Below are 136,435 nucleotides of genomic sequence, written 5' to 3'. Positions count from 1 at the left end.
TCAGACCCAGCTGCCACTCTGCCTCTTCTGTAGCACCAGAAGATTAAGTGCCTGAGATGAAACTTGATAAATTTTCCCCTCTCGGATCTCCCAAGATGGAAGAGAGTGAAATCTCCCCTCTGCTGGCTGCGGTTCGCAGGGAGGGAACGCAGATGGCCAGGGAGGTGGGGGGGTTACAACTTCCCCCCGGTACAAGACTCCCTGTTCTTATTGTTTCTTTATCAGATTGGATTCCAGCGTGCAGCCTGGACCCCGCTTCTGTTCTTAAATGCTCCGCTTTTAAAGCAGTTTGCTTCACAAACCTTCTCTTCAATATGTTTGCGTTTGCCAGAGTTGCTTCTGGAATCTCTCACCCACTCAGCACTCCACGTTTTGGGGTGTGGGTGGATCTGAATGGCTGTGAAGTGCGTGACCCAGCCGAAAATGTAAATCTTGAGTGCATTAAGGCGAGGAGATGGGTGCCAGGTTTCCTTCTTCCTCCACCGAAGGAGATACACCATGCATTTGACCAAATGGTGAGCTCACACCATCAGTATTATTTATGTCTCCTGCCATCTTCACCTTGAGCACATATGGGGCCACGTGAGAACAACTCGATCTCAGCAGCAAGCTGCGATGGGATCCCCCGAGACAGCAGCTTTGCCTCCCCCAGCCTTGCAGTCGTGTTCTCAAAAAGTTTCTTGTAACTGAGAATCAAGAAGCAAACAAAGAGTCATTGGAGAAGCCGGCTGGGGTGCTCACATCTGCTTTTCTTGAAAAAAACCCCTCCTTACTGAGCAACCTGCGGCTCCTTGGAGCAGATGCAGCCGCCAGCGAGCGGGTTGCGGGGAGGAGGTTGTGTTTACTCCTCCGGCTGCCCTGGAACTGCTCTGGCAGATGAGATCCAGCTCCCTTGTTCTCCCTTGGAGGCTTCAGAGGAAGGTGTGAGGTCGAGCAGCTTATGCAACGGCAGACAGCGTGAGATCGTGCCTGGATCGCTGAATAAACTGACATTTCATTGCCTACAGACACAAAGATTTTGATCTCTCACACTTCCTACTTAATGTTCCTGTTGACGTTCCCATTATCCTCAGAGAAGAATATCCTGGCGAGTCCACAGAGTCCCTGGTTCCAACGCTATTTTGAACTCCGCTCCAAATTGTGCTTCTGGTGGGAAAACGTTCTCTTGTTTCGCTTGGAATTTGTGACCATTTCCTTAATTGAAGAGATCCTTCTTTCCAGAGGGCAGATGAAAGCTCCTGAATTCCCTTTCCGCATCACTCACCAAATCTGACGAGGCAAAGCAGCCCCCGGCACACTTGGTTCTGCTCTCTGTACCAACACTCCAATGTCATCCTGCCCGTTTCGCTTCTTTACCATTCCCTGTAAATCCTAAAATTACAGAAAGCAAGCAAACCCTGACCGCTAAAAGATCCTCATCTCGTTTCTACGAGCTGTGTCTTCTGGTGCTCTGCAATGATCTGGCAACCAGAGGATTGTGTTTGGGTTATTTTCCCAGAATCGAGGCTCGGCTTCACGCCACCTGAAGCCAGAACGTTTCCAATGGTGCTGAGATTACATGGTGAGCAGCAGCCGCTTCGTGTCCTTCCAGAGGTAACACCTGGATGGGAGGCAAAGGATTCTATGCGGGTGCATTCACAGTCAGCACTAAGAAGTGAGGCACCCCAAGAACCCTGCGCCTTCTTGAAACAAACAGGAAACCGGGAAAAGAGCTTTTTTACCACTAAGATTACACCATTGTAAATCAAGTTGTAGATCAGAGAAGCGTATCAGGGAGCAAAATGTTTCCTTCCACGGCCGTCTGTCAAACCAGCCTTCAGAGAATTTGCTGATATTCCGTATGTAAAGTAGCAGGAAATGTTTTTGAAGCTCGTGGTTCAGCTTCAGAGACGTGTGCTGCAAGGGGCACAAGCAACAGATTGAAAATCCCAAGTTATTTTTAGGGGCACGAGCAACAGATTGAAAATCCCAAGTTATTTTTTACCTGAGCGCTTCAGTATCATAAAACAGGCAACACCTGCCTGCTCCTCAGGTTCATATCCCAGCGCAAAACCAACCTCGGCCGCTTCCCTGCCTTGGGACAGACGTTCACCTACAAGTTAAACGCTCCATTTTTACGCTGAAAGCATTAAAACCTAAGCATGAAGGAGGATTCAGCATGGTTTTTGCAGGTACAGGTAATTTTGGCATGAAAACCTGACAAGCAGTCGGACAAACACACCAGCCCAACTCGGGCACCTCAGTTTCAATGGCTTTGGTAAAGCAAGAGTTACACAAAGTCGGTGATTTCTCAGCAGGAGACGGCGCAACCGCCACAGTAGCCCCATGTTTGTGGCTTCACGGGGCTGAACTGTTCCCTTCACGCTCCGCACACCGATTCCCTTTGCACCCTGTGCCAAAGCGGCGCCAGGTCCATCCCTACAAGGACGGGAGCAGCAAAACATCTGCCGCGCTTGCAAACCGTTTTGTAGCCGCAGAAGCAAAAGCGTCTCCTTTCTCCCTCCCTCTTCCTGCTGCTGAAGCAAAACAAGCTGCCCCGATAAAGCGGCTGAATGGGAGGATTCAACGAGGGGAAATGAATTTTGTTCCGCAGGGCCGGTGGCGGGTTTCTCTTGCACAGTCTGCAGCGCAGACCTGGTCGCCGCTGGAGCCATTTTAAGGTTGCAGTTCAGTACTTTAAACACACGGTTATACCCTATTTCAGCAAAATAACTATGCACACGTTTAAAAGCAAACTCTGCACTGGACTGAAATAACAAAACACCATCCCAAGGGCCTCACAGAACAGGGTGTCTTGTGCTTCTCAGCTTTGCGGAGGAAGGATTTGTGCCTCCAAAAACGTGCATTTCTAAGAATTGCCTTTTGGGCCTCTCAGCAGCAAGTGGAGTTGAACTGAACTCTAATTGCTGTCCTGAAAAACCCTCAGGAGGAACATAACTTGTTTTGCACTGCGAGATGGGAGGTTCTCCCCTGCAAACTCCAAACCCTCAGCTGGGAACCTGCTCAACGTCCAGCCTGGGATCAAGGTTGGTTCTTACACATACTCACGGTACCAACGGGTGGAGGCGTTTCTAGGTTAATATTCCCAACAGAAGAGGGAAGAACAGGGTCCCTCTTCCTTCACCCTCTTCCCCGCAGCGTAAACGCACCGGCGGGTGCACAACAGAACACACCAGGCTCTCCGAAAGGCTCCGAAAAGCCTCGAGCACAGGGCAGCCCCATGGAAAACAGAGAAAAGCTGTTGCAAGCCTGCAAAACTCATGGACAAACACACAAGTGCTCGGGTCTCTGCTCATCCAGGGACTAAACCTCTAAACCTGACCCCCTTTCCATGGCGTACGCTCCTGTTTTCCTCGGAAGCAGCAAGTCCACCCTCCTGGCATAAGGAAATTGTCAACTTGTGAGAAGCACGAAGCTGCAAAGTTAAGGTCCAGACACACTAACGGCACCACAGGGCAAATTTATCTCCTCTAAACCTCAGTGAAACTCATCCATTCCTTCTAAATCCAGTTGTAAACCGCTCTCCTTAAGGCACTGAGTGCAAGTATCAACACTGCTAAGGAATAAAATCTGCATCGTAAAGAGGATCACATTAAAACGAGACCCCAGGCCACGGCGAGGGGGGAAAACACAACAGGGACGCAATTAAAGCAACGAATTACAAACTTTCTACGAAGACACACGTTAGCAAACACACCAGATAGCCGCATGGAAAACACTTTTCAGGGTGTTTTCTAAGCATTGTGACCGGGAGATGCATCAAAAATACCCACGACGAGCTGGATTCTGCTCCGGGTGCTTGGGGTTGGGGTGCCGGAGGAGCAGCGGACGGGCCGGTCCCTGCGTCAACAAGCAAAATGATTCTCAGTTTTGAAGAAGCCACATAAAACAGCTCCAGCTAATTACACGACAGGGCCCTGTGTGAAAGAGCAACTGCAAAGCCTCAGGGATGGAGCCAAGAACCTTTGATTTGCTCTCTATGGCTTATAAAACGTTGGGAAAACCTTTGCTGTGACAGCTTTTCTGCTCCCCATTTCCCCCCACGGGCCCCCACCGCCGCTCTCTGCTCCATCTTCACCGTCCTCTTACAATGTGAGGCTGATTTCAGGTTGCACAGCTACAGCAGCAGCTGTTTCCAAGCAGAAAAGCACATTTCGCGTTCATTTGATGGAACGTTCCACGTTGGAGCAGCCAAAGTCGTACCCACCCCATGAATTAATTTGAAAACTTCTCTGCGAAACTCTCTTAAAGCTGAAATATTAAACGGAAAAGTGCCAAACTTGCGTTACCGCAACTCAAGTTATTAGTTTGGAACGAGAAACAAGAGTCTGTGGGATGATCCTGTGCCTACTCGCTATTAAAATGCAGAGTGGAATCTAAGCTGTCTCTGTAAGAAATCACTCGAGGGGAGCGATGTCTGTGTGATGTATCTGTGGTACATCTGTGATATATCCCGGTGAAATTCCAGGTATCTGAGCCCCCCGCTCGCCTGACACACCAGCAAACCCGGCTGGATGGGAAATCCATTCAGCCACATTCCCTTTTCCTGGTCCTTAAGTCGCAAGTGATGAAATCTCATTCATTTATGCAACTGGAAGATTTATTGTAAATAAAGTTGCGCCCATTACACAACTGGCTAAAAATCATAATTAGAGTTGCACTGGGAAACATGTTTGATTTATTCTGACAGTAGTCTGGCTTCAATAATCCACACATGATAAACGGCCCCCAAAGTTTGCGGAGTTTCAGCAGCTCCAGACCTTATCGCAGCCGTGAAGTGGAAACGGCAGACGGGGTTTGATGCGGCTCACGCGAAGGTCCCGAGCGGTTCTCCTGCGCAGCACCATCTTCAATCAGCGCCGGGCGCTCAGAACGAGCGGGAGCGCCGCCCTGCGCTGTAAATCACAACAAATGACATTTTTCCGCTGCTGTTCGACTTCCAAGAGCTCGGTAGGAAAGCTCGGCCACGTCAGGAGGAATTAGCGAGGTTCTGGGCTAGGGAGGAATGACAGTGGGATCGCGGAGCCGACAGCCCCCCGGACGAGGGTCAGTGACACCGTTAATCGGATGCAGACGTTCCCATCTCGAGCTGCTCTGCGCCCTGCCAAGAGTCCCGGTGCTTTCTCCGTAGTTTTAAGCACAATTTCAAGCCCATAAAACATCAGAGAAGACAGAAGCTATTATCCTGGCCATGACAGGCGTCCCCGATGGGACACGCGCTCTGCAAATACCCACAACTACCGACGCTGGGCTTTTACTGCTCCCCATCTGGTCAAGGGTATTTTAAAATGTACCAAATCAGGTTTACCCCGTAACGTTTATTGCTGCTCTGAGACTAATAAATGACGCCGAGCGCAAGCAAACATTTCCCTGGCTTTGCTCACTCTTGAAGGGGAGAAGAGCCCCGTCTACCTGCTTTTCGCACAGGGCATCCCGCAAAGTATCATCTCCACGGTCGCTTCGATATTTATGCAAAGACCCTGTCGAGTTGTTGCAATAGAGCAGAAGAATCAAACCCATTTATCTCCCGAATAACAGGTTACGCGCAGGACGGCCACGACTGCAAGCTTCACGGGGGTAAGGCAAACTTTATTATCAAGACAGATGTTCTGCACTTCCACAAATATTTTAGCCAGTCTCTGCTAAATTTAGAACAGCCAGAATATTTCTAGCTAACGTTATGAAAAATAACTATTTATATTGCTATGAAAAGAGCATTCCGGTAACAAAGAGAGGCGATGGGAACGCAGATACCGGGCTGGTTCATTCAACAACCACAGAACAGCTTTGTGTAAGCTCTTCTCCGCAAAGCCGCTGTTCCAATCTCATCCAGAGCTTCAGTTTGTTTCAAAGCAAGAGCAAACTTTTGCATTCTTTTTCCCAAAGATTTTTCTCTATTTTCCACCCTGACGCACACAAAGACGTACCTGAGAAGTGAGAAATAAAGCTCGTTTTCCCGGTGATGAGCTGCCGCCGACGGTCACCGCGTGGGTTCTCCGGCCATCCCTGAGCGCTACGGCTGCACCTTTGGAAAATGTGGTTATTGCAGAACGGCCGAACCATCAATCGCTGCTGGAGAAACGCTTTGGGGAGGAAAACGTCACTAAAATAGGGCAGTACTGCAGGAAGGCAGCGATGGAGGGATGACACAACACTTACGAGGATTAACCACGTTCTGCAAACGGGAAAGTGAGTAAACCTGCATTTGTTGCCGACCCAGCAAAGCGCCCTGTTCATAAACATATGGAAGCATTAAAAAAAAAGGAGAAAATGCATTATTTTGTATCTTTGAAGCTGCTATCGGGTTACATTTCATCCTTTCATAATTTGCTTGTTATCTGCCAAGACTTCCGCAGCGTTTCTGGCGTCAGTGCCAGAGCAAATGAGCAGAGAATGGAGCAAATTAACTGCCCGAGAGCGACGCAGCGGAGCTGGCCCACCGACTTCAGCGTATTATGCAACAACAAGGACTTTTCATTAATTTATTATTGGCAAACCAGCAAATAGATAGGAAGGGATAAAACCGTGCATCATTTTATCGCAAACTGGGGATGCAGAGCTGAGCTGAGGAGCACGCGCCCTCACCGACGGCAGCCAAAGGTGCTGTGATTTCATTATTGGAGAAAAATACCTTAAAGTGAAGGCGAGGGCTGGGGTTCATGCTGTACACAGACCTGCTCGGTGAGTCATTAGCAAAACAGACATCTATTGTCTCCAAAGGTTACAGCGCAGTGTTTATTGAACAGCAGAATGCAACAGTTTCTCTAAAAAGAAGATTGCACACATCAAATCAAACCCATACAAAACAAAGCCCTTGAAGCAGAAGAACCTGATCAAAGGAGAAACTTTCAATTTGTTAATCACTCAAATTAATTAGAAAAGATGGCTTGGAGGAAAGGAAGGTTCGGGAAGTAACGGTATTCTGTGCAGTAAACACAGATTTTACCAAAATGACAGAGTCAGCTTAAAATGAATCTCTTCATTTGAAACACCCACCAGTGACAACGACAAAAACACACCCCATTCCACTTAGAATTCCATCGTATTAGGACGCCAGGTATCTTATTTACGAGCCAAGGGAGAAAACCTTTGAGCTCATGAACGAGTAGCACCCACCTCCTTTACTGCACAAAGAGTTTGGGCGAGCGGGTGTTGCTGGAGCGACGGGAACGGAAAAGGCGCCGGGTCCTAAAGCGGCAGCTCCGGGTGCTCTTTGCTTCAGCGCCTCGGACAAACGGCCGCAGAGCGTTATTGCCAGGGAAGCCAAACGTGGGTTTGGCAGTTGTTATGAAAAAGAATCACTCCTGTGTGTATGTAATCGAGCTATCGACATGGCTTTAGTGCTGCAGGCTCTGGATGCACCGGTGAAGGGAGAACTTCTGCAACCGCTGCGTGGAGGGTGAGGAGGGGACGGGGAACTGCAGCGTGATCCAGGTAAAGATGAACCGAAGGAGACCGGAGGTGCAGGGACAAGTGTTCCCCCTTTTAGGAGGGAGGAAACAAAAAAGTCACCTTTGGAAAGTAAGAACATGCTTTTCTAATCCAAGCACCTGAGCTCTGCCAGCTCCCACTGTCCCTTTATTGCTTTTGGAGGTCAGTGTGTTCTACAGGTTTTGGTTTCTTTTGTTGTTTGCTAAAAAAAGAACAAAACCAACCCAAGAAAGCGACATACAGTGATTTTTGGAGCTCTTAATAAAAAAATCACACCTGAACTCTTTGAAACATACCACAGGACCAGGCACTCCTGAGCTTGTCGATGTTTGCGATGTGTAATCTTGTTAAAAAGATGAAAAGTTGGCAAAATGCACACCCCTCCCCCATCAAAAACATAGAAATAAAAAAGAGAAAAGCTTTTTCCAGCTGTAACATCTGTTCAGTCTAACGAGCTGACAGGCGCTTCTGCTGAAACGCGCCTGCCAGAACACAGCCGAGGAGGAGGAGGAGGAGGAGGAGGAGGGACTTCGTGGAGATGGGAACACAAGCAGTTTTTCTCCTTCCCTCGCCCACAAGATGCACAATGACCGTTTGCAAACACCACGGAAACAACACCGCATCCTGCTAACATGCAACGCGAGGCAGCCCCGCGGGCCAACGCCGTCTCGCGGTTATCTCTGGCCCGTTACCTGCGGCAGTATCACCGGAGCGCACGCTATCCCAGCAAAAGACTCTGGGAAATGCAGGTCCCTTTCCCACTCATCGGTTTCTGTGTTATACACCTGCACGATGCTGGTAACGTTGTTCAGGTGCCAGTTGTACCCTCCTACGATATAAATCTTTTTTTCTAGTAAACAACAGCCAGCTTCTGACTGACCCGCGCGCATCGGGCTCACCGTTGTCCATTGGTCTGTCTCAGGCACGTAATATTCCACGGCCAAAACATCGAAACAACGGTCAACGTGGTCCATGCGGCCTCCCAGAGCGTAAATCTTATTATTGGCGCTGACCATGGCATGTAGAACTCTGGGTTCATTCATGGGGGTTTTAAACTCCCACTGATCCACGGCAGGGTCGTAACAATGCAAGGCTTTTTTGTCTTCCACCGAAATGCCGTACCCACCCGATATGTACAACTTGTCCCCCACCGTGGCTCCGGCATGCCCCCACGTCCTGCGTTTCAGGGAGCACACGTAGGTCCACTCGTTGTTTTTGGGGCAGTATTTCTCCACGGAGGCCAAGCTCCCCGAGCGGTTCCTCCCGCCGGTGGCGTACACCATGCCGCGCAGGACGTTGAGCTGGAACTGGATCCTGCTCTCCTGCATGGCCTGGATGCGCAGCCACTGGTTGAGGTGCGGGTCGTAGCGGTAGCAGATATCGACGGCTCCCTCGCCGCTGCGGTACTGCAGGTGCTGCCCGCCCACGATGTAGACGAAGTTGTCGAGCACGGCCACGCAGGAGTGGCTGCTCCCCACCTCCATCTCCGTCAGCTCCTTGAACTGGCGCCCGCCGGCGTCAGGCAGGCAGTAAACTTTGCAGCTCACGGAGCGGTCGTTGTCGGTGTAGGGGGTGCCGCCGAAGGTGACAAGGGACAGCACGTCCGAGCGGATGGTGGTGCGAGGGGATTGCATCTCGTGCTGCCGGAAGGGCAGGATCTGATAGTTGAAGGCCTCCAGCAGGTATTGTCGGCACAGGACGTCTTCAACCATGATGTCCAAGGTCTGGACGCTGTCCACCAGCTCCGAGGATTTCATGAGCGGGAAGCGGATGTGGCAGAGGACCTGGCTGGCGCTGGCGCGGCGCGTCTGGTCGTACTGCAGCCAGCGCACAGCGGCGCGGAAGAGATCGATTTCACTGCAGCTCTTCAGCTTATTGCTCTGCAAGAAGAAAACGAGGCGCTCGAGCGGGAGGTGAAGGAAATCCTCCTCCTCGGAGATCTGGAGGAAATGCCTGAAAGTGAAGGCATCCACTGACTCCTTCAGGGACGCGAGGCTGAAGGTGGTGGCCATCTGCCCGATATTGAGGCATGTTTCGACGCTCATGGCGGACTTCAGGAATTCTTCGCAGAGCTCCACGACAGGCACCATCTGGAGGAAAACAGCAGCTCCCAGCACATCCTGAATGCAGTCGAGATCAAGAGTCACTTCAGCGCTGTATGCAAAGTCTATTATGTGCTTCAGTCCTTTTGCAGATACACCTTTGAGTTCGATCACATCTTGGCTGGCTTCTCTCATCCCGCCCGTGAACATTGCTCTGGAGGTCAAGAACACAAACAAGAAGTTTTCCCCTTTTAAATGCATGTAAAACGACCTAACCCTCCAGAATTTGATTTTATTATTTTAAACATACTGATTTTCTCAGGGAGGACGGGGAAGGGGGGAATAAATCAAGGCTAAACCTCTAAAAGCCAGGAGAGAGTCTGCAATTACTTACATAAAGCTTGCATAAACCGTGCACTGAAAAGTGATATTCAGCTATCAGAAAGTTAAGTTTTCCAGTCCTGCTGGCAGCACAAATAAGAGTGGAGCACAGGACAAAGCCTCCAGATGTAGACAGAGCTACCGGAGCAGGGAACGTGGTACCCTGGACACCAACAACCCCGTGATATTCACCAACCAAAGGAGAAAACAAACAGCGTCTGCACCAGCAGAGACTGGGAAGCAGGCCCTAACACATTTCATTGTCAAGTGTGCAGGATCTGTGAGCACTAAGAGAGAATACGCTTCGTAAGACACCTGCATGTGGGTCTGCGATCCTCTGCACCTGCCTGCAGCGCTGCCCGTTAGCCCGCTATATTGCAGGCTGGCTACGAAATGGCTTAAATATTGCAGATACAACACATAGTCTGAACAGCTCTGACAATCCCAACAGAACCTCCCCTCCAAGGCTCATTCCCAAAGCCTTAAGAAAACAGAAGTTGCAGCCACTCCAGCAAACGTCTGTCATGTTGCAGCGCGACGGCAGGGGGCTAGCAGGCAATTCAAACAAACAAAACCAAGGTTTTGTTACAGCACAGCTGCGAGCACATCACTGAGCAGGCCAGGCACAGATTAGGCCCTGGATCACCTCCCGGGAGGCTCCGACGTTCCACAGGAAGCACAAGCCCGCCGAGGGCCGCCAGCAGCCCTCTCACAAACCACCCGGCCAGAGCTGCGCCGCATTCCCGGCCCCGGGGCCTGCGAGCGTGATGGGGACGTCACTGCGCATTTGAGGTTTTCAGACATTCACATTAAATTCCAGCAGGTTTTGTTACATACGGGTAGCTCGGGGGCAAAGGTTTGTGCTCTGTGCTGCGTTCAGCGAGGTGTGGGGCAGCCAAAGCCACAGCAGGTGACCGGCAGAACCGCGACACGCAGTCCCACCGCTCGCTGCTGTTGCACACGCATCCCAGCGATGTACGCACCAGCAGACTAGAGACTTTTCAAACTCCTGGCAGCTGCCTGCACATTTTGGGCTGGTTCTTTTTCTACCGTTGACAAACTACACTCTTCCATGGGAAAGGTAAATTCGTGGTCTCCCCAGAGCTGCCTTAGGAAGCCGCGGTGACTCTACAGTGCCAGTTAGTCAGGAAAAAACGCTGAGCAGACCCTTTTCTTCTGCATCAACACAGGAATAAAGGAATAACTTGGGAACGCTGTCAAGAGACAGGAGCTGCAAGTTCCCCGTCCAAGCCAGGTGAGAGAGCCTGCTGCCGCCCAGCAGAAACCCGAGAAATCCTAAATGACCTAACTAAGGAAATATCTGCATCTAAAATCAGCTTTCTGTAACGTGGTGAGCAGGAATCCTGTTTGCAATGATTTGTCTGCGTGGCAATGAAAGCCCTGTTGAAATCCACAGGCAGATCTGTGCTCGTGCATCAGCTACACGGAGCTGGACGTGCGTTAGAAAAGCGCTGTTGCTGCCGTGATGAAGACAACTCGTCAAGTAGAATGCAATTCCTTTAAAAAGTGTTACGGTTCTAAAATGCTGATTATATAAATGCCACAAGTTCACCCTCCTCCCTCTCCCTTCCTGCATAAAAACGAAGTATTTTCAAAAGCTCAATTATTCTGCCATTGTTCCCCAGGACAACCTTCTTTAGCACCACAGAAGTTATAACAAGAAACCTACTCGGCAATTATATTTCGACAGTGCAAACACACTAGCAGTGGCACTGCATCCAGCATTTATGAATACAAATAGCGCTATTAGCATTTGGTGGGAGATCAGCTCCATCATTAATTGCCTGCCTGTTAAGGAGAGTGATAAGCTTGGAAGGTTCATGTTACCAAAGGGAGAGAGAAGGGAACAGCCTAGAAAATACGTGCGTACATAAGACAGACACGATCGGAGCAGCTGAAGAGATGGGTGGAGGGATCCGAGCAACGTGCCAAGGGACACTGAAGTCCCTCGCTCTCGGTTACCTGCTCAGCAAACCAGTCTGCTCAGGTCAGGAAGGCACCTACGTGTCGAGGGATCGTAAACTCCGCTGGACAGCCCTTCTCTGGTTTAGAAATCACCCACGTTGGGTTCTCCGCTGTTTTGAACCTTCCCTACACCCGTGGCCTCCAGCATGTTCCGCGCTCGATGCTGCTACGGGTGCTGCCAGGGAAGATCCCTAACCCAAAGAGAGTCATTCCAAGTCAGAGAACCGTTACAAAGGAATCTGAATATGTATTTTTGCTTAAGAGTGATTTTGTGGCTCTGCAGTTCGCTTGCTCTGCATTGATTTCATTGAGAAAACTCATCTCCGCGCTTCAGTTTTCTACCCACACGAGATGGGACAGTTTTCCCATCTCCCAGGGCCTGGGGAACGCACACGCGACATGAAGACGCTTTATACTCTGCAGCCCGTGAACAGCGAGCACTGGAGACAGATCAGTGGTATTTAAAGACAACATTAGCGTATTTACAATGGGCACCATCCGTTCGATGCGATGACTCATTCCAGAGCCCTCGCTGCCACTTGGAAATCAGCTCAAGTAGCTCCAGGGCCAACCTCTGTTTCCTCTATGAGGCAGAGCACCTACCCATGCTGCCCAGGTGGGTTCAAGACCCGGGCCTGAACTTGTAGTCAAAAAAACCTCATGTGGGTGCAGAGAGACCAAGGCCGAGCCTCAGGTGATCCCAGCGACCTCTGTGGGGCAGCCCACACCTCCAAAGGGCCGGGCGTGGGTGCGATTGTGGGGTGCGGTGGGGAGATTGGGGTGGGGGAGGATGGGGAAAACAGATAAACCAACGGGAAAGGAAAAAAAAATGCCTGCTACCCTATCGGATTCTCACCTGAAATAGTCACTGCAGGCAGCCAAGACAACTTTATGAACCTGAAACACTTCATTATTTATAGTGAGGATGACATCAAGCAGCTGAGCCTGAGCTCGGAGCGAGGCCAGTCCCTGCAGCAGAGTGGTGCTGTGGCCAGGAGCTGAGAACGTGCATTTCAGGGTGCTGTTCTTGTCAGCCATGCTAAAAACAGAACAAGAGAGACAGGCTGGTTTGAAATTAAAACAATATGTGGTACACCTACAAAGCATGCTGGGGAAGATACTGTAACACGAAGCAGTTTGACCGCAAATTCCCAGCTGGACAGCCACACAGAACACCATGACATCAGCACCTCCGTTGTATTCCCTTCTCCCAGCACACACGAGACTTCCAGATTTTTCAATTATACTTTCAAATTACTGACGAGCCGTCACAGCGCCGCACAAACGGGCGTCAGGGACCATCCGAACACGGGCGAGCGGGGCCAAAACCTCCAACAGGCGTTGCTGTCCCCACGCTACAACTACCCCGAGTCCGCCCTGACCTCGACTTCAACCACGAGGCTGAATCACGGTTGCTTATTGCTCTCAGCACCTATCCCAAGCGCAGCTGCCGGAGACTCCGCAGCGGCCAAGCCCGGCCCTGTTTGATCCCTTCCTTATGCCTGACCCTCACGAGAAGGGCGAAAAAGCAAAATAATGCAAAGCACAGGCTGCTCTAAATAATGTCGGCTGTTTGAACGGCACTGTAAGCAGTCCCTCCCAGGGTAAATATCCCCTTGGTTTTCCCAGCGCCTCTCGCACACGTTCCCCGGTGCGGGGAGCATCATTCGGAGACTCGTTTGGCCTCAGATGCACTTGTCAGCGAGGATACTGCTCGTGGAGAACGCAGCGGGATCTCTGCACGAGTGGAAACGTCCATCAGATTCTCCCTGTTCCTCTGAAAACAACGACTATCACGCTGTGGATTTTCCGAGTGGGGCGACGGTGGCTCAGGCGGGTCAGCACGCCCTGCCCACCTAACGGCGCCCGTGAAATCCTAAATTCAGTTGCAAATTTAATCCAACTCTGAACTACTTTTCAGGCTCGAGATCCTTCTGAGAAGGAAACATGCAAAGGACTAGAAGTCATGATGGGTTTTACGTTTTGGGAAGCATCCTGCTGTTTGGTCTCTGCATTTTAAGAAATATCTGATGGAAGCGCGGCATAAAGAACCCCCAGCAGACCATACCCAATCTGGAAAGCTGCGTTACTTGCTACAGTGGGAGAGTGCACTTAGTACTGTGCTTAAACGGTATTATTATTATTTACGTAAAATAAACCAACAAAGCCATAGCAGAGCCCAGGTCCCAGTGTACTTGGAGCTGTATATTCCCGTTTGCTAAGAGTTCGCTACCTAAACAACAACACAAGCCACACACAATGGACAAAACAAGTCTGCAAGGTCAGGGAAGAGTCAGGGAGATGGGATAACAAAAAGGGGGGGGTGTAAACAATCCTCAAACAATAAGGAACAATGGACGGGACTTGCTACTTGCCCAACTTATCGCATTGCAATTTCCTGCAAGCTTTACAGAAGAGGGGAAATCTGGGATGTTCATCAGAGCCCCGAGAGCAGCCGCTTTGTGCGAGCAGCGCTGGAGCTCTCTGCGATGCTGCAGGATGCAGATAGCAAAGATCTGCTCTGAGCAGCACTGGAGCTCTCTGGGATGCTGCAGGATGCAGACAGCAAATCTGTGCAGGCTTGGGAACGTGCCTCAAAATTCATCCGAGTTCCTGCTGGGCTGACTGAGAGCGGTCAGCTCTGCTTCTTGTCCCACAGATCTGAAAGTCCTACCTCAAAGTCAAAGCACGCTAACAAGTCTTAGTTCAGAGAGCGGAGTGGTGCTACAACATCCTTCCTATAATAAAAAGGATTAGCAAAACGTTGGTTGCTGACAAGACCTTCATCCAAGAACGGTCCATCCACTCCAGCTCTTCCCATAGCAAAAGAGGAGGGAGACTGGAGGGAGCAAACACATGAATATTCATCACGCTCAACTCGTTTGACTCTCCCGCTGGAACAATGGCTTTGATTCGCTGGAGGCCAACGCAGGAAACATCCTGCATAAGCAAATAAACGGTCTCGCCTCCAAACACTTATTTTTCACCGAGCAAACCCATTTTGCTTCACGCTGGACAGGTAAAACACACCCAGCTCCGGCTGGAACTCCTGAGGTTGCTGTAACTTCGTTAGACTCGATCTCCTGCAGGATTCTCATGGCAATTTCCTTCAGTGTTTTCGTCAGACCCATTTTAAGTATTCCTTTTCCCAGCCGAAGGGCTTACCCACTTACACTTGCTTCTACCATATCCACAACCCTCTTCGAACAACAAGCTTCACCTGAACAAACATTGCTCTTGTTTTCCTTTTCCTCAATTAACTTTTACAGGCACCGCTACCAACCAGAGTGGAAGTTGAAAGTAGATGGAGGACTAAACCTGGGCAGGCTGATATTTCTGTGTTAGAATAAACATGTTTGCACGTGTGGTTCGTTTCAGTGGGTAATTGTGAACAGTGTGACCCCGGAAAAAGTCCCTGTACCAGTTCCCATGTCTGTGTGCAGGTAGAGAAGGCTCCAATGGTTACACAGCCATTCAGGGGAGAAAATAAAATAAAGGGACAAAACCAAACCTGAGAGCTGGAGAAGCAGAGAACACGAGGGGCAGCAGCTGCATGTCAGTGACTGCAGAAAAAATAAAGGCACAAAAGGAAGCCTTGAACATCTGAAAGTGCCTTTGTGAGGCTGGCCCTATCTCGCTGGAGATCTGAATATGCCGTGTACTTGTTGCTTAACAATTCGTTACGGAAGAAACAGCCTTGCAGACGAACTTGGGAAGAGCCGCATCTCAGCGGTTCAGAACATGCCTCGGAGATAAAAGCCTTTCAGCACACAATGGTGAGAAAGTGTTTATTCTGCTCCTTCCACTGTCCCTCTCTGCTGCAGACGGGGCTGCAGAGCTTCTGGATCCTTCCTTGGGTTTGCGCCTTTGTCCAAAAGGAGCTTTGCGGAGGTTGCTGTGGATGGAGCAAAGTTCGGCAGGGAGCTCGGAGCCCAGTGCGTCCAGATCACATTTACCCTTCGAAAAAATGTCAAATGAAAAATCACCTTCACGTGGAGCAGCATCCACTGCACACCTCAGAGCCTTCATGAGTCGCTTGCAAGGGGACCTGAAAACGTTTACACGATCGGGGCCAACAGCGTGAATTTATTGGTATAAAGGTGACTTTACTGGAACAGAAATCCCACTTGACATATGGAAATAGCTGTAGCAGTGAAAGGCATCTTTATATTCACACGCCAGCATCCATTGCATGAATGGTGGGGGCAGCTGGAGCTTAATAGCCACGTTGATCCAGCCGGGGCAGCACCCTCCAAGACTCCGACAGCATCACTGGGACCCATTTTCACCAAGGGACTGGCAGGGAGCAAGTAATGGGACTGAGGATTTGTCTCTGAGTTGCTGCTCTGGAGCCAGATTGATTCCAATCCTCTGCGGTCGCTGCAGGATAGAGCTCAGTGTGGCTTATACAGCCGTAGCCTGGGGAAAATCAACCCCCAAAACGGATTTTTATATCTATTATATATTATAAACATGATATATTTCTATATATAGCAAGTTGCAGGCTTGTGTAAACGTTAAAGCGAGGGTCGTATTTCAAGAACTGGTTCAGACGAGGTGCAAAGAACATCCCAAAGAACAACCGTCCCATCTCTGTCTCCCCGATTCTCCACATCATGTGCAATCCAAGATGCGTTTCAAGCTAATGAATCATTTTTACCAAATCTGTCCCAATGATTAAAAACATCAAAGCTGGAATTAAAGGCTTAACCAAGCACGAGTTCATATTTCAGCATGTTTGCAACTGCTGCACGAGCACAAATAGAGAGAATTACACCAGGCCAGATTACAACATTTCAGTGATTGAAATTAAATAAGAGAAATGTTTTTGCTACACAACTGCTTGTTGTCTTCCTCCTTTTATAACACGGTCCTGCTTGGAAGGAGAGACAGATTGGTGTGAGCAGGGCTGGCTCTGCAGCCCCATTGAGCATCCTTCCCAATATCCACCCATGTCTTGCAGGCAGGTGCTGCTCGGTAATGTTTTAATCCAAGAGCAACCGGAGGGGGTTGGCAAGATCTCTACCAGGGCAAACTTCCAGCAGCCCAGCGATCCCGGCAGCCCGAGCGCGGAGCCTGGACCCGCGGGGCATGGCCGGGGCACAGAAGAGGAGGGAGGACAAGCAGCGCGTGTGAGTGTTTGCGTGCACCAGGTGCGCGGCAGCGCGGCTCTTCCGGGGCGAAACAAAAGATTTGGGATTGCAGAAGAGCCAGCGAGGCACCTTCTGACAGCTCGAGCCTGCAAGAGAATCTCCACGGTGAGGGCAGCAGAACTAACAGAAAGCTGAGGAGTAACTTTATTTAGAACGTAGGGTATGAATATTAAGGACCTTCTTTAAGAACCTTTGAAAGGCGGCATTGTCGGTATTTTAATAATGCAAATCATTTAATGCCTTTAGTTTCAAGCCTAAGTAAAAAACCACATTCAGATTCTGATTTTTAAACTACAATTAAGACACTTAAAATCAAAACAAAAGTCAAACTCCCTCAGATAAGTCACTGGTAGCCATGGTTACTGTAATATTTCAGATCCTGAGGCTTTAGATCACATGTCCAATGATGAAAATGAGTTTTCAGCACCTCACACTAACAAACGTGACATTCGGGTGAAAAGGCTCAAGCCGTGGCTGTGGCTTTGCTGCTTCGCCGGCTCTTGTCGAGGCTCCTGTGGCCTTCGCGCTCCCTGCAAACAGGCACCAAGAGCTTTCCTTGAAGTTCGGGTTCACAGGAGATCAGATGCAATGAGAATTAAAAATACCTGCCCTGGTAACCTACTTAGGCCGTCCCCAGCACCTACCAGAACCAACGCTTACCAGCGCTTCCCTCTCCAAATTAGCAACAACAGCGAGCGCTTAATGATCAGCAACTAATGAAATATTAACACATCGAATGAGGGGGATGTTTTCCAGAGAAACGTCACCATCCTTAGCAAAGATATGCAGGCAAAATAATTTAATCGCTTTCTTTGTTCCCTTTTCCACCTCCTTCCCTTCATTTCTCTCCTCTGCCTCCACTCATTTTCCTCTCCTGACACCCCCTTTTTCACCAAAGGCAATAAACACAAGTAGAAAGCCCGAGACCAACGCCTCTAGATAGAAGCAACTAGCAGGGCTCAAACAGATCAGAAATCGCTCTGAGTTTTAGGAGTAATATTTTGCGTGACAAAAAGGGTTTCTGTAAAATGCCTGAAGTTGAATAGCGAAGTTTGGAAAGTCTCACCTTTTCCCTTTTACACTTTGAATCCCCAAATTTAAGGGAAGTTAACGCTTGGTAAAGGAAGAACAAGTAACATTCACCATTTTAAAACGCTAAAAGAACAAAGCCTAACAACGCAAGCGTTTTCATTCGTATGACAGGGACCCAACCAGCTCATCTCTCTCCCAAAGGGAACCGAGGTCTGAAAGGACGGACGGTCTGACGCTGGGACGGGACATCCCACACCTGCTTCAACCCCATGCTTAATGACAGCAATTAAACAACACTCCACAGAGGCCAGGAGGTGCCTTCATGGTGCATTTTTAAGTGCTTTCTGAATCAGATCCTACTGATTCCCTTATTTTCTCACCCGTATCCTCCTTCTCCCAACCTGGAACCTTCAACCCAAAGGTAAACCAGCAAATTGAAGCAAGAGGCTTTTTAATTTAATTTCTGGTGTTAATCTTATTTTTTTTATCCCCTGGGAAGTCCCAGACACATTTCCAAATCTGTGTTTGCCTTTTTCCCTGAGCTGGACTCACACAGGCCCCATCAGACACACACACACAAATACATTCCGCTCACAGGCCTCAATCGGTGGGTTGTTCGCAAGCCAAAGGAGGTGGGATTTTGGTTTCTGCTACAAGAACTAATAAAGCTGGATGTGTGTCAGGAGCTGGCTGGCCGGGCTAAATGGAGCGTTGGTGCGACAAAGAAAAGCGGAGAGTGAAATATCTGAACACATTAAACTCCGTGGCACCTTGCGGAGTTTGAATGGGAGGGATGGGTCAATACGTGCTGGACTCAGGACAAATGGTGGGAAGGGAAAAAAAGCATTGATATGATTCTTCAAAATGTTTCTGTCACAGAGCACATCGCCCATCCCTAACACCGCCCTGCCTTCCACAATTCACCCTGTACTTGAAGATACTATCCCACCCCCCAAATTTTACCGTGATTATATTCTCGTCAGCCCCAAACCCAATCCCGCTGAGACAGGGACAAACTGAGCAAATAGAAAAATCACCCTGAGCATATAAATTACTCTGGCAGGCACAGGGAGTATCGCAGCAATGGAAAAGTGAGCTGTGAGCTCAGCCAGCATGCAAAGACCCCCAGAAGGACGGTGGATTTTACACCATGTAAAACCTGCCCGTGTGTCCAGAGTACACGGCTGAGTACAGGCTCTTCATACACCCGATACTCCTGCTGACAGCGCTGCCTTAAACAGTTCCACGTTTCCCCACCATCTGCTCAAACGCTGCCAAGCCCAGCTCTAGAAGAAGGAAAGTTAGAGCAAAATCAGCTCAAGAAAACCCCAAATATTGCAAAAAGCAGAGCCATCCTTGCCCAGCGCATCACCACGGTGGTTTTTAGCAGCCAGCAATGGGGATTTTTCTGCGCCCGCCGTCCCCTCTCCCAGCAGCACCCGTGGCAGCCGCTGTGCAAAGGCCGAGAGGCACCTAGTGGTGTCGGGAAGCACAGCAGAGCCACCAAGGCCACCCCAAAGTGACATCCAGCACAGCACTCCCGGCCCTTTGGACACCCCCCCTGCTCTTCCAGTCCATCAATGCACCCCAGCGTTGCCTTTGCACCTTGGGGAATGGAGCAAAGCCCACCCATGGCATGGCTACCGTCGCATTAGGCCAAAACGTTCACCAGGACCTGTCTGAGCATCCCTGCTTGTCAGCAACGTCTGGGCCACGTTCCTGCTGGGGACAGACCCTTCAGCTCTGTCAGCAGCTCCTGGCAGGGCACAGAGTTCCCCGCACCCGGCAAGCAGCTCGGCGACCCTCACCGCACAGCCATACTGGGCTCTCCGCTCCGCGCCTCAGAAAGAACTCAGAAAAACCTTCCAAATCAGACAGCGAGGTACTCGGAGAAGTCAAGTCTCGGCCTGTTTCTGCAGCACTTGATTGCACCCCCTGGGCAGTGTTGCAATCAAAACGACGGGACTGGTTACACATGGAGTAGGTACTACAGAGTGCAGTGACCAGCAGTGACCTCCCCCTACACCTCCACCCTCCTGATTGTTGCCTCCGAGCAGCTGGGGATGCAAACACAATATAAAATGATGAAACAGCAGGCAGCATGAGGAAAACCCAGCATCCCTCTAAGGCAAACTGAAGAAATCATGTTTTCCAGCAGACGCGAGCAGCTGCCCCGGCACTTGGCACCGTAACTCCAATTCCAATTCCATTGCAGGGTCAAATCCTCCCGCCGCGGCAGCTGTTTGTCGCCTGTCTCCCTTGTTCCCCACTTACCTTCTGGCAGGTTTGTGCGCGTCCTAAACATCATGTTTCTCAGCTCCTCGGGCAATTCGGTTCACACAGGCTGCATATCACACTCATGGAACAACGCGAGACCACCAGAACTGCAGCAACAGCTTTTCCTAAAGGTCACTGATTTCTGTGCAAGTTCAGCATTTATCTCCCATATAAATGAGAAACGGGAAAAGACTGCTCAGCCGCCATCCCATGGTGCCAGGCTCTTCCTTACAAAGCAGTTCACGCTACGCAACACTTGGAGTAAGCCAGGAACCTTTAAAGAATCACTGAAGTTTACTTTTGGTCTAAATAAAACCTCCAGCTCAGAAGTCTCCCAATGTCGAAAAAGAAAGCAGCAACTATTTTTACAGTGATTCAATTAGAGTGTAAACATTTACACCACATCTACCAGATCTAACAACTAAATCTGTTTTAAAATTGCCATGTGGCAGAGCACGAAACATAGAAACCACACAAAGCTAAACTTTGAACAGTCTCAAAATGAATCTAAAAGTCTAATTGAAGACTGGAGCTATATAAGATTACAGGAGCATAAAATCCAGGCAGACTCAGCCCTTATCGTTATCTTGCCCACCACGGTTTTACTCCATCCTCCTGTACATTTGCTCCCTCTCCCACCGCTTTCTGAAGAAGGAATAAGGTGAGGGGCACCCAGGTCAACTCTCTCCTGGTGTGGCCCCAGACAGAGGGATTTTTAGCTCAGGAAGCCCTGCAGGTCTATCTCACCTGTTCCTTCTGGTCCCGACCGCTGGGACATGCAATATTAGGGAGGTTTGGTGGAAGGTTTGCACAACCTGCCTGTTTTCAAGGGGTTATTCCCGATTTGGGGGACACACAGCTCTCCTCGACACCTTGTCTGGACACCGCAGCTAATTCCTGTTTGAAGGCCTGCACAGTAACATCCTCACCAGCACCTGAAAAGAAGTTTTGCCTAGATCTTTGCCACCCTGCATTGTACAACTCTGCCGTACCAACACTGCCTCACTGTCTAAAGCACCAAGAGCTTCTTTTACCGAAAGTACCCATGGAATTCACTGTTTCCTCTCTACTCACTTGCTCCCCAATCTCCAAGCACATCTTCAGGAGCAGCACAGTGCTGCAGAGTGAATGCCCTTCACGTCATACAGAGGGCTGGGACTAAAATATGAAACCCAGTTGTAACTCATGAAAAAAAAAGCCAAGTTTATTTCAAGATAGATTTGGGCCGTTCGCTTTTCAGTGCACAGCGATGGCTTTTTCTCACGCCATCAGTGTGTCAAAAGCCTTTTCTCCATCTCACCTGGCACAGTGTGTTCCTTATTGAAGGAAAGCACAGGATTCCCAGCACACAAGTGAATTTTCTTGCTTGGGGAAGCCAGCGTACTTAACGGGTAACGAGCATCAGCCACGCGGTAGCAATTCCAAAGATGGAAATTGTGTTTGAGCAACAGCGCACCACCAAAATGGCATGTGTGTAACAGCAAGAGAGGACTTTGTCCTTTTGCCTTAGAGAGTAAATCCTCACTAAGTGCAGAAAAGTCCCAAGTGGAAGCACCTAACAAGGAATCACTACTGATAGGGAATGCCCTTGAAACTCTCCTCTCGCTCTGCTGAGATGAAGCGGCGTGTCTCATGTTCCCCATCAGGTTTTTCCCCTGTATACTCCAATAAATCCATCCTTTAAAACAGAAGACTAAGGAGCAACAAGAAACAGCATCCAAACTTCATCGGGCTTTACTTTAAAATTAACAAAAAAAATAAATACGGAGCGATAGGGAACACAACAGAACTCCAGCTCAGGGAACAAAACTGCTGCAGCTTCAGCCTGGGTGATTTATCACGGCTCAGAAACAAATCACTTCCATTTCTCACTGTTCCACACCCCGCAACAAGAAACTCCCGAGTGCGCGGCCCCACCAACCCCTGTGTGAAAGCTGAACGGAGAGGGAAGGGAAAGGAAGGGAAAGGAAGGGAAAGGAAGGGAAAGGAAGGGAAAGGAAGGGAAAGGAAGGGAAAGGAAGGGAAAGGAAGGGAAAGGAAGGGAAAGGAAGGGAAAGGAAGGGAAAGGAAGGGAAAGGAAGGGAAAGGAAGGGAAAGGAAGGGAAAGGAAGGGAAAGGAAGGGAAAGGAAGGGAAAGGAAGGGAAAGGAAGGGAAAGGAAGGGAAAGGAAGGGAAAGGAGGTGCACAGAGATAAAATGCAATGAAATGCCTCAGGCAGCACAGCATATCGTTTGCACAGGCAGGTCATTAGGAAAAAAGAAAATACTATATATGTATATAAGGTGAGAAGTCAGACAGGCTTCAGTGACCGTGAGAGCTTCCCTCTCCATGGCGTGACATACAGGGCGGTTATTCCAGGACGCGGAGGGAGTGAAGTTGTGAATAAACGATGCTCTGGAGCAAAGTGACAGGTTGACGGCGCAACATCCCGCAGACAGACAACACAACTCCGCGAACGCCGTCCAACACGGTCACCGCGGGATGACGAGGGACAGAAAAGCCCTGGGAACAGCAACTCCCCCCACACAGGAACCATCTCCCACCACAACCCCCAGGTACCAGCGCCAGTTTTGTGCTGCTGAGTGAGCCCGTAGGGACCAAACCCAGTGACCCGAGGAGGGGTTTAGCGCCCAGGGGACGGCAGAGGGGTCAGAACGGGCCTGAAAGGCTAAAACTTGGTGTCTCTATAAACATATAAACCTCATAGCTCTGTAAACCTGCTGTCTGTAAACCCACAGAGCTGCCGGCTCTACAAACCCAACCCAAACCTCAATCTTCCTCCTCATAAATTCTACCAGGGAAAGAATTATTATTAATTATTATGGTTATTTTTCAGAGGACCTGCAGCCGCTGGGCCTCAGGACCACCCCGCCCAGGACACCGGGACGGGCTCTCCGCCTCGCCGGGGAGCGGCAATGGCGAAAATAAAGGGAAAATAAATGAATACAGGGGCCAGAGGACGGCGGCGAAGCGCCCCGGCTGCCACCGGGCCCACCCGGCCCCCCCCGCCGCCGCGGCCCAGCCTGGCCGGGCCCTGCTCCCCGCCCGCCGCCCGCCCGCCCTCGGCCCCCGGCCCAGCCCGCGCCCGGGCCCCGCTCACCTGCTCGGCCGCTCCGCGGCGAACTCGGCCCCGCCGGACTCCGCCATGTTCGCTGAGCTGGGAGGCGGCGGCAGCCGCCGCGTTAAAGGCGCAGGAGCGAGCGGGGCCCGCGGCGGGAACCGGGGAGCTGCTCCGCGCCCGCCGGGCCTGGCGCCGCCCCGCCGCCACCGGGGCCCTGACCCGGTCACCGCCCCGGGGCACGGCGGCTGCCGCTGCACAACGGCCCCGGGGGCGCTGAGCGGGGTCCGTCACCTCCCCGCGGCGGCGGGGACCCGGGGGATGTCACCATCTGACAGATGTGGAGCCCCGGAATCTGTCACCTCCCCACGGCCACAGGGTCGCTGAGGGCTGTCACTGCCCCACGGCTGAGAGGATTTGGGGTCTGTCCCCATCCCTTGGCTGAGAGGTCCTGGGGGCTGGAGGGGACCTGGGGGGTGTCATCACCCAGCTGAGGGGACCCCAGGGCTGTCCCTCCCCATGGCTGTGACTGCCCCACGGCTGAGGGGGCATCTGATGGAAGTCTGTCCCCATCCCTTGACTGGGGGGTCCCCACGTCTGTCACCTCCCCATGGCTGAGGGGACCTGCGCAGGTCTGTCACTGCCTCATGGCTCAGAGGTCCCCGGGGTCTGTCACCTCCCCACAGCTGTGACCGCCCCATGGCTGAGAGGTCCAGGGGGTTGTCACCATCGCATGTAGAGCCCTGGGGTCTGTCACCTCCCCACGGCCACAGGGTGGCTGAGGGTTATCACTCCCCCATGGCTGAGAGGATTTGGGGTCTGTCCCCATCCCTTGGCTGAGGGATCCCGGGGGCTGTCACCACCCCATGGGCCTCTTCACGCCATCACTCTCCCACTGACCATCATCCAGCACCAGCCGATGGCCCCCGCTCGTGTCCTGCACCCAAACACTTAATTTTCCCCTCAGGATTCCACATATGACTCATTAATTGTTTCCTGCAGGGACCACCGTGTGTGCAACCAGCCCGGGACTGCGGGGACAACCCTGCTCCTCATCATCCTGGGGACAACAGCTCCTGCCACACCATCCGGACCATTATGGACCAGGTTTTATTGCCACAAACGCTTTGTGCAAGAGCAGCAGTACCCTCCAGAGGGTGCAGTCTTGTCGTCAGTCCTCCGGCTGCACCCTCTCAGTGCCAAAGATGCCTTCGCTGTGTCCCCGCTCGTGGTCGGCGTCGGAGTCGCTCCCGGCTCTCCCCAAAGCGACCGGCGGAGCCAAGGCCAGAGCATCGTGGGGTCCGTGTAATTTCTAAAGCTGGCGCGCATCTGGAGAGAGCGGACGGTCTAGAGGGCATTCCAGTCATCGGTGGAAATCAGGAAATTATTCATAGCGGTGGCTCTGCCAACGTCCGGGGGTGAATTTCTTTGATTTACCATGCCTCGGAGTCCACATCTGTATAAGGGAAAGGGGGAATGCGTACATGAGAATAAACGCGCTTGGAAAGCCGTGAAAATACTCTTTCAAGTCAGCCTGATGAAAACTTCATGTTCTGGAGCCCTTTGCTTCAAGAAGAGCAATCTGTTTCAGAGGCAAAGCTGTGTATTTTTCTTATTTAAACCTTCTAAATCTGCTGGAGCATTAAAAATATTTGGCATTTCCACAGCACATTTCATTCCCAGCTCCAAATGCATTTTACAGACCTTCATTAATTAAGCCTCGTAAAACCTTTGGGAGAAAGGGGAGCAGGACTTATTAATTTGCTATTCGTATTGCTGCGGCGCACGGAGACCCCAGCCAGGACCTCGGGGCCCTGTTATTTTAGACCTGACCTACACAGAAGAGGAGATGTCAGCGGGAGGAGAGGCAGCGGATGGAAGCTGATGCCGTACAGTCCTCGGCAGAGCCCGCAGCAGCTCATCCCCAGGGTTTCGCCCTTTCCACCGGGCATTGCTGCCCACAAGCCGGGGCTGCAGGAGCAAATACGGCTCCCCACACCTCTGCACATTTCGCTGGCATTTAGGGGGGCTCCTGCCCCTCCTTACGAACCCCTCACGCTCCTCCTGCTTCCTCAGACACCAGCTCTGCTTCATTTGATACTTTCCCCTCTCTCCTGGGGCCAATTCCTATAGTTTTGGCTTTACAGCACACCCCACTTTTAAAATATTTGAAAGAAATGCTTTCCCTTTATATATTTTTAGGCCCATATAGATATTTTGAGTGCGTTATTTGGGTTCAGTGAACACACAGCAGCCCAGCCGCGCTGCCCGCTCGCTGTGGAGTGGGAGCTGCGAACGTTACACCTCTGCTTCCCCGCAGGAAAAACCAGGCTGTGCCGCGTGCTGTAAATGCCTTTCACATGTTCCCCAGATCCCGGTTAAATCGAACCCCAGAAGGTCTCTCAAAGCATGAAAAATGCATTTATAAGACGCTGGAAGGAAGATGTATTCCATAACTACTCTGGTGACCAGGCGTGCTGACTTGGGTCATGTGGAGAAGGAACCAAAAGGGGGTATTTCTCGTTATTTCATACCGCTGATGGGATTTTATCTCTCACAGCAAATCCAGGAACTTTTTAGTTACCGTTATTGTTTGATTTTATGGGCCATTTGATATTTATTTTTATTTCTATTCATTATTTGTTGAGTGCACTTAGCCCCTTCCCCAAGGAGCCTGCCTTATATCTAAGGTGATTTTTACGACCAGTGTTAGTGCAGCATCTGAGCCACTCGCACAACTTTAATATATTTATCCCTCACACACAGTATATCAAGGCAGTCCTGGTATTCCTACTGTGGGGAGCGGCGCTCTGCTGTAAAACCACAAATCTAACTGACTGGGTTAAAAAGAATATCATAAACTCCAAACTATTTACATTCTTCTTCTTTCTGATCTTCATTTTAAGCCATCAGGATGTATTTGAGTCATATTTTCTCTTTTTTTTCCTTCCTCCGCTACAAAACATGAGGTCTAGCAATGTACCTTTCGCTGCAAGCCAAGCTCTCGCGTATCCCACGACTCCCACAGCTGGGGCTTTAAAATCTGCGTCCAGCACTGTGAGACTAATGACAAAATCATGAGCTGGCAGCGCTGCCTTTTCCTCCGACCTTTGCGTCTCATCCTGCGGGCGCTCAGCAACAGGAATTCCTCGCGGCGCGGTCGCTCGCGCGGTTTGCGTTTGGGTGGAGGAGGAGGACAGCTGGCCGCAATGAGCCTTTTCTTATTTTCTCCTCAATTCTTGCTAGATTTTCCCCAGCACGAAGCCTCTCCATTCCTTTATTTGCGAGGGTTATGCAGGAGCCTGTGACCTCCCCCTCGCGCAGTGCCAGCCACCGACACAGCTCCGTCTCCGTGTCACGCGTGTCTGGAGGGTGTCGCGGGGTTTGTTTGGTGCCTGCACTTCTGACCGGTGTTAATTCCTCTCGGTTTCGCTCAACCACTCTCTGCTAATCCCCGTGTAATCCCAGGGAGGGGTTGAGCACACAGGCTGGGATGTGTGCTGGCGACCTCCATGTGAAGATGTGCCACAGCGTCGCCTGAGTTGATCTTTCTCCCTCCCTTTTATTTTACCCCATTTTTACCTCATTTTACCCGCCTGCATCTCCCCATGATCCTGTTCAGATTGAGAGATGTTTGAGCTCGCTGGGACGCTCTCGGTGTCTCCTCGGAGGCTGGTGAAGATGAGATGCTCTCTCCTTTTCCCCCTGAACATCAGTGTGCCAGTTGTCAAAACAGATATAACAACTCCGCGGTTGAGACCGGCCACCAGCCCTGGGGACGTGGGGGGGATGTCAGTGGAGACGACCCACTGATGGGGACAGACTTTTTAGGAGGGTCTGTAGCAACAGGACAAGGGGTGATGGTTTTAAACTAAAAGAGGGGAGATTCAGGCTGGATATAATGAAATTGTTGTCCTGAGGGTGGTGAGAGCCTGGCCCAGGTTGGCCAGAGAGGTGGTGGATGAACCATCCCTGGAGACATCCCAGGCCAGGCTGGACGGGGCTCTGAGCACCCTGAGCTGGTGAAGATGCCCTGGCTCATGGGCTGAACTAGATGAGCTTGGGAGGTCCGTTCATCCCAAACCATTCTATAATTCTATGATTCCATGACCCGGCTCCCACCCCCGGGCAGCGTTACCCGCTGGCCAGCATTGGCATCACCGTGCCCTGCGGTGAGGAGCGAGCGGGCAGCTGACAGCAAAGCCGCCGAGGATCTGGTTTGGGGGAAGCTCAACACCTTCTTTTACAAGCCTTGGGCTCCTTCCACTCCCACGCACGGTGGGGCGAGCTGACGCACGCGGCACCCGCGGGAGCCGGCTCCCACGCCAGCTGGAGGTGTTGGCGAGCACCGGCGCCGTTCGGCACCGGCGCGAGGCCGCGATCCAGCAAATCCCCTCTGCACATGCTGTGGTGTAAAGCACACGTGTCGACCCTGTGAAATCGGGGGGGACGGCTCCAGCGCCTGAAGGTGAGCAGGTGCCGCCGCCACGGCGCTTAAGGGAGCCCGATTCCCATCCACCCGGCCAAACCACAACCACATATCCCCGCTTCCCCGGACCAGCCTTGGCTGCGCTCCTCACCTGGCAAAAGAACACACGGCAGCGAAAATAAACACGGAGGGAAGCGAAAGCCCCTCGCGGCCCGGCGAGCGAGGTCTGCGTTCCAAGAAGTAATGAAGCCCAGGGAATGGAAAATGCATGTCACTTGGCGGCGGGGCTGGCTGCGCGCAGGCGCACCGTGCCGGCTGCCGAGCCGGGCGCTTCGCCTCCACACGGCATCGCCGCGGCACAGCAGCTGCGCCAGGTCCAGCCAGCGGCACCGCGCTGAACTCTGACATTTGAAGACGGAGAATAATTTGGCTTCATTAAGCCTCCCCCTTCTCCCCCCGCCACCGGCCCCGAGCGGTCCCTCGAGCCGGGCTGGAATGTGCGTGGTAGGGACAGAACCAATCCCATTAGCACGAGGAGATTGTTTTTCGTTTGGTTTTGTTGATGTTGAATCACCCGTGGCTCTGCTTCTTTGGGGTAGGTCATAGGAAGGAGGACGAGGAGAGGAAACCCACGGCCGTGTTGTCTCGGGTGGCTGCTGGGCCACGGCGCTGCCCTGCCAGCCTGATTTCAGCAGCACCATGAGGTTTCCATCCTTGAAGGCCACACGAACTTTGCTGCCACTCCAGGATGGTGCCCAGCGCGGTTCGAAAGAGCATTTTTAAAGACAAGGGCTCAGCTGCCACGTGCGGGGCCGGGATGGTGCCAGGACCAGCGGCGCTGCCGGAGGTCGCTTTGAACCCCCGTCCAACTCCCCACCCTCCATCCTCATCCTCATCGCTCCATCTCCGGATGGAGACTCACCTCCCTGGGGGTTAAATCTGAATTTACAGCCCTGCGTGTCGGTCAGGACAGCGCCGGATTGCAGCCATGTGCTCGCAGGAGCCGGGCCAGGGGCAGCGAGAGGCAGCTGGAGCAGCCAGAAAATATCCTTTCCCCAGCTGAGATAGGAGCCCAGGCTCTTTTTGCTTCATCTTCAAAAGCTCTGCTCTGGCAAGGCCAAAACCCGCTGTTTCCTCCCGATTATGCTTTCTCACGGAAGACCCTCATTTCTCCCACATGAGATGAGAACAAGAAACCTCCCCCCGGCTGCTTTGTGACCGGCAGCATCTTCCCAGGATGCGCGTGGCAAGGAGCAAAGGGCAGCGATGGGTACAGACCCAGATGATTCAACACCACGGCCACTCCAAGTTGGGAGAATGAGTCACAAATCATAAAACTGGGGCTTGGCATGCGTGCGTGCAAGGCAGGGGCTTCTTGGAGTCATTCCCCACCTTGCTGTCCCACTCCTTGCGGCATCCCTGCACCATGGACCCCAAGCAGAGATGTCCTGGGGGGACACAGCACAGGCCTCCAGGCATCCAACAGTGGGACGATGAGCTGTGAGCGCTCCCCAAGTCATCCCTGATGGGAGAACGACACAGACAGCGAGAGGGGAGGGAAATCCGTGCACAAATGCATTTGCTGCATGGTCCAGCTCCTCGGCTGGAGCGTGTGAGCGGCGGTGGAGCCAGGCCAGCTCCCGGCAGCTGAGGTTTGCTGGGCGGGGGGAAAAAAGGGACATTTTCCGGAGGCGAGAACAGCAGCCCAATGCAGCCGTGGGGCCACAGAACCAAACCCCGGCCAGCAAAACCCCCAAAACCCTCCACACTCGAGAGAGACAGAGCTGTGGCATCACACAAGCAGGTGGTCCATGGCGGAGGCATGGGGGACAGCTTGCTGGTCTCCTCCAACTTTTTGAGGCCATTTCTCCTCACGTGGAAGGTGAGCGCGGGCACACAGATGCTCACCATGAGGACGTGACCCACCGCGGGCTCGTGGTCCCCCATGTCCTCTGCACCAGCCATGGGATGGAGGGTGCGATTCCATGGCTGGCTGGCTTGCCCGTTGCTCTTCTCTTGGCCGACGGGGCCACACACCATGAATTTCGCTTCCCCTGTGAAACAAAAATAAAACGGGGAATGAGAAGGAAAAGGCGTTGGATGGAAAAGCCCCCGGCTGCCTGCTGGGGGGAGTGGAACCAGCTAATTTCATGCGTCTCCTTTTCGTTGGAGTGGGGTCCCTCCTCACCTGCTCCTGGGCACAGTTTCCTGCACCCCGAGCCAGCAACAAGGAATCTGACTCCAGTTTAAAGGCGAGGAGCTTGTCCCACGGTTTGCAGCCCGGCTCCTGTCCCAGGAGGGGACCCGCTCGGAGCCGCTGCCCGCGGCGCGCAGGGGTGACCAGCTGTCTGCACCCATCTCACCCCCTGACCCCCCCCGCACCAGCCCATGGTGGGGGGGTGCAGAGAGCCCCACGTTGGGAGTCTCACCCCCAGGGCAGCACCATCCTGGGGTTTCTCTGCTCCTGGTTTTGGTTGAAAGAGACTCCAAAGATCATCAAGCCAAACCATAACCCACCCCTGTCCCAGCCCCATGTCCTGAGAACCTCATGTCCGTCTGTCCAGCCCTCCAGGGATGGTGACTCCAGCACTGCCCTGGGCAGCCTGTTCCAATGCCCCACAGCCCTTTGGGGAAGAAATTGTCCCCAAGATCCAACCTCAACCTCCCCTGGCGCAACTTGAGGCTGTTTCCTCTCCTGCACCCATCAGCTGCGAGGAGCAGACCGAGCTGCACGCATGAGCCCACGCGTGCATAGAAAGAAGAGGGGGAATGAGGGTTTTTCCCACTGAAAAACACCCGCCAACACCCCAGCACCCATTTTGAGGAGGGAAAGAGTAAATCAGGTTGTGCACGTCAGCGGGACACGCCGGGGCTGCCCGGGCTGGAGGGCTGGGACACGCTCGCACGTGCACGCACCCACCTTTCCCCCGAGCCGTGTGTTTGTGCGTATTTGTCCTGGCCTGGCGCCCGCATCCACACCACAGCCGAGCTCTCCCCATGCCAAGCACGACACAAAAGCTCACGCAAAGTCCTGGAGCCGCCTCGTTTTTAGCACTTCAGTAGCTCAGCGGGGTCCCGGCCCCGGAGCCAGCAGCGGCGCGGGGCCCCGAGGGGCTGCGGCTGTTCTGGCCTCGGCTGCTGGTTTTCTTTGGGATGCAGAGCCAGGATGGGGAGGTGCTGCCTGACCTGGGGGGCTCAGTACGAGTCACAGCTGAGAAAGTACATGGGTTAGTGCCAGTGCTGCGTTAACGGTTGAACTTGATCTTGAGCATCTCTTCCAGCCAAAATGATTGTATATGTTGGGGTGCACAGCCCCCTGCCTACCCCATGCACCCCCAGCACCCACCGACCCCAAAGCCCATGGGCTGGTACCAGCTCCCCAGGGAATGCAGCATCTCATCTTAAACCTGATGCTGAATCTCTCGATCGGGTGTCCCTGCCAGCCCCGCAGAGATGAGCATCACTCTGTGTCCGTGCAAAACAGCCTGCGCAGGGGATTTCTCTGTGGTTTGCCACAGGTTTAGTCCTGGCTCAGCTTGCAAAGATGGGATGGTGAGCTGGGAATGGACCTGTGCCCTCCCAGCCAGCGCAGGGCACCCCGTGAAGCCACCAACTCATCCGGTTCTGGTACAAACCTTTTATTTCCCCGCCGCCCGCGCTGCCCGGCCAGCCTGGGGCTGGGTTTGCCCTTTGGAAGTGACACCAGGGGGGCTCTGTGACCACCCTCTCGGGGACCCTGAGAGCCACCGTGACCAGGACAGCACCACAGACTCCACCGAGCTTTACATTGAGCCGAGCGGCCAAAAAGTGACAATGTACCCCAAAATGGACACGACACCCCCTTCCCACTGCCACCCCCCCCCAAAACCCAGTTCCCCAAACCCAGATATGTTGCACGGGTGACAGTGACATGGAGCAGCACAAAAACGGTGGGGGCTGGGGATGAGACTCCCCCTCCACCACACCACACCAGGGTCCCCCCGAGACCGCTCAGCGCCGGGGAGCGGCTGGCACCCAAAAAACCCAAGGCAGGGAGTCGCAGGTAATAAGTTAATCTGTACAGATGTGTTAGGTGACCGTGGGGACAGCAGGGACCGCTGCCACTGAGCTGTCCCTCCCAAACGCAGGGGTGTCCCCATGCGGGGGGCGAGGAACCACATGCCGGTGCGAATCAAACCACAAAACGACACACGAAGTCAAGTGATGGAGAATGGCGGGGAGAGGGGGAGCAGAGCCCCGCGGAGCAGGGCAGGGAGGGGACCCCTCCACGCCAAGGGGCTGTGTTGGGGTGAGCCCAGGGGTCCCCGCTTGGCTTGAGACCCCAGGGCTGTCCCCGTGTGTCCTGCCAGCTGCTGGACGGTCCCACCATCAGCTCCAGCGCCGGTGTTGGGCAGGGATGCTGCACCAGGGTGAAGCATCCCAGCAGCTCCCGCCTGAGCTTGGGCACGAGCCAGGAGCACGAGACACAGAATTGCCACCTCGTCCCCTGCTCGGTCGCACTGGCGACCTGTTGACATCGCCCCAAGGACATTGTGGAGCAGGGAGGGGACACGGCCATCCCGGGGCCCCTCTGCAGCTCCGGGAAGGAGCCGGCTGGGTCTCCGCGTGGGCACGGAGGCGGCGAGATGGGTGAGATCCGCTCCTCTCTGCGGCTGCCAACGCCAAATCCATTTGCCACGTTTCGGGTCCCCGAGGCAATCGGCTCCGGCCGGCGGAAGGGAGTTCCCAGGGCCAGAGCCGGCGCCTCGGGGGCTCAGCCCAAGGTGGGAGGCCGGGGATGTGCCAAGCACAAGCGCCGAGCGCTGCAGACACTGTGTCCATCCCCCCGCGGCAGCCGGCTCCCTCCTGCCCGGCGCTGGACCCATGCCCGGAGGGCTGTGCCACCCTGGGGGCTCCGGTCGGGAAGGGATGGACAGCCCTGCGGCAAGGACGGGCTCCCCCAGCTCTGGCAGCTCTTCTGGAAACCAGGATCCCAGCAAACAGCACATCTACGGAGGAGGCAAAGCCGCTGCCCGGCTCCCAGGAGCCTCCTCCGCAGCGGCTGTCCCCAGGGAGGACAGTGGGACTGAGCCGCATCGTCCCCTTTGTCCCCACCACGCCAGAGCCAGAGATGTCCCTCTGGGAGCTGGGGACATGGGGCAGCCAGGGGAACAGAGCTGGGGACGGTGCCACAGGGATAGTGACAGGGGGGTGGCGTGGAGGTGACAAGAAGGGTGGCAGCACTACAGGATGGTCTTGTCTAGGTCGACTTTGAGGGGCAGCGGCCCCGCGTCCTCGCCGCCATGCGTGGGGCACAGGGTGACAGCGATGACGGGTGGCAGGGGGAAGGTGCCGGGGCCATCCAGGTCCTCCAGGTACTCCTTGTCCCCGTTGATGCTCAGAGGCTGGAAAAGAGACAGAGGGGATGGCACAGGGAGCAGAGGACACGACCCCCTTTGTCCCCAGACTGCGGGACTGGCTGGGGACACACAGCATGGACACATGAGGACCACGAACACCCTGGCTACATCCCACCCAGCAGCGATGGAGAGACCCGGGGTGTCAGGGAACCCTTGTAGGACTCCCCCAGTACCTGGGTCTTGATGTGCTGCTCGGGGGCCGTCACCAAACTGGCACAGCTCAGCCACAGCATCACCACGATGGAGAGGAAGAGGCAGGCGGCCAGGATCCAGCGAGGAAGGCCCGAGCGCCTGTAACACCCCGCCACCCCCCGCCAAAGAAAACGGAACGCGTTTATGGCAGGGCACGGGCTGGGGGGTTGTTGGGGGAGCTGGAGCATCCCCTCCAGCGTGTCCGGCAGGCTCGAGCTCCCCTCGGCCCCCGCGTTGCACCTACTTGGACATGCAGCCGAGGAAGTCGTGCTCCGGCGGGGGGGGGGTCCGTGTGCTGCCCCTTGGCTTTGCCATGCGGCTCCTTCCCGAGGGGCTTCTCCCCCTTCGCCCGGGGGCCTGGCAGGGGAAAGGTGGTGCTGAGCCCACCCTCCGTGGGCACACAATGGGGTGCGGGGGTGCCAGGGGGTCCCCTCTCCCCCCTCCAGGGACCATATGCTTGCTGAGGATCCCAGAAGCTTTTTGGAGGGGTTCCCGAGTGTGGACTCACCCCGCTGTGTGGGTGTGGGGTGTGGGATGCGAATCAGACCCGAGAAGCGGGACATTTGTTTAGCTCTGGAGAAATCAGATGAGAGCCAAGAGGGCTGGGAAGATCGCAGCCCACCCCCCAGCAGCCCAGGGCCCCCATACCTGTGTGGGGCTGGGGGATGCGGGGGCTGGACCTCCGTCCCGGCCGCTCCGGTTGGGTCTCCTGCACCTCGGATAGTGGATATTCCATCTCGGGTTGGGACTGGTGGCACCGAAAGGGGGAGAAAGCGATGAGCAAGGGGGTCCCCACCGCTCGGCACCCAGCAGGGAGGGGACACGGGACACCCCCACCTGAAACACCACGACTTTGCCATCGTCCGCCTGCAGGTAGAAGGTCCAGGTGGAGGAGATGAAGCTCTGGGCAGAGCTGACAATGTCATTGCAGAAGGTGGAGACCAAATCCAACATGGAGAACGACGGCTCCTTCAGCTCCAGGCTCTGCAAAGCAGCAGGGACATCATGTCACCGCTGGCCCCTTGTCACCCAATCCAGGGGACAACGTGGATGAGGATGAGCTGAGGATGTGGCCGGGTTGAGCTGGATGCTCAGGGCCGGGGATGTGCAGGACCGTGGTCCAGCCCCAGGAGGGTCACGGAGCCTGGGGCTGTGTCCCCGGGGCTGTCACCCAGTGCCAGCGCTGTCACCCACCCCTCGGCAGCCCCGCGCTCACACCATTCTTTAAACAATAGGAGCAGAGCGGCCCCGAGATGCCGAGGGCGTTTTCTCTCCTGGCAGCCTCCCCGTGCCCTGGATTCTTGGCCGTCGCGGCGGTTTGTTATTTTTAAAGCATCCCTGCTGGAATCCGCTTGGCTGCTCCCTGCCACCGGCTTCCAACATTTTCCGACAGCCCCTTGCACGGTCAGAGCAGCAAACAGGAAATAAATAGGTCAGATTCTGTATCTAATTATTATACTAAATCTGCTTTGCCTGCCCGTCTGGGAAGCCGAAGGAAAAATGCTTTGGGTGGGTGAAGGGGGTGACGGCCCTTCCCGCCAGCCGGTCGCCCCCCGGTGCTCATCCTGACCCCGGCGCGGGGCCGGGAAACAGGATCAGGCACCGGGAGGGTCTCAGAAACAGGCTGCAAAGTGGTTTTTGAAGGAGCCTCAGCTTCCTACTGCACAAATTCATCTTTGTCTGCACATGTACAAAGCCAAAAGCTCCTACCTTGGGCCAAACTCTGATTTAATTAATTGGACAAAAGCTGAATTAATTAAATGTAGGAGGAAAAAGCACTGCTAATTGCTGGGAAGGATAACAGATCAAAACTGGGGGAATCTGCCACAATCACCGGGCAGAGCTTCTCACCCTGGGAATCGGGTGCAACCGCTGTACCCGACCCAAGGCTCCGGCAGCCCAGGCTGAGCTCAGTTAATCTGGGCTTTATGCTTTGAACAAAGTGCAATAGGACAGTGGTGGAGCCACTATCAAGGACAGGCTAGGTGGGTGAAGAGGGGGACAGGGGGTCCCCATCCCCATCTCCCCAGCCTCTCACCTTTTCCCTCCTGCTCTCCACCTCGGGCAGCTGCTTGCGACACCCGGTCACGCAGCCGAACTGCTCCTCCGCGTTGCTGTAGGCCTCGGCGCAGGCTGGGGGCAGGAAGGGGGCAGAATTAGGGGATGCTCAGTCCCTCTGCTGAGTCCCCAAAACCCCCACACCCCTCCCAGTTTACACTCAGTGTAACTCTAATCCTGCACCCCACTGGGTTTGCAGGGGGGTTAAGATGCAGCCCCAGTGCAGGATGCTCGTGAGGGTCGAGGCGTCGTGGTGGTGCCAGCGGTACGTGGGGGGCCCCCCCGGGATGCGGGAGACACTCGGCTGCCGGCCCCTCACCTGCTTCACACTCGGCTCTGGTTGTGTTCAGCTCGGCGCTCGCATCCACGAAGTGACAGATGGAGAACAGCCGGCAGCCCCGGTAACAGGCGTTGAGAACAGCATCCTGCAGCGAGGAGGAGGAGGAGGACCAAGAGCTGGCACCAGGCTCAGCCCGGTGGCCACACTGGATCCCCACTGCGACCCCTCTGCACCCGGCTGGGGGGCACCGGGCACCCCCACCCTCCCGCAGGACCACGGCTGGGGCTGGCACGCTGAACCTGGGGCAACAGCATCCCTGGGGAGGGAAAAGCTGCCTTCGCAACCCGGGTTGCAGCCAGCAGTGGGGTTTGCATGTGGCTTCGTCCCCATGGAGGCCCCCACATCTCTGCTGGGGCACGTGGCCACGGACTGGGGGGGTTGGCTGCTCAGGGGCGCGTGTGCATTGGGGTGCATGCATCGAGGGGGCTGGGAACACAGCGGAGGCGCGCACGTGGGGGTCACTGCATACGCAGCACTGGGGGGCGCAGGGCTGTGTGGCCCCACGGGGAGCGTGGGCAGGGCTGGGTGCTGGCGGGGGGGAGCCAGATGGGAAAACAGCTCCATCCCCCGGCAGTGGGGCCACGCGGGCTCCTGCCAAGGCGCTGGCCTAGATACGGCCCTGGCACCATGGGGGCTTGGGGACAGTCCCGGGTGCCACCACGCGACCCCTCTGTGGTCCCCGCCGCGGTACAGTGATGGCAGCTCCGATCTGGCGCTTTCCGTGATGCTCCGGCTCAGCAACCAGCACTCAGCCCCATCTCAATCCCTGCTGCCGTGGCCCGCACCACTACCACGGCTCACCCTGGCTGTCCCTGTGCCACAGCACCAGAGATGGGGTGCAGGAGGGAACCCCAAACCTGATGTGGTGAGACCTGGGGGGCGCTGGGATGTGCAAAATTGCTGCAGACACCCCGAACCGGGGTGGATGCCCTCGCTGGAGGCACCCCAAAGCCGTGGTGGAGGAGAACGCTGGGGCTCCCATCGTGCCCCCCACGGTGCTCCCAGTGCCCCCCCCCGGTGCTGCCCGCAGGGGGCCCGGTGTGGGGCCATGCAGTGGCGATGCCCATGGTAGGGGGGCTGGTGCTTCCAGTACCCCCGATGTGCCCGGTCCCCCTGGTGTCCCTGATGCTCCTGGTACTCCCAATGCTACTGATGTTCCCCATGCTCCCGATACCCCCGATGCCCCCAGCAGCCCCGGTGCTCCCCATACCCCCGGTGCTCCCGGTGCCCCCAGTACCCCCGGTGCTCCTCGTACCCATGATGCTCCCGGTACCCCCCGGTGCTCCCAGTACCCCCGGTGCTCCCGGTGCCCCCGATACCCGCCCCCGGTGCCCGATGCCCCTGGACTCACGGCGGCGGCTCGGCGGGGGAGGCTGCGGCCGCACTGCCCGCGGCAGCCCGCGGTGTCCCCGAGCTGGGACAAGAAAGGGTCGGTGGCGGCGGCGGCGGCGGTGGCGAGCAGGGCCAGGCCGAGGGCGAGCAGGGCCCGCGGGCGGCGGGCGGCCATGGCGGGCGCGGGGCGCGGAGCGGCGCGGAGCGGAGCGCACCCACCGCCGCCGCCGCCGCCGCCGCTGCCGGCCCCGCCGTGACGCGCCGTGCGGCGGGCGGGGGGAGCCGGGGGCGGGGGGAGCCGCCGCATCCTGCCGCAGCTCCGCCGGCACCGGCGGGCGGCGAGGAGCGGAGATGCCGGGAGCGGCGGGGGGAAGCGAGAGGATGGGGGGGTGAACGGGCACCGGGAGATGCAACGGGGGATGCGGGAGGACGGAGGATGCTCAGACACCGGGGGATGCTCATCAGAGGGGGATGCAGGGGTAGCACGGGATGCAGGAGGACGGCTGTGCACGGGGACCGGGGGGTGCAGGAGAACGCGGGGTGCATGGAGACCGGGGGATGCAGGAGGACGGGGGGTGCAGGAGGGCAAGCAGGGGCCGGGTACCGGGGGATGCGCAGGTACTGCATCCCACCCACACCCCGCTCTGCAGGGCCCCATGCCAGCCAGGGCGCTGGGCGCTTCCCGACACCCCAGATTTACAGCTTTGATTTCGCAGGGTTTAAAAGACATAAAAGGCGCAGACTTGGCCCCGCCCTCACCACTGCCCTGCTCCTTCGCCTTATTTATGGCAGCACCCCAAAGTGGGCCCGGGGGGAGGAGGAGGAGGGCTGGGGACTTCACTAACCTCCAGCCCTAATGGGGAACACATGGCAGGACCCCGTAACAGGGAAGGGGGGGTCTCCTGGTCCCAGCTCAGGGCTGAGGGGTGCTCCACACCCTGGGGAAGGGGGAGCCGGATGGGGGTGGCTGGATCCCCATGGGGATGGTCGGGGGAGCGCAGCCCTGTGCCCCCCCGGGAGCAGGGACTGGGGCCTCTCCTCGCCCCGCTGTGCTCCGCCAGCTTATTCATCTTGTTAATCAAACCAGGGCCGGGAGAAAATGTGCTCCGGCCGGGCTGGCGGGGCTGCCAGGTCGGCTTTGCTCCCCCCTTCCCCCTCCTGGAGCCCGTCCAGCCCCTCAGCTTCGTGTCCGGCACCGGTGACGAATGGCCAAGTAAATGGGATAGATTGGGGGCTGTCACTGTAAATCACGGCGCTGCGCTGCAGGTGAGGTTTCCAGCGGCCGGGAGGGACCGAGCCGGAGCCCCCACCCCCAGAAGGACCAAAACCCACCGGATCGAGTGCCAGGAGCACCATGGGCAGAGTGGCCGGTGGGCAACGCTGCGGCTGCACCTGCCCGCGCTGCGCCCGGCGCCAGCCCACGCTCCATCCACCCACCTTTTAACAGAAAAAGTCCCCTTTCCCAGGCAATAACATTCAAGTTGGCAAATATTTACAGTCGGGTAATTCCCGGCCCTCCCTCCTCTTCCCACCCCTCTCCAGAAACACTCGATGCCTTTTGCATTTATCACTACTGACCTACTTTTTTTTTGGTTTGGTTTGCTTTGCTATTTTCTGGAGCCTTTCCTGAAGCTGCAGGCTCCCCCCACACCAGCTGGGGTGTCCCCACGCTCAGGGAACCTGTCACCCCACGTTCCGAACCCACAGAGCCCATTCCATGTGCTCAAGCACCCCCTTGACATCAAACGCATTTTTCCCCCCCTGTAGAGATCAGCAAACTCCATTGCGGGACTTTTTGTGCTTCCCAAAGCAAACAAAGGCGGGAAGGTGCGGCTGCCGCTGCGAGGATGCTCTTGAGGGAAAGGGCTGTGCTGGGGGGGGTGGCAGGGAAAGGGTTAAGCGGGTTATAAATTACCCGTGGATGTGGAAATGTGACTGAGAGGAATATAAAGAAAACTCTGACTGCTGGATTCTTTGCATTTCTAGCCTCTTTATTTTTCCCCCAGGTCACTTTAAAAGGATGCAGGCAGTCCGAGGCAGCTCGGCTGCGCCTCTCCTCCCGCTTTGCTGGGCTTTGGGTTCTTTTTGTTGTTTGTTTTTTACACCCTGGCCCTTGAGCCAGATGCTGTCTCTGTCCAAGGGTTTTATGAAGTGAGCTCTGGCTGGGAAATCAAGTAATTAGATTAATTCAGGGTAGATGTGCTGGGCCCAGCCCCGGTGACACATGATGGAGGGCTGGCAGGAAGGTGATGGTTGGTGGGAAGCCGGACCGAGGATGCTCAGCCGGGGTTTGGGGACTTCACCAGGGCCACCCTGGGGTCCTGGATCCAGCTGGGGGGGTCACAGAGCGGGAGCCCGTGGCTGTCGGGGAGCTGGGCCCCACGGCCGGATCCTGCACCGCAACAGGGCGAAGAGGCCCTGGGAACGGAGCCACGCCGGGGGGGCAGCCGGACCGCGCCAGCCCCGCGGGACCATCGCGCTGACGCCGACAGCCCGGCCCGGGGGTCGGGGGGGCTCTCAGGCCGGATCCTGCCTCCTGGCCAGTGCCTGCGAGTGCGGTGGCTCGTGAGCAGGAGGGAGCAGCCCTTTAAAGGTCACTGTCAAAGGGCAGCGCTGACCACATCTGCCCACATCTGCCTGCGGAGCAAGGGACGCGCTGACTCAGAGCGCAGGTCAGCGGCTCCGTCACCCCCTGCTGCTCCCTGCCCTGGCCGGATCCTGCCACCACCTCGGTGCTGTGCAGGTTTGGGGACCATGGGCATGGCAGAGCCAGCTCTGTCCCCACACTCCGTCCCCACCCCACAGCATCGGGTCCGGATGCTGCCGTGGGTCAGGGAGAGCAAACATCCCTGAGCCACCCGAGGTGACATCCTGGGTATATCCCAGATGACACCAGTGGGGACATCCTCCCTCCGACCCCCCAGCAAAGCCTCAAGTCACCCTCTGATGCTGGAGCCATCCATGTCCCCTCTGCTGGTGACACCCCCCACGCAGGTGGGCAGCTGCTGCTCCCCAGCTGCAGGGGGGTGATTTCTCCCCCTCCCGCCCCCCAACACCCAGCGCTGGCTCCCGGCCTGGGGGCTCCGGGGGGATGCGGGCGGTGGGTCGGGAGCAGGGGCGGCCGCCAGCCCCGGGGGGGCCGTGATTCACTCGGCCAGACTGCGGACACTGGGGCTGAAGTTTCTCAGGCTGGGTGGCTCCCGGAGCCTGACATTTTTGGGAAATTTCAACAAAAACAGTTCAGAAGCTTCCAAAAAGCAGCACGATGGGAAAAGGCATTGTTCTGTCTCTCTCCCGCCCTCTTTTTTTATTGGGTTTTTCATCTGTGCGGTCCCTTCGGCTGGTGCCAACACCTCCGAGCCCTGCGCTGGCTCCCACGCAGTGTCCCCACATGGCCACAGGACTCGGATTCCCCCGGGCGCTTTGGGGCAGGGGCTGACTCACAGTGTCACCCCTTTGGGAGGGGCGTCCTGGGTCACCGAGGTGTCCCTGCCACCTTTGGCTCTGTCCCTCCACGCTCTGTGCCCTGCAGGGAGTGATGTCCCTGTCCTTGTAGCCCAGGGGATGCAGGGAGCTGGGACAGGGAGCAAAGGGACAGTGAAGGCCCCCAAACAATGTCCCCATGGGCTGGAAATGTCCCCCCCTAGCTCTGAGCCCCCAGAGTCACCCACAAACCTCAACCGTGGCCACGGTCCACAGTTTCAGGGCTCCCAGTCCCACCCACGCTTGGGGACGGTGGCCTTGTCACAGCTGGAACCTGCTGTCCCAGGGCTCTGCCACCTGCATGGGGTCTGCAAAACTCTTGGTGCCCCCAAATCCTGGGCGAGGGGACAGGAGGAGGCACCGGGACACGGACAGATGGGTTCACCGTGGAGCCGGTGGCACAAGCGGACACGCCAGCACTGCCAGGCTGACCCAAAGGACAACACGTCTCAGCCGGGGTGTGGAGCCATTGGGGGCTTTTTTCCCCACCTTTTGGTGGGGAGGGGGGGAAAGGGGGGGGTGAAAAACAAACATGTTGGGTTTGATAGAAAACATCGGGATTTAGGGGAAGATTTTCCCATTTTCACCCCTCAGCAGAAAACAGAAAAAAGGGTGGATTTAGGTTTCCTAAAGCCACTTGAGGGGGGGCGGGAGGATCCCGGGGAGACCGGCTGGGCGGCGGGTGCAGCGCCGGGAGCGGCCCCGGGGGCGCGGGAGGGTCCGCGGCGGCCGCGCATGAGTCACCGTGGGAAGGCGGCCCCGGGGCGGCTCTTCCTCACCTACCGCGGGGCCGGGGGGAGCGGGGGAGCGGGACACCGGCCCCGGGGGCACCGGGGGGTGCAGCATCCCGCGGCAGCGCCGGGCGCGGCCGGGCAGGCACCGCTTGCCGGGAGCGGGACCGGGAGCGGAGCGCGGTGGCGGGGCCCCGGGGTCGGTGCCTTTCTGCCCCCCCGGGGGCGGGTCCGGGCCCGGGCGGGGCGGGGCCAGGGCGGCATTTAGGGCTTTGGTAACCGGGGGGTTGCTCAGACTTGCTCGGGACTTCCCCGGACGTGCCGGTGCGCTCCGCCGCCCCGGGCACCGACGGGCACCGGAGCCGGCCATGCCGCCCTTACCGCTGCTCGCCCCGGTGCTCCTGCTCTGCATCCGCCTCCTCCGTGCCGAGCCGCTCGCCTGTGAGTACCGGGAGCACCGGGCGGCGCCCGCAAGGTGGGAGCGGGAAGGTGGGGGGGGCGATGCCGGGGGGTCCCGTCGGGGCCGGAGCGGGCGCTGCGCGGATCTCCCCCCGGGGATTCCGCCGTTCATTTCGGGCCGGGCGATGCCTGTGTCCCCCTCCCCACCCTTCGGAGATGCGGAGCGGCCCCGGGAGCGCCGGGGGCATCGCCGGGCGCACCTTGGGGCTGCGCGTTGCGGAAAACAAGGAACCCCCCCTGCCAAGGGCAGCCGGGACCCCCCATCTCCCCCCGGCAGGCAGGCGGGACCCCCTCCCTCCTTGTCCCCGCAGCCCCGCCGGGACCCCCTCTCTCCCCGCAGAGAACAATAGAGGAAACTTTTTTGTTCCCCCCATCCCCGAGAGCAGCAGGGATCCCCCCCGCCTCGCCTGGGAGCAGCGACTGCGCTCTGTCCCCATAGAGAAGAGGGGACCCCCCTCCCCGAGAAGGGTGGGACCCCCTTTGCCCCCCCCCGGCTCGCAGAACCCCCTCCTGGAGAACAATGCGGCTCCATTCCCCACCCAGGACAATGGAAACCCCCGTCCTGTGTCCGGAGAACAATAGCGAACCCCTTCCCCAACCCACCCCTCCCACCCCCGGGAGCGATGCGCCCCCTTTGCCACCCCCCCGAGCCTCTGAGACCCCCCTCCTCCTGCTAAAAACAACGGGGACCCCCCCGTTCCCCACCGGAGAGCCGTGCCCCCCCTCCATCCCAGAGAACAATGAATCCCCCTTTTCCCCACCCAGAACAACAGGGAGCTCCCTCCCCCACAGAGAACAATGAATATCCCCCCCCTCCCCCCCCAAAAAAAAATCCCCCTGGTGGGGCTTCACAATGATGCTTATCTGGGGGGTCCCACCCGGCGGTGGCAGGTCCGGGAGGTGCCACCTGTGGGCTCAGCCCCTGGGGGATCGAGATTCCCCCATTGTTGGGGAGGGGGGACATGGGAGGGTGTCCCCCCCCCATCCCCGCAGAGCCCTCAACCCCAATTAGCCTTTGTCCCACCCTGCACCTCATCCCTTTCCCCCAGGCCGAGCGAAGGGCAGTTGAGCCCCCGCTCCCCGCCGCAGGAAGTTCGGCTTCCTCCCGCCGATGGGAATTTCTCAGGGCGATCCATGGATGTTCGCTCCGACGCCTCGGCAGCTCCGCCAAGAAAAAGCCACCGCTTGGCACCTCCCGTGTCCCCAGCGCCGGCGATGCCACCGGGCCCTGGCACCCCCCGACCCATTTGTGTCATTAGCGGGCACAATAATTAGAGCAGGAATTGCAGAAGCAGCGGAAAGGGGAGGAAAAACGCTCCAAAAGTCCCTTGAGGAGCCGTGAATACGAGTCTCCTTTTGGCGCACGGTGCTTTGGGGACACCCGGTGCCGCTCGCAGCCCGTTTCCCACCACCGGGACCCCATTTTCCTCCCCACGTCGGGGTCCAGCGGGGGGAGCGCTCGCCCCACGGCCCCTCGACGTGCGGCGCTGGGGGAGGCGAAGCCAAATCTCCTTTTAGAGAGCGAATGTTTCCCGTCGGTTGAGCTCGGTCGCTGGCTGGAATGCCTGGGCTTTTTATAAACCCCTCCTCGCGCCGAGGGGTGCGCACCAGCAATGCCACTCGGGGGAGAGAAAGGGAAAAAGATGGGCAAAAACCAGCCCAAAGCAGAAATAAAGCGATTTTGGGCACCGTGTCCGCCTGCAAACCTTGTTGCTCGAGCTTTAGAAGAGCTCTAAATGTATATATTTTTTTTAAATATGTATTTTTCCTGCACAATTCAGGGCTGCCCAAATTCCCTTTTGTTCTCCAGGGCAATTATTTCTATCATTTTCCCTTAACACATCTCAATAAATCTGTTTTAGCTGCGCGATCTCCGACACTTATCGGAAGGTTTTTCCTTTTCTTTCCCAGCCCCGATATAAAACTAAAATGAAATCCGGCCCTTCGGAAGAAAAGCACAAGCGTTCCCGACACCTTGGAAATGTGGTTTTACTTTATAGCATTACTTAGCACCTGATCAGCAGTTTTTTTTTTGAGTAGGAAAGCCATAAAGCCCCGAGCAGGTATTTTGGTTGCAGCTCGCGCATTCCACAGGCTCCTGCGTCTCTTTCCTCTCCAATCTGAAAACTTCACACTTTTCCCTTTTAAAACACATGTTGGCCGTTGTGTCTGCGGAGAGGGGGGGAAATCGCAGGGAAAAATTAAAATAAAAATAATAAAAATATACCAAATTGGCCCCTTCAGAGGGTCCCGCTCGGGGGACGGGAAATGTCTGGTTTACGGCGCTCGTGTGTGTTTCTGGTGCTGTTTAGATTAAGATTTAGGAGAATTAGGGCCCGGAGCGCCGGGTCGGGTATCGGCGCACGCTGGGGGTGCGGTGGGGTGGAGGTTTTTGGGGAGGGGGCGCTGGATGATGTGGGAATCAGGGGGGTGAACCCCACTTGGGGATGGGTTTGTGGCTTGGGGGGGATGGATTTGTGTGGTCACCCAGGGATGCTCAGGACCCCAATGAATCCCAAATGCTTCCGCACCCAGACGCCTTTACCCCCTGAGCATCCCCCAAGCGACAGCCACCGCTAATTAAGATCCCCCCCTGGGTAACGAGGGTTTTGGAGGGTTAATTACGCCGGGGGAGCCGGAGCGGAGGTGGCGCTGAAAGCCGAGAGGGGTCGGAGGGGAGAGGAGGTCGCGGCACTTTCCGGGAGGTAATTTGGGGAAATGAGCCCGGCGCGTGCGGCCGGAGCCGATAAGGCTGATGGACACGGAATAGAGCAGCGTGGGGGGGGGTCCCAGCGTGGGGGGGCCCACGGATGGGTTTGGGCAGAACTGGGGGCGCGCGGTTGGATCGGTCGGTGCCGGGAAGCGCCGGCGTTGTTGGTGGCGCCGATTGTGGGGGGGGAAATGCCCCCAAACTTTCTGTAGCTGCTTTTGCAATCCTTTTATTGTGCAAAATCTGCAAAGCCATAAACTGGCCCTGGTTAAACCAGAGGGTCACCGAGACCCCCTGTTGTCACCAAGACCCCCCCCAAAGGCTCTTGAACCCCTCGCCTGCTTCAACCAATGAGCCCCCAGCACCTCCTGTGATACAGATACACGGATGTTTAAATAGATCAAATAGATATGGAATATATTTAAATATAGAAAAAAAATGATATAAGGCTAAATATAGAAAAATGGCTATAAAATACAGTTAAATACAGAAATATGGATATAAAATATAGTTAAATACAGACAATGGCTCCGCGTTAAATATAGAAAAATGGCTATGAAATATATTTAGATATAGGAAAAAAGGCATAAAATACAGTTAATATAGAAAGATGGCTATAAAATATCTTTAGATAAGGAGAAAACAGAGGCAAAATACAGTTAATAAAGCGAAACGGCCATAAAATATTTAGATATAGAAAAATAGGCAGAAAATAGATTTGATTATAGAAAGAGGAGGTTTAGAATAGATTTAAATATAGGACGAGGAGGTTTGAAATAGATTTAAACAGAGAAAGAGGAGGGAGGAAATAGATTTAAATGGAGAAAAAGAGGGAGAAAATAGATTCAAATGGAGAAAAAGGAGATGGGAAATAGATTTAAACAGAGAAAAATTAAATATAATAGATTTAAATATTGGAAAAGGAGGTTTAAAATAGATTTAAATGGAGAAAAAGGAGATGGGAAGTAGATTTAAATGGAGAAAAAGAGATGGAAAATAGATATAAATAGAGGAAAAATAGGTATATAATAGATTTAAATAGAGAAAAAGGAGATAGAAAATAGATTTAATCAGAGGAAAGGAGATGGAATGTAGATATAAATAGAGAGAAAATAGATATATAATAGATTTAAATGGAGAAAAAGGAGATGGGAAGTAGATTTAAATGGAGAAAAAGAGATGGAACATAGATATAAATAGAGAAAAAATAGATATATAATAGATTTAAAGAGAGAAAAAATAGGTATATAATAGATTTAAATAGAGAAAAAGGAGATAGAAAATAGATTTAATCAGAGAAAAAGAGATGGAACATAGATATAAATAGAGAAAGGATAGATATATAATAGATTAAAGATAGAAAAAATAGATATACAATAGATTTAAATAGAGAAAAATAGATATATAATAGATCCAAATGGAGAAAAAGAGATGGAAAATAGATATAAATAGAGAAAAAATAGATATGTAATAGATTTAGAGATAGAAAAATACATACAAAATAGATTTAAAGATGGAAAAAATAGATATAAAATGGATGTAAATATGGAAAAAAACAGGCCTATATAATGTTTGTGTCGAACCCCCCCTCTTGTCTCCGGTGCAGACCCGGCCGTGATCTCCCCCCAGGACCCCACGCTGCTGATCGGCTCCTCGCTGGTGGCCACGTGCACCGTCAGCCCCGAGTCCGCGCTGCGCGCCCAGGACCTGTACTGGACGCTGAACGGGCGGCGCTTGCCCGCGGCCTCGTACAGCGCCCTGGGCCCCAGCACCCTCGGCGTGTCCCTCACCCGCCTCAACGGCTCCAAGCAGCAGTCCGGGGACAACCTGGTGTGCCACAGCAGAGACGGCGGCATCTTGGCCGGCTCCTGCCTTTACGTTGGACGTACGTCGGGGCGGCCGCGTGTGCCGGCTCGGGTCCCCCCCCCCGCCCCCCATCACTGGATTTTTGGGGGGATGGACGCCGGGGGGTGTTGCCGAACGCCGTGCCGTGGGCTCGCAACGCTTCGCTGGCGGCTGCTGCTTTATTTGCTTTAGTTTAGATTCCACCCCGCGGTTCCTCGTCCCGGCTGGCGGGAGCGCGCGGCAGAACAAGGCTCGTTTTTGGCAAAGCCTCCGCAAAATTACGCTTGTCCGAATCAATAACCGTAAGATTTTTATCTCGGGCTATTTTAGGGACGATGCTACGTCCCAGGAATACAGAGGCTCAGCTGGGAACGCAGCTTGGATTTGCTTTTTCGGGTTGCTGTTGCTGGAAGAAAACAGCTCCGGGGCGCAGGCAGGGCTGGGCCAGGCAGGAGCTTAAACCCCCCCCCAGCAAACACATTTGCAGCGCAGGAACCTGGGGACCGAGGTGTCATTGCCCATCGTGACCACGGGCTGAATTTCACTGCTCTGCCATTTCACCCCCACTCTTATTTTATATTGTTTTCCTTCCCCAGTGCCCCCAGAAAAACCCGTCAACATCACTTGCTGGTCCAAGAACATGAAGGACCTCACGTGCACGTGGGCGCCGGGGACGGAAGGGGAGACGTTCCTGCACACCAACTACACCCTCAAGTACAAGCTCAGGTGGGCGCTTGCCGTAATTCCTGTTATTCTTTAAAATGACGGGATTTAAGGCTCACAGGACAGGGTAATGGGGTCTGTGATGAGTTTCCTCGGGTCTCGGCCACGCTCTGTGCGTGCCGGGGAGGAGGGTTTGATACCGGTGGTGTTGAGCGGTGGGTGACCAAGCCGGCGGGTCCCCGTTTGCTCCGGGGATGGGTGAGCGTCCCCACTGGACCGCGCCCGGCACTCAGCACCCATCCGCAGGTGGTACGGCCGGGACAACACGTGCCAGGAGTACCACACGGCCGGGCCCTACTCCTGCCACATCCCCAAGGACCTGGCGCTCTTCACGCCATACGAGATCTGGGTGGAGGCGTCCAACCGGCTGGGGGTGGCCGTGTCCGACGTCGTCATGCTGGACATCCTGGACGTGGGTGAGTGATGCTGCCCCGCTGTCACCACCGCGCCGGTGACATTGTGATACGTGAGCAGAATTGCTCCGAATCCAATCAGGCTGTTTTCCCCAAGGGTTTTATTTGTACACGGCTCTTTAACCCTTTCCTCGCAGTCACCACCGACCCGCCGTCCGACGTGCACGTCAGCCGCGTGGGGGACCTGGAGGACCAGCTGAGCGTGCGCTGGAGCTCCCCCCCGGCCCTCAAGGATTTCCTCTTCCAAGCCAAGTACCAGATCCAGTACCGCGTGGAGGACAGCTCGGAGTGGAAGGTGGGTCGGTGTCACCCGTGGGTGTCACGGGACATCACAGGACGCCCAACGGTGCCAACGTTGCCGTCTCCTCCCTCCCCAGGTGGTGGATGACGTGGGCAACCAGACCTCCTGCCGTCTGGCCGGGCTGCGTCCCGGCACCGTCTACTTTGTCCAGGTGCGCTGCAACCCCTTCGGCATCTACGGCTCCAAAAAGGCCGGGATCTGGAGCGACTGGAGCAACCCCACGGCCGCCTCCACCCCGCGCAGCGGTGAGTGCCGCTGCGCACCCCTCCCTGCGCAAACGGGATGTGTGGGGGGGGCCCGTCCCCGCTCTGTGCCCAGCACCTGGATTTCTTGCAAAGGAGCCAATTCTGAGCTCGGCTTTCCCAGCAGGAAGCCAAAAATCCGCTCGTTTCCCTCTCGCCCACCATTATTCACAGCGCGGCGGCGACGGGGGGGTCGAGCCGCGCGTCCCCCCCCGTGGCGCTGACCCTGCTGTCCCCGCAGAGCGAGCGGCGGGGGGCTGCGACCCCAAAGGGGGGGAGCAGAACACGACGCTGCGGCGGGAGCTGAAGCAGTTCTTCGGGTGGGTGAAGAAGCACGCCTACGGCTGCTCCAACCTCGGCATCAAGCTCTACGACCAGTGGCGCGCGTGGCTGCAGAAATCGCACAAAACACGCAACCAGGTAGGTAAGGAGCCTTTCGCACTTATTTATTTCGGGGTGACCCCGGGGACGCCGGTGTGGAGGGGACATGGGGTGACGCTGCGGCCGGCGGCGACGCGGGGCTCTGCTCCTCTCTGCAGGTTCTTCCCGGCGATAAGTTGTAGCCCCCGGGGGACCCAGCGCCAGCAGCACGACACGGGGCGCCCGGCGCCCACCCGGGACCACCCGCGCCCCCCCCGGCCCCGCCGGCGCGGAGCAGGAAGGCGGGTGGGGCGAAGCGCGGCCCCGCGGCCCCCCCGGGACACGGGATGGCGTGAGGCGGGGGGGGCCGGCCCTGGGAGCCCGTCCCGTGCCGCCGGCCCCGCGGCGCTGCACCGCGGCACCGAGGGGAACCCCCAGCACCACCCGGCTGGGGGGGGCACAGAGGTTTTGCTCCTTCCCCACCAGCCGGAGCAGCCTCTGGGATGAAAGGGGCGGCGGGGGCTTCCCGGGTGTCCCCCCCTCTCGGCGCAGCCCCCCCGGGAAGCAGTTTTGGCTGGTTTTTCTCCCTGGGGACCCACGTGCGAGCGCGCGGTGGGGGGGTCCGTCCCTGGGGAGCCACGCGGGCTGGTTTGAGGCTGCTGGGGTTTGCCCCCAGTGCCTGCTCCAATTTTGATTCAAACCAGCCTTATTTTGGTTCCATTTCAGTCAATTAGGAACAGATTTAAGCTTAATGCCAATAAACCTCTGAAACCCCCCCGGGGTGTGCGTCAGCAGCGCGCGGGGACGGGGATGCAGCGGGCAGCCAAACGGGACCCGTGTCACTCGTCACCCCCCGCCTGGGGACCCGGCCACGGGGGAGGGGGCGGCACTGGGGGGACACAAAACCTTTAGATGGTACGACTCCAGCCAGCTCTGTGGGGACGTGTTTATTGTGAGGTGACCAGAGAAGGGGCACTTGGGGGGTGCCAGAGCTGGTGGGTTTGGGGGGCGCTCCAGCCGGCCGCAGAGGCTGTGCCCATCCCAATGGGGGGGTCAAAACAAGGCTCTACAGGCACTGGTTTTCATTGGGAAAAGCCCCAGCAGAGCTGGGGAGGAGGAACCAGCCCCACACCGGCCCCCTCTGCTGAGGGATGCTCAGGATTTGGGGAGACCCCACTGCTCCCGGGGGGGTGTTCCGCACCCCTTCCAGCCCACGGCCAAGAAAAGGGGTCGGGGGGAAGGTGCCCACCTTGCCGAGGTAGCGTGGGGTGGGCCAGGGGCACAAGCGGGGCCCCCATTCCACCCGCCGGCCCCTCCAGCCGTTCCCACGGGGACACCCATCACTCAACTTCTTCCGAATCGTACTTGAGGTCCTGGAGAATTTCGCTGATTGCCTCAATGGTTTTAATTAGCCTACGAGAGCGGATGGAAACTATAAATAAAGCCCATATGGAGCGTATTATCTGGGCCGCCTCGCCTTCCCCGCGCTGTTTATGAAACACTCAGCCCGGGGAGGCCGAGGGGACCGCGGCCACGCGGCATCGCCAAACCCTCCCCGGGGCCGCGGCCGAAAAGTGCGTTTGAAGGCACCATCTGGGGCCCCCCCGGGATGGAGGGAGGGGAAAGGCGGGGAAGGGGCTCCCAGCCTGGCAAGGGGGGCGATGCCGCCATCCCAAAATTGAGGAGGAGACCACAACGGGGCCAGCACCTACTTGTGCTTGAGCTCCCGCACCTCCTGCTGATGGGCGTCCACGTCGGGTTCATCCTGCGCCCGCTGCCGGGCCAGCTGGAGCTGCGCCGTCTGCGGGGGGGACACGGCAAGAGATGGGAGCCCCCTCCCCAAAAAGCAGCCCTGGGATTCTCCCCCCAAAGCCCAGTGCTCACCAGCTGCAGCTTCTCCTGCTCCCGTTCCTGGAGGCGGGTGAGGTGCTGGGCCAGGTCTGGGCGGGCGAGCTCGTCCCGCAGGCGCCCGGTGATGCGCAGCACCTCCCGGGAGATGCTGCTGAACGTCACGGTGATCTCATGGACCAGCTGCCGGTAACGGGGGAAATCGTAGTGGGGTGCGCTGCTCAGGTACGCCTGGTGGCCCCTGGGGACAGGTTTGGGGGGGTAAGACACCATCAACGCAGTCGGGGGACTGAGTCCCCTTTGCCACACCGCTGTGGAGCACCAGGGAGGTCAGTCTATCTATCCATCTATCTATTTATCTATCCATCCGTCTATCCATCTATCCATGTGTCTATCTATTTATCTATCTATCTATCTATCCATCCATCCATCCATCTATCTATCTATCCATCCATTCATCCATCTATCTAGCCATCCATCTATCTATCTAGCCATCCTTCTATCTATCTATCTATCTATCTATCTATCTATCTATCTATCCAAATCCTTGACCAATAGTTCTCAAAAAGTGGTGCAAAAATACAGTATGAAAGCACAGCCTCCAGCATGGCAGTTACAGCAGCAGTGTCTAGTTTCCCCCCCCCAGATTTGGCAGCTCTCAACCCCCTCCCGACCAGGCAGCTTCACCCCTTGCACGGGACAGGCTTGGCAGCTGCTTTTTGGAGGGGGATTTGTTTTATTCTCCTTTCCAGCCGCAAGCCCGTGTCCCGGGAAGTCCATCATCTCCTGTCGGGTGCTCAAATAGGACACAGGTGTCCCCCTGGCAGCTGCGGCTCCTCAGCCGCCCCGGCAGCCTCTTCCCGTCAGGACGTCAAACCAAAATAAACCGGGGATGGGGATTCGGCGCCCCGCGTCCCCCGGTGCGGTCGGTACTCACTCCTCCAGCAGCCGGTACGCCTCGGCGCGCTCGCCCTGCAGCGCCTGCAGCCGCCGCAGCAGCACGGTGACGGGCTCGCCGGTCTGCCGGGGACACGGGGCAACGGTGGCACCGGGATGGTGGTTCTGCTCCCGTTAACGGGCTCTGCGCAGAGCGGGTGTCGCCCGGGGGTCTCGCCACGGTGCCAAAGCCTCGAGTCCCCGTTATCCCCCTCGGTGTCAGTTCTGGGGGAAAGCGGGGACGCTCCCAGCCACGTGTGGACGGACCGGCCCCGTGAATCACCCCCACTCGTGATCCGGAACACCCCCCCATCCCGTGTCCGCGCGCCGGGACCCCCACCCCCCCAACCACGTGGACACAAAACAAACGGGCTCCGAGACCTCCCCACGGCCACGCGTGCACGAACCGGTCCGGTACCGGGACCCCCCCGCCCCGGCCACGTTTGCGCGAACGGGGCCGGTACCGGCACCCCTCACCCACAACCGCAACGGTACCGGGACTCCCCCGGCCACGTGTGCACGAACGGAACCGGGACCGGGACCCGCCCCGGGCCACCCGTGCACGAACGACACCGGTCCCGGGACCCCCCCCGGCCGCGTTTGCGCAAACGGAACCAGTCCTGGGACGACCCCCGGCCACGTTTGCGCGAACGGAACCGGTCCCGGGATGCCCCCCCGGCCACGTTTGCCCGAAGGGGACCGGCCCCGGGACCACCTCAGCCCGTCCCCGCGGCCGCCCGGTCCCGCTCACCATGTCCCGGCCCCGGTCGGACGGCGCAGGCCCGACGGGGCGGAGCACGGAACGCGGCTCCACCGCCCCCTGCCGCTACCGGCCGGTACCGCCGCCGCCCCCCCACAGCACGCCCCTGCTTTTTATTGAAAACCGCGCCAATTCGAGCAAAAGAAGAAAACCAACACAAAGGGATGTTTTTGGGCGCTGCGATGCTTTATTGAGAGGGCGCTGGGGGCCGCGGGCAGGGTCGCCCCCGCTCTACTTGAGCTTCTTCTTGGGGCGCAGGTTGTTGGTGTGGCCGCATTTCTTCTTGCGGCAGTTGACGGCGCGGGGGTGCAGGCGGGCGTAGCACCTGGGGAGGGGGGAAACACAGCATGAGGGGGACGTCAGCGTCTCGCCGGGGACGGGGTTTGGGTCCCCACCCCGCTGGGGGGGCGGCAGGGGACGGAGTCTGTGTCCCCACCCCAGCTGGGGGGGGCGGCAGGGGATGGGGTTTGGGTCCCCACCCCGTTGGAGGGCAGCAGAGAACAGGGTCTGTGTCCCCACCCCAGCTTGGGGGGGCGGCAGAGAACAGGGTCTGTGTCCCCACCCCGCTGGGGGGGGCAGCAGAGAACAGGGTCTGGGTCCCCACCCCAGCTGGGGGGGGCGGCAGGGGATGGGGTTTGGGTCCCCACCCCGCTAGGGGGGCAGCAGAGAACAGGGTCTGTGTCCCCACCCCAGCTGGGGGGGCGGCAGAGAACAGGGTCTGTGTCCCCACCCCAGCTGGGGGGGCGGCAGAGAACAGGGTCTGTGTCCCCACCCCGCTGGGGGGGCGGTGGGGACAGGGACGTACTTGCGGCAGATCATTTTGTCACAGTTGTACTTCTGGGCGAGCTGGCGCAGGGAGGGCTCGATGATGCCCCCGCGCAGGCGCAGCACCAGGTGCAGGGTGGACTCTGAAACAGAGAAACAAGCGGCACGGCGGGGTCAGGCGCTGCTGGGGAACAGCCGGCACCCCCCCCCAAAAAAGAAACAACACCCCAAAATCTGCGGCACCTTTCTGGATGTTGTAATCTGCGAGGGTGCGCCCATCCTCCAGCTGTTTGCCCGCGAAGATCAAGCGCTGCTGGTCAGGGGGGATCCCTGAGGGAGAGAAACCATCAGACTGGGGGGCGGCGCCTGGGCCCGGGGCCGCCGCCGCTTTCCCCGGTACCTTCTTTATCCTGGATCTTGGCCTTGACGTTCTCGATGGTGTCGTTGGGCTCCACCTCCAGGGTGATGGTTTTACCCGTCAGCGTCTTCACGAAGATCTGCATCTTGGCACCGGGGGGTCTGCGGAGAGCGGCGACCACGTCAACCCCGGCGGGGCCCTGAGGAGAAACCCCCCGTGTCCCCGCTCCCCCCGCCCGCCGGGGCCCTGAGGAGAAACCCCCGTGTCCCCGCTCCCCCCGCCCGCCGGGACGCGCTTCCCCGACCCTGCGTTCCCGGGACGGCCCCCCCCGCGCGGATCGGCCCCCGGTCCAGGCCCCGGTCCAGGCCGCGGCCCCGCTCCCGGGCCCGCCGAGGAACCGCCCGCACGCACCCGCCGCCTCGCCGCTGAGAAAAGGGGCGGCCGGAACCGGAACCCGCCCGTCGTGACGTCACAACCCGCGCATGCGTGCCCCCCCCTCCCTTCTCCGCGTATGCGCCGCCCGCCCGCTCCGGTACCACAGGGCGGGACCGGCCCCAGAACCGGCCCCACGGCCCCGGGAACGGGCCCAGAACCGGCCCCACGGCCCCAGGAACGGGCTCAAGCCCGCCCCACGGCCCCGGGAACGGGCCCGCAGTGCCCCCACAGCCCCTGCCTGCGGCCTCACACCCTCCCTTCAGCCGCTCTCAGGCCCCGGCCGCTCCGGGGACACCGTGAGGAGCCAAGGAGGGAACCGGCCACAAGAGCGCGGTGCGAGGGGCCGCACGGAGCGGGCCGGGACCAAAGGGAAAGGCGGCTGGAAGCCGTGAGCAGCACAGACCGCGCTCCTGGGCACACGTGCGAGCTTCAAATACAACGTTATTTAAGAAAAATACAACATCTGCACCCCCAAAACGGCTCTTCTACCCTAAACTGGCACCAAAGTCTACGCTGGAGTTTCACAGCTCTCCTGACACAAATGAGAAAGGACAAGAGGCGTTTCAAACCCACGTTTTACTTATTCACCCCGAGGCGAGTGGCGGGTTTACACCACGGTGGCAGTTTAGATGCAGAAGGGCCTTCACTCGGCCATCGCTTCTCTCAGCATTTGCTTCCCCCCAAAAAAAATAAACACACAAATATAAATACAGGATAGAAAGTCCTCCGGGAGCGGCGCCCGACCCGCGCGCTCAGTCCAGGTCGTTGGTTGTGTCTTCGTCTGTGAGACTCTGTCCGTTCACGGCCGGTAAATCGTACTGGCCTTGGGATAAATCCTCAAAATCCTGGCTGGTGGTGGGCGAGATGATGTCGGGGCTGGTGTCGCAGGACTCTGTGCTCTGCTCCGAGGTAGCGATGGTGGTTGTGGTGCTTTTCAGGACGGGGTCGAAGTCATCGTCGTCTTCAAGGATGGGAGATTCGTGGATGTCTGGAAGGGGAGACGCAATTGTTAGTTTTGGTGCCGCGACAGAGGCGCCCTGGCTAAATTACACGCTCCTCTAATTCTGAATTTTGTCATTTTGTACCAGTAATCAATATAAAACCAACACCACGTATATTAGCGGCTCTTTGTAACCTCTTGCAACCGCATTTATTATAACCAAGGAGCTTTCCAGGCGCTGGATGTCTCGTCGGCTTCTCCCGACACCCAAGAGCCACCTCATGCATTCTGAGAAAAAGGGACTTTTCACTTGGGAAGAGAAGCGATGGAAATTGTGCATTCAGGAGGGAAGCACTCACTGCTGAACGCCTCCGGGTACTGCTTGGCCAGCTTCCCTTTCAGCGTCCTGCGGAGGAGACAGCGCGCTCAGTGCACAGAAAATCCGGAGCCAAGATCCCCAGGACAACATAAACGGATCCCGGGGGGTCCCTTGAGCCATGGGGCTCCCCCCACGGCCCCGTTCTGGGCCCATCCCTCCCATGGGTTGGAGCAGAATGGAGGAATCCCAAAGCTCCGGCTCCTCTCCCACCCCCTCCACGCGTCACTTGGCCACGCGTCTCCTCCTTGTGCCCCACTTTAACCCCCCAACAGCCCACCCAGACCTCAGCCAGCCGCCCTGCGCTCCCCGCGCCGCCTCCCGCCCCGCCGGCAGCCCCGTTCCTGTTGCCGTTGCGCACCGGATCCTGCGGAACACGCTGTCCAGGTCCTTCTTCATCTCCACCAGCGTCTTGGTGTGGTGGAGGAAACGCTCGTTCATCTGCTGCATGCGGACGCTGGACAGGTTGTTGAAGTTGAGCAGCATCTCGTTGGTCTTCTCAAATCGATCCAACCTGCGCGGGGGAAGCAGCCGGAGCTCAGCAACGACCCTGTGCCGGTACGGGATCCCCGCGGGCCGGTTTCCCCCGGGACTCACATGTTTTTCTGCGCCAGGATGATGGCGTTGACGTCCTCAGCGTTGACCATGCCCAGCACCCGCCCGCAGAACACCTGGGAGGCCGTGGGCTCCATCGCGGCCTGCGGGGCGGTGCGGGCGGCTCAGCATAGGGGCGGGAGCCTCCCGGTACCGGGGACACCCCCCACACACCTCCCCACTACGGGGGACACGCCCCTCCCACCTTCCCGGTAACAGGGCCGCCTCCAACCTGCCGTGCCGCCGGTGCCGCAACCACTCCCCCTCCCCGCCGCCGTGCCCGGTCCTGGGGCGCCCCACACGTTCCCGCTGCCGGTAACGGAGTCTCCCCGCCCGCCTGCCCGCCCCGGTAGCGCCTCTCGGGGGGACGCAGACCTGGGCCCCTCCCGGGGCCTCCCGCCGGCAGTGCCCGCGCACCTGGGGGAGCCCGTCCCGCCGCTTCACATGACCGGAGCGGGAGCGGCACCGGGGGCGGCACCGGCGGCCGCGCCTCGCTTCCTGGTGCGGGGTCACGTCGAGCGCGACCCCGCGGCGTCAGCGCGCCGTTGCGTCACGACGCCAAGCCGGAAGTAGTGGTGGTCGGCGGAGGGGACCCCCCCCGGTGCCAGTAGCGAGGCCCCCGCGCCGCACACCGGGCACGCACGGGCCCCCGCGCCATGGCCCAGCGGCGGGCACCACCCGGTCCCCCCAACACCTCGCTGCGGCCCCTTTAAGAGGGCGCCGAGCCCCTTTCAGCGCCTCGCTGACGAGCGTTCTCACCACCCAATGGCGTCAGCGCGGTGGGCGGTGCCTGTCCAATAGGAGCGGGGGGCGGGGCCGGCGGCCGCGGGTTCGCGGACCAGGTGGGAGCGGCGGGGGGCGCGCGGGGCCGTTGCTAAGGGGAGTCCCGGCGCGTGACGGTGACGTTGGCGGGGGGTCCCCGCGGGCGGGAATGCACGTGGCGGCGGGAGGCGCGCGCGGGGCGGCCCCTCCCGGTACCGGGGCCCCGTCACCCCTGTCCCGTCCCCCCCAACCCCGCGGAGCCCGTTCCCTCCCCCGGGGCTGCCGGCGTCCCCCCTGCCCGAACCGCTCATCCTCCCCGAAGGGTCCCGGCGCTGCGCGGGCTGGCGGCCGCGTCCCCTTCTGTTAAGCGCAGGCCTGACCCACGTCCGCCCCCCTCCTCCAGGTTGCTCCGCCGCGATGGCCTCCAGCGGGGAGGAACCGAGGAGCGGCTCCCCGGGCCGGGCAGGCACCGGCACTGAGCTGTCGCCGACGGGTGACGCCGCTCACCTGGACACGGGGGAGGATTTCGAGGTCCTGGAAGAGGAAGAAGAGGAGGAGGAGGACCTGAGCGAGCTGCCCCCGCTGGAGGACGTGAGCAGGCCGCCGGTCCCGCCGCGAGAGGATGCCCAGCCCTCGGAGCAGGGCCGGGGGGAAGCGGCTGAGGAGCCCCAGGAGTGGCTCGATGTTTTGGGTGAGAACCGGGGCAGGAGGGCGCTCGGCTTGTGCGGTCTCACAGCCTTCCCTGGGAGGCCGGCCGGGAGTCAGACCGGACAGCGGGAGTGAGGTTTTTCCCTCGCAGCCATGGGCTGATGTGCCTCTGGCTTCTCCTTGCCCAGGGAATGGCTTGCTCAAGAAGAAGACGCTGGTGCCAGGCCAGGGAGTGGACACCCGTCCCAACAAGGGCCAGAACGTGACCATTCGCCTGAAGGCCACGCTGGAGGATGGCAGCGTGGTGGAGGAGAACCCAGCCCTCACCTTCACGCTGGGGGACTGCGATGTCCTGCAGGTCTGGGCTGGGAGAAAGCTTGCTGGCCTTTATCGCTGCCTTGCAGGGCAAGACCTTGCCTTGGGGAGCGTGGGGAGGGTTTGGGGTCTGCGGTGTCCCTGTTTGTGGATCAGAAGTGGCCCGTCTGCCTTTGTTCATGCTCCCTCCTCATGATGTTGTTCCCTGCAGGCGCTGGACTTGTGTGTGCAGCTCCTGGAAATGGGGGAGACGGCTTTGATCGTGTCAGATGCAAAGTACTGCTATGGTGCTCAGGGCAGGTGAGCGGGGAGGGCATGGGGTGGAGCAGAATGGCCCCAAACAGGGCTGTGAAAGCTGTCCTCTGTGCTCCCACTAACAGCCCAGCCAGCAACCCACAGCTTCTATGGGCTGGGAGACCTGGCTCGTTTGCTACGTGCAGGGAACAGCAGCATGTCCTGCCTGGGGAGAACAATTTGAGTCACACCCTGTCCTGGGGAGCTTCCCTGATTTCTGGGCCTAAATCTGTGTGGCCTTGTGGGTGGTGGGACCTGCAAAGGTGATAAAGGTGCCGGGGGTTTGTCTCCTTCTTTGCGCAGGAGCCCTGACATCCCACCCAACGCGACCCTCACCCTGGAGGTGGAGCTGCTGGCGGCTCAGGACGCGCCGGACCTGGAGCTGCTGAGCGGGAAGGAGAAGATAGAGTTGGCCAACCGCAAGCGGGAGCGTGGCAACTTCTTCTACCAGCAGGCAGATTACGTGCTGGCCATCAACTCCTACGACATCGCCCTCAAGGTCATCGGCTCCAGCTCAAAAGGTACCTGCTCCCGCCCCGGGTGAGGACCGCCTGGGGTCCCTTTCCCTCGTAACCCAACTCTGGGGTCTTTGCAGTTGACTTCAGCCCGGAGGAGGAGGCTGAGCTGCTGGACGTGAAGGTGAAATGTCTCAACAACTTGGCAGCGTCTCAGCTTAAATTGGACCATTATGAGGCAGCTCTCAAGTCCTGTAATCTTGTCCTGGAGCACCAGCCGGGGAACATCAAGGCTCTCTTCCGCAAAGGCAAGGTGAGGCTGGACGTGCGCTGGGTGCTGCTGTCCCTTCTCCATGGTGTGACGGAGAGCAGGGACAAGGGACAGACCTCAGCCATTCTGCTCAGTCTGTATTTGGCTTTCCAGGTCCTGGCTCAGCAGGGTGAATACAGAGATGCCATCCCCATTTTAAAAGCGGCATTGAAGCTGGAGCCTTCAAACAAGGTAGGCTACTGAGCTGGGCGTCTGCAGGACACTTTTCTTGTCTGTGCCCCCCATGAAAGGCAGAAGCCCCCCTGGAGCTGTTCCCAGCCTCCCCCACAAAGGGAGGCTGGAAATAGCCCCTCAGGACCTGGGCAGCCATGGTGTGATGCACCCCATGGTGCAATATCTGAGCTTGGCCGGTGGGTCCCTTATCTCTATGTTGCGAGACTCCCTCTGCCCTTTGGTCGTGACGGTGGCAGGAGTCCCTGCCAGCCCATGCCTCCTGCACCAATCCTGCGTGTCCCAGCTTTCCGGGGTGGCTCCAGCAGCTCGTGCCATGGCTGCGGGAGGTGGAGCAGAGCTGAGTCCCCGCAGACTCGCTCAGCAGCCTGGCCTGTGATTCACTGGGCGGTGGGAGCAGCCCAGACCTCGGTCCAGCGCCTGGGCCAGGGCGAGCTCTGGGTCAGGAATTTCCTGTTGGTTAATGATCAGCTGCAAGACTGGAGCCTGAGGAGAAATCAAAAACCAGTGCCAGGAAATGGCCCCAGCAGGAGCGAGCCTGGGCAAACTGGGGGAGAGGCAGGAGGTGCTGCCTGCGAGGGGTCGAGGTGGGGGGCTCTAGTCCTCAGACTGGATCTGTTGTTTCATCCACCTCTTTTTCTGGGATTTTCACCCTGATTTGTGTCGTGATCTGGTGCAGGACGGGGCGCTGCGAGCAGGTGCTCGGTGGTCCTGCAGCACCCCCAGAGCTTGTGGTCTGAGAGCACCCACCCTCCCACCAAAGTCAGGGTGGGCAGCTGCGGGGAGGGAGCAGCGCAAGCGACACGGGCAGCACCGGGAGCGTCGCTGGCACGTCACTGTTGGTGGGGCGGCTGCTTGCTGCCCATTCGGACGAAGCTTTTAATTGGAGGGGGGTGAAAAAAAAATCAAAATGCCCGGCAGTGACGTTACCAGTGAAACCACAAGTACAGCAAATTACCGGCCTCTCCGGCTGGCTGCCGGGACTCCCAGGGAAGTGGCGGTGCCGCTCCAGACGGCAGCGTTAAACACGCGTCGCTGAGTCACGGGCTGCAGCTACCGGTGGTGAAAACAAGACTCGAGAAAAGCTCAGCTCCACCTGTCTCAGATGAGGAAACTGGTTCTCTGGGGCTGTTGGAACTTTTCAGCTGTTACAGCCCATAAGCAACTGGGTTTCCTCCTGAGCCCTCAGAAACGCGCGTTCTGGGAGCAGGAGGAGATGCCAACATTTGTGCTGTGCCAGCTTGGGGGTGTCTGCGAGCCCTTTGCTGCCTTGCACCCTTCAGACATCCGCAGTCGCGCACTGAGGCAGCGTTTCTGCGCGTGGCACAGCCTGGTGAAGCCGTTGTCTGTCTCCAAGTGAGCCGATGTGGTCTGGAGCCGATGTGGTTGCCAGTGGCAGTGCTGGTGTTTCAGGGAGGTGTCCCCAGCAGAGGGCACAGCACGGCCGTGGCACCAGACGGCTGCACCAACGCCATGTCCTTCCTTGCCACTGCATGCTCAGGGAACGCCTGGCAGTGCCGTGCTCGGCTCTCCGGTGCTCCTGGCTGCTTTTTGGGAGCCTGCAAGCTCTGCGCAGGACACGGAGCTTTCTCCTGCCGCGCTCCTCCAGCCGCAGCCGTCGCTGCCGCTCGGCACAGCTGGGCAGGTGCCGACACGCTCCCAGGTCTTGCTGCAATCCCGCTTCAGCGCAGGCTGAGTCGAGGCCGCTTTCCCAGCCTGCTTCCAGACAGAGCGGTGGGAGAGCTTGGGCACGTCTGTCCGCGACGCAGACGCTTTTCTGTCTCGATTAAAGGATAAAAATCCTTTTCCCGATGTCTGGCATCAGCCCTGGGCTCCGCTCCTCACTGCCAGGGAATGGGGAGCAGCTTGGGTGGTCAGGGAGGACACAGGGACACTCAGAGCTGGGGTCACCCACCCTGGGTGTCAGCGCCAGCCTGGTGCAGCCCCTGGGCGCTGGGGAGTAGGGGAGGATCAGGCCGTCACCCCCCAGCTGCTTCTGGGCTGTTTCCCAGAACTCTTGCACTGCCCTGGGGTGATGGGAGCTGCTGCGGTCCCTGTCCCCACCCCAGGGGACAGTGTGGGGCTGATAACTGATAACCGCAGCGCCTTGCTCTCCTCCCCAGACCATCCACGCTGAGCTCTCCAAGCTGGTGAAGAAGCACGCGGACCAGAAGAATGTGGAGACAGAGATGTACAGGAAGATGCTGGGGAATCCCAGCGCTGCTGGCGCCCCGGGGAAGTGCAAAGACAAGCTGCCCTGGGTAAGGGCCTTGCAGGGGGGTGACAGAGCGGGTGGGGGTCACCCCTGGGCTGGGGAGCACTGGTGAGGGCACAAGGGAGGTGTTATTGTCCCCTGGGTCCTTGGGGGTTGACGCAGTCCTGCTCGTGGGCGGGGGGAACGCTGGTGTGACCCACACGGTACATGTGTCGGGGATCTGGGGGGCAGCCTTGCCAGGAACACACCGATAGCTGTGGCTGCGCTCCCAGCTCTGTCCGCCGGCGATGCCAGCTGGAGGCTCTGGACTTTGCTCCCAGCTGCCGCCGCGCTCAGGAGCCCGCTGGCTGTGCCGGTGGAAAGCGCCGTCAGCTGGGCTGCCGGCGGCACACGTTGTCCCCGCGGAGGGACGCGCTGGGCAGAGCCGACGCAGCACTTGCCATTTTTGGGCTATGTTATCTCGGATGTGTGTCCGGAGCTCGGTGCTGCCCCACGGCACCATGCCAGCGCAGGCAGGGCTGCACGTCCCCGCTGGTGGCACACCGGGGACATCCCGTCACCTCGCCGGTCTCTCCTCCTTTAGTCCATCCCCTGGAAGTGGCTCTTCGGTGCGACAGCCATCGCGCTGGGCGGCGTGGCCTTGTCCGTGGTCATCGCAGCAAGGAACTAAGGATGGCGGCGGGGCGGCCCTGCGGCACAGCACCCGCGGCACAGCACCTGCGCCGGGACCTGCCTCTCTCCTGCCAAGGGGCTTCCTTGGGGCTCCGCTGCCCCCTCCCCACGGACTCGCATTTGCAGAAACACTGATGCTTTCTCTGCCGGAGGCGCCGGATCCCCCTCCCGACGTCCCCCTGTATCTCTCCAAGCGCAGCTGCAGGGATGGAGCCGCAGGCAGAGCAGAGACCCCCCCAGCACCCTCCCTGCAATCGGGGGCTCAGCCCCCAGCCCCGAGCATGTCGAGGGGAGCATGAGGCGCTGCACACCGGTACACTGTGGCTGTCCCCAGCCCTGTGAGCCCCGGTGGGCGCCGGGGTCCTGCTGACACGGCACGGGGGGCAGAGGAGGATGCACGTGGAAGGAAGCTGCAAGGGTACGAATGGACACGGTGGTTTCTGCGGCAAAGGGATGCGGATGTAACCAGGGGCCCGTGTCCTGGGGGGCTCAGCCCCCCCGCAGGCACTCGCCCTCCTCAGAGCGTGCGATGTCCAAAGGAAGCCAAAGAACCCTCCTCTGCGGGCTGTCCCGTGCGGGTCCCAGCGCTCTGGTCCCTCCGCCCTCAGCTCCCTCCAGCCGGGGCTGACCCTGCGCCCCGGTCTCAGCTCTGCTCGCGGCGGGGGGGGTAGCACTTTCCTTCTACCCCAAACTGACTGTGAACTTCCCAAATAAAGGACAATTCCTTGATGCTCGGAGCCTCTTCATTCCCAGAGGGGGGTGTGCTCTCCTGGGCTGTCCCCCCTCTTGTCACACACACGTGGCTGCAGCAGGAGCTGCTTCATTTGGGGGGCAAAAGGGGAATTCTTACAGCTCTGTGGGGGGAGGGAGCAGCCTCCACAGCCGAAGTTATTGGCTCGGGGGGGACCCGATGACACGGAGTGTGCCCTTGGGTGCCCGCAGCCCCCCGTGGGGCACGGAACCTGGGGCATCAGGGCCCTGCTTGGGGCGGGGGGAGTCCTGGGCCTACAACCCCTGCTTTCGGGGGGAGCCCGCAGCCTGCAGGCCCAGCCCGGGGAGGACTCCAGGCCCCCCGGGCCGTGCCCGGGGGTTGTGCCCGGGGACCGGGGTTGCCCCCGCCGCCCCCTCCGCCGGTGCTCCAGGCTGCACCAAACCACCCTCCCCGCCATGCCCCGCGGCGCTTATTTGCATATCCCCGCCTCCTCCGCCCATCTCCCAATCCGCCGCGGCGGCCGGCGAGGCCTGGCCAATGGGAGCGCGCGTTGCCCACCTCCTCGCCCCAGCAACAGGCGCCCCGGGTGGGCGGGGTTGGCGGAGCGACAGGCGGGCGGCTTATGAATAATGTATAAGGGGGCGTGGCGGCGGCGGGAGGCCCCGGCGGCCCAGGCGCGGAGGGGGAGACGGTCCCAAGATGGCGGCGCTGCAGGCGGAGCGCGGGTACGGGCTGTCCTGCGGCCGCCTCGGCCGCGGCACCCGCGTCTCCGTCTTCCACGTCAAGCTCACGGAGAGCGCCCTGCGCGCCTTCGAGAGCTACCAGGCCTGTAAGGTAGGGGCGTGGGGCGGTGGGCACGGCCCCGCGGCGGGAGGGGGGTGGCCGCCACGAGGCCCCGGCCGGAGCCCCGCGGGCAGCACCGGCGGGGTTGGCACCGGGGGGAAGGCGGAGCGGGGCTGGGGAACCCGGTCCTGCCGCTGCCGGGTGTGTGGCGGGGAAATGGGGAGAGGGGTCGGTCGGTGTGAGGCCCTCCCGGCGAGAGGCTGTGGAGATGTGGGAGTTCCCGGCCCCCCCTTCTGCGTGAGGGAACCGGGGCGGGCGGCGATCGCGCTGTCGGGTGCCTGAGGGACCCTGGAGGGCTCCCGCTGTGCCCCCCCGGGAACGCCCCGCGTTCCCCCGGGGGTGTTTGAGGGCCCCCCCCTCCGGTGTGTGACCGCGGAGGGGTCGTGATTCCTCGCTAAGTGCCTGAGGGGGGTCGGGGGGTGCCGGTGAACCCCTCGGTAGCTGTTGGGGGGACCCCTGTGTCCCCCCCGGTGGGTGACCGGGGAGCTGAGATCTCGGTGCCGCCCCCCGGTAGATGCCGGGGGGCGGGGGAAGGGCTCTCGGTGTCCCTCCGATAGGGATCTGGGAGACACCGGGGGGGGGGAGGGGGGGGGGGTTTACAAGGGACGTCGGTGTCCCCCCTCCCCCCCCACGGTGACCGTGTGAGCGCGTGCGGCCCCCCCGTCTGCGTGACGTGGGTTCGCAGGGCCCGGGGGGGCCGGGCTCATCCCGCTGCCCTGTCCTGCTTAGGGGGGGCGGGGGTGGGGGGGGGGGGGTCCTGCCATCGGGCCCAGGGGGTCCCTTCCCCGCTGCCACCCCCTCCGGGGCACCCGCTTGTGTCCCCCCCGCCCCGGTCCGGCGCTCGGTTCCCTGGGGGGGGGGGGGGGGGGGAGGCAGGTTCAGACTGGGCTGTAATTTGAAATTTCCAGATTGTCTTTTCCGAGATATTTCCTTGAAATGCGTCCAGAGAGCTTGAATAGTCACGAAAATAAAGAATAATGGCAGCGCTCGGCATCTGTCCTTAGGCTGGACCGGAGCGGGATTCAAAGCTGTCCTTTTTATTGTAATTTCATTTTCTTTTCTTTTCTTTCCGCCTCTGATCCCGAGCGTATCTGTCTCCTCACCTTGCCAGGGAGCTGGGGAAGCTGGGAACCCAACCCGTTTGTCATTAGGAGCGTCCTGCTTGCCAGCTTCTGTAGGATAAACCATATGTTGTCACAACACTATTTTTAATTTAGGGTGTTGGTTACATCACATCACTGAATTGGGCAAGCTCAGTGTGAGGACGAAGGTAATTACTGTACCAGGGTTTATCAACTTGTATTTTAATGAGTGTTTATCAGCATTATGAGAAGTCAGTAGCAATAAGTGCCTTGGGTAGACAGAGTAGCTTTTTCTCCGAAGAAAAGACAAAAAATCCGAATAAATGCTGTTCTATATATTAGGAAAGTCTTTTCTTTTGGAGTTGGGAGAGTAGGACGACTACAGGCAACTGTGTTAAATATTTTGGGAAGCTATTCTGAGTCCGTGTCACACATGAGTAGTGATGTTTATTTTCTAAATGAAGTCTGGTCTCTAGATTGTTTGGTGGCCAATGGCCACTAATGAACTTTGCTTCCTTCACCGCCACCCAAAAGAGAAATAGTCAAAGGCTACTGGTGATTAAATGGGCAGGAAGGGATAAGGGCAGAAGAGCTCGCTTGTTTGTACAGTGAATAACGCAACAATTAGTGGGCTATTAAACACATATGCTCATTCTGCATTTGTTCTATAAACAGTTTCTCCAGCTTGTTGAACGTCTCTGCTTCCTCTGAAACGCTCGGCCGCGGCCATGCCAAGAAGCGACTTTATAACACACCTTCGGAGCCGTGTTTGTCCAGTCCGGGCTCTGATTTAATTTGGGGCTGCAGTAGGTAAATGGAAAAAACTCGCTAAGGCTTCTTCTGCTCGGTTTGGTTTTTAAATGCGGTATAACTGACGACAGCGTTGTGTAATATGTATAATGGCTTGGAATCCAATACTGTTGTTTGTGTTACCTGAAGTCCGACATGTGTGCAGTCTGACCTGTTTTATGCACCGGGACGGCACGTCGGTGCGATTCCTGCGACAAGTCTCTTGTCCCTTTGCCAGAACAGGCCGGGTAATGTCTTCAGTTGCTCGCTGGAGTTTGTTCTTGGTCTAATAATAATGTATTGGGATTACATAATCCAAAAATGATCACCCAGCCGGGCGAGCTGCCATTTGTTTTGAGTGTCCCCTGTGCCAGAGCAGTTGCGTTCGCGCTGTGGAGCTGAACCATGTGCGCATCGGGCAGCACGACTGTGGAGAAACAAGATATTTGTCTTCTCGGGTCTCTCCCGCTTGAGTCTCTGCTAAATTGTCTGCGTTCTGGTGAAGATTGTGGTTGGGTGTCTGCACGTTGATGCCCAACTGTGTTTCAGCAAGCTGCTGCTGTATTGTGCACGGAGAACGTGGAGCTGCTGCTGAAGAAGTCCAGGGCACGCAGTCCTTACAAGGATTTATTTCTCCTCTACACTCACCTGAAAGAAATAAGAGTCTTAAAAGTAACACCGGCTTTGTAGGGGATACTTTAAGATGTCACCCAGCAGCTCCTTGTGAAACTTGCTGCCCCCGAAGCAGCTTCCCCGCGTTGTGAAACCCCGGGCGCCGAGCTGCGCAGCCAAAGGCCGAGCGCTGGAAAATGTGGCCCGAGTCAGTTTGTCCACTGATGAAATGGAGCCGGTCCGGTGTGTCAGCCCAAAACAACTCCTGCTTCTCCAAGGAGGTTGATTCCCTATTAGCTTGCAGTGCGCTGTGCTCCCTTCGGGTATGTGTACACACTGTTTAGGCCTCCCACCCCCCCAAAAAAAAGGCAAGTCATGGCTTTTCCCCATCCCTTCTGGTCTGTGTCAAGGTACGAGGGAACTCATGCACCTGCCTTATTTTCCTCTTTCATTCTTTATCGAGACGTTGTATCCATCCTCGCTGATACGTCTCCATCTGTGGCATTCATCCTTTGCTTTTCACACCCTTGTTTTGGGGTTTGTTTTTTAGCAACATCATGAGGGTTCCTGGGTCTATAGAAATCTGAAGGCAGGATTTAAAACGCCCCGTGGCAGACCCGGGTGTCGCTGAGCTGTTGATCCCTCTCCTCCCGCTAACATGGTGTAGGTGCCAATGGCACGTACACCATACACGACGTTAGGGCTGTTCCTGGAACTCCTACCTGGGAATTTCCCGACTTTCGCATATTTATTTAAAAACTCTGTGGCTTGAGGACCGGTGCTGGTTAGCTTGAATGATGGATCGTCATTTGATAACGAACGGCGCGGCTGCGGTTGCGCACCTTTTCCTGTGATTTGTAGGTTAAACGCTGACCTAACTGTAGCTGATGGGGGCCAGGCTCAGCTCAGTGCCAGTCCTAGGCCTGGCTTGACTGGGAGCCTCATAATTTTAGGAGGACATGAAGAGGTTTGTAGCATCCCTGCTTTGCTCAGCGTGCGGTGCGGTGGCCGGATGGTGCCTCCACTCCCCTTGTCCCCCTACACGGGGTATTTTGAACCAAAGCCACCGGTTGATTCACCGGTGAACTTTGGCAGATGCACAAATATTTATTGGGGGCTAAGCAGAGATAACCGAAGCACGTTTCCCCTGTGCTCTACGGGCTGAACTGAGTTTTGGAACTGTGGTCTGACAGATGTGGCTTCCCAAGTCATCCTCCCTGTGCCTTCTGTGCTTAAATGGACCGTGACAGAACTTCTTTCTCAGAGGTTGGGGTTGAACCCACCCCTTGGAGCTGCCGCTTATTGAAAGAACTTTTTCAGCCTTTGGCTTCGGAGCAGGTTGTTGTAGGTGCCTTCATCTTGCTGTGTTTAAAGCATGAAATACAAAATGAAGGCTCCTGCTGTCATTACAGGGTCTTTAGGGTAATGCGTATTCGCGCTGAGCTGGGAATTGAAAGCTGCTTGCAGGTGTCAGGAGCAGAAAGAACAATCCGGCTTTCGAATCAAAATTCATCGAATTATCTTAGAGCTTTTTGCATCATTCCTCCTTTCCCGTAACCTGTTTTTTCCTGTCCTATTAATTCACTGATGCTGTAGCCTGTCAAAATTGAAGCTATTACGACATCGGGAGCATGAGTCGGTGACATGACTCAATGAATCTCGGAGGAGGGTGGCTGCAGAGGAAACTCGCTGTACACGTACGTCCCCGTGTGATCAGCAGAAATGGGACAGGATATGCAGAACATGCTGAACTGCTCGACTCCTGCTCCGTGTTCCTCACTGACCCGAATGTGGCACCTCCCATTCGGAGGAAGGGGACAAAGAGACATTTAACGTCGTGTGCGAGGAATGTTTTGGCCTGTGGCAGTTTCCTTTCAATTATTTAGGGTAGCTTTTTCTCCCAACCATATACCATTTGGATCTGCTCAAATTATAGATTCATCTCTATAGTTTTCAAATTGCACGGGAAAGAATTGTCTGTAATTTACATCTAAAGTGACGTACAGTTGCTATGGGATTCGGTGGCAAATTATAAACCCATTATGCCTGTTTTTTATGCCGGTGATAGCAGACTGAAGAAGTGGGTCTGATTATTGGCATGCCAGGGGAAAACAGAAAGTTTGTCACAGAATCCTCATGACCAACATGATCTGCTTTTTATCAGCAAATCATACACCGCCATTAATTGGAGAAGTTGAATTTGGACATTATGAAGTTTTTGCTCGTTAGCAATACCAGGGGAAGCAAGCTTGAAGATTAACCCCTTAGATAACTTTGCTGCGGCTGGGTTCTATTTTCTTAAGCTACGCAAGTGGAGTTTTGGCACTTGTGTCAGCGGCTCTAGCAGCTGGATCCTGGCAGTTGTGCTCATTACCTTTGCTCCCTTTCAGCATATTCAACACTTGGTCTCTTATTCCACTTAAACAGCAGCAAAGGGAGAAAGAAGAACTATCTTCATTTACTCTTTACCTGTTCCCTGGCCAGCGGGCCCCACCTCGCGCACACCGGGCGGCTCACAGAGCTCTGCGCCTCATCCTCCAACATATTCATTATTTTTCTCTGAAGTGCTCGGTCCTGTCGAGTTGGTTTTTGTCATCGTGCTGCTTGGCAGAGGGACGGCGGCTGTTGAAATAGTTCACTCGCATAGTGCCGACTGTTGGGATAGCAGGAGAAGCCCCGATGACTTGGTGAGGGAGGGGAGGTTCTGTTTGAAAAAGCATTTGAGGTCTCGCTGGTAAATGAACGCGTTATCTCCCGAACAGTTTGCACATCTCAAACAGTTTAAACGCCGCTTCTGCCTCTGACTTGTAAACTCGTCAAGCGTCTCCAAATCCCTGGTGTTTGCGCATGTTGAAAAAAGGGAAGGGACAGACTGCATGCGTCAGTCTTGCACTAATTTGTGCCAGCTAATCCATGGGAGAAGAATACGTTTTGGCTGACTTAGGGGTTTTGCTGCTAATGCACAGGAGAATGCGTTTGAATGGATGGAGGGGCTGGTTCGCGCAGACTTTGAAGAGACACGGTGTGGCTGGGATCCTGTGCCAGATAAGCCCAATTTGTGAACACGCTCCTGGGATATCCTGGTTTATTTGAGTTTTGGGGTGTGAGAGGAGAGGTTGAGGGAGGAGATGTGGTCATCAACTCGGTATCATTGTGTCGGGAAGGCTGAGATCAAGTTACCTCTGAATAATGAAGGTTAATGCTGTTTCTGGAGGAGCCATTATCTGGAGTGAACTCAACATTAACGAAATAATCATCATTAAAAAAAGCCTGATGAGCTGAAATATGCTGATATTTTATACAGGGTGGAAAGAGAGGAGACATCACCAAAACTCGGCTTCTACCTCCAACGTGCCTTAGCTTGACCTAGATGCATTATCCAGGAAAGGAGCTTGGATTTGCTGATAAGAAGAGTTTTCTGTAGTAGCTTATGTGTTGCTTAGAAACATCCCATGTACATAAGGCAACTTTTGCACACCATGGTAACCTAGTATTGCTTTTTGGCTGTTTAGGGTTTTGCTGCTTTGTTTTTTTCCAAAGAATCACTGTAATAAAGAGCGTGATAACCCCTCAGCAGTTGCTTTGCAGCATGTGTGTCCCTGCTTCCAAAACCTAATCCTTTCTGCACTGCTCCAGCAGAAAGGCAGCCTAGAAAAAACACTTCTCCGTGCGCTTGGTCTCTCCTTTCTTTACATTGGACTAGTGCCTTTTTTTAATTTAAAGAAACCAGCGTTTGTTTAACTCAAAAGGAGGTCGCCGCTTGTGAGCGGGAGGTGACTTCGCTGCCCACCCCAGTGTCCCCTGAGCCGGTGCCATCCCGCTGTTGTTAACCCTCCGCTCTCCATCTCCGCAGAACTTGGCTCGTGTTAGGAGAGAAGACTTTGGCCCAAGGCGTTTGTGGAAGACCAAGGTGGTCTAGTTTTCAGGGTATATTCAGGCCAATGGCCACCACCAGTTGCTCTTTTCTTATATGCAGAATGTGCAGCTATGCGGGGAGGCTGTGGGCACAGCCCTGGGGTGTCAGCTCTGCAGGAAAGCAGCTCAATGCAGGGACAAAGATGGATCCAGCATCGCGAAGGATGGATCTGTGCATAACACAGCAAGCAAAGGCTTGGGATGTGCCGCTGACTCCAGCCCCCGACCCAAACCACACCAACGGGGGTGAACGACACCCTGCGGAACTTCCTAGAAAGACCCAGTCACCCAAACCTTTGTAGTATTTAGATTTCATCAGGACAGACATCCTCTTGACTACTTGGCTCGGGTATTTTCGAGCCCCGTGTAGTTTGGCTGATAGGCCGCGCTTTGATAAGAGCGGCTGTTCCGTTCGCGGGCCGGATCGGCGCTGCGAGGATGCTCTGAGCTCATTGTCATCATTTAGCAAGGCCAGACGTGCCGCTTAAAAGCCCAGCAGGATGGAAGAAACGCGAGCTCAATCCACACCACTGTGCCCAAAGGATCCGTCTTTTCTGAAACCGAGGTGAAAGATGCTAATTTAATCGTTCTTCTATATTCTTACCCACTGAAGGCCTGTTCTGTGATGGGCTGCAATCAATACGTTATGTGCCAGTTGTGGTTATTTGAATCATATTTCCACATTTCAGTGTCTAGACTTTATGTTTGTGTGAGTTTTGTTGTACCTTTCCAGCTCCGGCACTGATTTAAGTTGTTTTTGGCTCCTGGGTTCTATGAGAAAGTCAAATGGGCTGTGTTTCTGTCTTTCCCAGTCCCCAAAAAGACAGGAACAAGGGAACTGGCAGAACTTGGGGGTTTTAAGCTCTTTTACCACCATTTTTTCTCTCTTCTGAGCAAATCTGCATGTGGATGAGCTGGGCTCTGCCATTTGGTGACTTTCAGATGGAAGCACAGACAAACCATTTCTGTCCAGCGAACAGCCTGGGGTTTGCTCGGTGTTTGGTAAGTCTGAGGGTTTCTCCGTGATGCTCAGAGAAGCTGCTAATGACACAGACCTGGGGCACGTCAACTCACCGGGACCAGGGAGTAGAACAGGCCCCAGTAACATCAACAGCTACCAGAAGTAGTAGCAGAAAATAGAGTGTAAACCTGAGCCGGGACTGTATTCATTTGATTCCGAAAACAAAACTCCTGGTTTATAGTAAAGTGTATTATGGATAAATCGGCAAAAGGAAATAATGTTCCCACCTCCTAATTAACTTGTAAAGCTTTCTGCCATGAAATTTAAAAGGCTTAAATGCATCTGAATAGGAAGAAAAATTGGTCGTATGGCACGCGGAGAATAAAGGCTGCGGTTAGAACCTCGCCGTGTATCTGTGCCCATGTAGCAGCTCTCCGGCTCCATTTCTCCGCGGTGTTTGAGGTGATCCAGCTCGTTGCCAAAACCGTGGCTCTACCTCTTCCAGCGAGCCGAGCTCCGTGCAAACATCGCTCTAAATTCTTCCATCTCTTTCAGCTCCAGGACTCAGTGGACGCTTTTCAGAGCCCCGCGATGGGCGGAGTAGCAAGGAAGCAAATTTTTCCACCCTGCCTGAGCTTGGGCAAGCGGAAATTGTGCCTTGGAAGCCGTATAAGGCGAGTGAGTCTGCTCTCTCCGGGCTCACCTTTCCTCCGGGAGCTGGAGGAGGGAGCAGCCCTGGCTCGCAGGGACAGCGAGCTCTCCTGGCCCTTTGAAGTCGTTCCCTGTGAGGCCGCGCTGCCGGGGGTGTGGTGTGGCAGGCCTGATTAAGTCGCAGCAACTCATTAAGTCCCTGACTCGTGGGGCTTTAGCACGCCGGCCCTAAACGAAGGCATGAGCTCGTGAATCAGGGTGAAACTGCCATAAAACCGACTGGAGCCGAGGAGAAGGTGAGGCAGGTCGGGAGCCCTGACACGGGGTTTCTTCACCTTGTCTGTCGGCAGGCTGGGCCGAGCGGGACTTGGCTTTGAAGTGACAGCTCCCGTGTCATTAAAACAGACTCATTTTTTGAAAATACCAACAGCACCTGCTCGCGCTTCACGGGGCGTTCAGCTCACACCGTGACCTCCGCTGCTGCTTCTCGCAGAATTAAGAACCACTTCTGCTCCCATAAATAGTCTCTTAAGAAGTGCGTAGGAGCTCTGCTGGCCAGTTTCTTTTGCAGAGTGCTCTAGGTGACACCTGTGACAATGACCTTGCTCCCCGTTTGCCAGCTCGCCGGGGCAGCTGTGTTTTGATGGGAGCGCGGGGGTCCTGTCCGTGAGCTCCCCATAGATATTCAATCATAAAAGCAAGCACACGGGTATCTAAAGGCGATGTGCTCTTCGCAGGCAGGAGTTTTCAGTAGAGAAGCTGCTGGATGTGTCCTGTTTGCTTTTCCTGCTCTAAGACCCAAAATGCTCCCGGCGTTAGTGGGTCCGTGTTCTCTGATGCCATTGAAGAGATGAGGATGGGTCCTGTGCACCTCGGAGATGGCCTTGATGTATAGAACGGGTGGCTGCCAATTCTTCCCCTTATTCCAGAAAGAAAACCATGTGTTTTCTTAAAGAGAATAATGAGCAAGTGTATGTGCAAAAGCCGTTCCCCCCGCCTGGAGCGGAGGAGCAGACCCGTGCTGATGCAGATCCCGAAACACGCAGCTTTGCTAAGGAAGCGGCTTTTTGTTTAATCTTTAGAAATGTGGAAATGGGAAGGGGGAGGTAGTAACAGATAAAGGATAAAGTAAAACACACTTAACCTTTGTGAACGTGAATGGGATATCTTAGGCCTGTTTGAAATGTGCACTTTAGTTGACGTGGAGCGTAGCGGTGATTAAAACGGATGGCAAACATTTTTCTAGAGGCGTGATTCTGAAATCGTTTAAGGACTTTGTTCTTAATGCATTAAAACGGTGCAGCAGTGGTTGCTGCATTAAAATCTAGAACGTTTTCTTTTGGGGTTTTTCGACATGAAGGGGAAAAAATAGATTTGTTATCTAGAAGGTTTGAGGTTATAGCGTCAGGTGCCTTTTCCCGACCTTCCTACTGAACCTCTGCAGTCGTTTGTGCTGGAGATGTATCTAATGTAGGTGCTGCCTGCATCTTGCTGCGACTTTTAGTGCTCTCATACAATTAAGACCATTTAACTCAATATAAAGGCCTTTCGCGTGTCATTAAGACTGAATTTATGGACGCTGACAGCAGGAAGAAACGCACTTCTATTCTATTCTATTCCAACCTCAGATGGGCCCGGCTAAGGAAGCAAAACGTTTCGGCCAACTACAGGTTGGGTGGATTGTTATATTTAGCCCCAAAATTCTGGTTGGACAATGAATTGGCCACACGGCTGCTTTTGCATGTGTGAATGGGATGAGCTGCCCCAACTCACCGGCAGGAAGAGCGACTCTCGAGCTCAATGTATGAAATCCCTGGGGGCTTTCAGGCCTGAACCCAGGAGGCTTTTTGCATCTCTGTGGTCAGTCTCTATTTACCCAGCAGAGGTGGTTTGTTTTTACTGTTCTTATCTGAAAAATTGTCGTGTTCATTTTTGGAACCCATTGTGACCTGAACTTTCACAGGTGTCCTTGCAGGGAGCAAAGAAATAATCTGCTTTGCTTTTTTTTTTGAGGTAAATTTTGCCAGTTTAGAAGAGTACGTTCTTTCTTCTCCTGTTTGTCGCTGTATTTTTGGAGCAGGTTTGTTGCCGGCCAGCCTGGCAGTGCAAACACAGGCGCAGCTGGAACAGTGCGCGTTCTGTGCTGCGCGCTGGAGCGGAGGGAGCACCTGGTTTAACTCGGTGGTGGCTTCTTCGGGCAAGCGCCTTCACTTTTCTACCAGAGAAAGCGAGTACCCCTGGAAAATGGTGTGTTAGCAGGGGGTACATAACACCCTGGGGTACAAGATCCAGTGGGGTTGTCTCATTTGGTACTTTCAGCTTGATTTTTTCGTGGGCAGCTTCCCACAGTGGTGGAAAAACCTGGCACTGGTGATGATCACTGGAGGATGGGAGGAAATGTCAGTGATATGTCTTGAATACTGAATTTCTGTTGGGTTGTGTCCCCAGAGTCCCACTTGGCGTTGGAGTTACACCTCTGGTTACCCAAAAGCCAAAAAAAGCCGTATCTGAGCATCTTCCTTTAGCTTTGGAGGCCGATCGGACTCGGGAGGTGTCGGTGGTTGGATTTCTTTGCGATTCCTTTAGCATCGTGGCGCTGCCTGTGTTTTATCGTCGCCTTTTCCAGCAGGGCTGGCTCTGACTCCATGAAGAACATCTGAAGATTGTCTTAAGTAGAGCTTCAGCAGACTAGTAATTACGCTTCAAGTGCCAATAGGATAGAGCCGGGCACATGGAGCAAACTGGTCCAGGCTTGTTTTCCTGGGCTCCCGGTGTGTGTGTTGGGTGAGATTTGTGCGGGGACGGTTGAACAAGTTAGTCAATCCGATCTCTAAATTGCCTTTCTATATTTCTCTCTTGCAAGAAAAGTGGTAGAGCTGAGCAGAAGATAAGTATCACGCTGATGTTTCAGCAGCTCGTTTAAGCCATCTTATAAGCACAAAAGCAAGTGAATCAGCCCCGGTGTCTTCATATGTCCTAAAATAAATCAGACTTTCGTAAGCAAATTGGGTGAGTTAGAGCCGCTGTGTTTTCATTAAAATATTGCAGTGGGGAAAACGCTCTTTAAAATTCAGCCTCAGGGTTGTGTTGTTCATTAACTGATAGTGGCTCCTGTTTACCTTGTGTGATAAGTGCGACATTAGGAAGGGCCAACGGTGCCGCTGCGTCACCGCTGCCCTTCAGAGAGAGCTGCTCGCGTTTTATGGCTCGCCTTGCTGACAGGTGGGGTTTTTGAACCGAAATAAATGCAAACAGCCCGAACCTACCTCTCCTAATCATGGAAACCGGTTTCTTTTTTCCCCTGTTCTTAGCAGCTTGGTAACGCTGTTCTCGGTACAAAGGTCACTTAAAAAATCTGACATGTCAAGCCAGCAACTTACTGCTTCTTAATGAGGCTTAAAACCTACGTGAAGCTGCTGGCTGGAAATACATTCGACTCTAGAGCAGGAGGGAGAGACATGACCAGATTATTGGGATGGGGTCGCTCTTCTTTTCTGCACCAACCCCAGTGTGTCTCCGTGTAGCCCTTGGTACCCAAATCCTTGCAGTTTTCACTTGGCTTTTAATTTTTCTCGTTATGCAAACAGGTGTTTGACAGTTCCCGGAAGAAAAGCCACTAAAGTGTCTTCAGAAGACACGTGCTGGTTTTTAAAGCGATTTCTTCCCCTGTTTCAGAACTTGGGGTTGTCTCCCAGCCCTGTTCTCCCTGCCCTGTAGCCACCACTCAGCAAGGTCCCCAACGCTCTTATTTCATCACCGTCCTACTGAAACCTCCCATCCCTGGACGTCACTTGACATTGGTCTAAAGCTCTTGAATCTTGAATTGCTCGTTCTCTGTGAAGCTTCGCTGGTCGTTTGAATGTCTGAGGGTTTTCACCGCCGTCCTGTTCCCCAGTACTGGAATTTCAGCCCCTTCAGCCTCGCTCAGTCTGCCCGGCTCTTTGACTGTTCTCCAGTCAAAACTAGGTCAGAAACCACCGTCAGCTCCTGATATTTCACTGTTCCTGTTTTATAAGTTGTAACCCTGCGTTGCTCCGCGTTCAATCGCTTGCTTTAATTTTTAATGTATTAAATGTCTTGTCTTGCTCTTCACGAGCAGCCTGGCATAGGAGAGCTGGTAGAACTGCTGCAAAGAACATCTCAGTTACCTCCATTGGGTCTGAAAAGGTGAATTCTCCATTTGTTGCACATAATGCTAAGATACCAAGCTGACAGGTTTTTTTCCCCCCCACCCAGATCCTGTCTGTACATTTGCTGGTAGTTTGTGTCCAGCCTTTTTTTAGCCTCTCTTTCTGTCTCGAGCGGCTCTTTAACCTGATGGGTGAAAGAAAAATAGTTTAAAAAATATATTAAAAATTCCAGTAATTGGAAAGGCACAGGTTGGCGAGGGGCACGGCAAAGCGGGAATGGTGGAAGTCATTTAAAATATTGATTTTTAACCATTGTTCTAGCTGACTGTACCCACTCAGTGTTTTATAAGACTATTGGAATGGTGCTTGAAGGCACCAAGTGCCTCAGTGTTCAGTGAAATCCACCTGGTGTAATTTAAGAGCATCCTTACTCCTTTCTTTTAGGCAGACTTGGAGCTAGCTAGCAGTATTGGAATACTTACACATTCCTGCATAAATGGTATTTAAATGAATTCTTACTTTTCAATATAGCTTAAAGGTTGTGGGTTTTACATTCTGCCTGAGCTGTCATCTCGCAGAAGTCTTCCAGCATGGCAAGTTGTTTTATTCAGCTGTTCTTAATACACTATATTTTCTGTTCTCGGATGTCTTCTGCTGCTGTTGAACCCATTCTAAGATGGGAGGATCCCTGGTTTGGACACCTTGGGTTTTGGGTGCCAGATTTTGCTCACAGACCTGAGCCATCCCCAGAAAATACCGGATGAAGTGGCCACGTCTCCATGTACCACCCAGGAAATACGAGCTGCGTTTCACAGATAAGAGGAGTTTCAACCCAGAGGGGAAATTCTTGATATAAGGTCACACAAGGAAAACTTCTATTGGGGCAAATGGGACAAGTGTTGGCTCTAAATGTGGTCCTGTCGTCACTTTGCATCACTTCAAGGACGGCTCTTGGCCTCGGATGGGAGCACTTGGCTGTTTTAATCAGTTGTGGAAACCTTATTTATGATAGAAGGGGGAGTTGTTTGAGATGTGCTGTCATGACACACGTTTCTAAGACAGATGATGGCGAGCCAAGAAAGCCAAGCCTTTCTTCATAAGGGAGATGCTCCATTCCCTTCAGCATCTTGGTGGCTGCACTGGACTCTCTCCAGCAGTTCCCTGTCCTGCTGGAACTGAGGGGCCACAACTGGACACAAGATTCCAGGTGTGGTCTCCCCAGGGCAGAGCAGAGGGGCAGGAGAACCTCTCGGACCTACTGACCACCCCCTTCTAACCCACCCCAGGTACCATTGACCTTCCTGGCCACAAGGGCCCAGTGCTGGCTCATGGTCACCCTGCTGTCCCCAGGACCCCCAGCTCCCTTTCCCCTCCGCTGCTCTCTAATAGGTCACTCCCCAACTTACACTGGAACCTGGGGTTGTTCCTGCCCAGATTCAAGACTCTACACTTGCCCTTGTTCTATTTCATTAAATGTTTCCCTGCCCAGCTCTCCAGGTCTCGCTGGATGTTCCTCCAGAGGCAGCACAGAAACCTTCATTCAAGGTACCTTGTACTAGAGGAACGGCTCTTAAAATATTAATCTGAGCAAATCTAAAACCCCTTAATGATTCTTGGCTCGTAAAACTGTTTAAGTAAAGCCTTTAGGGAAAACCAGAACTGCTGTTCACCTTTCGCAGAGTTGGGAATTTCGGATGATTCAGTTTCCTTTTGCCAGTTTTTGTTTTGTTTGTTTGGGTGGGTTTTTTTTCAGTCCTTTCCCAATGTAACGAGATCAGCTGATAACTGCAATAAAATCCCGCTGCAATAGAATCCCGCTGCAAAACAAGCAGTGCTGCATGCAAGAGCTGATTATCCAGGGAGTTTGGAGGCTAAATGGGATTCTTGCCAGACTGAGGTCCCTCTAAATTGGCTTGTAATGCAAATGTGATGCTGAAGCTGTTCTGCTGAACTTTTCTTAAGAGATTATTTAGTAATTATCACACTTATTAGTATTTCCAGCGTATGGAGGCAGAACAGGAAATGTCTTTGGAATGGTGTTTCTTGTTGAAAACCGTTTCAAAGCAAATCCACGTGTTCAGAAAACTAATCTAAGCGGGTTTGCTTTCCTTCGCCTGCACTTCAGCAATACCAATACTGACCTGCCTTTTTTCTCCTGTCTGTAACGTGCGGTGGTTGGATCTGCCCACAGGTTTCACCCTGTGCCGCTCTGGGGGAGAGCGATACATTCAGCCCATATGAATACACCAAAATTCCAACGTATTGTTTTACATTTAAACCATTCTTTCCAATGGCTGTAGGGTTGCTCTGTTTCCAAAGGGGCCGGTTTTGGATGTGTTAATTTAACATTTAATGACTTTTGCCCAAACTCCGTTCAGTTCCTTATGAGTAACGAAACAATGGAGCTTATTTCTAGGTTTACGCTGAAGTTTTTGCGGTGAACTTGCCAGCACGGCTCTATCTTCGCGTGAGCGCTTTGGGAAATGTTGTTTCAACTTGTTTTATGCTTTCCCAGTTTTACCTTCTAGTGCTTTTAGCCCGAGTTACGGAAGAAAAACCCCTTCAGGAAAAACGGTGATGAAAAGAACCATTTGTGCAGGGTTTTGTTGATCTCTGGTTCGTGAAGCTCTGTCTCAAGCGTTGGGTTGAGGAGGATGAGACCTGGAGAGGAGGGTGAGGGTGTTCAGCTGTGCACACAGTTCTGCTTCAGAAACTCAATGCTAATTAACAAAAATAGCTTTGAGGGCTCCCGGTTCTCAGTTTCATTGAGGGGCTGGAAGGTCCTTTGATAACAAGTGACGGACGTGGGAAATCCAAAAGCAAGAACACGAAACTTCCTTGTCAGAGACATCCAATAACTGTGTCAAACCACTGAGGATTTTGCGTGGAGCGAAGGAGACCTGCTGTAGGTTTTGCACAAAAAAATGGTCGTGATGTCTTGCGTTGTGCTAATTCTTTCATGATAGATACATTTTCCGTTGACTACCAGGCTGCTTTGGATGGTTGTATTAGACACAGGGATGCAAAAGTGCCTTTTTTCCCCCCAAGAGCCTTTGGAAATCGTGGGAGTTTGGCTGTTGGACAGTAAAACCTCCCAAAGTAGCCCTGTCTTGTTAATAGTAGAATTGGTGGGAGTTTGATGATGAAACTCCAGATAATGGTCCTTTAGCTCTCATGGCAGTGTGCTGTAAAGGGTTGAGACTTTATCACTTGTCTTGCTTGACTTAATGAGCGGATCTCCCTGAACTTCCTGCAAAAGCGAAGATAAAAAACACCAAATAAAAAGAGAGGAGAGTTGTGCCGTTGGGAAACGGTCTCTGGGGGTGGATTCCGCAGTGAGGCCGAGTTCCGCAGTGCCGTCCCTGCCAGGTGAGCCCTTCTCTGGAGACGCGTTGGGTTCGCTCCTCGGCGTCCTCCGGAAGCCCCAGAGCCCTCGTCTGCAACAACAAAACGCGTGTTATCCTCACGGACGGGCCGGTGCGTCCTCGCAGCGTCTCCTGCTGCCGCTTCGGGTCGCGTGTTTGTTCCTGTTTACTGCAGAAAAACCCCGTCTCGGTGCTCTCAAAAGCGTTCCTCCGTTTGCATTGCAGTGGAAATTTAGGAATAGGGGTCGCGAGGAGTCGCTTGGCGGTTCCTGCTCGTGGGAAGGATGGATGCGATGGGTTTGCCGGCCAAACAAGGTCGCCCGCTCTACAGCAATCAGAGTGAACTCGAAACCGAGTGACAACACCTTATTGAGCCTCCTTTTAATTTTCCTCCTGCAGGCATTGCCTAAATTGTATGTATGTGCAGCTTTTTAGTGGAAAGCTGCTGTCCCTTGGCTTGGGGATGGTGAGTGGTGTGCGCTTTGGCCCGGGGTTTTTCAGCCGCCTTTTGCAGGGTTTGTGCTCTGCTGCTAAAGGTGATCGGAGCATCATGTTTTGTGTCAGACGCATCCGTTCTTTTTGGAATGTAAAGGTTTATTTTTGTAAACACACGATCGGGAATAAACACAGTTTGGTGCCACACTAGGAAGCGAAGAATCCTTTGAAGCAGGTCCGGAAAGAGTCAGTAAAAGTTGAAGTGCAGAAATTTTGCTGGGTGTAAAACTGAGCCCACCCTGTTGGTGAAACATCCCTGGGGTGAGTTGGGTTGGAATCGTGTGGCTGGTGCTGTTTTCAAAGGCGCACCAAGGAGCTTCACCCTCAAGGACTGACAGTAGGATGGGTTGGTTTGGAAAGCCGGGACCGCTCTTATGCCTCCTCTCTTAAATAAGATGTTTCTGGCACCTGGGCGCTGTTCAGTCGCTTTGCTTTAAGTTTCCGAGTTAATACCTGGCCCGCTCTGTTGCGTTTGACCCGGGGAGGTGTTTTTGACGTGGATTAGAGGCGCTCGGGGTCCCTGATGCGTGAGGAACAGGCTCGGTGGCTGGCTCAGCGCTCCTGCCCCTGCGCTCACATCTTGATGACGGTGGCGTTTAATTGCGTCCCGCTTTGCTGATACCAGCTATTGTCTGGTTGGAGACCGAGTTCGTGCTTTACGTTGCAGGCACAAAGCGTTCGAATTAGGCTACGCTGCTTTTTTTTTAGCTGAAATGGTGTGTCTTGCTCTCTAAACTTACTCAAAGGTGGCGTTTTCTGTATTTCCAGTAGGTTTGATGCTCAGATTGTGAAATGATGGAAAATTTTGATGCTTCTCAACAAGGAGCTGCAGATGTTGAAATTCTGTAACTCGGCCACAGTTTCACTGCTGTCGAGTTCGGGTGCTTTTAAGCCAACGCTTTTCATAAAACCTGTTTTCCGTCCTATAGGGACACTCTTGGGTTTTGACCCTGGAGGGTTAAACTCTGAGGAAGTGACGTTTGTGCTGTAATAACCCACTTAAAATGGAGCAATTCCAACCGAGGAAGCCAAGATGTGTTTTGCAGTTTAAAAGTTTCAAATGTACAGCTTAGCATTCAGGCCGACATAAAAGCTTTCTCCCTTTTTATTGCCGCTTGTACTGTGCTATGTCTGGGATTTGTGGGCGCCTTAATATTACAGTGATAATACACGTCCATTAATGCATATGAGGGAAATGGCAGATTATAATAAACACAAACTATGGTTCGCAGAGTAATTGGTGAGTCTCCAGCTCTTAAAGCTTCATAAAAACCACTTTTTTCAACGATTGGTTGTATTAAAAGCTCCTGCCCCAAACAGATATTTCTTTTAATGTTGTCGCATTGGCTGCTTAAGGAGAAACTTAAGCTTTTCCTTCAAAGTTCTGGATTTAGAAGGCTGAGAACGTTGTGTTTGAGCAGCACAACCAGCAGCTTGTCTCTGGGGCTGATGTAGCAGAAAAGGGTCTGGGACACTTTGTAGTTTGGGTCAACAGAATTATACAGGATCTGTAATTTCCAAGTCTCTGCAGCCTCTCGACGTCCTCGACTTCAAATGGCGTTATTGCAGGGTCTTAAATCGCGGGTGGAATTGGTTTAATTCCATAAGTAATAGACGGGACATAAAAGAGAATATTCAGGAGGCTTTTTCTGCTGTGTTTCTGGTAAGAGGTAAATATAAGCCTTGGGAAAGTGGAATGTCCTGGGAGAATCGTTTGGTGCAGTGGTTCTCTGGTTAATTGACTGCCAGGAAACTTCACCAGAGTCACTGGAGTTGTTGTGGGTATATTCAGAGGTATTTATTTCCCCTGGGATTTATACATCTTGCTGCTAATGAACTTTGGGACTCCGAGGTGTCTCTTGTGAGTCTGTAACAACGACGCGCTGGATAAATCTGCTCTGGTTTACTCCTCTGTGTGGTGCTTTTAAAATGACAATATAAGCGGATATAGGTTCTCTTGGTTCTGTTCGGGTCTGCAGGACCTGTTTTCTCAAGCATCCGGGTCTGCTTGAACTGAGTGTCCCACGGATTGGGATCCAACCAAAGAATGGAAGGAAAACGTGGAGTTTGGGGTCTTAGTGAGTCTGAGCTTCATGGATTTGAAGCCATTTCTGTTTGTTCTCGTTGTATTTAAGAGCTTTACCTGGCTGGGATTGCACGTGACGGTGGGGAACGTCCGCGGGGTTGGCCCCGTTTGAGAGTTTCCCTGTCTCTTTATTGGAATTCTTGGTGCTAATTTTAAATGTTTGCAAGAAGGTTTTCAATTCTGAAAAGAATCCCCTTGTTCCAACATAAATAAGGGGAAGCTTTCATTTGCTCTGTTTGCTCGGCATTTGTGACTCCGAACATTCAAGAAAACGGACAAATACACCGAGCCTGAGCATAAGCAAATATTTTCCGTATAACACTGCCTCTAGTCTGAATTCCAGTAAATGCAGAACAGAACTTCTCGAAACAACGTATTCTCTAATTATCTGTCTTTCCCTGAAGAAACAGGGAGGTTTCCAACTGCTTCTTGAACTGAAGGGTTTCAAGTGTCCTTTCTGTGTCACTCCAGTCTTCAAAAAGGGCAAGAAAGAGGACCCAGGGACTCTAGACTGGTCAACGTCACCTCCATCCTGGGAAACTGATGGAACAACTTCTCCTTGGTGCCATCTCAAGGCATATCAGGGATAAGAGGGTCATTAGGGGCGGTCAGCATGGCTTCACCAAGGGGAAGTCGAGCTTGACCAACCTCATTGACTTTGATGAGGATTTGCAGTTTGGCTGTTCCTGTGGAGGTAACTCCTATAGAGCTCTGGGGCATCGCTGAGCCCGACTGCACGAAGGACTTTCCACTTCCAAACGCTCCATTTTCTCTTACGGTAAGACGGGAGGAAGCTTGACGCATTTTCTTAGAGCTCCTTTGCAGGACCTGGCAGACAGCGGAGCTGTCGTGACCATTTGCCAACCGTTCAGCCCCGCGTCAGGAAACCTCTCGTTGAAACAATAGCGAGCGCGGGGCAGACATAACTCACGCGCTTTAGGTGTGTTTAAAGCGGCTTTGCTCGCTCTTAACGTCCACAGAGCTCTTAAATCAATTACTCTTGGTCCCATGCTGCTCGTTCCGCTCGGACCTCGTCATCCGCGCTGTCCCCGATCTGGACGAGCATCCTCAGCAGAGCTGGACATGCGCTACCAGCAGCAGGAAACCTGCGCAGCTCATGGGGGCTGCTTGGAAATACTCAGACCATTGTTTTCTCGCTCAGGTTATTGTCCTTAAGCAGCTTCCAGTAGGTGTTGTTAAACACGGCGAGTCTCATATGGATCCGTCTTGTTTTGTTTCTTAATTGACCACAAAGGTGAAACTTCATCAACACCCTTAATACACTAAAACTGGCTGAACCCTGGGGGTTGTGTGCTCTGGGGAAGGCAGAGCTGGACCTAAGCAGCACCGCAGTCCTGGCCTAGGAAATGAGGTTCTTAATTAGAAGGAAAGGGGGAAAAGGGAAGAGACCTTGTTCCCTGGAAAGGTGGTGGGATGACATTTCTAGGGAGCAGTAATGGAGGAATTTTGCTGTCTTGGCATCACTAAGGAAGAAGAATTGCATGAGTTTTTGGATGACAGAGGGATTTTTGGAGATGGCAGCAAGAACTCTTTAAAATTAAGGTTTATCCACCCCAGAGCGCTCAGCAAACTTAACCCAAATAAATCAAAGATACAGATCGCAATAAGGTTTTAATTTGGTGCAGCTTGATTCATCTGCTTGCTTTTATTCTGAATGAAGGTGTCCGCGCAGGAGTTTAATTTCGTGTAGTAAAAGTGCTTTAATTAATGTCCTTAATTAGGTCGGGGTGTGCGTGTTTCTCCTTCCCCGAGTGCCCAGCACACGTGGAAATCCGGGGAAATAAAGCTGGACTTTGCCACTGAACTCACACGAACGCTCATTTTTAAGCTTGCGATTACACATCTACCTCCAAACCATTTGGATGAGGGAATTTATAAATTGTCATTAAACTTGTCCTGATTTGCGTAGCAGTGCTTTTGTATTGTTGCCACCGCCTTGTTCTCCTTACATTCTCCACATTACCTTCTTATTCCACTGAAGTCATTTTCCAGCACTAATCGCACGCTTCCCGCAAGCCGTCGGCCGTCAAAGATCCACATTCAGATCTTATTCTTTTATTTCTTCAATCCAGATTTTTTTAATGTTTCAAATGCTTGTTTGCTGGAGTCTGTCGGGCTGGATTGTTGGCCGGGCTGTGCAGTACATGCTGACACGCCATGAACATCGCGCTGTGGTATGCGGTGTCGTGGCACTCAAGGAATCCACTGATCGCCGTGCGAAGAGCGAGATGTTGGCCATTATTTCTTTATAAAGGTTGTTCCGGGTCTGTAAAACTCGCTATGTAACGCGCAGCGAGTGCTGTCAGCTCCAAGCATATTTTTGCTAATATCTCCTAATAATTTCGGTTAAATCACATTGGCTTTTAAAATCCTCCGTGGCTCGGTATGAGCTTATTCATCTGTGCTAGAGCGATGTATTCTTGCTAGTGATTTTGTTGTTAATGTCGGCGTGTTGTGGCTCAGATCCTTCACTTCTGGGCTGAAAGCTTTTTATGGGCGATGATAAACTTAATGGGCTTTCAAGCTGTTAACTCTTATGCTGCTCAGTGTGTGTGATCCGATGGGATGTCGGGAAAGCCGGGGGTGCGAGAAGCATCACGCAAAGAGCCCGATACAAACGCACCCTGTGCACTTTGGAACTCTTCCTGGCGCTTTTCCCATGGAAAGGGTCCCATGTGGCAGCGTGTTTGCTCTGAATGCCGTTTCTCCCCGCTTGCAGATTGTTCCTGGCGGGATCGTGTGTTGCCGCAGCTGCTGCAGGAGGGTGGTTTTGGTGTGTTTTAGTGTTGTATGCAACTTGGGAAATAAACCCAACACAGCCGCAATTCGCCTGAGACTGAAGAGCTAAAAACTTACCTAGCGTGGCTCGAATTGCGTATGTTATTTCTTTCCCTGTAGTTAAACCCTCAAGTTTGGGTCCCGAAGCTTTTGCGACCCGTGCAGAAGCAAAAAGGCCAAAATTCAGCAGCGGTTCTGTCCTGAGCGCCTTTCAGGGCTTTTTCGGTTTGCAGGAGGAAGAGAGCGATTGTTGAAATGGGCAACATAACAGGGTTTTGCAATAAAGTCGCCGTTTGCTTTTCCAATGGGTTGCCAGCTTTCTATTGGAAAAAATGTGCTTAGTGCGTTCTCAGGCCTAGAACTGCAATAAATTTTCCCCTGGAATATCCGCGGTTTAACTCGGGACTTGCCAAGCGCTGCGGAGACGCTACAAAGCCTGGAATGGGGTCTGGGATCAGGAGGAGCTGAACGTGGCCCTTTGGGGCATTATCTCAGACTTTCTAAAGCAAGGGTTAATGGCTTTTTAGAGCAAAGTTGCTGAACCCCTGGTGGTGTTACACTTATATCCCTTTTCTAGGTGGAAATCACCAATCCAAGAGGTTTTGTATTTTCTCCAAAATTACGTATATTTCCCTGAACCTTTAAAAAAAATATACAAGCGAAAAATCAAGCTGAGGATTTTTTGCAGTGAATGGTGGCGCTTTACATTTCTTTAAGCTAATCTATTTCTTTTTCTGCTTCTCGTTTTGTGTAGGATGCTGTGACATCCAAACCAGTCATCCAGTTCCAAGGAAGCCAAGGGGTAAGTTCGGCTGTGGGTTCCTTGGGAGGTTCTTACTCTGAATGAGGTGTTTGTTCTGTGCGTCTGTCCTGTTCAAAGAACGATGCTCTGATTTCTCGAAAGCGAGAGATAACGCAGCTCACGTGGTCCAGGAAAGAGCGTTTGCTCATTGATCGCGTGGATTATCTCTCTGTTAAAACTTTTCCCTCTCCTTCTCTTCTAACCTCGCTAAATCCATAGCGATGCACAGTGGGGAAATTCAGGTTTTTAAGGCCAGGCTGTTGGGTAGAACAAGGACGCACAAAGTTCAGTGGTGGACACAGCACTCGAGGGAAACATGAGGATGTAACATGAGATATTCATCAATGATTTGGACGAGGGAATAGAGTGACTGTCAGCAAGTTTGCTGGTGACACCAAGCTGGGAGGAGTGGTGACACTGGAAGCTGTGCTGCCATCAGAGACCTGGACAGGCTGGAGAGCTGGGCAGGGAAAAATGTAATGAAATAGAACAAGGGCAAGTGTAGAGTCTTGATCTGGGCAGGAACAACCCCAGGTTCCAGTTGGGGAATGAGCTATTAGAGAGCAGCGTAGGGGAAAGGGAGCTGGGGGTCCTGGGGACAGCAGGGTGACCATGAGCCAGCACTGGGCCCTTGTGGCCAGGAAGCCAATGGGACCTGGGGTGGGTTAGAAGGGGGTGGTCAGTAGGTCCGAGAGGTTCTCCTGCCCCTCTGCTCTGCCCTGGGGAGACCACACCTGGAATCTTGTGTCCAGTTGTGGCCCCTCAGTTCCAGCAGGACAGGGAACTGCTGGAGAGAGTCCAGCGCAGCCACCAAGATGCTGGAGGGAGTGGAGCATCTCCCGTGTGAGGAAAGGCTGAGGGAGCTGGGGCTCTGGAGCTGGACAAGAGGACACTGAGGGGGGACTCATTCATGGGGATCAATATGGAAAGGGGGAGTGTCAGGAGGATGGAGCCAGGCTCTTCTGGTGACAACCAGTGACAGGACAAGGGGCAATGGGTGCAAACTGGAACACAGGAGGTTCCATTTAATGTGAGAAGCAACTTGTTGGGGTGAGGGTGGCAGAGCCTGGCCCAGGCTGCCCAGGGAGGTTGTGGAGTCTCCTTCTGTGCAGACATTCCAACCCGCCTGGACACCTTCCTGTGTAACCTCATCTGGGTGTTCCTGCTCCATGGGGGAATTGCACTGGATGAGCTTTCCAGGGCCCTTCAACCCCTGACACTCTGAGATTCTGTGATGCTGCTTTTGTTTATTCCTTTTTCAGCGCAATAATTTGCGTAATAATCAGAATTTCGGTAGCAATAACTAGGTCAAAATTAAGAGAGTATTAACGTGCTTTGTGCTGCTGCAGTGGGACTATCTGGATGTTTATTAGCACCTGTTTATTAGTTTTATCCTCACAAATTGGATTTTCACGGATACTCGTATAAGTTGCTGTGCAGTCTTGAGCGTTTTGCCTGTTTTAAATAGCATGTAAATGGGTGTAAGAGCTTGAGCACTGAAGCGTTACAATGGTGGTGGTTGGTGACGTGTGTAACTCTACGAGAAAGGCTGAAGGTGCTTCTGGTTCTGTACAATTCTGCGGAGTTGGAGATGAGTTTGGGTCAGATTTGCAGGTGTTCATTGCGGGGACCTGAGACCGGGGGAGTAAAGAAAGAACTGAGCTGGGGGAAAAGATCTTCAGCTGCCCAATGCACGTGTTCCCGCAGCTTTATTAAACATAACTCTTAGGAACAAAACGTCTTAACTTGACGTTATTGGAAAATGTGACGTTTTCCCCTTTTTCTTGGGATGAACTTGTGTGGGCATTAATAGAGGAAGGTGAAATTGCCGTTCGGAATGACTCGTCCGCAGATGAGTGTTACTTGAAAGAAGCAAAAACAGAAGTCACATCTGTCCGGAGCTATTTTTAAGTGTCTATGGTTACTGGTGTGTTACTCGGCACCAAAATTAGGGCTCCCTGGGAGCAGTTACCATGCTGATTTGGTGGCTTGAGAAACCTTCTGTTTCAGCTAAAAATAATTCCTAGATAACGGGCAGTTTGCGTGTGCTACACTTTTCAGTACTGGAACAAGCAGCATTTAATGCTCAAGTGATTCTCTCGCTCCTTTTACGTCCTTTGAAGAAGCCGCAGAGAGTCTCCAAAAAGCACCAAAGTCGGGGCTGCGGGAGCAGCTGTTTTACAATGGTAAATGAGGAGCTAGAAACAAGTTGTTTCCGTATGTGAATCTGTGATTTGGTGACATCCTCCAGGCTTTATTTTACAAGCCCATGGTGCGCAGCACAGCTCGCAGCTGGACAGACCCGTTGCGTTTACCCCGGCGCATTAACCGCAGGGTGAGCGGTGCCAACTGCGGAATACCCACAATCTGCTGCTCACAGAACCTTATGCGTGTTCTCGGCCGCTTGGGGAGCAGGAGAAGCTGTTTTACTCTGGATGGGTGGGGGCAGAGGGTGCTGGGGCTGATTAAGGGCTTGGGGCCACGGTGCAGGTTTGGCCGGGGTGATAACGGGGCTCAGCAACACCCAGATCACCACCAAATCCGCTCCAGATATCTTCATGTCCGAATCCCAGGGCTGCGCGGGGGTCCCTCATCCTCCCGTCTCGCCCACGGTGTTTTTGGGTTTACCGTTCCAAAAGAAGGGGAGGTTTGGCCAGATCACAACTGGTTTGTATGGAGGGTAAATGGAAGAAGCTGCACCAGCACAGGTCGCATTTCTCGGCGCTTCTGAGAACGTCCCTGTGGTTTCACCCAGTGGCACAGCTGTGCTGGGTGCCCAGGCCGCTCTGCATCCGAGATGGAGGGGAAAGCACCTTCTGTACCCGCGCTGCTCTTCGGGGGGCGCAGGCAGATGTGGAACACGCCAGCTGCTTTGCTGGCCGTGGGTATTTCCCGCATAAACGTGGCAATCTGGGTAAATATAAATCCGTGCGGTAGAGCGTAGCCTAAAATAGGTCGAAGGCGATGTTCCTTCTGCCTGGTTTTCTGGAAACCGTCTTAATTATCAAATATTGATGCGATAGTAGAGCTCAGACGCTGAGATTGATGTCGGGTCTTGAGCGCGGAGGGGAAACAGTTTCCCTGTTGAAAAATGAATGGCTGGAGGGGAGAGAAACAATGCAGATCGCTGGCTGCGGAGCACGCTTAATGCTTGATTAAATATTTAATTTAGCAGCGGCGTCACACTCAACTGTGAGCCATGAAATCTCTTTATGGAATTATAATATCTTAAAAAAGAATAAGCATGCTACCTAGTGACCTGGCGTGTCCCGTGTTTAGTGCTGGATCGCTAATTCTAAAGAAACGAGCCTCAAGTGCTTTACATTGAACATAAACAGCGGTAGCACGTCTGTTCTGAGCCTGAATCAATAGAATTGGGTCAGATTCCTGGGGGAGGATGACTGTGGGCTCCGCTTTGCGAGGCAGCGAGCCTGTCTGTTCTGTCACACACATACTGTCTTTTTAGCTGCTCTTCACCTCTTTACCTATATTACTTTACCCTTTGGTAAGTTAGTTTGGCTAATTTGGATCCTTCTCGCTCTCCACAGTCACCTGTGTGCTTTACTTGGGTGGGGTAAATGGCTCAAAACACGGTGACGGCAGCAACGTTGAATTGCGTGTTAGCTGGGCTACCCAAGTGACCGGTGTCTCTCTCCTTCCCGCAGCACATCGCCATCCCGAGGCCCGATCGACCGGCGGAAGTGCGGACCTTCACGTTTTATCTCTCCAACATTGGCAAGGACAGCCCCCAGGGGAGCTTTGACTGCATCCAGCAGTATGTGTCCAGGTGAGTGCTACAGCAGAAAATCCAGCCGTTTATTTTTTTATCTTTAATGTATCTTCTGTAGAATCACTCCCCTGACCAACCTGAACAAAATGCAATATGTGTTCTTGCTTTTTAGCGTCTTTCTAATGCATTTGTGTGTGTGTATCTCAGTAAGGAGGCGCTCACAGCAGAATCAGTTCACCTCTCAGCTTCTGTCCCCCTAGTTATTCAGATAAGGCGGCCTCCGTTGTTCAGCGGTACAGACGTGCCCGTCTGCGGTGTCGGGAGTATCTTTATCCCATTGCGTTTCTCTTGCAGCAATGGCAATATCCATTTGGATTGCCTTGGAAGCATACAGGACAAAATCACCGTGTGCGCTACTGACGATTCGTACCAGAAGGCGAGGCAGAGCATGGCCCAGGCCGAGGAGGAGACGCGCAGCCGCAGCGCCATCGTCATCAAACCCGGCGGCAGATACGTGGGTAAGCAGCCCCTTGATTTGGGGCGTCCTCGATAGCGTCTGAACTCAAACACTGACACAAGAATCTGTAATAAGAACCTTGTCGTTCCATCTGGGTGTCTGATGTATTAGGCGGCTGCTCTCCCTGTGTTGTGACTTCTTCGTGACTTCCACCTTCACCCCGCAACGCGGCTGGTGGGTGTTTCGCGTGGTTTCTGGGGATGGCCTGTGCGCAGTCACGCCGTCCCCTGGTGTTATTTTGTATTTGGGATGCTGGGAGCGCTCTGCTGAGCCATCACAAGTGTCGGCTCCAGCGTCGCCACCGCTGGGTTGCACATCTGGTGTGCGCCAGAACATGCGATGTCTCAAATGCGGGTGGGAGAGTGCTTGTGATAATAAACCCAGAGCCTCAAGCAGCACCGCAACCTTAAACAGCGATAAGAGACCTTAGGGGAGGAAATAAAACTGTGGCAAAAATGAGCAGGCTGCAGAGGGAGCCTGCAGAGACCCAGCTTAGGGCTCAGCTCCCTGCTCAACCTCAGGCCGGGCACGAATGTGAAACAGAAAGCAGAGTTTTGGGGTAATTCTGTGTGTTTTGAGCCAGCTGGTTTTTCTGCAGCCAGTCTCTCCTCAGGATGTCTGGGATGAGAATGGTGAGCTGCAAAATGTAGAACTGACCCTGACTCATTGTTCTATCAGCAAAGTGCTCAAAGCTGAGAAGTCAGATAGTAATCAGGAAGGAAACGCATTGATTTCCTGTAGACTAGAAGATTATTTTGTTTAGCTTACATTCGAGAACATTACAGTAAGTGGATGAGGTTGCGAGGGAGAAGATTCCCAGAGCAAATTGCTTCCCGGAAAGATACAGCAAAAGATTTTGGTTTTAAAAATACTGCTGTTAAAACGTGAACTGCTCTGAGATGGAGGGACGAGCGTGTAAAACGCAGTGGGGTGGAGTCTCCGATGCACACAGATGTCGGTGTTTAAACGGGAGGAAAGCAGCGGAGGAGGAACCTGGGCCAGGACGGTCCCGTGGCAGGACCCGCATGGGTTCGGTGCCGGCACCATCAGCCGGTTCGTGGCGCTGCTCCGAGAACACGGGGCTCAGCGCTGCACCAGATGCACAACCATTCCAGGCAGCTCAGGTCGGGGAGAATTTCTATGCAACATTGCGACTGGAGATCAACAGAACAGACACTTGCAGGAAAATATATGGAAATAGGTGGCTGGTGTGTCTGCAGGGCGATGCGTGTGCTTATATACGCACTAAATGTGTGTGCGTATACGTTTATGTATATGCACATCTATAAATATTTCAAAACACTGTGTTCTGGCTCAACTTTGGGGTTTTTTCCTCCTCCTGTCACTGCGCATTTTGGCTCCAGCCCAAAGTGGGAGCGTCCCAGGGTGGTTTTGCTGTCCCTGACCTGGCAAGAGTTAAGGGAGCTCTAGAAAGCTGGCGAACCTTCTCTTATCCCATTTCTGGAAATGAAATCCAGTTGACCTCTGAATCTTGGGATGTTTGCCCGTGTGAATTGTTGTTTTTCCCCCTCTCACCTCGGCCCTGCACTGGTGGGTCGCGCTTGTTTGCATCAGCACGGTGCGTAATAAAAAGCCAGGAAATGGGGCCTGGGTTACGCAATCGGCATCTCAGTACAATAAACACTGCGGAGATCGCCAGTGTCTTCAGATGACTCAGTTGCAAACATCGCTTCCTAGCAGTGCACAACTGCCACGCTGAATCAACCCCCGCGGCTCTTGCAGGAAATGCTGGGTGGTGTTTGTCCCAGCGAAGGTCACTTTCTTGAACCACAGCGATTATCGATCGCATCTCCCTGCTTTTAGACCTTGAATTTGCTGCTTTCGCCTTTGGGAGCAGGAACCTGCCTTTTGTGGCCTGGATTTTGTGTTCAAAAGAGCAGAATCCTTTGTTTGGTGCCGCAGTGGGCGATGCGGGACCTGGGCGATGGGGGTTCTAGTTAAAGCTGGTTTGCAATAGGGACGGGGAACTGGATTCTGGTGTAATGCTGCCAGAACCCAAGAACCGCGGCTGGGATGGAGCTTGAGGTGAACTTCCGAGCCAGCTTCACGTTCTCACGTGTCTGTAAATGCAGTTTAGGTGATTTCTGCAGTGTAGAAGGGATTATTTAATCCGAGCGGACACTAATGAATAGGCCGATGTACCACGTTAGGCCCCGTTGGTGTGGCCGCGTTTGGCGGGGGGAGGGAGGTGGACGCAGCCCCATAAAGTTCCCATTGTTCTAAAAGCAGAAACATCTGCTGGAGGAGCGTTTTTTGCTGAGATCAGCAGCAGGGAGCCGCTCCTTGACCAGTTCTGCTCTTTCCACTCCATATTTCGACCCTTCTACAGAATAATGCAGGATTTTCTTCTCACGGGGAGGGGAAAAATGGTTAGATTAACCATGGGGGTACGTACACTTGGGATAAATGAGAAGCTGGCAAACAAAGAGAGCTTTATTGAAGCTTGTGGCCTGCAATACTCAGGTTTCCAGAGCTTGGTGTTGCTCTTTACTTGTTACAAGCTTGTCATAGATCATAGAACTCACAGGATGCTGGTTCTGGTGGCGTATGGGGATGGCCGGGGCGCGCTGATTGTGTTTGTCCTCCCTTGTCACCTCCCAGCACTCGGGCCGGCGTCACGAGCTCCGGACGCGCTGACAGCCCCCCGGCCTCTGCAAGGTGACCGCTGCACTTCACTGTTCTCATCTCATTTTAGGCAAAAAGGTTCAGGTGCGTAAACCTGCACCAGGAGCTTCCGATGCTGTTCCCTCCAGGAAGCGCCCAACGCCGGTCAACCTTGCCAGTGCAATAAAGAGGGGCAATAGTGCCATTTCTCAGAGACCCTTCAAAGATAGGGTTGTGCACTTGCTGGCACTAAAGCCTTATAAGAAACCTGAACTTATTCTCAGATTGCAGAAGGATGGACTTTCTCAGCAGGACAAGGATTTGCTGGACAACCTTCTGCAACAGGTTTGTACTCTGACGAAGGCACCGGTTTAGGTAAAGGGAAATGTCTTCTCAGAATGATAACAACGTCGGTGTTAGTCTGAACGTAACCTGTGTACCCCGCAGCTGCGGCTGAATGTTTCTTTAGAGGCCTGTCCAACAGAATTTGCTGGTTTTGTAGAGACAGAAGCCTCTCGTTTATACGCCCTGATTGGGGTGTTTGCTGCTAAGCTGCGTGATTTGATCTCACCAGCTCAATCCTTAGAGGAACACTCATGGTTGTGGGGAGAATTATCCAACAGAGCATCTGTTTGATTTGTTATAACCCATACATCTGTATATTTTTATTAACGTGGATGCAGAGGAACATGTTCTGTATCCATCCATGTTTCCTCTGCGAAGGTAAGAACATGTCCCTCCTCACTGAGCTTCACATCTGCTCCGTGTCACCAGAGCTGTGCCTTTCCTGCCCAGAAATGCAACTGGTTCAGTGTGAGGATCATGCAGCTTCTTGCAAAGCATCTTATTTGTACGTCAAGAGCTGAATCAGTTCTCGACACTTTGAGTCGAGTCAAAGGTGCCATTTCAGGAGTTGCAGTAAATACCCTTGTTGCTCTCACAGTGCAAAACGGCCGTTTATTTAAATGCCGCAGCCGCCCTTTGCTGTGTTTTTTATTTTACTTTATTTTGACTCCTTTGCATAGCTGAGAAGAATCAGACAGCGAGGAGTTCGTTTGTCCAAGGGCACGGGGCAGATTGTATTGAAAACAGCCTTATTGCTGGCACAACTTCCTCCTTGTTGCTCCTCGATATTAATCCTGTAGCCCTTAATTTCCCAGCAGCGCTGGAATTCTTTGGAATGCTAGAAATAGATTTCATGCTAGAGCTGCTGTTTCTGATCACCACCTTTCACTGGTGCTCGCACAGACCCCTGCAGGCGAGCGCTGCGTCCGGTACTGTCCGCAGCATCAGCCCCATGGGGCTAAATGCTGATTTGGCTGGAAACGTATTGCCCGTAATTAATCTCCTTTCAGTGCTCCCATCCACAAGCGGGCTCGGATAAGCTGAAAATTACAGCCTGCGTTAAAACTAAATACGTCGAGGTGTGGGTTTCATTGTGCTCTTGCATCTCTCCCAGGACTCCGTGTTCCCGGTGGCCTTTTTGCCTCATTTTGCAAGGTTTCTATTTTTGGGAGGCGCGGGGTGGAGCTTGCGGAGCCCCACACCAGCAAAACAAGGAGGCAGCCGCTCCCGGCAGAGAGAATCGCGATTGTTGTCCTGCTCCAGGCCCTGCTGAGCAACGTGCGTAAGGCAGCGCTAACAGGGAGCCTCGGAGAGGGGGTTCTGAGAGATAACCCGGGTTTTGCTTTTGTCTCTTGGGCTGTTTACTGGGATATCTCAATGTAAAACACGGCTCAAAGTCGTCTTGTGTTTTGGCTCCGGGTCTTGGAAAGCTGACAGAACCGAAAGGAAAAACAAAGTGTTTGTCATGTAAACTGATAACTCTGCTTTCTATTTTTCGCTTATCGGGAGAGCTTTGCTGTATTAGCTCTGCAGCTTTTTACATTCGCAGACTTTTAATATTAGGCTGTAGTCTCCCTAAAGCAAAAACAGAGGAATTAGCGGCATCTTTAGTTAAATCAAGGCCTTGCGCTCCTTCACTTGCTTTTCTGCGGCATCTTACTGCTGCAGGAGTGATAGAAATCCGTGAGCCCAGCGTTTCCTGAGCAGAGCGGGCGATGCAGCGAGCGCTGGTCCTTGAGCAGGTGCACGGTAGCTCCACCGACTCAAAGCATCTTGCAGCTCCAGCTGTAACACGGTCACCGCACCGGTGAATTCGGGAGCCTTTGCCAGCACGCAGCCCCTCCGTATCCCTTCTATAAAAACAAATGTAAGGGTTTGTTTCCTTTCTAAATTTCATCACCTAAAGAGGGTTCACCATCAGCATCTTTACAAACTTAACTCAGGCTTTTTGGGCTGTGTTGCCGGTGTATTTTTCAGCTGCTATAACCAGCAGCAAGAAGTGGAATTTGCAGTTGAGCTGCGGAAAGGCTGATGGAAGCGGGATAACTCCTACCAAGTGGTTTCCACTCTACCACGGCTCTGCCGGCCCCAGTAGCGCGTCCTACCCATGCGGAGCTTTGCGGGGAGGCTGCACCCCATAAAACGTTGTGAGGTGGCTGGTGTGGGTGTCCTGAGCCGAGCCCAGCACACGGGTCAGGCGCAAGGCTGGCTCCTGGAACCCTGCGGGACACGCTGCTCATCATATGTTGTGGTCTTGCCCTGGCGCAGCCTTGGAAGAGTTCTCCGTTAAACCCAGCAGATGAGCCCAAAGCACTGAACTGGACAGGACAACAGGTCTCCCCAGTGTTATCCTCACTGCTCCTTGAGAAAGGAGCTTTCTGTCGCTTGTTTTACTGGCTCGCTAGTGAGAAATTATCTTCTGGTAATTGTTAACTAAGCTATCACACGAGAGCTCCCCTATCAGCCCCTAAACCGCCCCGTTTTAGCTATGGGACAGGTGCGATAAGTGAACTGTTCCCTTTAGGGTTTATTCCAAGTTTTTCCATAAGCTGATGCTGGACTGTTCCAGACTATCCAAGCTGAATAATCTGTTTAGATATGACTTGTTTCCCAGGATATGCTTTGGAAACTCCTCAAACCTTAGCAATGACCGGGCAAAAGGAAAGGCACAGACTAAACCATCTGAGTAGGCAGCAAGTATGAAGTCTCTCCTTGTTCTGCGGCACTGCCACGAAGTCTGAGATTTTTGCCTGTATCTTAAGTCAAGTGAGAAAATTAAACCCTAACGTGGGGTGGGTTTTTTGCATATTACTCTTGTTGCAGGTGGCAAACCTGAGTGCCAAGGACAGCACCTTCACGCTGAAAGACTGTGTGTACAAAGAGGTGCAGAAGGACTGGCCCGGCTACTCGGAAGGAGATCAGCAGTTGCTGAAGAGGATACTCGTTCGGTAATTATTCCGTCTTCTGTGTAATAATCATCTGGAGCTCGAGAACACTAGGCCAGGTGCTATAAATTCAGGGTAGCCAAAGGCAGCAGGGCTGCGGTGAGTTAAATAAAACAAATCTGCTTATCATCTGGGCAGCTGTAGTTGCCTAAACTTGAATATCCAGGTCCTGCTGCACATACATTGTGATCCCAAGGGACACCTGATCCTGAAAAGAACCTTCAGTTGAGGTGGTGGTTTTGTCCCATGGGTTCCTCTCCAGGTATTTTTCTATAGGTGAAGCCTCCAGGTGTGGAAGCTCTTGGCTGGTGTGGGTATCCCCCACATTTCTAAAGCACAATTCCACTCCACGTATTTTCCTTTCCCCCGCTATTTTTTCAGTGTATTTGTACCGACCTGGTACAGGTTTTTGTAATGCACGTAGAGATTTTTTTACTTGCTTTTGAGGTTTATTTGCTCGCACTTCTAGTGAAGATGTAGCAGAGCACACTCTGCGCAGTTTCCATGATCTGAAAGCACAATTGGCTTGAAGATGAGACTTTGTTAAACCAACAGAAACCTGCACTTCGAGTGCTTTGGCGTGCTAAAGCAAAACAATCCAGCTTATTTAAACGGTCTTGATGGCGAATTATAATTAAACGGAAAAATACAACTGCCGTGCAAACTTTATGGCTTTAAAAAATAAAAAGAAGTGAATTTCCCCCTGTAGCAAGCGATGTTTACTGCGTTTTCTAGAATTGTGGCATTCAGTTATGTGTAGGCCTAAAAATAGACCTTGGCAAGGATGTGTTCAACTGCACAAACAAAGCCCCGCTCGGCCGGCGCAGGTAACGCGGCTACAGAATGGGAAAAACACACAGGGCCGAGGACGGTGGAAAAACATGCACCAAAAGGGCACAGACCTCCCGGTTTTGGGTCCGCTCGCCACTCGGCGGTTCATCAGCCGCAATAATTAGCGCAACTGCTGCTATTAAAACGATATGTGACAGTGGCCGTATTGGAACAACTTGTTTTCCTGGTGCTGATTGTGTTTTTGATCCTTTCATCGTTGTAGTGGGATGTTTTTTCCGCTCTCACAAGAATTGGAAGCTGTTGGCTTTCGATCACTTCTTTTAAATCCGTAATTAACGCGTGAGATGCGACGAGGTTGCTCGGTCCAGTCAAACAACATCCCAAAAGCCGCTTTCACCGGGGTGTTTATTGAACATCGCTCTTGCCCTTCCTGTTTTCAGTCTCCAAGTACTTTCCTCGAGCTGATATTCGGCTGGTGGGATTGCACTAAATCAAACTAAACCGAAGCCAGAACGGTGGCGAAACTGCGGACGTGTAAATGGTGCTGCAGGTGTATAAATGGTGCTGCAGGTGTGTAAATGCAGCTGCAGGGCATCTGAAAACTCCAGCTCAGGTTGAAAGAGGAATCTCGTGAAGTGCGGGCTCGGTCGCTGAAATAATCTTCCTGATGTTTGAAAACTACGTGTGCGCTTTAAAGCTGATTACAGCCTGTTGTAGAAGAATTCGGACGCTATTACTGAGGCTGCGCAGCTGGTGACAGCGACTGCCGAGCTGCTTTATTAAAACCTTTAGCCCTGAAGTTGTATTGTGTTCAGTGTGACGGCTGCAGCTCGGTGCACCGGTCGTTTTTCCAGGGTGATTAATATCAGTAGCGCAAATCCGGTGCCTTGGAGACTTCACTCCAAGATCTGAGGAGTGGAAATACCCAGCGTGAACGCGATTAACGCACTTACCTGATCAGAATGACTCTCTTTGCACCTTTTTTATGCTGCAGGAGCTCCTTATTGTTTGTCGAATACCACAAATACACACTGGGGTAGCGCTGTTTTGCATGATGCAACTTAAAAGTATTATTATGAGGACCTAAATGTAAATCCTAGTGGACCAATAATAGTGCCAGTTCCTGTTCTCATCCTCATTTTCCTGGACCCGAAGGGCCTTGCTGCTGAAGGCAGGTGGCTGCTCCTGTCAAATGGTGTTTAATGGTGCTGATGAGTGGGAGAACTTATTCCTCACCATCCGAACTTGAGTTGGACCCTTTTTTAGTGCGCTCGCTTTCGGAATTTTCTCGTTAAGTCAGTTTTAACAGGGTTGAGACAAACTCAGCAGAAATTAGTTTAAGTGCTGTCTTGCTTATTAAGCTGTGTTTCAAGCTAGAATATATGTATATACACCCCATACACTTTAAAGTTCAGTGCCAGTTTTTACTAGGCTGGGTATGGATGGTTTTTCCAAGGTTGTGATTTATTTGAGGTCAAGAGAAAAGAGGTAAAACTGTCTGGTGTCCTGTCTGGTAGCTCAGCCCACTGCGAGCAGCATCAGTGCGAGTGTCACCTCCGCTCATGGAGAAATACAGAAGCCACGGGGAGGCAAGAAAGAGAAGAAATGACCATCGATATTCTCCTGTAGGAGATTGGTTTTTGTAGATTTTGCCTGAGAGCGAAGCTGTAAGAAGTGCCTGGAGGACCCACTTTGACAGCACCTCCACGCAGTACGAATTTGAGCCCAGACAAGGCTCCTTGCTCTGCGGGAGGTTTGAAGTACCACCCGTGTGCTTGCGGAGCACCAGGTCTGAACACCCCCCATTCTGTTTTTCAGGAAGCTCTGCCAGCCCCAGAACAGCAGCGGTTTCCAGGGAGAGGCGCCTTCCCTGAGCCCACCCAAGGACAGCGTGAACTCCAGCTCTCCTCCCCAGGTGGGTCACCCCGCTCCGAGCCCCCGGGGGGGCTCAGAACCCCAAATCAGCTCCATCTGCTCACAGCGGAGTGGGGCTGAGCCGCTCAGCCTGTCCGCACGCTGTAATCGCCTGCTGCTGGAGGCTCTTAGGTCAATAGGTTGTTTGGTTTACTATTTTTTCCCATTTTATTAAGTTAGAGTCTAATTCCGGGTTTCCTCAGCATCTGTTTCTCCTCTGGACGTGGTTCAGCGAGGGCCTATGGGAGGATCTCTGACAGCGTGTCTCAGGTTCAGTCTTAAGGGCTGTATTTTTCCCCGCAGTGCCTACAATCCCTCTTGGAGTTCCTGGGAGAACAAGCTTATGTTTTACTCATTACTAATAATTGACTGGAACGAAGCAGTAATAAGCAGCTCCCAAACACGACCGAGTTATTAAAAACCTTGACCTTTTGCAACCTAATTGCCGTGACAGATCAGGGGCAGGTTGGGCTGCTCTTTGATTTGTCGAGATGCCAGCGCGCAGAGCCGTGAAAAGCACGTTTTGGCTGGTTTTCCGTGCCAATAAACCGCGCAGGAGCCGTTTTGCGGGTGCGTTAAGCGGAGCGTGTCCCACGCCTCTCGGGATCTCTGAGCACACACGTTTCTTGCTCACGTTGTGAAACGCGGCTTCGTTTCTCCGCCGTGGGTCAGCCCAGACAAGTTGAGTATTTATTCTCCTCCTGCCAATGGAATGTGTAATGCCTGCTTGTCTGGACAGACGCACTGGGGATTAGTGGCAAAGAATATTAGCAGGTAAAGAAATTATGTGCTTTCTGGTGGGGAGAAGGAGGCGATTCGCTATTGAGAACAAGAACCGTGCAACTTGTTTGCCGGGTAACTCATTCCAAATCCTCTCCTGCTCTGCTGTGAGCGTGATCCTGGTGAATAACAAGTGATCCCCGGTGCTGGGGTTGGCTTGGAAAGACACGATGCTGTTAAGAGGCTGGTTTTGTGTTCTGTCTTAACCTGATTCTGGAAATAGGTTGAAAAGTCATTTTGCTTCTGGCTGTACGTATTTTGAAAGTCACAAAGGTCTGTAGGGGATGTTTCAGGTCTCTTGAGATGATCCCCTCGAAAATTTGAGTGGTTGATTCATTTGGATCTAGAACAGCAACAGGGGCAACCAGACGTGGAATATAAATGTTTAACGTGGGTTGTGACAGACAGCAAACCACAGGCAGCTTTTTCTTGTAAACCATCGTTTTTCTGATACTCTATAGCTGTAATTTCTATGTGGAGAAGGGGATGCCTGCTGACGGTTGGGGTTCGGTAGGCTGGGACGCCAAATATTTTGGGAAAGTTTGGTTGTGGAATGAAGGCAAAGAATAAGGTTGGTGTGGGAATCCTGAGGCAGCGTGGCAGAGCACGTACCGCACGGTCAGAGGGGTGACGGTGGTGAAGCTGCTGTTTGGTTTGGAAGGTGAGGAGAAGGTGGCAGCGCTGGTTCGAGACCCGGAGCCGATGCGGCTCCTCCTTCGGGAGATGGACACGGCCGCGTCGTGCTGAGGAGGCAGCCGGGATGTTGTAAAGCCGGTTCGACGTGCTGGCCTTGCCCCTTGAGCTCTGCGAGCTGCTCCTCTTCCTAACAACCCTGACAGCCGAAAGCTTTCCTGGCTTTGAGACCCCTGGGGTTAGCAAAAAATATATCACTTTGGGGAAAAAGGGATGAACTGGTGGGTTTCTAGCAAAGCAGCCGTGCATCCAGCTGCCCAGAATTCCCATTGGCACGTGCATCGCGGTCCTGCCAGCGACATGAAGAAAAGGAGAAAATATCCAAAAGAAACAACCGGAGGTGTCACTGGGTTTCCTCTGGGCGCTAAATAATCTTTGCTCAATAGTTTCTGCGGGTGCCAGGAGAATCTGGGCCGGCTCAGGCTGGGCTGAGCTTAAGCCTGACTCTACCTTGAGCTCTTCTTTGCATCTCCAGGCCCTGCCCATGAGGGTTGGTGGGGACATCTGGGAATCCCTACACTTATTTAAAGAAGGGGCATTGAGGTCGTGTTGGCCTGTGTGACGTGGCTTCTAAAACTGCTGCGAATGTCCTCTTTTTACCTTAAGTTCTGAGAACCTTAACAGTTAACGCTTTCTGGCCTCTTCTGGGAAATGCCTGTTTCTGGAGAAGAGGAAGGGCTGGCGCTGCAGGGGTGAAGCTGCCGACCGCAGAGTTGGTAAAAAATGAGTCGGGAATAAAATGCAGAACTTGTGCTGGGCTGTCCGGAGCGGGGAGGGATCCGCATCTCTCCTTTTCAGGGACTCTGAGGGGCTCTAAACCTCACGCCATGACCAGAAGAGAGAACAGATGTCTGATGGTTGTTTCTGTTCCCTGACAAGTGTCTGCGAGCAGGGAAGGGTGAAGGTTTCACTCCAAAAGGGCTGGATTTGGGATAAGATGCAGTGGGAGCAGGTTGTGTGGCCCGGGGATGGCCAGCACAGGAGATCCAGACTTGCTGGTGGGATGGTGGGTTTCTCCAACCTCTCCCACAAACCACGGGCTCCGAGCGGCTCTTGGGGTTGTCGGGAAGCGATTTGGGATGGAGCAGCTTCTGTAGGACCTGGTGGTGGTGTCCTCTGAGCTGGGGCGCTCGCTGGCAGCTCTCCTGGGCAGCAAAGCTCGTTTCCTGGGGATATTCCCTCGTTCTTTGGTATCGCACCCCCACCTAGTGGTAACAGCCTCCAAAACTCTGCCCTCAAGATTACTAAATTGGTTTTTTGCCTCTTTCCTCCTCTAGAAACGATCCCAACCCGTGGAGTTCATCGATCCCCTGGCCAACAAAAAGCCCAGGATTTCTCACTTGGCTCACAGAACTCAACCCACGTTCAACGGGAAGTTCAGCTCCTCCAACGGGAAGGACGCGCCTGCCCCCGCGCTGCCGCCGGCGCCGCCGGAGTCGGTGAGTTCCAGCTCCAACCTGCCGGCGCTGGAGCTGCCGCGGCCGCACGATCCCCTGTGCGACGTCAGCAACGACCTGACGCACAACGGCAGAGACTCTGAGAGCGCGGAGCCGGCCGACAGGCTGGGCCCCGCCGTGTCCACAGACTGTCCGCAGACGAGCAAGCACAACTGCGGCTCCTACGTCAAAACCAAGAAGAAGTCCAAAAAGCACAAAGACAAGGAGAAGGAGAGGAAGGAGAAGAAAAGTGAAGAGAAGTGCAAAGAGGAGAAGCAGGACTGTGAAGTAATAAAAAATGCTGACTTAGTTAGTGTTCCCCAGGAGCAGGTCACAGGTACGTACGGCCCCACACGTCCTCCTGTACGGAGATAATGTTATCGGCTCTAAGGTTTCTGTTCTAAATCCATTTGAGGGAAGAGGTTGCGTGTCCGCTTGTGGAGACCGTGTGGTTCACGGAATAATATCGCTGTCCCTACCTCCAAATCCACAACCGCGCTTCCTCTCAGAGGAGGATATCAGGTTTTTCCTGTTTAACCTTTTGCGCAGTCGGGAGCTGCCGCAGACCGTGTCGTGTTTCTCCTCGTTAAATTAAAAGCCGGATTAATACATGGGGATGAAAGGCAGACATCAAGATGTGTTGGGGAAAGCGGCGCTGCTTGATTACTTGCAGCTCTTGTGCTGGTGTTTGGTGGTGTGGTGACTGTCGTATTGATTTTGAACTCGGTAATGAAAAGTTACTCACAAAAGCTTTTTGATATCGGATACAAAAGAAACGATAAGTCCTGTGATAAACGTTGTTAGAGCAGCACAAAGCTGGCTCTTTGAGGCTGAGCTCTTCTTCCTTCAGGCTGAAAGACCTTCCTTGTTGTGTCCCGCTGTTCCTCCCAATTTCGTTAAGGACCGACAACAGTGAATCCGTTACCTGTTGAGATGCAATTAAAATATTTTCCATTAAACCAATATATTTCTAAGTCAGTTCTACATGCTCTTAGAGCAGAGAACATACATTGGATAATCCATTCCCTTACCTTGTGGCTTCATGTTTTCTGCGGGTTCGTCGCAACCCCCAGCAGCCTCCGGGAATATTGCAGTTGTATTGTTAAAGTTCTTTCTGCATCCGTCTTGTTTTCCTTTGCCCTGTTACTATTTTCTGAGCTCCTCTTCATGAAAATCATCCAGTTTTGGCTCAAAAAGGAGAGCAACTTGAAATGGAAACTGATTAGTGGAATTCCTGGAAAGGAAGAGGTTCACTGGGTGTTGGGGTCAATGCGATGTTAGTTCTCTCCTTCCCTGCGCTTCTCGTAGCGTCTACAAAACACATTTGGTCACTCGGCCATGATGTTCCGTGCCAGTCCGTGCTGGTCACTGCGTGGCACTGCAGAACCGCACTCTCCAGGTCTTCTACTTCATCCTTCGTGTCGATCCTCACTTCTGCAAATGTCATTTTTCATCCCCATGTAGTTTGCAGTGAACGGCAGCGGGTAGATACACACGTTCTTTGTCTAGAGGTGCATTTTGCCAGTGTTTCTTAAACCAAAACGCCCCAACTCTTTCATTGTAAAGCCGCTGACCCTTTACCACCTTTCCTGCTTTGCTTTAAAAGCAACTTGAATGCCTGCCTTTTAGTTAATTAGTAGGAGCCTGGTTCTGTTCCTGCTGCCCCGCTGGTGTGTTCGAGGCAACGAATGCGAGCAGACTGGGGAATAATGACACCAGGACGCGGTCGGTGCAGCGCGCGGCTCCGTCCGGGTCTTTTCCTTCCCTTCGTGTGGGTAACATGAGCCTAATCCTGCTCCTTTGTCCCAACAAACCCCCTTGGGCTGCAGGGAAGCAGTTTTCCCCTCGAAGTTAGTTCAGGAGGGATTTGGGGATCATCAGCAGTCAGTAGGTGGCACTCACAGGCAAAATAAGCCTTTTATGCTTTTTTCCTCCTTTTTCCTTCCCCGATCTTCCTCCCCTGGTTCCGTATCCTTCGCGCTGGCGCTCAGGGCAAAGCAGAACTGTCTGATCATCTGCACGGGGAACTGGGGCTGGGAGAGTGTGTAACAACATCGGGTTTTCTGCCATTCTGTGAAAACTCAGGGAAAAAGCAATTTAAAAATAGAAATATATATAATTAGGTTATTGCTTTTACATCCCCCTGTTTATTACTTGGGCATTTCGTGCTCCCAGCAGTTTGTCTGGGCTAATAGCTGTAAATAGGTGAGTGGGGACAAGCCTTGCCCGTGGCCATGGGCTGTCGGGTTCTGCTCGCGCTCAGGAACACGCTCAGGGAGCAGAAACGCAGTTTTGCAAAGCAGATCCATTCAGTCCTTTGCAGCCGCATTTGCTCTCCTCTTATTTTGCTGCCTTCTCATGGATGCACTTGACGTTCTGATTAGAGCTTTAATACACAGTTTATAAGAAATACCCCTTTCCAAACACGCATCCAGCCACTTTCTTCATCCCAACTAGCAGCGCGAGGCCGGTTTAGCTTTGTTTTGGGCTGTTTCAGGCCCACGTTCAGAATCTCATTCCTCCCAAGGTCTTTGGTCCCTTCGCTTCAAACCGCTGAGCTCCTTTCCAACCTCTCCCCTGTGCCCTGCGCAGTCCAGAGCATTGACAGTAAGGTCTATATGGTGTAGAATCGGGGATAAGAACCTGCACGCTTTACTCAGCTCTGTTCTGCTCATCAGGACTCTGTTTGTTGTGCAGTTCAGCGGTGCTGATCCCAGTGTTACCCTCCCTGCAGGCGGTGTTATAAACTGGATAAATTGAGATTTTTTTGCTGCTCTGTGCATTGGTTCATGTTGATTTTTCATGCGTTTTGCTGACAGACAAATATTAGAGAAGCCTTGAAGTTTCAACCACTTTATTGTGGCCGTTCTGTCTCCATCAGTTCAAAGCCAAACCCTTTAGAATTCGATAAACTGTATATTGCAGATAAGATCATGAAGTTGAAGTTTAATTGCATAGAGCCTTAAAGCTGCAGGATGTCTGTAAACCAGTCTTTATTTTTTCAGGTTTAAACGGAACATGCAATAATTCTAGTGTACCAACTTCAACTTCAGAAATGCCAGATTATTTATTGTAAGTATATTTATCGGTTCCTTCATCACTTTGGGATTGGGTTGCAAGCTAAAAATCACTACGTACTGGGGATTTTTGTTGGACTTTGTTACTCGATGTAAAATTGTAAGGTGGGTTTTAAAAAAGAAGAGTAAATCCAACTTTGTAGATAGTTCCTGAGACTAAACTAAGGTCTGTTCTTCCTTCTGGGGTTCAAGGTTATCTTCCTATAAACCAGTTCTTAAAGTCCTTCAAGAAACACGGCGTATCTTGAGGGGGCCGAAAGGGTTAAACGTCTCCATGTTACTGTTGGAAACCTGGAGAAGAAGTTATCTGTTTTAATGTTGAGGAAGACAGGGCAAGAAAGGATTGTGAGAGGTTAGCTGGTTCCTCCTGCTCAGAGCCAGGATCATCCGCATAAACCAGCAAAACGCTCTCGGTGGGGAGGTTATAACTCATGGGTTAGAATGAGAGTCATTTCACCTCTTGACTTTTTAATCAGATCCCCTTGAGGTTAATTAGGCAATAGACTCGTCTGTGGAATCGCAGAAAGCCAAGAATCCGCATAAAGCTGGAGCTGCTGTAAAGCAAAGCTCCGCGGTGGCGAAGCAGCGTCGCCGGGTGACGTCCCAGCCTGGGGACAGTTAAACGTGAGCCCTTTGCGTTCAGTTCACGGTGTTCACGGTGCCGGGTGTCTCGTGGAGATACAGTCAAAGCCCGTTCAGCGTGGTTTCTTGTGCATTTCGGGTCTGCTTTGGCTGCGGTCGGGGGAAGAGGAGGATGAGGAGGAGGAAGGAGCCCCCGCTCTGTGCTCCGCAGGGGTTGACTGCAGGATACACAGGGTTCGCGTAGTTACAAAACTGTGGTTTGCTGGGCTGTGCGAACCACACAAACCGCTTCCCCTTGGCGTTCCCAGCGCCACGCAGAGGAATGCGGATGGAGAGGGATTCTCTTTTTATTTCCTTACAATGGACGCTGATCCCTCCTATAGAGGGTTCCTGCAGCTCCTTGGTCCATCTCCAGAGGAATCCTGCAAGGTTTATGAACTCCTGTAAGATTTATGAACTCCTGCGAGGTTTATGAACTCCTGCAAGGTCTGTCGTCCCCGTTTTTGGTACAATCGGGCTGTTTTGTTGATCGGCTCCTTAAATTCTAAGAACTGTCAGTGCTGTTTGGATCGTAGACACACATTTCATACCAGGGAGGACACTTCTTTATCTCACAGTTGTGTATCCTCTGTAGGTGCTTATTTACACTGACCCCAAGCAAAGACTCAGTTCTTGAAGGCCGGAGCACATTTCGGTTAACAGAGGGAAAGTTTTTCCATTAATTAGATACCTAAATTAGCTTCTGTGTGTTGGCACGCTGAGCTGGCGCTGCCACAGCCAGGGTGAGCTGGCAAAGTAGAGTCATCACCCCCAAAGAGATGAGTTTTGCTGTCAGTTCTGCAGAGTGCCGGGTTTAACGGCTCCGTGTTGATCCGAGTCGCTTTCGAGCGGCCTCGAAGGCGCATCTGTTAAACGTGAGCCCTTTGCGTTCAGTTCACGGTGTTCACGGCGCCGGGTGTCTCGTGGAGATACAGTCGGAGCCTGTTCAGCGTGGTTTCTTGTGCATTTGCCACATGGTTGTGCAGCGGTAGCCGAACACTTCTCGTGTGCCTTTAAGGGCTCTTGAACGCTGCGAGCTGCGTATTCCTGCTGTTCCAGGGTCTGGCACGGGCGCAGAACTCGGTGTTCCGCGGGCCAGCGGGAGTCAGAAGCCGCAGCCGCGCTATCTGAGCGTCGCCTCCACCCTGCGCTGCTCCCGGGACCTGCGTGTTCCACCCTATCTGGTGCAGATAGGAAATTTTGGGAGCAAACCCTGTCCTGTTTTACACAGAGGTCAAGGCAACAATCCTGTTAACTCCGTGTTACTAGAGCTCAAACCATCAGAGCCTGGGTTTGTTCTCAAATGCAATCACCTGGTAGACTCAGCAGTCCTGGGTTTGGCATCGCGGTGTTCGCGCTCTCTGGGGAGAAGCCTTACTAAACCCATTAACTGAATTGTTCTCCCTCCAGAAAATATGCAGCCATTTCCTCTTCGGAGCAGCGTCAGAGTTACAAAAACGACTTCAACGCCGAATACAACGAGTACAGAGACTTGCACGCCCGGATAGAGAGGATAACCCGACGGTTTACGCAGTTAGACGCCAAGCTGAAGCAGCTTTTGCAGGGCTCTGAAGAATATAAGGTAGAAACAGACACACATCTCTTATTTTTGTTGCAAAGCCGCTTGTGCAAGTCGCTGCGCTGCGACTCATTGTTCTAACAACCCGGTGCGCGGGGCTGTTTGGGCCGGGGTTGGTGTCTAAGACGCGCTGCCCGGCGCTGGGGCCGCGGAGCTGCCGGCCTTGTAGGCTGTTCTTAAAACAGCTCCCTGTTGTTTCGTTTTCGAGCCGCAGCGCACATCATGGGACTTGTTGACAAGGAAAGGCCTCAGTGAGACAATTGGCGTCTTGAGCCAAAAGCTGCTGGAAGCTATTAGTGTATCCCAGCCAGAAAACTCATATTTGCACATATGGTTGTGTATCGGGGCTGGAAGGGGAGTTAGTACGGGGTCATCTGTTCCTCTGGAATCTTTGATCTTAATAATGTAGCATTATTCGACTTGTCGGACTGATTTTAAAAGAGCTTTAGCTATTCGTTATCTTGAGAAGGTCTCACTGAGCGTAATAAGGAGATTTTTACAGAGCACCTATTGTACTAAGCACTGTTTCCTTCCTCAAACATCCTTCCCCTCTCTCTGAGAAATCCAGCTATTCCTTGCTGAATTATTTTATATCACGGGGGGGAAATTAGTTTGAGTTGTGGAGGGAACGTCAATGATCCTGCTGGGGAGTTGGGGCTGATCCCGGTGCTTCTGGTGTCCCCAGTAAAGCTGTGGAACTGGTGGGGGTTGGAACCATCAGATGTCATGGAGAGAGTGGATTTTGGTCAGTATTAGAAGGAAATGTGTGCACTGAGCCATGGGTGAACACTTGCCTGCTGTGCTAGGGCGCGGGACTCTTGCTTCTTTTGAAAATAATAAGCTATCTTTTCCTTTTTAGACCATCCATGATCAAATTTTACAGGAATATCGGAAAATTAAAAAGGTAAGTAACAATGGCTGGCCACAAAAAAAGGCTTTTGGGTGGGTTCCCCTAGTGACTGAAAGGGATGGGGACGTGCCAAGTGACAAACCCAGGCTCTGAAGCTTTCCAGCAGATCTTTGTTCAGCTCCAGCTCGGCCAAAAAACGATCCCTGCGTGGATCTGAGCGGGGTTGAAACTGTCCCTTGGATCCTGGGGAGCTTAAAATGGCTTGAATTGGCACCTTTATCCCCTCAAGTGACAGAGAAGTTGGTGTTTTAGCGGCACAGGCTGAGTGATTACGGCACGCTCCAGGTTGTGGGGTCTGCGGGTGTATTTGGGGTGATTTGGGTGCAGTTTTGAGCACATGGTGCCCCGCGGGGTTGTGTGGGGTGGGCAGAATGGATGTAAAGGAGCATATATATGTGTACATATAAAGGAGCAGCTGCTGGCTGGGGGGATTTATGTCTCTACTGGATGAGGTGGAAATGCTGGGGCACCCACACAACGGCCTAGAGTTGGGGTTTATTACTTAAACCTAGGATCTGGCCCCGAGCTTTGCTGCCCCCGAGAGGCGTAGCAGCTTTTTGAACATCCCCTGTGTGTGTTACGAGTTCATCTTCTGTTTCAAAGCTCCCAAACCTGCGCAGTTCGGTGCTGACACAAAGTGATGCTCATTGGAGGCCAAGACTGACCCAGCTGTGCCTAGTTAGGCTGAGCTTTACTCCAGGTGCACTCGTTTCCCTGGGACCAATCTCATATTGACAAAAAGTCCTTTTGTTTGACCGGAGTGGGTCCATTTTTAATTCCTTGGCCATGTATTTGCGCTCAGCGCTCTGGGCTGGGTTCAGCGTCGGTGTCGCCCCATCCTGAACCACGTCCCATCACCGCCTTTCTATTTCTTCTCTTTGCAGACTAACCCGAATTACAGCCAGGAGAAGAACCGCTGCGAATACCTCCACAACAAACTGGCTCACATCAAAAAACTGATAGCAGAGTACGACCAGCAGCAGTTCTAGCTGGCGCCGAGCGGACTGGGGAGGGAGGAGAACCAATTAAAACAAAAATCACCTGGACGTTACGTTCCCTTTTATACAACCAGATCCCCTTCAGAGACGAACGTTAATTCCTCGCGGTGGAAGAACTTGGGGATTATTTATGATGTCGTGTGAGCCGGGTGGCGAGCGCGGCCCTCTCAAGTTAGAGCCTCTCTGAATGTCGGAATGTAACAAATAAGAGAAAAAAAGACAAAAAAAAACCCAACCAAACAAAAAAAAAAAGACTAAAACACACAAAAAAAATCTTGCTTATTTGAAGCCAGCGTTTGACACTTAAGGGAAAACTTAATGCGAAACGAAGCTCCCAAAGGTTAAGAATCGGTAGTTTTTTCATGGATTAAAGTTTGGCGTGAAGTGTAACTGCCCCTGGCCCGGGTTATAAATTGTCCTTCGAATGGTGAGGAACTGGAATGCTGCTCGGTTACCTGCTCTGGCGCCCCCGACGCCCCCGTCCCCGCGCCCGCTCTGCTGCTTGGCCACCCCCGTCCCCCTTGGCTTCCCGCAGGTGGGGAACGGCCCCGTGCGGCGCTGACCTGGAGCCTCCACGGGGAAATACATTAGAGGAAAAGCAGAAAAACATACAAAAAACCCCTTTTTTGGTTTGGTTTGAGTCAAGGTTTGGCAGCGGCCTCTCCCGCGCGCGCGGCCTCTCAGTCCTTCACATCGAGACCTGCCTGTCTTGTGACTTTTATAATTTTATATATATATATAAACACCAGGGCAGCCAGTTTTATTAATCACTAATGAGACTATGGTCTATTTTTGTATTTAAAAGAGGGGGGGCGGAAAAAAGAGCATCTTTTCTAAAGCTGTGCCTCCCTTTTCCCTTTTCCTTCAGGCCAAGTGTTGCAGAACCTGTCCTGTCTCGTAACCGCAGTATTACTGGGGGGACAGGCACCCAGAAAGGTCACTTTACGGACCCAGAGGAGCGGAGGGGAGGGGGATGTGATGCTTTTCTTCTTGTTTTGTGTTTTATTTGGGTTTTTTTTGTGTATTTCCAAAGCAGCAGCAGCAGCAAATGGCTCTCGGAACAGGCGCCCGAGCGTGAGAGGAGCGAGGTGCCGCTTTCCCATGCGGGTCTTTCCCCCCTTGTGCTTTATCTCGCCAGCTTCTCCAGCCTTTCTTCTTGATTCTTTTTCTGTCTTTAGTTTGGACTCGAAGGGAACACGTTCAGAGCGTGGCCAGGGGGTGAGAATCACGCCAGAAAGCACAAAGGTGTCCTTTAACTCCGCTGTTTCTTTCTCTCCCCTTTCAACCCTGCCAGCCTGTGATTTGACTTCTCGCTTCCGTTACCCCAAGTAGCGGATTCCTTATTCCTTTCCTTGGCGTCTCCTCCCCCGAAGAGCCCCCCAAGGAGAGAATGGCACAGATCAGGAGGGAAGGAGTTCTTACACAAAGAGGATTGTATTTTTTTCCGCCCAACACACACAAAAAATGGGTCCATCTGCTGTATTTAAAATAATAATAATAATAATAATTCCATTCTGGCCAGCTTGGTTGTGCCGCGTCGTCTGGCCGGGGCCGCCGCTTCGCTTGGGGTCGCATCGCTCGGGCCCGTCTCTTGTTGAGAGTTCGGGGACGCGCACCGGGGGTCGGTGATGGGGAACCGGGGTGTCCGGAGGCGTTTGTCCCGTTTACGCCGTCCCGGCCCCTCGTGCTCCATCCGCAGCGTTTGCACCGCGGGGCGGGTTCGTCACCAACCGGGGGCCGCGCGTTGGTTGGGGCAGAAGGCGGATTTGGCGCACGAGGAGCCCGGCGGCCGATTCTTCCACGGAAACGCTTCTCCTCATCCTTCCTACTTCGAATCGGGGTATTTTTGTTGTTGTTGTTGCTTTGGGGAGGGAGGGGATAGAGACGGATCTCGATCTTTATACATCTGCTATAAGATATTTTTGCAAACAGAGTTGTATACAAAGATGTATTGTGTACATTTACATGTATATTCTGGAACTTCTAAAAATTTGAATATAAAAAAAAAAACCTGAAAATATTTAATGAATATCCAAACTGTGAGACCCAATTAGCATTCAACAACCTTCTGCTTCACTTTTCTTTTGGACTGTGTTAAAGAACTGTAGTTGAATCTGCCTTTTTTTGTTGTTTTCCTTTAGAGATTATGAAGCTAGGCAAATTTTGTGCTTTTTGGGTTAATAGAAACCAGTTCTAGGTGATTAAGTATGATCTTAACTTATTGATACTGTGTTTTACTTTGTAATATTGTACTGTGGATAAAACTATATTGAGCCATGGAGTTGGAGTTTACAAAAAGAGCTTTTCACTTTGCCAAAATGTTACAATTTAAAGGCAGCATAGTCTTCAGCTTTCCTAATCTTTTTTCTTAAGAGCTATAGTGTCTTTTTTTGTACACTAAAAAAAAAAAAAGCTGAATGCTGATTTTGCAACATATAATAAATTCACTGTATTGGAAAACGAGCAAAGCAGCAGGTCGTACGGTTCTTTGCAGTGCGAGGAACGGAGCAAGAGTTGAGTTGGTCGAGGGGGTTCGAGCAGGGACGGGACAGCAGGACAAGGTGCTGGGTGCGGGTTGTCCCTTTCTGTCGCCTTTTTGCTCTTTGGAGAAGGAAAAGGTGTGAAAAGCGATGGAAGAGCAGGGACTGAGCGAACGCCCATCGGAGCATCCCGACCACGCTCTGCAGCGTCTGCAAAGTCGGGCTTAATGATCCCTATGGGCCCTTCCACCTTGAGACACTGATTATATGTCACCAATGTCCCCACACAGGGCGGGGGGTTGGACCCTGTGGGCTGCGAAGGTCCCAACCCAAACTGCTTGGTGATTCTCTTTGGGGAGGATTTTTCCACTGGGATCAGCTGGGGGTTCCAGCCTCCAACGCCAGTTTTTTGGGGGGGGAAAAGCTGCTTTTGAAGCGCCCGTCGCTGGGGGCGGTCGGGAGGGTCTCAGGAGCGTGACGACCCAGGTTGTGGTGGCATTTGGTGCCAACACGTGCATCTGGAGCTCACGGCGGATCAGAAGGGGCTGAGCTGGGCTGGGTTTGACGTCTGAGCTCGCGGGGGGTGAGTCACGGAGGGGCCGGCGCTGCTGCTGCTCTCCCACCCCCGGCGCTGAGTCACCCAGCTGGGGACGCAAACGGCAGCTGGAGCGGCGTTTCTGTCCCTTTGCTCTGGTCCTGGGGCTCCTGCAGCATCCCTGGGGCAAGACAAACCAGGGGAGAAACATGTAACAGACACTAAACATCTTCTGTTTTCCTCCCGCGCTGCTTTGGGGTCCCCCCTCCAGCTGCAGGTGACAGTGACAGCTTCCCAGGTGCTGGCAGTAACTCTTGATCCACCCAAGTCCGTCTCCAGCCTGCGGTGGATTCTACCTCCAAAATGGCAAAATACGCAGAAAGGGAAGATAACCCAGCAATCAAAGAATGTCTTACAAATGCCTTATTATATATATTTTTAAGGTGGGGGGGGAACAAGGAGGGTTCTGCTCGCTCCTGTCTCGCCAGCGTGGACCTTGGAGTTGACACAACAGCGCGATGCTCCCACGGCCGAGGGTTCGCTCACACGGTCACGGAGCCAGAGCCGGCTTGATGCTCGCAAATCCCCAAATCCTCAGGTTTTTGCTTCCAAACGCCACCTCAGAGCCAAGCTGCACCCCCGAGCCCCCCCTTTGCCATCTTTAATTCCTCCCTTGTGTCAGCTGCACCCCCGGGGGGTTTGGGTGCCGAAGGGCTGGGGACGTGCGTGGGGACGCTGGTGCGGGAAGGGTCCCCGTCCCCTCCTGTCCCAGCTTTCCTGGGGAAATTGTTCCCAACCGCTGGCAGCTCCGGGGTCACGCACTGAGCTCGTTAACTGGGAGCTGCCCCAGTGGAAATTTACTGGCTGGGTCGGCGGTGCCAGCGCCAGCCCGGCTCTGCCGCTGCCTCCTCATCCTCACCCAGCCGGGGCCGCTCCCCGGGGACAAGGAGCTATTTCAGGCCGTGTCCGTCTGTCCCTCCTGTGCAGGCTCAGGAGGGTCCCCGGGCTCTGATAATTCGGGTCATCCCGAGGAAAAGCGTCACTTCGCACCGCATCAAGTACAAGATGCCCTTAAATTGGGGTCACGCAGATGCAGGAGGGCAGAGGTGACCCCGCGGGGTCCTGGCTGTCTGGGGATGCTCAAAACGCAGCGAAAGCCCCTTGGGATTTTCCTGCGCACCCTTTACTCGTTTAGAGGAGGAAGCTCATTAGAATAATTTGTCCTTGACACGGTCTGATGGTGCTTGTCCCTCTTGCAGAGCAGCTGCTGCACGACTGTCCCGAATCGGCCGTTTGTCCCGTTCCCCGCGTGGGTCTGTCCTTGGGGACACGGCACCCAGAGGGTGACAGCGCAGGGACAGGGAGGACAAGGAGCTGCGAGCTAAGGAGGGGTCAGGAACAGGGAAAAAACCCAGTTGTGAACGGAGGAAAACGTGGCCATGGGTGTTTGTGCTGCAGAAATCTGGGGTTGCTCGTGTTGGCCTTGACCTGCTGGGGGGCAACGGAGGGTCCTGCTTGTGTCCCCCCACAACCGAGCCCTTCCTAGCATCCCAAACTCACGCAGAATCCGGCCCTGAACCTGCTTAGAATGAACCACGGGGGGAGTTTGTGTCACGGTGGCAGCTCCTGGGGGGTTTGTGGCTGGGATGCCCGTTCCCGGGGGTGGAGGGGGGGTCTGCTGGAGCGCCGTGGGCACCATTGCCGGGGGAGCGGGCCGGTCGCTATGGCTCTGCGGCTGCCCTGGCCCCCCGCCAGCCCCCCGGCAGCTGGGGAGCGAAGGCGCTTTGGGCGGCCGGCCCGGGCTCCCGGCCCATGAGCGCGTTGGGCGAGCGGGGGGGGAACGAGGGAGCCCCCGCTCATGCGGTGCCGAGCGTGGGAGGAGTGCGAAGGGAGTGGGGGAAGGAACAATGGTGGGAGTTATGGGAGGGGGGCAGAGAGAGAAAAAAAAAGGAAAAGCAGTGGAAAAATACCAGTTCTGGGCCCCTGGCAGCGCCGCCCGGACCCTCCCCGCCCCAGGATTATTGTACAAAGAAATGTTATTTTTGTTTCAATAATTTGCTGAGGCACTGGCATTCCAGCGCGGGGCTCGTTTTGTCCTCCAGCCCGGCACCAAGGGATCATTGTTCCTCCATGGCCAAAGGGGCCGGACGCGGCCCCCCCCGGCACCCCCGTGCCCACCGCCGCCTCTCCCCACCGCCGCCCCCCGCTCCCGGCAGGTGCCCCCGGCGTTGTCCCCGGTGGGTCCCGTCCCGCCGGCTGCCAGGAGCGCGGGTGGCGATGCCAACGTCCCCCGCGGAGCCGGGGCCGCGGGCGGGCGGTGGGTGGCGGTGCGCGGAGCCGAGCTGTCCTCGCCACGTCTGCGGGGAGCGAGGGTGGGGAAGGGGCCGGGACCCGCCCGGGCGTTGCTCCTGCTCCGGGGGCTCCTTTGAAGCGGGTCCTGCCCATTGAAAGGCGGCCGGAGCCGCGGGGGGTGGCGGAGCGGGGTGCCAGCCCCGGCCCCTCGCTGCTTTTTCTCCCCGCTCCCATGGCTGAAACGTGGGGTGCAGCGGGGTGGGGGCTGCGGGGCAATGCGGGGTGCACACGGGGGGCTGCAGCCTGACACTACCACCACCTTTGGGGTGCCCATGCCAGGGGCTGCAGGGTGCCGGGGGCTCTGGGGTGCCGAGGTGTTTTTTGAGGTGCCCACACTGGGGGCTGCAGGATACTGGGGTGCGGATGCCAGGGGTTCTGGGGTGCTCATGTGGGGGGCTGTAGGGTGCTGGTGCCGTGACCTTTGGGGTGCCCGTGCCAGGGGCTGCAGGCTGCCAGCGGCTCTGGGGTGCCAGGGTGCTGGTGCCATGGTTTTTGGGGTGCCCATGCCAGGGGCTGCAGGGTGCCAGGGCTGAGATGCTCATGCTGCCAGCAGCAGGGTGCCGGGGACTTTGGGGTGCTGGGGGCTCTGGGATGCTGGTGCCCTTGGCTGCGGGACACCGGTGCTGGGTGCCCACGCCGGCGGCTTTGGGGTGCCAGGGGCTCCGGGGTGCTGGTGGCTTTGGGGTGCCGGGGACCGCAGGACAGCGGTGCGGGGATGCCGGTGGCGGGTCTGGCAGCACCGTGGGAGCAGCGCCGCGGGCCGGTGCCCGTGGGCCGGTGCCCGTGGGAAGGCGCAGGGTGCAGGAAGCCGCCGGCTGGGGACACTCAATGGCCGGAAGGCGGCGGCGGGACCCCCCGGTCCCGTCCCGGGCCCCGGGCCCGGCGCCACTTCCCCTTCCCGGGTCAGCGGCCGCTCCCGCCGCCTTCACCTCCCGGACCCCCCCGGGAAGAGCCGCCGGCGGGACCTGGGGCCGCCCCGCACCTGCCGCGGGACAACCGGGAGCGCGCGGGGGGTGCGGGGGCGGCGGGGCACGTGCGGGCGGGGGCGGTTGGGGTGGGCGGGGCCGGCGAGGGGGGCGGGTCCTGGGAGCCGATTAAGCGGCGGGAGCCGGGGCGGCCGCGGCCACGATCGCATCATCCCCCGCGGGGAAGCACCGGCAGCGGCTCCAGCGCGGCCCGGTGAGTGTCCGGTAAGTCGTGCCCGGTGGGTGTCCGGTGCGTGCCCGCTGGGTGCCCGCTGGGTGCCCGCGGGGAGGGCGGGGGCGGTCCGGATGGGATTTGGTCCTTGGGGAGCGGGGCCGCCCCCGAGATCGTGTGGCCCCGGACACGGCGGGGTCAGCGCTCGTCCCCGTGTCCCCTCTGTCACCCCAGCGTGCAGGGCCATCCCGTGTCCCCTGCATGCTCTGCCACCTCAGACCTCTGGGACATCCCTGTCCCCGTGTCCCCTGTGCCCTTTGCCACCCCAGGGTGCAGGGAGAGCCCTTATCCCCAAGTCCCTTGTGCCACCCCGGGGAGCGGGGCCAGCCCGTGTCACCAGGTCTCCCACATCCTCTGTCGCCCCAGGGTGTAGGGCAGCCCCGTCCCCAAATCCCCTGCACCCCTGGGAGTGGGGACAGCCCTTGTCCCCATGTCCCCTCTGCCACCCTGGGGTACAGGGACACCTCATGTCCCCTGGGTACATCCCTTGTCCCCCATGCCCTGCCACCTCCGGGGAGGGCACAGCAGGGACAGTCCCGGAGCAGCACGGGGACCCTGCACCCTCCCGGCTCGCTGGGCTCTCAGTAAGTTCCCGAGCTCGTGGCGGGGTCCAGGGCGGGGACGATCACCCCCCGTGGGAAGGGGACACGGTGGCCGCCCCACCGCCGCCACCGCGCTGGGAGGCCGCGGGGCACGGAGCCAGCGGTCCCCACCGGCGGCACAGCCTGGCAGCGAGCGGCGGCCGGCAGGGCGGGGGGGCCGGGCGCCCGGCGTGCCAGGCCTGCGGGGCTGACACCCATTTCCTTCTATTCCAGCTCCGGGAACAATGGCAGAGACATTCCTTGTGGAGAGCCCCGACGTCACGTACAGCAAGGACTTCATCGAGGCCAAATACACGTACAGCACCGTGCACGTCTGCACCGAGAACGGCGTCACCAAGGTGGGGACGAGGGGCTGGCGGGGGGGGCTCGGTGCTGGTTCTGCTTGTCCCCACGTGTCCCCTCTTCTCTGTCACCCTTGCGGCTCTGCAGGTGCGGCCGTGCTCCACCCGCTTCACCTTCCGGACGGGGCGGCAGGTCCCTCGCCTGGGGGTGATGCTGGTGGGATGGGGGGGCAACAACGGGACGACGGTGACGGCGGCCGTGCTGGCCAACAAGCTGGGGTTGTCCTGGATGACCAAGACGGGGCGCAAGGTGGGTGTCCCGTGGCGGGGATGGTGACACGGAGCTCGGCTGTTCCCGTCTCCACCTGGGTCCTGCACCCCAGTTTTACCCTGCTCCTATGGAGGTGATCTGCAACTCCAGCCCCCTGTTTTGGGGGAGCTGGGGACCCCCTTGTGCTGGTGGCTTCATCCTCATGTTCTCCATGGCAGAAAGCCAACTACTACGGGTCCCTGCTCCAAGCCTCCACCGTCTGCCTGGGCACCGGCCCCACCGGTGATGTCTACGTGCCTTTCCGGGACCTGTTGCCCATGGTGCACCCCAACGACATCGTCTTTGATGGTAGGTTGGACTCCGGGGGGACCTGGCGCTGGCGTGGGGGGACCCTGAGTGGTTGGTCACCCTGTGTCCCCAGGCTGGGACATCTCCTCGCTGAACCTGGCCGAGGCCATGCGGCGTGCGGAGGTGCTGGACTGGCCGCTGCAGGAGCAGCTCTGGCCCTACCTGGAGAAGATGAAGCCCCGACCCTCCATCTACATCCCCGAGTTCATCGCCGCCAACCAGGAGGAGCGAGCAGACAACGTCCTGCGCGGGTCCATGGCTGAGCAGGTCCTGGCGGGGTGGTGGTGCTGGAGGGGGGACACAGGCAGTGGGGGGGACGCCAGCGCGCTGACGTGTCCCCTTTGGGTGGCATCCCAGGTGCAGCAGATCCGCAGGGACATCCGGGACTTCAAGGAGACCAGCGGGGTGGACAAAGTCATCGTCCTCTGGACGGCCAACACGGAGCGCTTCTGCGATGTCACACCGGGGCTCAACGACACCGCCGACAACCTGCTGCGGGCCATCGAGGTCAGGGGACAGGGGAGGGGAGCTGGGACAGTGACATGGCCACCCTGGTGGTGCTGAGCCTCCCTGTGTCCCCACAGCAAGGCCTGGAGGTGTCCCCGTCCACGCTCTTCGCGGTGGCCAGCATCCTGGAGGGCTGTGCCTACATCAACGGCTCCCCCCAGAACACCTTCGTGCCGGGGGCCGTGGAACTGGCCACCCAGCGCCGCGTCTTCATCTGCGGCGACGACTTCAAGTCAGGTCAGACCAAGCTCAAGTCAGTGCTGGTGGACTTCTTGGTGGGCGCCGGACTCAAGGTACGTGGGGACAGGGTGGCCCAAGGTGAGGGACCTGCCTGTGACATGGGGTGACCTGTGCGCACCCCCCTGCCCAGACAACATCCATCGTGAGCTACAACCACCTGGGGAACAACGACGGGAAGAACCTCTCGGCCCCACAGCAGTTTCGCTCCAAGGAGATCTCCAAGAGCAACGTGGTGGACGACACGGTCCAGGCCAACCCCATCCTCTACGGCCCCGAGGACAAGCCCGACCACTGCGTGAGTTGGGGGCCAGGTTGGGGACACGCAATGACAACGGGACCGGGGGGACAGGGTGGTGACGAGGGGTCGCTTGGCAGGTGGTGATCAAGTACGTGCCCTACGTGGGGGACAGCAAGCGCGCGCTGGATGAGTACACGTCGGAGATCATGATGGGCGGCACCAACACCATCGTCATCCACAACACCTGTGAGGTGCGTGGGTGTCCCCCGGGGGGTGGCACGTCCCCGGTGGGTCACTCACCCCCGTGTGCCCCTCGCAGGACTCGCTGCTGGCCAGCCCCATCATCCTGGACCTGGCCATCCTGACCGAGCTGTGCCAGCGCATCAGCTTCTGCACCGAGGGGGACCCCGAGTTCCAGGGCTTCCACAGCGTCCTCTCCATCGTCGCCTTCCTCTGCAAGGCCCCGCTGGTCCCCGAGGGCACCCCCGTGGTCAACGCGCTGTTCCGCCAGCGCAGCTGCATCGAGAACATCCTCAGGTACCGCGGAGGGGGGTCCCGCCCTTGGGGGGTCACCTCCCACCTGCCCCTTGCCCCTGCTGGCACCCAGGGCTTGTGGAGGTGTCCCTGTGCTCGATAGGCAGGTGGCAGGGCCAATGGGTCCCAGTGCCCAACACCAGTGGGTCCCCATGCCCATGGGTGCCCAACACCAGTGGGTCCCAGTGCCTGTGGGTGCCCCGTGCCCACGGGTGCCCAACACTAGAGGGTCCCAGTGCCAAACACCAGCAGGTCCTGGTGCCCAACACCAGTGGGTCCCAGTGCCTGTGGATGCCAGTGCCCATAGGTGTCCAACACCAGTGGGTCCTGGTGCCCAACACCATTGGGTCCCAGCGGCTGTGGGTGCCCCATGCCCACGGGTGCCCAACACCAGTGGGTCCCAGTGCCTGTGGATGCCAGTGCCCATAGGTGCCCAACACCAGTGGGTCCTGGTGCCCAACACCAGTGGGTCCCAGTGCCCGTGGGTGCCCCGTGCCCACAGGTGCCCAACACCAGAGGGTCCCAGTGCCAAACACCAGTGGGTCCCAGTGCCCAACATCAGCAGCTTCCAGTACCCAGGGGTGCCCCACACCAGTGGGTCCCAGTACCTCTGGGTGCCCAATACTGTTGGGTACCCAGCACCAGTAGAACCTGGTGCCCAGTACTGGTGGGTACTGGTGCTCAGTGCCTGTGCCACCAGTGGGTCCCAGTGCCCAGCGCATGGGCTTCCCAGTGGCTCCCAGTGCCCAGGGGACTCCCCAACACCAGTGGGTCCCAGTGCCTCATACACGGGGCTCCCAGTGAGTCCCAGTATCACATGCATGGTGTTCCCCGTGTGTCCCAGTGTCTCCCAGTTCCATCCCCAGTGCTGGGGTGCCCACCCCTCACCCCCTCTTTTTTCCTCCCCCCTCCCAGGGCCTGTCTGGGGCTGCCCCCCCAGAACCACATGCTGCTGGAGCACAAGATGCAGCGGCCGGTCCCCAGCCCCAAGCGCTTCTGTCCCGGGGGGGCCGCCTGCCCCCTCGCCCCCAAAAAGACACCGGGGGCCACCCAGCTCAACGGGCACCCCAGCCCCAGCGCCCCCCCCCGGCCGGGCCCCCCTCTGCACGTCGACGGGGCCGACTAAGGGCGGGCACCTGTTTGTATTTCATAGCAGCTTTTTAGGGGGTGGTGGGGGTGGATTTAGGGGCTGGGGGGGGGGGACACACCCACGCCCCGTGTCCCCCCCCGCCCCCCAGCACTTGGGTGCCCCCGGCTCCGAACTCGAAACTGTGAAGCTTTGTACCCGCAAATAAACTCAGAACACACCACGTGCCCCCCCCGTCTCGCCTGGTTCCTTGTGCCCCCCCCCGCCCCGGGTGAAGCAAGAGCCGAACGCCGGCGCCTTCTGAAAAAAATCAACTTACATTTATTGATGGGGGGGGGGCGGGGGAGGGTATTTTTTGTTGTTTTGGGAAAGTTTTTAATTTTTTTTTCTTTTTTTTTCTCTTTTTTTTTCTTTTTTTTTTTTTGGGGGGGGGGGGGGGGGGTGTCCCGCGTTTGGTTTGAGAAGCAACAAGGGCTCTAAAGGGACTAGAAATGGGGGGGGGGGGGGGGGGGTTCCCTACACAGAACGACTATGGGGGCTGTAGGGGCGGGGGGGGGGGTGCGCCGCTGCGGTTGGGGGGGGGGGGGGGGTCTGAGGTCCTTTCTGTTATAAAAGAGGAAAAAACAAAAAAAGAAAGAAAAACACACAAAAAATTCCTTCATATTAAAGTTTTACAAGTGGTCCCTATTGGGGGAGGGGGGCGCGGAGAGGCGGGGGGGCCCGGTCTGGCGCTCGGGGAGGGGGGGCCGGGGATCACAGTGCTGGCTGAGCACACAGACGGGGCGGGGGGGGGGGCCGGGAACCCCCCGCGGCGAGGGGGGCTGCTCTCTGCACTGGGGCCTGCCCTATACAGCGGGGGGGGGGAGTGCTCCACGGGGGGGGTATGGCTTGGGCCCCCCCTCCCCAGCACAACCTGGGGTGCCCCTGGCTTTGGCGGGGGGGGCTGTGCTGGCAGGACAGCCCCCCCCCCCACCCCCCCACCCCGGGGCTTTGGCAGGGCTGGGGGGGTGGCTATGGACTCCCCCTTGTTGGGGGGGGTGGATGCCCAGTAGGGCACTGGGAGAACTGGGAGGGGGTGAGTGCCCCACACAGATTGGGGGGTGGGCGGGGGCAGCATCGCTCATTAGCATTCCAGCTAATTGTAATTAAGTGCATGTGCCCCAGCTGGGCAGCAGGCCAGGCTGGGTGGGGGCACAATGCCGTGGACCACCCCCCTCCCCAAAAATCCTCCTCCTGCCACTGCCTCCCGGGGGGGGAGGGCACAGTGCCATGAACGCCCCCCTCCCCCCCCCCCCCAAAAAAACACCCCCCCCCATACACAAGGCAGGGGGGTGGTCAAAACCCCCCAGTCTGTGCCCCCTCACTCCAGCACCTGCCCCCACACTGTGGGGGGGGAATCTGTGTTTGGGGGGGGGGAGTCCTAGTGGTGGGGAGGGGGTCCCAGTGCTTGGGGGGGGGGTCCCTCCCCAGAGGTGGGTGGGCAGTCAATAAGTCACGTGACTTATTTATAATTATTATTAAATTTTCTTCTTGTTTAGTGTTGGGGGGGGGGGAGGGGGGGGGCGCTGCTGGGGGGGCTGCGGGGGGGTGTCGGTAATTATTATTAATTGTTTTCTCTCGTCTGGCTGTCGGCGGCCTCGGCGCTGGGCTCACACGCTCATTGTCATGCTGGGCGAGTACTAGAGAGAGCGGAGACACCGGAGGGTTAACGGGATGGGGGGGGCACACGGAGGGGGGGGGCACAACCACCACTGCCCCCCGACACACACCTCACACCTCCCGGCCGCTTGGCCAAGGCGAAGAGCCCCCCGCTGGAATGGGGGTGGGGGGGTCGTTTTGCCATAGGGATTTGGGTATCGACCCCCCCCGGCCCCGGCTGCCGCGCCCCCCCCGGGCCCCCCGCCCTCGCCGCCGGCCCCCCCGGGGGTCCCTTACGCTGTCGCTTTGGAAGGGGTTTAAGAAATTGCTGCTCAGTTCGGCGTCGTCCCGGGGGGTGCCGGGGGGGTTGCTCAGGGCCCCCAGGTTACTGGGGGAGCTCTAGGGGGGGGGAGGAAAAACAATGTTAGTGGGGGAGGGGAATGGGGGGGGGCTGGGGTAGGGGGGTTGGGATTGGTGCATGGGGTCCTGGTGCATGGTGACAGGGGGGCTCAGTGCACGAGGGGACAGTAAATGGGGTCCCAGTAATCGGGGGGGTCCCAGTGCATGGGGTCCCAATAAATACCGGGTGGTCCCAGTGCATGGGGGGGGGTCCCAATAAATGGGGTCCCAGTAAATGGGGGGGTGCCTATAAATAGCAGGGGGTCCCAGTGCATAGGGGTGGGTCCCAATAAATGGAGGTCCCAGTAAATAGGGGGGGTCCCAATTATTTGGGGGTGTCCCAGTGCATGGGGGGGAGTCCCAGTAAATGAGGTCCCAATAAATAGTGAGAGGTCCCAGTAAATGGGGTCTCAATAAATAGGGAGGGGGGTGTCCCCCTCAACGGGTGTGTCCCCATCAATGGGTGTGTCCCAATCAACAGGTGTGTCCCAATCAACGGGTGTGTCCCAATCAATGGGTGTGTCCCAGTAATTAGAGAGGGGGTGTGACCCAATTAATGGGTGTGTCCCAATCAATGTGGGGGGGCCCAGTAAATGGGAGGAGGTCTCAGTGTACATGGGGTCTCAATAAATGGTGTCCCAGTGCAGGGGGGGGGGGGTCCCAGTGCAGGGGTGGGATCCCAGTGCAGGGGGGGGGGGTCCCAGTGCAGGGGGGGGATCCCAGTGCAGGGAGGGTCCCCACCCACGGGGATCAGCGTCCCCACACCCACCTTTGGCAGCCCATCCATGTCCCCGGAGCCTGTGGGGGCGACAGCAGCGTGTTAGTGCCCCCCCCACCGCATGTCCCCCCCCCGCCATGGCGGGCCCTGCACGCAGCGCGGCCGCCCGCAGATGGAGCTCACGGGCCGTGGGACGAGGCCACACGGGGCTGAGGACACCCCCAGGTGCGGGGGTTGGGCAGGAGAACCCCCCCCGCCCCCGGCCAGAGCGGGGTTTTGGGTGCAGGAGGGGGCACCCACCTAATGATCCGTTCATGTGATGCGGCTCCATCGCGCTCATGGCACCCATGGGCCCCTCCGGTCCTGGCCCCATCGGGAACTGGAAGAAAAGGGGGGGGTGTGAAAAATGGATTGCGGGGGTCAAACCCCTCCCACAACCCCCCCATAGCCCCCCATCCCCATCACTCACGTTCGGCCGGTTCCCCCCGGGCCCGATGGGGTTCATCATGGTGTACATGTTCTCACTGGAGTTGGTGGAGTCTGGGGGGGGACACATGTTGGGGGGGTGAGGGTGGCACCCCAAATTCCCCCCTCCCCTGCAATGTCCCCCACCTCTGCACCTCGTCCCCGCGCACACTCACCTCCCGGGCTGGGCAGTATGGGGGTGCCGGGGGGGCCACCACCCCCGGGAGGGCCCTGGGTGGGGAGAGGAAAGAGGTGGGTTTTGGAGGGGGGCCACAGCGGGTTTGCCGCAGCGCAGCCCCCCCCGGCCATGCACCCCGATACTCACCACATAGTTCCCAGGGGACGAGGAGGAGTAGGCGATCTGTGGGGACACAAGGAGGGGGTCAGCATGGGGGGGGCATAGCGCCAGCACCCCCATGTCCCCAGTCCCTCCGGGTGTCCCCCCCGTGACTTACAGAGTTGGCGTTGGGGTTCGGCCAGGGCCCGCGGCCACCAGGGCCCCTGCAAGGCAACGGGGACAGTTGAGGATGGAAGGGGGGGGGTCCTGCCGGTGTCCCCCCCACCCTGCGCAGCCACCCAGCTCCCCCTGCCCAGCACTGGGGCTGGGGGACATGGGGGGGCTGGTTCCTTACATGTTCATGGCGGGGATGCCGGGGGCCGGCCAGCGAGCTGGGGGGGGGACGCATCCCGCTGCCGTAGGTCTGAGGGGGAGCGGGGGGTCAGTGACATCCCTGTCCCCATCCCTGTCACCCTGTCTCCTTGTTCCCAGCCCCATCCCTGTATCCCTGTCCTCAATTCCATTCCCACCCTGTATCCCTGTCCCAAATCCCATTCACAACCTTGTAGTCCTGTTCCCCTCCCTGTCCCGAATCCCAAACCCCTCCCATATCCTCATTCCCACCCTGTATCCCTGTCCCCAATCCCATTCCCATCTCGTATCCCTGTCCCCAGTCCCATTCCTATCCCTGTATCCCTGTCCCCAATCCCATTCCCATCCCTGTATCCCTATCCCAAATCCCATTCCCATCTGATATCCCCATCCCCATCCCCACATCCCTGTCCCCAATCCCATTCCCATTCCATATCCCTGTCCTCATCACTGTATCCCTGTCCCAAATCCCATTCCCATCCCGTATCCTCATTCCCATCTTGTCTCCCTGTCCCTGTCCTTATCCTCAACCCCATTCCCGTCCCTGTATCCCTGTCCCAAATCCCATCCCCATCCCTGTATCCCTGTCCCAAATCCCATTCCCATCCCTGTATCCCTATCCCAAATCCCATCCCCATCACTGTATCCCTATCTCCAACCCCATTCCCATCCTGTATCCCTGTCCCCATCCCTGTAACCCTGTCCCCACATCCCCGTCCCCTCACCTGGGGGGCCATGCCGGCCATGCCTCGCGGGGGGTTCATGCGCTGCATCGGGCTCCCCATTCCGGGATGCCCTGTGCACAGGAGTTGGGGGGGAGGCGTGAGACCCCTCAGCACCGCCCCCCTCCAACCTGGGAAGTGTGGGGGGACAGGGACACGGGGACAGGGACCCCCCGACTCACCCTGTGACCGTGCAGGATCCATGGCGTTGGGCAGCAGCGGCTGGGAGCCGGGGACACCCACGGGGGGCTGCGGGCGGGGGGGGGGGACATAGGTCAGGGTGCTGCAGGACCCCACCCAGAGGGGTCTGCACCCATTTTGGCATTGGGGGAGGTGGGGGGGTCAGATCCTCACCTGGTTCGGCATCCGGAGGGGACCCCGGGGGCCACCGGGGTAGCGGGGGGACATGAAGGGCTGCAAGAGAGGGAGCATTAGCGGGGGGGGGAACCGGGGCTGGGGGGGCTGCGGTGTCACCCTGGGGGGGCTGGGGGGTGCGGGGCTCTCCTGTGGGCACTGGGGGGGGGCAGCCGGGCTGTGCCCGGCCTTACCTGGCTGTGCGGCCCCAGCATGGGGGGGGGGGTTGTGGGGCGGAGGTTGGGCGTGGGGCGATGGCTGAGAGCCCGCGGGTCCCTTCAAGAGAAATAAAACACGGTTATGGGCGGGGGGGCCTGGGGAGGGGGTGCAGCGGCCCCCGGGGGGAGCACCCCAGTGGGGGGTGTTGGGGGGACACATGGGGCTGGAGAGGGCGGCCCCAGAGGGATGGGGGTGTCTGGCTGTGCTGGGGGGTCTGGCTTGTGTAACCCCCCTGGCTGCACACATATGGGGGCTGCACACGGTAAGGTTGTGCAAACATGGGGGGAGCAAAACTGGGGCACAATGGAGCCTGGCACGCATGTGGGCTGCCACACGTGTGTTCACACGTGTGCTCTCACACATACAAGTTTGCACACACACACACACACGTGTGCGCTCTCACATACATGTGTTTGCACATATACGTATGCGTGTGCTCTCAGACATATACATCTACACACGTGTGCTCACACTCACGTTTTGCACACTCACAGTGCCCGTGCACACGCCTGCATCACGCAGGGACACACGTGCACACTTGGATCCCACACCCCAACACGCCACGCTCACGTGTGTGCACGCACACATACCTGCACATGTACACGAGCACACACATGTACACACACGTGCACACACCTGCACACACATGCGCACATACCTGCACATGTATATGCGCACACACATGTACACACATGTACACACGTGTGCGCACACACACGTGCACACATCTGCACACGTACACGTGCACACACATGTACACACACATGTGCACACGTACATGTGCACACACATGTACACACATGTGCACAAACACATGTGCACACCCCTGCACACACACACACCTGTACACGTACACGTGCACACACATGTACACACATGTGCACACACACACACACGTGCACACCTGCACACACACGCGCGCACACGCCAGCTCACACGTGGACAGTCCCACACACACGTGCACAGGCAGGATGACACCCCTGTGACCACCGAGCTCCCCCCGAACCCCACGCACGGTGCGGGCAGGTACCTGAAAGAAGGCGGGAGGCATGGGCCCCCCCGGCATCCCCTCGCCGGGGGGCAGGTTCCCCATCACCGGGCTGGGCGCCGCCGCCGCGCTCTGTGGGGAGAGGAGAGCTCAGCACCGGGGGGGCGGTCAGCACAGACCGTCCCCCCCCCAGCCCCGGGGCCACCTTGTTCCCATGTCCCCAACCATCCACAAAACCACCGCGGTGACCCCAAGCAAACCCTGTGCGAGCAAGAGGGCAGCGCGGGGAGAACCCGGTGCCAGCCCCTCCTAACCAAACTGGGGGGGCTGGGGGTGTGAGGCCAGGCCTGGGGGGACCCCGTGGGGGCTGGGGGCGCAGGCAGGAGGCCCCGGCCCCCCCTCGCCTGCCGGCCCCATCCGGGGGGAGCTGTTAAGGGAAGGAATGTGCCGGTTTTCCGGCTCGGCCCCTCCGCCACAACTGGTTTCAATTTGGATGGGAGGAGAAAGGGGGGGACCTCGCACTGCCCCCTCCACCCGGGGGGCCCCCCGCTGCCCCACGGCCCCCCCAGCCCTGCAGGGAGAAGGGGCCCTGGCTGCGTTTGAAAGGGGCATCACCCAGTGATGGGGGAGGGGGTGGGGGCACCCATGGGTGCTGCTGGGGTGGAATTGGGGTTGAGGGGAAAGGGGAGGGTCCCATGGGTCACGCATCGCACCATGCACATGGGTCACAGCTTTGCCTGTGGGGGGGAGCATGGGTAATATGCTGCCCCCCCACTATGGTGGGACCGAATTGGGCCCCCCCCGCCACTCAGCAATGCAGAGTTGCCATGGCAACAGGTGGGGGAGTTTCGGCTCCTCCTGCAGGCTCAAGGTCAGGAGGAAGAAAACAGGATGGGGGGACAAGGGGGATGCAGCCTGGGAGGGTCCCCACACCTCCGTACCATGGGGGGGACCCCAAAATGCTGCTGTCACTGCTCTCCCTGCTGCCATGCACAGGCCAGACCCCCCCAGTGATGGGGACGTCACTGTCCCAACGATGCTCGTGGGGGGGTCCCCATGCACCTCGAGTGGGGGTGGCTGAACAGCAGCCATGGGGGGTGGCGAGGGCCACCCGCCCCACACCAGGGCGGCCTGACTGCACCATGGGGACGGGTTTGGCACCAGGATGGGGACACGGCTGTGTCATGGGGTGCAATGGGGGGGTGGGAGCTGTGGTTCCCCCCGCCAGCAGTCCCCGCTCTGCCTGCCAGGCAGCACTGCCATGGCAACGCGGCCTGACCCGCGCCACGTCCCCGGCGTCACCGCACCGGCAGCCTCATTAATTCCAGCATGGAAATCAGCTCTGTGCCGCGCCGGGGGCCGGGGGTGGCGAGGGGGGGGGCCCTGCTGCAGCCCCGGCAGCCCCCGCGCTGCTGGCGCAGGCACATGCGTGCCCACACGCGCCCATGTGGACCCACTGTCCCTGCGGTGGTGACAGGTGGCCTGGTCAACCCCCCCCCGGATTGGTGCTCCTGGGGGTGCTGAGCAGCCGGGGTGGGTGCGGGTGGGAGCAGCTCTGGCCCCGCTGCAGTGGGATGGGGAGAGGGTGGGGGGCACTGTGTCCCCTGGGGCCTCTCATGTCCCCCAGCAGCTCCAGCCCCAGGGCACCGCGTGTCCCCCACACCCCACATCCCCCAGCAGTGGGGACCCCGCAGCATCCAGCATCCCCCGGTACCATGGAAACCGCAGCATCCTGCAGCCCCCACAGCATCCCCCGAGGCACAGCACTGTTTGCCCCACAGCATCCTGCATTCCGCAACATCCCACAGCATCCCACAACATCCTGCATCCCACAGCATCCTGCAGCATCCCGCATCCCACATCATCCTGCAGCATCCCGCATCCCTGCATCCCACAGCAGCCTGCATCCTGCATCATCCCGCATCCCACAGCATCCTGCATCCCACATCCCGCAGCATCCTGCAGCATCCTGCATCCCACAGCATCCCAGATCCCTGTGGACCCCACAGCATCCTGCATCCCTGGGCCCCAGAACCGCCCCCCATCCCGGAGCACGGTGTCCCCCAGTCCCCCCCACTACTGGACCCTGCTGCCCCAGGACCTGGTTCCCCTCCTGCCACCCCCGTGTCCCCCACCCACCCGCAGCCCTGCGGGCTGTTGACTCTGTGCCAATGATTAACTCGCCCAAGGCAGCGATCAGCAGTGGAGCCGCTGGTCGGGGGGGGGTCCCACTGGTGAGGGGGGGCGTCACCGAGTCCCAGGACCGTGGTGGCCTCGGGGTACAGGGTGAGGCGGGGGAGACCCCAACCCCACCAGCGTGCCTCCAGTTGGCAAGCGAGAGCCTGTTACTCTGCCCATGCTGCGGGATGGGGTTGGATAGGGGGGTGGCCCCTGTCCCCATGGGGGGGATGGGCACACGGGGGCAAGCTGGGGTCCCCGGGTGGGGGGCTGAGCCAGGGCCGCAGGGATTACCCCCCCCACGCTGCCCTGCAAAATAGGTCAGGCTGTGCCGGCGAGGCCAGGGCTGGCAGCACGGGCATTAACCCCCCCACCGCCGGGTCCTCGGCACGGGGGGGTCTCACTGACAGGGGGCAGCGTCGGGGGGGGCACAGAGCCCCCCGGTACTCACATAGTCATGGAAGGCTTTGGCCTCGCTAGAGTGCTCACAGGTTTCCCGGCGGTCGGGAGCAGCACAGTACAGGTCCCAGAAGACGCTGGAGGGGGGGGACAACAGGTCAGGACCCTCCAACACCCATCCCTGTGTTTCCCCCCCACCGCCATCCCCCCCGTGCCCCCAGCGCACCCCCCGCTGTCGCTGAGCCAGCTCACGCTCGCGCCAATGATGGCGAGAGGGTGGGGGGCAGCGATGGCCGGGGGGGACAGCGATGTCTGTCTGTCCGTGTGTCCCCCCACCCCGGTGCGGCGGGGCCTCCCGGCTCCGGCGCTGCCGCCTGTTTTCCCTGGAAACGGTCGCTACGGCCGGAGCCCAAATTCCTGGGACTTTACATCAGGCTGCAGCATCCCGGGGCGGGATGGGGGGGTCCAGCCGCCCGTGCCCCCCCGGCGGGTGTTGAGGTGGGAACGGAACAGAGGAGGGGCTGGTGTGTGTGTGTCCCAGCACTATTTCTGGGTGCCCCCCCGATTTGGGGTGCAGTGGCCGGGCACTGGCAGTGGGAGGGTTAAAGGCCTGGAAAGCACCGTGTCGTCCCCCCCCCAATAAATCACCAACTAATCATTTATTGGAAATGGCCACATGCGGCGGCACCGCGGCGCCCAGCACGGCCACATCCTGCACCCACCAGCTGGGGTGACACCCCCAGTTTGACCCCCCCCCCCCCCCAGCATCAACATCCCCCCCTCAGGGTGCTCTGCTGGGGCCCCCCCAGTGCGGGGGGTCCAGCCATGGGCTGGGACCCCCCCCCCTCGCCCCACGCTTGGTGCCAAATTGGATCCATCTGGAGGGGCCAGGCGGGGGGTGGGGATGTACCCCCCCGAAATCGCTGATGGGAAAAGCAGAGCGGCAGGTTTATGGGGTACAAAGTGATGTGGCAGCAGCGTGGGGATTTGGGGGGGTCCCAACCCCAGCACCAGAGCTACGGGGAGGTGAGGGGGGGGGCCCAATCCCACTACCCTCCCCCGCCCCAACTCACCACCACCAGGAATGCAGGAAGCCGGGGGGCTCTCCCAGCGTGATGTTCTTCTCCCATCGGATCTGCGGAGAGGGGGCATGCGCGGGGGGGTCAGCATCGCCTTCCCAGGCCTGACACCCCAGGGATGGGCTCTGGGGGGGCTGCAGAGCCCCAAATCCATGGGCTGGGGGGCCGGGAGGTGCTGCCCCCCCCCGCTTACCTCCGACAGGAAGGTCTGCGCTGATTTCTGGGCCCCCACGTGCAGCAGGTACTCGTAGACGTACAGAGCCAGCCTGCGGGGACACGGGGACAGGGACGGGGTGTCACGGCCACCCCCAGGGACCCACTGTCCCCAGGGTGCCCCTGCTGCAGTGCCAGCATCCCCGCAGCACAGCGGGACAGTGACACCCCATCCCACATACCCCAAAAAGGGGGGACCCCGAGTGACACCGGGGGACGGTCAGGATGGAGCCCCCGTTAAATAAGTGCGGAATTAACAAGGGGGATCCGATGTCACCTCCGGGCAAGGGACCCCCCACGGGCATCACGATGACACCGCGTCCCACGGGTGACACCAGCCCACAGCAAACGGTCCCATGCCCGGGGGGGCCACCCCGGTTCTCATCGCCGGGATGAGTCAGGGACGGGTGACACATCCCACGCACGATGTGGCCGAGGGGTGAGTGACAGCCTGGGTGTCCCCTGGTTGGGGACCCTCCGGGGGACGCTGTTCCCGGTGCTCCATCACCCCCTGGCAGCGGGAACGGGACCCGCGGGGGTGGCCGGGCCTGGGGGGACCATGGGGGGCTGCAGCCTCCCGGCTCCGGGATGGATGAAGCCCCCGCCGGGGACACCGGTGCCTCCAAGCCCCGGTGGGGACGGGGACAGCGCCGGGATGCGGGGTCACGCTCCCGGTGCCCAGGGGGATGGAACGGCCGGGGGGACCATCACCGCCCCCGGTGCCCCAGGGATGCAACTGCCGGGGTAGACATCACCACCCCTGGTACCCCGGGTACTGCCCGGGTAGACATCACCGCCCCCGTTGCCCCGGGTACTGCCCGGGTAGACATCACCGCCCCCGTTGCCCCGGGTACTGCCCGGGTAGACATCACCGCCCCCGCTGCCCCGGGGACACCGCGTCTCCCGGTGGCCCCGCTGTCCGGCCGAACCCGCCGACTCCCGCTGCCCCGCGGCGGCTGCCGGTGCTTCCCGGCGGGGCGGGGCCGCGGGGGGGTCCGCCCGCCCCTCCGACCCCCCCAACCTCCCGTCCCGTCCCCGCTCCCCCGGCGGCCGCCCCGGCAAACTTCCGCGCCCCCCGGCCCCGCTCCCGCCCCCCGCCGCCGCCGCCGCACTCACTTCTCGCGGGCCTGGCCGTCCGAGGGCACGCCGGAGCCCTTGCCCTTGGCGTACATGCTGGGGCGGCGGCGCGGTCCCGGCTGTCAGCGGCCCCGGTCCCGCTCCCGGTTCCTCCCCGCCGCCATCCCGGCCCCGGCCCCGGCCCCGGCGGCTCCGGCCGCGCACCCGCGGGGGAGCTTGAAACCGCCGCGCCGGGCCGGGGGTCCCCGCGCGCCGCCGCCTCCCCCCGCGCGGCTGTTCCAGCAACACCGCCCGCCCCCCCCCGCCCGCGCCTGCCGCTCTTAAAAGGGCGATGGCAACGGGGCCCGTGGTGGTGGGGACACCCGGGGATGGAGGAGAAAGGGGGCGCGCGGAGGGACAGGGACACGAGGGGATGGATATGGGCACAGCGGGACACGGACATGAACACGAGAGGGGGGACACGGAGGCGAGGGGGGGGCATGGAGGTGCACGGGGGCTGGGGGGAGTGGGCACGGAGATAGGGGACACGGGGGGACACGTAGAGGAGGGGGGGATGGATACGGAGACGGTGGTCACAGAGCGACACGGACACGAGGGGGTGGACATGGAGGGACACAGACACGAGAGGGTGGACACAAGGGGGACACGGACACGAGGCGGGACTCGGAGGGAGACGGATGTGGAGGGGTGGACGTGCGTGGACACGAACACGAGGGGATGGACACGGACACGATGGGCACGCGGCCGTGGATGTGAGAGGGGGAGACACGGACACCAGGGGGCGGACGTGGACAGGGTGGACACAGGGACGTGAGAGGGTGGGCACGGAGAGACACAGACACGGGAGGACGGACACAAACGTGGTGGCCTTGGGGGACACTGACAGGGCGGACACGAGGGGACGTGGCTATGGAGAACAGCGGGGTGGGGACACCCCGGGGCCACGGACACCCCCACGCACGGAGCCCGGACCGGGAGCAGCCCCAGCGCGGCTCGGGGGCTCGGAGCAGCACCCCGGAGAGGGCCGGGGGGCCGGAAGGGTGCTGAGGAGGGGGGTACTGCCCCCTGCCCCCCCCGGGGCCGGTGACGCCCTGGCAGGGTGACACAGGACATTGGGACCCGCCTGTTCCTCTTCCCGCACCCCCGCCTGCGCCAGAGAGGCGGCCGGAGCGCAGGCAAGTTGGGGTGCGGGGGCTGGGGGGGCAGCGAATCACCCCCTGCACCCCGGGGGGCGAGAGGGAGCGGGGGGTGCCAGGCTGGGCTGCGCTGGTTTGCACTGGGAGGGGGGGGGTTGGGGATCCGCGCGGGCGGGTGTTGCTGACCCCCCTGTTTCTCCCCCAGGCGCCTGGCGGGGTGGAGGGGCCATGGGTCACCCTGCAGCCCCCAGGTGTCACCCCACGTCCCCTCTGCTGCTGCTGCTGCTGCTGCAGCCCTTGGCTTTGCTGTGGGGCTGCGACGCGCTGGGCAGCGTCCCGGCCCCCTGCTCCTGCGCCCCCCACAACTGCACCGTGTCCTCCTGCCACTGCCTCACGGCCCAGGGCCACCTCCTCAATGTCACCGATTTTCACGCCCGGGAGTGCGGGGGCAGCGCGGGGCTGGTGGCCGCGGTGGCCGGGGCGGCCGGCGGGGTGGCCGTGCTGCTGGTGGTCACCGCTGTGGTTTGCTACCGGAGGAGGAAAGCGGCTTCTGCCGGCGTGGAGTGGGGGAAGCAGGAGCCCCCCGCGGCCCTGGGGCAGCCCCACTACATCAGCCGGAGCGATGAGGTCGGGGGCAGCGACGCCGGCACCGCGCCCGAGTATGAGAACGTGTTTGTGAGCCGGTGCGCTGGCCAGGGCTGGACGCCGCGGTGGCAGGAGGAGCCGTGCAGGTGAGGGACCGGCTGTGGGACGGGACCCGGCCCCTCCCCGCCTGGGCTGGACAGTGCCGTGGTGTCCCAACCCAGCCAGCTCGTGTTGGGCCATCCCATCCCACCCCATCCCATCCATCCCATCCCACCCCATCCCATCCAATCCCATCCCATCCCATCCCATCTCATCCCATCCCATCCCATCCCATTCCATCCCATCCCATCCATCCCACCCCATCCCATCCATCCCACCCCATCCCACCCCATCCCATCCATCCCACCCCATCCCATCCCATCCACCCCACCCTATCCCATCCATCCCACCCCATCCCACCCCACCCCATCCCATCCATCCCACCCCATCCCACCCCACCCCATCCCATCCCACCTCACCCACCCCACCCACCCCATTCCACCCCATCCCACCCCATCCCATCCATCCCATCCACCCCATCCCACCCCACCCCATCCCATCCCACCCCACCCCATCCCATCCCACCCCATCCACCCCACCCATCCCATCCACCCCATCCCACCCCATCCCATCCATCCCATCCACTCCATCCCATCCCACCCCATCCCACCCCATCCCACCCCATCCCACCCCATCTCATCCATCCCATCCACCCCATCCCACCCCATCCCACTCCATCCCATCCCATCCATCCCATCCACCCCATCCCACCCCATCCCACCCCATCCCATCCATCCCATCTCATCCCATCCACCCCACCCCATCCACCCCATCCCATCCCACCCCACCCCCCAGTGCCACCCCCCGCCCAGTGCCACCCATCCCATGCTGTCCCCTCCCCAAGACCCAGCCACTTGCTGGCGCTGAGGCCTTTTCCCCACCCGCATCCCCAGAGCCACCCCATGACATTTGGTTCCCCATCGGGGACTGGCCACCCCCGGGCCCCCATCACCTGGGCACAGTGTCACCCCTCTGTCCCCTCCCCAGGTCCCAGGTCCCAGCAGACGACGACTATTTCCTGGAGAGCGAGTCAGTCCCCGGGGACCAGCCCATCTACGCCAACATGCAGAGACCCCCCGAGGACATCTACATTGTCCCCGACCAGTGAGGGGCCAGGGGAGCCGGGGGGGACTGTGGGGGTGACACTTTGACTCCCCCTGACTCTACCCTGGTGTCCCCCCAGCCCAGAGGGGACGGGGGTGGGCACTCCCCATGGCTGGGACAGGGACACGTGTCCCCACGCCAGGGACACCTCTCTCGGGGGGGGTATTTTAATCACCCCCCACTTTTGCCCCAGTTCCCACCATAGGGAACGTGTCCTCCCGGGGCTGGTGGCCACTGACCGCAGGGTCACCTTGTCACAGCATCTGCCAGAGCCGTCTCGGCTGGGGACACGTGTGGGGCCACCCCGGAAAGTGGGGGTGTGCGGGGTGACCGCAGCCCCCGGTTCCTCTTCCCCTTTCGGCTGCTGATGGCGAGTTGCACGGCGCACGTGCACTTGGGGACATCTTGGCAGTTGGGGACATCCGGGCACCGGGTCACCTGCACCCTCCCTTTTTTCTGCTAAATCTGCCAATTTTGGGAACGGAACAAAATGCCGTTTTACTTTTTAATGCTCTCAGCAAAATCCCTGAGCCCGGCGCTGCTGTTGGGCTGTGCAGCCCAAGGAGGTCACAGCCCAGGGACATGGGGACCCCCAGGGCTTGTCCTGGTGTCCCCACAGCTCTGCCTGGGTCCCCTGAGCTCCAGCCCTCGTGACGCCCCATTAAATGGTTTAATTACCTTAAATTACCTGCGTAGCTCATGGTCTGCTGGGAGCCCCGCGCAGAACATGGGGTGGTTGTCCCAAAGCCGGAGGGCCCTGGAGAAAGTCCCTGAGCCCCCAGAGCCCAAGTCCCCAGAGTGCGGGTCCCGAGGGACCAAGACCCTCAAGGACAGGTCCCCAGAGCCCATATCACTTTGGCCCAGGTCCAGTGGAGGTCACTGGAGCCCAAGTCCCTCTAGTCCATGTCCCCAGAGCAGAGGACATCACAGCTTGTGTCCCTCAAGTCCTGGTCCCCAAAGCCCATGTCCCCACCCTGGAGGTCCCCGCATCCCATTGCCCTCAAGTCCTGGTCCCCAAAGCCCATGTCCCCACCCTGGAGGTTCCCGCATCCCATTGCCCTCAAGTCCTGGTCCCCAAAGACCCCATTCCCAGAGTGGAGGTCCCTGTATCCCCTGTCCCTCAAGTCCTGGTCCCCAAAGACCCCATTCCCAGAGTGGAGGTCCCTGTATCCCCTGTCCCTCAAGTCCTGGTCCCCAAAGACCCCATTCCCAGACTGGGGGTCCCCATAACCCATGTTCCCCAAGCCCAGGTCCCCACCAGGAGCTGCCAAGGGACCGAGCAGCCCAGGACACCCCCGGGACGCGCTGGAAGCGGGGGCAGGACAGAGAGGAACTGTGACCAGCAGAGCCACCCCATCCTGTGGCGAGTCCCTTGGGGACAATGGCATGTGCCACCGACCTCTGTGCTGGCAGAACTGGGTGGGGGGAGCGATGGTTTTCCCCCAACACAGCTGAGATACCTGGAAATTGGGCATCACCCACATCCCAGCTGGACGTGCCTGGGGCGGTCAAGGCTGCGCTCAGCGCCCATCTGGAGGACACAAACAGCTCAAAGGTCTCCGGGAGCATCACCCGGGTGTTACTCACCCCCCGGGGCAGGGATGGAGCTGGTCCAGCCCTGGGAACCGTGAGGATTTACCGGAGAATTCACGTGGAGCAGGTTCGGCCGAGGGGCTGAGCTGTAGGACCCCCCAGCTGAAGGTCCCTGCTCACCCCGTGCCCTTGGAGAACCCCCAAAATGGGCAAGAGGAGCCACCAGCATCCCCGTTCCCATCGCTTTATTCATTTACATTATGGCATTGTTTCTGTTTTATAGAAATATATAAAATAATAATAAACACAAAAAACCTTTCCCCAAAAAAACCCCTATTTTGCTATAAAATGCAATAAGTTAGCAATAAATAAGAAGGTAGTATAAATAAGGCTGTAAGCGGAGAAAAAATGATGCTCAGACCCACCCCCGGCCCCTTCAGGCTGGAAAGGACCCACCGACAAAATAAATGAAGGTTTTAAACACAGGAAAAGTGGGAGGGGGGAATAAGTTACTGTGGCTTGTGGAGGGAGGGGGGTCACAACCGGAGAGCCCAGGGGGGGTTGTGCCACAGGGGCTGGGTTCTGGGATGCGGTAGCTGCCAGGATGTGTTTGGGGTCCACGGCGACGGCGTCAGGCGCAGTGGCACTTGGTGACCAGCATGTCCTCGAAGACGGTGGACACCAGCCGGCCCTGCCCGTCGTAGTGCATCAGCACCATGGGGTCGTAGGCGGCGGGGACGCAGCAGGGCGGGGGGGTGGCTTTGGACAGGGAGTGCATGCGGGCTTTGATCTGGGCGTGCATGCTGGCCGGCTTGTAGTTGTGGGGGCAGGAGCCTTCACAGAACCTCATGTAGTAGCTGTTGGGGGCGATGACCCAGTCCGACCACCCGATGTCCTGGAAGGAGACCTTGAGGGACTTGAGGCAGCACTTGCCATCGCTCTTCCCGCACTCCTCCTCCAGCCCCCGGGCTCGCCGGGCTCTGCGAACCGTTGGCTCGTGGGTTTCCACCTCCAGGACCAGCGTCTCCCCCGCCGAGGTGGCCAGCGAGGCGGTGACGTTGGCCGTGAACGCCAGCTCCAGGCGCAGCGTGTCCTCGGGACCCGCAGCCCAGGGCTGCACGGCCGCCGTGATGTCCAAGCTCAGGGTGTCCCGGTCCAGCTCTTGGCTCCGCAGGAGCTTGGGGGGCTCATGAGCGCCCCCCAGCACGTAGATACTGACCCGTGGGGACAGCGAGGTGGCCAGAGGGGACGTGGCGTGGGATGCCAAGGACTTCTTGAAGAGCTTCAGCTGCGCCTGCACCACCCGGAGCTGCCGGCGGAAAGTCTCGGTGTGGGACAGGACGAGGCGGTAGCGGTAGGGACCGCGGGGGTCCTGGTGTCCCTGGGGGACATCTGGCCAGCGCAGCACTGCGGGGACAACAAGGACAGCTGATGTAAGAGCTGGCAATCCACCCCCCCACCAGCCCAGGCTCGTGACCGGCTCCTGTCCCGCAGCCAAACCGCCGCCAACGTGGAATCACCCGGATCCCGAGGAGATGCCGAGGTTGGGGACGCGGGGACATTCAGCCCCATCCTCATCCCTGGACCACCCAGGACACACCATCCCCAGGGACCCCCCAACTGGAGGGTCGTGACCCCCCCACCCCAGTTCCCCCCACAGCACAAGGAGTTGAATATTTCCCTAAATCACCCCAGATCCAGATGAAACCCCAAACTAGGGCTTTAGGGATGGCACCTCCCCATGTCCCCTCCGTTTGTCCCCAACTGCTCAGCCCCCGTTCCGAGCACCCACAGCTGCCACTGGGCAAAACCTTCATCCCAAATTTTTGGTGTTTTTAAGCAAAACAGCTCAAACGGCAGCTCCTGTCACTGCCAGGGCGGAGAAGCTGCCCGGGTAAGGGTGACGGGGACACGTGCGGTTCATGCCCAGTCATGTCCCGGCACACACTGACACACCCGGGTGGGGACAGGGCAGGGGACACACGCGGGACGAGGGTGACGGGACGGCCGCGGGGCCGCGGGCACTCACGGGTGGGTGTCAGGCGGTGCAGGCGCCTGGTCCGGGACACGGATCCTTCCTCCTCCTCCTCCTCCCGGCTCCGGTTCCCCATCACCTCGGCCACTTTGTGCCGGTACAGGCGCTGCACCCGGCGGATGCTCTCCTGGTCCAGCCGCTGCCAGACGACGGGGGGAGCCGACATCCCCAGCCGCTCCAGGATCCCCTTCTTGACGGCTTCCAGCTGGGTCCTGTCCTCATCCCACCCGCGCGGCCTCGGCTCCACGCCGGTGACGAGCAGCAGGAGCTGGAGGCAGGTGAGGGCAGCCCCGACGTCCCGCAGTGCCCTCGGCATCACGCAGGGGAGCGATTGATTCACAGAACTTGCGCAAAACCAAGCCGGCGCTGGAGGTGCAGCTCCCGGCGCTGCTGCCCAGGGGATGAATGAAGTGGACCAGATCGGATTTTTATAGGAGCCGAACTTTGCCCGCCCTCCGTCGTCCCCCCCCCGTCCCGGGCTGCCGGCGGGTGACGCTGGAATAAACGCCCAGCAGGAATCTCTCCTGCTCCGCCTGGGATTTCGCACCCCGGTGGTGCCAGGATCAGGCAATTTGCAGCCGCGGAGATGAGAAATATGTCATGGTTTTTCTCAGGCACAAATATTTCCCTTCCACCTCCTGTTCTCCCCAGCCGGCTCGTGGCTGAGGGGATCCCACTCGCTCCATTGGTGAGGGACGAGTGGCCACAGGTGACAAG

At 56.4% G+C, this 136,435-nt stretch overlaps 11 protein-coding genes across 14 annotated transcripts; 4 read left to right on the top strand and 7 right to left on the bottom strand.

The window, feature by feature from the left end:
- Window positions 1-8,105: 8,105 nt before the first annotated feature.
- KLHL26 (kelch like family member 26) lies at window positions 8,106-23,449 on the bottom strand (the record flags this gene model as incomplete). Its single annotated transcript, XM_080359512.1, has 3 exons — window positions 8,106-9,687; window positions 12,697-12,879; window positions 23,403-23,449. The coding sequence occupies 3 exons, from the start codon at window positions 23,447-23,449 to the stop codon at window positions 8,106-8,108; spliced, it is 1,812 nt and encodes a 603-aa protein (XP_080215638.1).
- Window positions 23,450-33,011: 9,562 nt separating this feature from the next.
- Window positions 33,012-37,285, bottom strand: TMEM59L (transmembrane protein 59 like; the record flags this gene model as incomplete). The annotated part of the gene is given in 9 exon segments (XM_080359460.1): window positions 33,012-33,173; window positions 33,362-33,479; window positions 33,625-33,665; window positions 33,667-33,737; window positions 34,029-34,128; window positions 34,218-34,364; window positions 35,419-35,513; window positions 35,758-35,863; window positions 37,130-37,285. Coding segments are annotated over 9 exon segments (996 nt in total).
- A 4,407-nt stretch (window positions 37,286-41,692) lies between these two features.
- On the top strand, window positions 41,693-48,594 carry CRLF1 (cytokine receptor like factor 1; the record flags this gene model as incomplete). The annotated part of the gene is made up of 8 exons (XM_080359420.1): window positions 41,693-41,765; window positions 46,100-46,378; window positions 46,935-47,064; window positions 47,308-47,477; window positions 47,612-47,769; window positions 47,852-48,020; window positions 48,259-48,437; window positions 48,557-48,594. The coding sequence occupies 8 exons, from the start codon at window positions 41,693-41,695 to the stop codon at window positions 48,578-48,580; spliced, it is 1,182 nt and encodes a 393-aa protein (XP_080215546.1). The 3' UTR covers window positions 48,581-48,594.
- REX1BD (required for excision 1-B domain containing) lies at window positions 48,510-51,923 on the bottom strand. The gene is made up of 5 exons (XM_080359421.1): window positions 51,913-51,923; window positions 51,163-51,245; window positions 50,262-50,466; window positions 50,090-50,178; window positions 48,510-49,790 (listed from the first exon to the last, which is right to left on the bottom strand). The coding sequence occupies exons 1-5, from the start codon at window positions 51,913-51,915 to the stop codon at window positions 49,718-49,720; spliced, it is 453 nt and encodes a 150-aa protein (XP_080215547.1). The 5' UTR covers window positions 51,916-51,923; the 3' UTR covers window positions 48,510-49,717.
- A 163-nt stretch (window positions 51,924-52,086) lies between these two features.
- UBA52 (ubiquitin A-52 residue ribosomal protein fusion product 1) lies at window positions 52,087-53,484 on the bottom strand. The gene is made up of 5 exons (XM_080359408.1): window positions 53,456-53,484; window positions 53,087-53,205; window positions 52,930-53,016; window positions 52,727-52,829; window positions 52,087-52,246 (listed from the first exon to the last, which is right to left on the bottom strand). Exons 2-5 carry the CDS (start codon window positions 53,187-53,189, stop codon window positions 52,153-52,155), a joined length of 387 nt encoding a protein of 128 aa, XP_080215534.1. The 5' UTR covers window positions 53,190-53,205; window positions 53,456-53,484; the 3' UTR covers window positions 52,087-52,152.
- A 400-nt stretch (window positions 53,485-53,884) lies between these two features.
- On the bottom strand, window positions 53,885-56,140 carry KXD1 (KxDL motif containing 1). 2 transcript variants are annotated; one of them, XM_080359393.1, is made up of 5 exons: window positions 55,807-56,140; window positions 55,393-55,493; window positions 55,157-55,309; window positions 54,779-54,825; window positions 53,885-54,467 (listed from the first exon to the last, which is right to left on the bottom strand). In XM_080359393.1, exons 2-5 carry the CDS (start codon window positions 55,485-55,487, stop codon window positions 54,232-54,234), a joined length of 531 nt encoding a protein of 176 aa, XP_080215519.1. In that variant the 5' UTR covers window positions 55,488-55,493; window positions 55,807-56,140; the 3' UTR covers window positions 53,885-54,231. The 2 variants fall into 2 exon arrangements, with proteins under 2 accessions (XP_080215519.1, XP_080215520.1); XM_080359394.1 differs by lacking the exon at window positions 55,807-56,140 and adding an exon at window positions 55,622-55,689.
- Window positions 55,330-61,981, top strand: FKBP8 (FKBP prolyl isomerase 8). 3 transcript variants are annotated; one of them, XM_080359392.1, is made up of 9 exons: window positions 55,330-55,353; window positions 56,555-56,842; window positions 56,988-57,157; window positions 57,326-57,414; window positions 57,712-57,929; window positions 58,004-58,176; window positions 58,288-58,365; window positions 60,489-60,626; window positions 61,164-61,981. In XM_080359392.1, the coding sequence occupies exons 2-9, from the start codon at window positions 56,569-56,571 to the stop codon at window positions 61,248-61,250; spliced, it is 1,227 nt and encodes a 408-aa protein (XP_080215518.1). In that variant the 5' UTR covers window positions 55,330-55,353; window positions 56,555-56,568; the 3' UTR covers window positions 61,251-61,981. The 3 variants fall into 3 exon arrangements, with proteins under 3 accessions (XP_080215518.1, XP_080215516.1, XP_080215517.1); XM_080359390.1 differs by lacking the exon at window positions 55,330-55,353 and adding an exon at window positions 56,183-56,231; XM_080359391.1 differs by lacking the exon at window positions 55,330-55,353 and adding an exon at window positions 56,249-56,288.
- Window positions 61,982-62,642: 661 nt separating this feature from the next.
- Window positions 62,643-109,918, top strand: ELL (elongation factor for RNA polymerase II). The gene is made up of 12 exons (XM_080359376.1): window positions 62,643-62,798; window positions 84,447-84,494; window positions 88,160-88,281; window positions 88,579-88,742; window positions 91,458-91,711; window positions 94,535-94,659; window positions 97,267-97,363; window positions 100,113-100,608; window positions 103,277-103,343; window positions 105,380-105,551; window positions 106,408-106,452; window positions 107,343-109,918. The coding sequence occupies exons 1-12, from the start codon at window positions 62,664-62,666 to the stop codon at window positions 107,445-107,447; spliced, it is 1,830 nt and encodes a 609-aa protein (XP_080215502.1). The 5' UTR covers window positions 62,643-62,663; the 3' UTR covers window positions 107,448-109,918.
- A 4,928-nt stretch (window positions 109,919-114,846) lies between these two features.
- On the top strand, window positions 114,847-118,467 carry ISYNA1 (inositol-3-phosphate synthase 1; the record flags this gene model as incomplete). Its single annotated transcript, XM_080359346.1, has 10 exons — window positions 114,847-114,960; window positions 115,052-115,213; window positions 115,393-115,522; window positions 115,596-115,789; window positions 115,880-116,029; window positions 116,107-116,322; window positions 116,400-116,564; window positions 116,645-116,758; window positions 116,827-117,044; window positions 117,957-118,467. The coding sequence occupies 10 exons, from the start codon at window positions 114,847-114,849 to the stop codon at window positions 118,165-118,167; spliced, it is 1,674 nt and encodes a 557-aa protein (XP_080215472.1). The 3' UTR covers window positions 118,168-118,467.
- Window positions 118,468-119,777: 1,310 nt separating this feature from the next.
- SSBP4 (single stranded DNA binding protein 4) lies at window positions 119,778-129,359 on the bottom strand (the record flags this gene model as incomplete). The annotated part of the gene is given in 18 exon segments (XM_080359311.1): window positions 119,778-119,807; window positions 120,064-120,165; window positions 120,935-120,963; window positions 121,184-121,262; window positions 121,353-121,423; window positions 121,525-121,579; window positions 121,674-121,709; window positions 121,804-121,849; window positions 121,981-122,003; window positions 122,005-122,049; window positions 122,723-122,793; window positions 122,902-122,968; window positions 123,074-123,133; window positions 124,323-124,412; window positions 126,910-126,994; window positions 127,931-127,992; window positions 128,130-128,202; window positions 129,266-129,359. Coding segments are annotated over 18 exon segments (1,080 nt in total). The 5' UTR covers window positions 129,322-129,359.
- A 4,955-nt stretch (window positions 129,360-134,314) lies between these two features.
- GDF15 (growth differentiation factor 15) lies at window positions 134,315-136,034 on the bottom strand (the record flags this gene model as incomplete). Its single annotated transcript, XM_080359532.1, has 2 exons — window positions 134,315-135,090; window positions 135,713-136,034. 2 exons carry the CDS (start codon window positions 136,032-136,034, stop codon window positions 134,315-134,317), a joined length of 1,098 nt encoding a protein of 365 aa, XP_080215658.1.
- Window positions 136,035-136,435: the final 401 nt, after the last annotated feature.

This window comes from Nesoenas mayeri (assembly GCF_963082525.1).
Source record: "Nesoenas mayeri genome assembly, chromosome: 25".
Classification (NCBI taxonomy): Eukaryota; Metazoa; Chordata; class Aves; order Columbiformes; family Columbidae; genus Nesoenas; species Nesoenas mayeri.
The sequence above is the reverse complement of the archived record's forward strand: the minus strand, read 5'-3'. Positions and strand labels throughout refer to the sequence as shown.

Excerpts from the sequence above, each read along its gene's own strand:
- REX1BD (XM_080359421.1), bottom strand. Across the intron at positions 50,467-51,162 it reads GCGTACCGGCTGCTGGAGGA|GGGCCACCAGGCGTACCTGA; the intron begins GTGAGTACCGAC and ends ACCTGTCCCCAG. Across the intron at positions 49,791-50,089 it reads GTGCGGGAGCTCAAGCACAA|GCTAATTAAAACCATTGAGG; the intron begins GTAGGTGCTGGC and ends CCGCTCTCGTAG.
- UBA52 (XM_080359408.1), bottom strand. The coding sequence starts at position 53,189 with ATGCAGATCTTCGTGAAGACGCTGACGGGTAAAACCATCACCCTGGAG. Across the intron at positions 52,830-52,929 it reads AGATTACAACATCCAGAAAG|AGTCCACCCTGCACCTGGTG; the intron begins GTGCCGCAGATT and ends TCTCTGTTTCAG. Across the intron at positions 52,247-52,726 it reads GACAAAATGATCTGCCGCAA|GTGCTACGCCCGCCTGCACC; the intron begins GTACGTCCCTGT and ends CCCCCTCCCCAG.
- KXD1 (XM_080359393.1), bottom strand. The coding sequence starts at position 55,487 with ATGGAGCCCACGGCCTCCCAGGTGTTCTGCGGGCGGGTGCTGGGCATG. Across the intron at positions 55,310-55,392 it reads ATCCTGGCGCAGAAAAACAT|GTTGGATCGATTTGAGAAGA; the intron begins GTGAGTCCCGGG and ends TCCCCCGCGCAG. Across the intron at positions 54,468-54,778 it reads GTACCCGGAGGCGTTCAGCA|ACATCCACGAATCTCCCATC; the intron begins GTGAGTGCTTCC and ends CTCCCCTTCCAG.
- FKBP8 (XM_080359392.1), top strand. The coding sequence starts at position 56,569 with ATGGCCTCCAGCGGGGAGGAACCGAGGAGCGGCTCCCCGGGCCGGGCA. Across the intron at positions 56,843-56,987 it reads GGAGTGGCTCGATGTTTTGG|GGAATGGCTTGCTCAAGAAG; the intron begins GTGAGAACCGGG and ends CTCCTTGCCCAG. Across the intron at positions 57,415-57,711 it reads TGCTATGGTGCTCAGGGCAG|GAGCCCTGACATCCCACCCA; the intron begins GTGAGCGGGGAG and ends TTCTTTGCGCAG.
- ELL (XM_080359376.1), top strand. The coding sequence starts at position 62,664 with ATGGCGGCGCTGCAGGCGGAGCGCGGGTACGGGCTGTCCTGCGGCCGC. Across the intron at positions 84,495-88,159 it reads AGTTCCAAGGAAGCCAAGGG|CACATCGCCATCCCGAGGCC; the intron begins GTAAGTTCGGCT and ends TCCTTCCCGCAG. Across the intron at positions 91,712-94,534 it reads TGGACAACCTTCTGCAACAG|GTGGCAAACCTGAGTGCCAA; the intron begins GTTTGTACTCTG and ends CTCTTGTTGCAG.